We start from the raw sequence: 144,179 nt of genomic DNA on the forward strand, positions 1-144,179 counted from the left end.
GTTCTGCAACTGCCCTTCCCATCTGCCCTGAACAGTTAGCTTGCTGCCCCATCCATCTCCTCTCTACCCTCTGTTGTCTGAGTCCATGCACCAGCCCCCTCCCCCATCCCCTCATGGTCCAATGGTCTGCTACTGCCCTCCATTTAGTTTGATATCCCTGCCCACTCCTCCTGCCCTCTGTTTTCTGTTTCAATGCCCCATCATTCCCCTTCTGCTTAGCCTCTGTGATTAACTAGATGCCCCTTCCCTCCTTTTCCTGCCCTCCATGTGCATACCCCTGCTCCCTCCTTTTTGCTCACAATGTTACAAGGACCTGCCATTGACCCTCTTATCTACTCTGAGTATTTTGTTAAGCTGCCACTGCCCCTCCAACCTGCCTAGCATGGTCAGATGCCTGCCACCTGTCCCTTCTACCTCCACCATGCCTTTCTGAGTTCCATGCCTCAATACCCTCCCTACTCTATGGTGATGCAGCTGCTCCTCCTGCCTGCCCTGTGTGGTCTGTTGTAAAGCCCCCTGGGCTCTCTTGTCTGTGTCCAGCCCCTACCCCTCCTTTTTGTCTTCCATGATCCTTTGTGCATGCCCCTAACTATCTCTCTTTCCTACCATTGCTGTTGTGGTACCGCTAACCCTCTGCTTGCCATGCATGGTCTTTTGTACTGCCACAGTACCTCCCACCTGCCCTGTGTGGTCATCTTGATGCCTCGGCCCCTTTCCACTTTTCTCTGTTGTATATGTGAATACCGTTGTAGTCTCACTGTTGCCCTCCATGGAGTGTTGCACTCCCAGTGCCCATCCCACCAGCTCTCTTTGGTAAGCTTGATGCTCCTGCCCCTTTGTCCCCTGTCATCTGTTTTCCATGTGCAGGACCCAACCCCACCCTCCTGCCTTGTCTGGTCTGTTGTGTTCCTGCACCCTCCTTCCTGCCTTTCATGGTCCGTCGTGCTTCAACTGTACCTCCAGCCTGTCCGGTAAGCTGGCTGCCCTTGCCTCTTTCCCTTTTGCTCCCTGTGCATGTGCATGGCCCTGTCCCTTCCCTATTACTTTCCATGGTCTGTTGTGCTGTATTACCATCCCATTTGCCCTGTGTGGTGTATTGTACTGCTGCAACCCCTGACACCTGCTCATCTCCCTTGTGCTCTCTGTTGTCCAAATCCATGTCCCTCCCCCATTCCACCTGGCCTCCCTGATCCAATGTACCATACTTGTCAACATTTTGAGCTTGATAAGAGGGAGATTTTGAAAAGAAACCAAATGAGAGGAATTTATTTTTCCCATTCACTTTCATTGAAAAAGAGAAGTTTTAGGCAGGAGGCAGATAACATAAAACCCTTTTGAGCTTAAAAATATTGGGCGTCTCCTGCCTGAAACAGGTCTGTTGGCATGTATAGTTGTACTGCCACTGCCTCTTCCTTCTGCCCTCAATTGTCTATATTTTCACAGCCTCTCTTTCCTGTCCTAAATGGCTGGTTTGTTGCCCCTGCTGTACTTTCCACTGCCCCCTATGGTCCGTTTTGCTGCCACTGCCATTCACGCTTGCCCAGCATGGTCACTTGTTGCCCGTGTACCCTCCCCTCCATTATCCGGGTCCATGCCATTGACCTCTGCCTCCCGACAGTATTCTAATGAACAACTAGATTGCTAACATTCTTTTTTTGTTACAAAAGTGTGGCATTCCTGACTGTGATATATAAAGCTGCAAAAAAACAACAATTAAGTGCTTTGCTCACTTCTGTCATTGGGTTATACTTGGGCTACATTTGGGTGATATTTGTGCTACATGTGGGTTTTTCTTTCTCTGGTAGCCATCTTGGGAGACTTATTTGTCATAAAGCTCCCTAATTTCATAATTTACTGCAGTATCCTCAGTAGAAAATGCTTTCAGTTTTCCACTTCGATTCCATCAAGATGGCGTTCAGAGGTGCTGCACCTTTGGCATGAATTCAGAATGTTAGCACTTTAGTTTCTCATTACAACACTCTAGTAAAGCTGTTGCTCTCACAGAATAAACTGGCTGTCTGCTCTTGGTCTTTAAAGTGCATGTTTCAGTATGCATGTTAGATTGTTTTAATGAAATAGAAGAGGAAGATATTGAGAACTCACTTAAAACATCTCCTAATTTTTCTGTCTACAGCACTAACCATAATTTCTATGACTAAATGAACCCACCTCATTTTGTTCCTTTCTAATGTAAATATTTTAAGTTTGACAAGTTTTGATTCAATCAAGATGGCTTCAGGTGTGCCACACTTTTGGTATAAGTAAGACTGTTAGCGCTCTAGTTGTTCTTTACAACACTCTGGGAGGCTGCAGTAGAACACAAGGGAATCAATTTGAAGGCCGCTCCTGTTGGAAATACATATTTTACTGAAAATATCAGACTTCATTCTCATGTGGCTGAGAAAGATAGTGTGAATTTAAAGAAAATATGCTCTCATTTTAACTTCTGGGGCATCCTCTGTGAGAAAACAGGGCTGATCGCAGATGCTCCCTAACTTTTTGCCCTATTTTTCACTTTTTTGCTGGGTTTTTCCTGACTCTGATGGTGGTCTGGGTACTGCTAACCAGTCCCGGGGCCTGTGCTCTGTGTAAAATGAGTATGCAAATTAGGCTAATTATAATTGACAGTATCAACCTACCATTAAGTTCCTAGTATATTGTAGGGCATGTAGGTTTAATGACATCAGCATAGGTAGTTCACCCATAGGTGCACTGCTGAGGTGCCCAGTGTCATTGTAACGGCAGGCCTGCTTTGCTGGCTGCTTTTAAACTATAGTTATTTGCAAATTCGACTTTGGAATTAAAAGTACTTCCAAAGGCTTAAACTACCTTATTTGTACAAATAAGTCACCCCTAAGGTGTACCCTATGTGCCCCCAGGGTGGGTGTCATTAACTATAAGTGGGGACCTTATAACAACTTTTTATAACCCCTGGTGCGGTAAAATAGCCAAATTTGTTTTTCCCGTCACTGTAGTGAATGGCCCCCATAGGCTAAAATGGGGAGACTCAATTTTCATTAACACAGTCCCCTCAAGTGTCAGATATGTTGAGTTTGGTATCAAATTGTTTGTTAAAATAAATCCCACAACTTACAATTGTTGGATTTAATATAACTAGTTTAGGTAAGGAGTTTTAAAACTCTACCTGAAAGTTGCCAAATTCAGCTCTGTAGTGCCTTTCTCTGATTGACCAGCCTCTGGCAGCCTGGCCAGGCTGCCTTCATGAGGTGTGAAGTGGCCTGGGTTGAACATAAACGATGTGCCTCGGGGAGGAGATCTACCTCAGCAGATGGGAAAAGAGCAGCCAAACTGGTCTTCAAAGGTAGGGAAGGACGTTCGGAGCAGCTCAGGACCACCCTCACATCCTGCAAACCCAGACAATTAGGTGCCATCTTGATTAGATTAGGAGAGGGCAGGAGAGGGGTGTGCTCAGGATTTTTAGCCACACGAGCCGGTGGGCTCATCCAGATCTGACCTCCAAAAATCACTTTCAACCATGTTGGATTTTTTAAGAATTTTGCTCCCTGGGATTGATTTTTGCCACACTTCCCATAAAGTGATTATTAAAAGGGGAAGGGGTCTGTCTGTGATTGGACAGTTAGCCCCCTCTGCTTTCCATCCCAGGAGCAAGAATAAATATGGGAGAGCTGCACCCACACCTCAGATCCCTACAAGGAACAAGACAAAGAAGATGAACGACTCCCTTGCTGGACCCCTGACCTGCACCTGGACACTGCACTCTGAAGGCCTGCACCAGCTGCACACTTGGGCTTCACCACTAAAAAAGACTTTGCTTGTCTACCACTGCTTCAAAAAGTGACCCCCTTTTTGCTACAGGTACAAAGGCGCTGCCCAGAGTCCCCTGCATCAAGTCCTGCAAGCAAAGCCCAGCTGACTAGCGTCCAGTAGCCTTTTGAGGATTCTGACCAGGTGCATTCTAGGAATTGTTGTCCCAACTTCCAAAGAGCAACTCAGAACGTTTGGAGTCTTGGATCAAGTTGTGGACACTTTAAGGACCCAAAAAGGACATCTGGAAGAATATCCAGAAGTTTGGAGGCATTTGGATCAACTCCATATGATGGTGAATTGTGGGAGTTGTAGTCTCAGAGCCCAAGAGACAAACCAGAGCCTCTGAACCCCTGGCTGGTGCTGTGGACCACTTTCCTGAATCAACAAACACTTCTCAAGGTAAATGTAACATTGTTACCACATGGGTGGCATGAATTCTGGACTTTGTCCCTTTCCAGTGTGATCTTGTTTTTTAACTCGTAATGTGCTAGAAAACATAATTTAAAAAAAAATTAATATCACTGGTTCCCCTTATCTAATTTTATTTGTTTTGGTGTCATTTAAAAGATAAAATTATAATATTTTAATTTTTTATAAATTGATGTTGGATTTTTATTGTGTTTTATGATTTACCTATTTACTGTTTTGTGATTTCTAAATGCTTTACACACTTGTCTCCCAAGTTAAGCCTTGCTGCTCGTTGCCAAGTTACCAAGAGTTGAGAGGGGATTAATTTATTGAGACCTGACTGGACCTAAGTGGAGGGTAGTGGCCTATTACTAAATGAAGGTACTTACCTGCCCTTACCAATAATTCACTTTTCAACATTTTTGGTGTGCTGTGGGGGATCCAGTACCTGTGTTTATTATCAGACCACAGTTTTAAGTGACAAAAGTTAAAAATCCTCCTCATTTACCTAGAGCAAAGGTATTTTTTATCCACTTTCCAACAAATTCCTTACACAGATCAGTCTCCAACTTCCCGGAGTATGTTGGGCGCCAGTGCAGGAAAGATAAGGGCTTGTGCTCTACAAAGACTTTCCTTTGAAGTTTGCATACTTCACACGCAGGAAACAGTATAAGTATTGGCCCTCCGAGATCACAACTTTAGAACACTTCTGGACTGAGGACATTCTGCTATGAAGCAGAGCCAGATACTGTAGGAGAGAGAGCCAGTCAGCCTGTTGCTTTGCTATGCTGGCCTGCCTCTTGCTGCTTCTGTTCTGGGAGTGAAAGGACTGGACTTTGTTTTCTACATCCTGCTTCTAAAGTTTTTCCAATGGCTTGGACTAAGCTTGCTTCCTGTTAAAAGTCTCAGGGACATCCAAGACTACCATCTGTCAGCATCTGGGCTTCTTGCTGAGAGCCCTGACTCCCCAAATGGTGCCAAATCCAGTTCCTGGGCTCTTGGGAGTGAATCCTAGTGAAACCAATTAAAAACCATGTACATCAACTCCAGATCTACTTCAGAACCAGTGCCGCTGTCTGATTCAGTGCCACTGCCTGCGCAGGGCCGTGGTCCCTGCTGACTGCAACCACCACAACCAACACTGCAGGTCCATCACTGCTGCAGCAATACAGAAGTCCGGCCACAGAGTGATTCCCGAGTGCCGTGTCACTGATGTCCATGACACCAGACTCTGGCTGGTTATATGGCAGAACAACGAATGCTCCAACCACCCATGCCTGAACAACGAGGTCGGAACAACAACATTGTTGTTACCACTGATGCCTTTACCACAAATGCCTTAACAACGATTTTTCACTGTAAAGGCATTCCTGGTAAAGGCATTAGTGAACGGCATGCATGGTTCCAGCATGCGTCCCCCCTGGCCCCCACCCCTAAAAGATACCGTGCCCCCCACCCCCAAAACCACCCCAACCCCCCACCCATAAAACCTAAACCCTGACCCCCTCCCCAGGCCCTAAACCTTAATCACCCCGAGCCCCCCACCCCACCCCACCCCAAAAACTAAAAATACCCGACTCCCCACCCCACCCCTAAAACCTAAAACCCCAACCCCTCCACCGCACCCCTAAAACCTAAACCCTGCCCCCCCTCCCCTGCCCCTAAACCTTAATCACCCGAGCCCCCCACCCCGCCCCTAAAACTAAAAATACCCCAAGCCCCCCACCCCGCCCCTAATACTAAAAATACCCGACTCCCCACCGCCGCCCCTAAAACTAAAAATACCCCGACCCCCCTGCCCTTAAAACAGCCCCAGTCCCAGCCCAACTCACCTCCTTCTTGATCGCGTCGTCCTCCTCAGCCGACTCCCTTCTTCTGTGCCTTAACCACGCATGTACATGGTTCAGCACATGTCTGGTTAAGGCCCTGAACAAGGAAGTTTTGGAAAATGAAAGCATTGTTCTGCTTTCGTTTTCCACTACTTCGTGGTTGAGGACTCGTTGTTCGGGATGCTTCCCCTCTGGCCCAGCACCTGTGGCCCAGTGGTGTGATCACGACACAGAAAGTCGACGCCTCGCGTCTTGACCTGCTGGATTCATTGACCTTGCCGGATCATAATGAACAGAAGCCACACCAACGATGCCGCATCACCTCCCATACAACCATAATGAACCCACACCTCACCTCCCTTCCTTGCTTAGTAAGGAACTGAAGCCTCACCTCCCCGGTAGCAGTAAGGAACCAAAACCGCACTGGCTACAGCAACACCTCACCTCCTCGACTCAGTGCAACATCTTTGTTTCCTCACTGTGTTCAAAGGCACTTTGCCTGAGGTTCACACAACTCCGTGACCGGCCAGCACTCACTCATGAGTGGATTCGAACTGTTGGGAACGACTACGTCAAAACATCATGATACTCCCAGTTGGAGCTACTGTGTTTCTAAGCGCTTTATTGAGATTTAAGCCCTCATTACAACCCTGGCAGTCGGTGTTAAAGTGGCGGTAGTACCGCCAACAGGCCAGCGGTTAAAAAAATGGGATCACAACCACGGCGGAAACCGCCAACACAGACAGCCACTTTAACACTCCGACTGCCACAGTGGTAGCAACAAACACCGTGGCGGTCACCGCCGACAGCCAGGGGGAAGACAATTTACCGCCCACCCTATCACAACCCGCCAATCCACCAGCTTTTCCGGGGCGAAATCAATGCCATCAAAAGCACGGCGGAAACAGTGTTTGGAAGTGAAACCACTCACTTTTCGACACTCAACGAAGAACCAGGATGCCATGGAGCCTGAGTTACAGGTCCTGCCCTTGCTGGTCTACCTCCTCATCTACCAGGAATACCAAAGGCGACGGCGGCGACGACCAAGGTGAGTACTGCACCTAGTACACAGGGGAGGGGGAAGGAAAAAGAGAGTGGCACACACATACAACTGCAACACGCAACACCCCCACCCTCAGCCCCACCCCCAACACCACACACACAAACACATGCAGCAACATTACATTCACACCCTGTAACCCCTGGAAGAACGCAAGGACAAAAGTAGTAGAGTTAAATCATTGATTATTTAGAAATAGGCAGATATATGTAACGATTATAAAAACAGTATTTACAAAAAATATACAATATGTACATAAGGTGGTACATTGTCCTTTCCAAATGTGCGTGGGTCACTGGGCCAAAAATCATGGGCCAAGCCCACACTTGACTCCTGACTCAATACGGAGAGAACACTGCAGTGGCATCAGGACTAAAACACACAGGCACCTCAGGGGGACAGGGAAGGGGGGGCACCTCAGCCGGAAGATGGAATAACACCACTGCTCCTCAAGGGGGCTCAATGCCCACAGCGATGTCCTGGGGAGTGAAAGGCCACAGTCTCTCAAGTGGGAGGTTTGCCCACTGCTTGGTCCTGGGGATTGTTAGGGCACAGTCTCTGAAGTGGGTGGTCTGCCCACTGCTTGGTCCTGGGCAGTGCAAAGCCCCAGTCTCTCAAGTGGGTAGGTTGTCCACTGCTTGGTCCTGAGGAGTGCACAGCCACAGTCTCTGAAGTGGGTGGATTCTTCCACTGGTTCTGGAGGGGGCTTGGTGCCCAGTGTGGTTCTTTCGCCCAAGGATTGGGTGAGTGGATGCCTTTCTCCACTGGTTCTGGAGGGGGCTTGGTGCCCAGTGTGCTTCATCCTGCCAAGGATAGGGTGAGTGGATGCCTTTCTCCACTGGTTCTGGAGGGGGCTTGGTGCCCAGTGTGCTTCATCCTGCCAAGGATAGGGTGAGTGGATGCCTTTCTTCACTGGTTCTGGAGGGGGCTTGGTGCCCAGTGTGCTTCATCCTGCCAAGGAGGGGCTGAGTGGATGCATATCTCCACTGGTTCTGGTGGGGGCCTTGTGCCAAGTGATGCAGCACTTGGGGTGTGCCACTTCACATTCCCTCACCTGGGTGTCTGAGGCACGAGATTTGTAGGGACCAGGTTGCATGATAGTCTATGGAGGCAGGGCTAGACTCCATCCTGCGGTGCCTAAGGCTGCAAACAGGTGGTAGTGCCGGTGCTGGTAGGGGTGCTGCCAGTAGTGGTGGGAGGCTCCAGCCCATCTCCTGCAGTCTCGGACGGCCGCCCACTGGGGCTGCTGGTGCTGATAGTGGTCCTACTGTCAGCGGTGCATGTGGTGGTGCTTGTGGCAGTGCCTGCGGCGGGGCTGTTGGCGGTGCTGGCCGTGGTTCAGGTGCCGGTGCTGCCAGCGGTGGAGGTAGGCCCCAGCCCTTCTCCTGCAGCCTCGGATGGCTGCCCACTGGGAATGCTGCTGCTGGCAGTAGTGGTGGCAGCGGCACTGCAGGTGGTGGTGCTTGCGGCAGTGCCTGTGGAGGGGCCACTGGCAGTGCTTGCCGTGGTACAGATGGTGGGGCTGGGGGTTCTGCTGGTGGGAACCAGGCCTTCACCTGCAGCCTCAGATGGCAGAGGTGCCCTGCCTTGGGTTTTCTGCCCCTTCCTCACCTTGGCAGATACTGTTGTGACCTTGGCTCTGGCAGCTGGAGTTTTGGAGGAGGCCTTGATGGGTGGGTCGTGCTCCTTGCCCTTGCTGCAAGCTGTCCCCTTCTTCACCGTGGCAGGTGGTGGAATGGTTTGGTCCTTTTCAGGGGTTGGTGGCACACTGGCTGGCCTGACAAGTGCCGCCTTTAAGCCTCTGGGAGTTGCAGGTACCACAGCGGATGCCGACTTGATGGCTGAGGTGCTGGCCTGGGTTCTGGACACCCTGGCCCAAGGGGAAGGAAGGGGGGGTAGGGAACAGGTCAGTGTTTGCCACGAAAAGCTTTTTAGACACACTGAGGTGGGAAGAGGGAGAGGGAGAGGGTTTGGGAGTGGAGGAAGAGGGAGTGGCGGTACGAGGTGTCTGTCTGCTGAGTTTGGGTGAAGGTGCATGTGCTGGATGCTGTTCTGATGGCTGTTGGGTGGGTGGGTGCTTGTGTTTGTGTACTTTGGGAGGAGTGGTCACAGACACACTGGGAGAGGACACAGGTGACATGTGCAAGGATGCAGGGGTGGTGACTGCCAGTGAGGGGTGAGCAGTGATGGGCGTGATGGTGATGGAGGCAGTGGATGAGGATGTAGTGCATACAGGTATGAGTGAAAACGATACTGGGAGGGAGGTGGACGAGGAGGAGGAGGAGGAGGAGGGGGACACAGTGGAGGCAGTGGATGTTGGTGTGTCTGCATGGGTATGGTGCTTGTGTGATTGCCTGTGGGACGATGTGTGGTGCTTGTGTTTGCCTGAACCACTTCTGTGTGTTGATTTTGGTGAATGCTGGTCTGAAGGTGTTCTTGGGATAGGCTGGGGTTGAGGGGATTGGGACTGGGTAGAGGAAGTTGGAGGGAGGAGGCTAGACACAGGGACAAGGGCTGCCATCAGGGAGTTGGCCAGAGCCTGAAATGCTCTCTGTTGGGCCGCCAAACCAGAGTGAATGCCCTCCAGGTATGCATTTGTTTGTGGCAAATGATTCCTCTCAACACCCTGGATGGCATTCAGAATGGTTGACTGCCCAACAGTGAGGGATCTCAGAAGGTCAGTAGCCTCCTCACTGAGGGCAGCAGGGCTGACTGAGTCAGAGCCTGAGGTGCCTGGGGTGAAGTAGATGCCCACCCTCCTGGGTGAGCGGGCACAGGAAACACGCTGAGGGGCTTCTGGGAGGGCGGTGCTTGTAGGGGGGTGGCAGCTGTACCTGTTGTTGGGGTGGGCACAGAGTTGTCCTCCACCGCCATGGAGCTTCCATCGGAGGAGGAGTCGCTGTCTGTGGTCTACCCTCCTGTCCCTGTCGTGGTGCTCCCCTCCGTCCCACTGGTGCCCTAACCGTTGGTGGATTTGGCCTCCAGGCCCATCTGGGATGCAGCTCCCTCCATCGCTGGTGCCTCTGCTCCTCCGCCTGATGATGCTAATGCACATAAGGACAGGGTGACAAAACAGGAAGGGGGGGAAGAGGCAGAGGATACACTTGTTCAATGCCAGCAACACCACTACCATTGGCGTACACAACACACAGGGAGCAGCCCTATGCACTAGGCCATGCCCAACCAGTTACTAAGATAGTCACCAGCCCATGGGGTACAATGCCTAATGCCATCAGCTGCACACCAGAAACCCATGGGACCCTGCCCAGTAGGAGATGCCCACTAACACTATTGGGGTAGGAGTGCTTCAGAGCCCGCCCAACGAGGGACCTACCCTGCCATCTTCGCCTTGGCCTAGGGGTATCCATAGCCCACATCCCCCACCCAGGTACCTCTTAACACGCTGTAGGAATTTGGCTCTTTATACACTATTTCAAAGTAAGAAATAGTGTGCACAGAGTCCAAGGGTTCCCCTTAGAGGTAACATAGTGGCAAAATTAGATAATTCTAATGTTCTATTTTGTGGTAGTGTGGTCAAGCAGTAGGCTTATCAGAGGGTAGTGTTAAGCATTTGATGGACACACACAGGCAATAAATGAGGAAAACACACTCAAAGACTTAACTCCAGGCCAATAGTTTTTATATATAAAAATATATTTTCTTAATTTATTTTAGAACCACAAGTTCAAGATTTGAAGTAAATCAAAAAATGCAAGGTACTCCACACAGGTAAGTTAGGAACTTTGAATTAAAGCAATATCATATACAGTTTTGGTTAAACTGGCAATAAGTTATTTTAAAAGTAGACAGTGCAAAAATCAACAGTTCCTCGGGAGGTAAGTATTGGTTAGATTGTGAGGTAAGTAAAACACTAACAAGTCTCAGTTCCTGCTCATACGCAACCCACCGTTGGGGGTTCAAGGCAAACCTAAAGTTACCACACCAGCAGCTCAGGGCAGGTCAGGTGCAGAGGTCAAAGAGGTGCCCAAAACACATAGACGCCTATGAGAACAGGGGTGCTCCGGTTCCGGTCTGCCAGCAGGTAAGTACCCGCGTCCTCGGGGGGCAGACCAGTGGGGTTTTGTAGAGCACTGGGGGGACACAAGTAGGCACACAAAACACACCCTTAGCCAGCGGCACAAGGGTGGCCGGGTGCAGTGTGCAAAGTAGGCGTTGGGTTTGTGATAGAAATCAATGGAGGGACACGGGGGTCACTCTAGCTGTGCAGGCAGGCACGGGAGAGGCTTCTCAGGCAGCCACCACCTGGGCTAGGCAGGGGGTCGGCTGGGGTTCACTCCTGCACTGAGATTCGGTTCCTTCTGGTCCTGGGGGCTGCGGGTACAGTGCTTGGTTCAGTCGTCGGGTCCCTTGTTACAAGCAGTCGCAGTCAGGGTGAGCCTCTGGATTCTCTCTGCATGCGTCGCTGTCGGGCTCCAGGGGGGTTGTCTTCGGCTACTCATGGGGTCGCAGTCGCGTCCTCCCTGTGGTGTTTGTTCTCTGGATCTCGAGCCGGGGGCATCGGGTGCAGAGAGTGAAGTATTTAAAGTTATAGAAAAGTTGCAAGTTTGTTGCAGATTGTTGAGTAGAGCCACTGCTCACGGGAGTTTCTTGGTCCTGGCAGTCAGAGAAGTCCTCTGAGACTTCAGAGGGTGTTGCTCCCTGTTGGATGTGTCGCTGTTTGCAGGTTTTTGAGTCAGGAGAGAGGCCGGTAGGGCTGGGACCAAAGCAGTTGTCTTCTTCCGTTGTCTCTGCAGGCCTGTAGGTCAGCAGTCCTTCTTCTTTAGTTCAGGTTGCAGGAATCTGATTTCCTGGGTTCTGGGTCACCCCTAAATACTGAATTTAGGGGTGTGTTTAGGTCAGGAGGGTAGTAGCCAATGGCTACTCTCCTGGAAGGTGGCTACACCCTCTTTGTGCCTCCTCCCTGAGGGGAGGGGGGCACCTCCCTAATACTATTTGGGGACTCAAGTCAACATCAATATCAGGCAAAAAGTGGGGGGTAACTGCAACAAGGAGCCATTTTCCTACACACGTGCAAAGTCAGGAGTCAGATTCTGTACTCGCCCCCTTGTGGCTGCTGTTTTGCCTTCAAACGCCCATCCAATCTTTTTCTGTTGGGCGCTGACCTGCAGGGAAAAGACAGCAAAAAAGGGAATTGGTCAACCGTCCGGACTGTCAGACTCATGGCCCACCAGATCCCTCCCATTCCCTGACGTACATACATTGTCCACCTTACATGCAGCACTCTGGCTATGACGCCTCTGCCCCCCTACATGTGGCTTATATACACAGCACTCAATACATTCATAGCCCATGCATCATGCTCACAGTGTACTCATACTCACCTGTTTGTCTGAAGGACCGTAGAGTAACGTGTACTGGGGCAGGACCCCATCCACCAGTTTCTCCAACTCCTCCTCAGTGAAGGCAGGGTCCCTTTCCCAGCGCAATTACCTCATTTCCATTTGTCCCTCTTCACAGGTCAGGCATCCGCCATTTCAGGGGGGCACAGCGCATGGCACCTAACTGTGTCACAGCAGACATTGTCACGGCAAATGATTGTCGGGTTCACATTTTGTTTCTGTAAAGTAAACAAATCATCATTAGTGCAATAGATGTGGGAATATGACCCTCTGCTCACCGTTCTCTTCATAGGCTTCAACCGCTGAGGCTGAATATGAGATGGCGGCATCCTCCAGTGTACAGACCCCTGGTGGACCTTGCGACAATGGAGGACAGACACATTATCATTACATACAGACGTGATCATGCCACAATCCAAGAACTGTGTGCCCAATTGGAGCCAGACCTGATGTCAGCTATCTGCCAACCTACAGGTATCCCCCTCTAGTCAAGGTCCTGTCAGTGCTCCATTTCCTTGCAAGGGGTTTCCTTCTAAACAACAGTGGCCATGGCATCAGGGACGTCTCAGCCAATGTTCTCCAACGTGTTGACCAGAGTGTTGTCTGCCCTGCTGAAACACATGGGCAGCTACATCGTGTTCCCCCAGGTGGAGGATTTGACCACAGTGAAAGCTGACTTTTATGCCCTGGGTCATATCCCCAACATCATTGGTGCCATTGATGGTACACATGTGGCATTTGTCCACCCCCCCCAGAGAATTGAACAAGTTTTCAGGAATAGAAAACACTGTCGCTCTATGAATGTGCAGATAGTGTGTTTGGCGGACCACTACATCTCCCATGTGAATGCCACATATCTTGGCTGTGTGCATGACGCCTTTATCTTGAGAAATACTAGAATCCCATATGTGATGGACCAACTCCAGAGGCACAGGGTGTGGCTAATAGGTGAGCCAAAGGTCTCCACACAATATGAGTAGGTGTCTGGGTATGGGGTTGTCCCTAAGGGTTAATGTGTGTCTAACAGTTGTCCCTCGATATTTGCAGGGGACTCTGGTTACCCCCAACTTCTCATGGCTACTGACCCCTGTGAGGAATGCCAGGACAAGGGCAGAGGAAGGTTACAATGAGGCACATGGGCGTACAAGGAGGACTATTGAAAGGACCTTCGGCCTCCTGAAGGCCAGGTTCCGGTGCCTCCATCTGACAGGTGGCTCCCTGTACTACTCACCCAAGAAGGTGTGCCAGATCATCATTGCATGTTACATGTTGCACAACCTGGCCTTGAGACGCCAGGTGCCTTTTCTGCAGGAGGATGTGCCTGGAGATGGTCTTGTGACAGCGGTGGAGCTTGTGGACAGTGAGGAAGAGGAGGCAGATGAAGAACATGTTGACAACAGAAGCAATATCATTCAGCAGTACTTCCAGTGACACACAGGTAAGACACTGTAAGTTCACTTTACATTTCAGTTATCTGTTGGACATTTTACAAGGCAGCCTCTTACCCTATGTCTATGGCCACTTACTGTACCCTTTGGCATCTCTATTTTCAGATCTCTGTGCCCCACTTTGGCTCCTGCTATGTGTACTGCTGCCCACCAAAGGTCATTCCAAAATATATTTCATTGTACAGTTGACTTGCAATGCTTTGATAATGTTGTACTAATACATTTGTGAATCATTTGACAGACTCCAGATTAGTATTTGTTCCAAGGGTGTTTATTTAGGTACTCATAAGCAGAGGGGGTAGTCCAGTGGGCTGGGCTGATGGTGGAGGAAAGTCCAGGGTAGAGTCAAGTCTCTTGGTTTCACAGGTGCATTGTCCAATGGGGCATAGGAAGGGGAGTAATGGCAGTTCAAGGTGGACAGGGTGACAGAGTAGTACAGAAGGGTGACAATCATGAGAGTCTTATTTCCTGGGGGGGTCTTGGCAATGTTCTCTGGCTTCTGCCAGGATTGCAGGGACCGTTTGCAGGGTGGTTCTCCAGGGGGTGGGGTGCTGGTGGCCTGTTGGTCCTGTAGCAGGGCCTCCTGTCCACTAGCGCCGGTGGAGGTGGAAGGCTGTTCATCGGTTTGGCTAGTGTCAGGCGCCCATTGCTGTGCCACTGCCTCCCTCATGGTCTTCGCCATGTCAGCCAGCACCCCTGCAGTGGTGACCAGGATGGTGTACATGTTTGTTAGGTCATCCCTGATCCACAGGTACTGTCCCTCCTGCAGTCGCTGGGTCTCCTGCAACTTGGCCAGCATCTGGCCCATGGTCTCCTGGGAATGGTGGTATGTTCCCAGGATGTTGGAGAGAGCCTTGTGGATAGTGGGTTCCCTGAGCCTGTCCTCCCCCTGTTGCACAGCAGTCCTCCCAGCTTCCCTGTTGTCCTGTGCCTCTGTCCCCTGAACTGTGTTCCCACTGCCACTGACCCAGGTCCCTGATAGTCCTGTGTTTGTGGGGTTGCATGGGGTCCCTGTAGTGGTGGAAACACTGCTGATTGATGTGTCCTGGGGACAGTGGCATGGGCCCACTGGATGGGTGCTGTGCTGGTGTTACCTGAGGGGAGAGGCTCTGTGGTGGGTTGGGACTGTGGCAGGGTACCCGACTGTCCAGAGGTCCCTTTTGGGCTAGGTTGGTCATCCTGATCCGGGCGTGCAGAGCTGCTGTCATCACTGTGGGCCTCTTCGGGGGAGGGCTGGATGTAGCTGGCACCTCCTATCTGGTGACGTTGAGTATGGGTCCTGTGGGGATGCAAATGAAGTGTTAATGTATCTGCGTGTGCCATCTTGTGCATGGGTGTGTTTCCCTGTATGGTTGTGATTTCCCTGTCAGCTTGACCTTATGTGAGTGGTGATTTTGTGGGCTGGGTGAGTCTCTCTACTGGGAATGCTATGCTGATGGGTGTCCATGCAGGTCTGAGTTGGGGGTCCATGCTTTGGTGTTGCATGCGTGGCTTGGTATTGGGATGGGTGGGTTGTGATAGTGGGGTATATGTGAGGTGTTGAAGTGATGGACATGAGGGTAGGGGCAGGAGTTTGTGATGGCATGCAGGTAGGGTGGGGGGAAAAAGTAGTAAAGATTTGACTTACCAGAGTCCAGTCCTCCTGCTACTCCTGCGAGGCCCTCAGGACGCATAATTGCCAAGACTTGCTCCTCCCATGTTGTTAGTTGTGGGGGAAGAGGTGGAGGTCCACCGCCAGTCCTCTGTACTGCTATCTGGTGTCTTGCAACCACGGAACGCACCTTCCCCGTATGTCATTCCACCTCTTCCTGATGTCATCCCTGGTTCTTGGGTGCTGTCCCACAGCGTTGACCCTGTCCAGGATTCTCCGCCATAGCTCCATCTTCCTTGCAATGGACGTCTGCTGCACCTGTGATCCGAATAGCTGAGGCTCTGCCCAGGTGATTTCCTCCACCATGACCCTTAGGTCCTCCTCAGAAAACCTTGGGTGTCTTTGGGGTGCCATGGATGTGGTGTGTGTGATATGTGTGAGGATGTGTGGGGTGATGTGTTGGGGTGTATGCTGTGATGTGCGTGGATAGTGTATGGGTGATGGTGTTCTGTGGCTCTGATTGAGTGGCTGCTCCTGGCTTGTGTCTCTCTGTGTTGGCAATCTTTTTTTTTCGTTGAAAGGGTTGCGGTTAATGTGGGTGTGTGTTTTATAGTCGTGTGAGTGTGTGGGTGTGGTGTGTGTAGTTTGAATTGTCCGATCTGGTAGTGTTTTGTAAATGTGTGTGTATTTTGAGTGCTGTGGTATGTACTGCCAGTGGTTTACAGCGATTGAAAGACCACCGTGGTGATTTGTGGGTCGTGATACTGTGGGCGTATTCCTGTTGGCATAACGGTGTGGGTTTGGCTATCACCAGTTTATCACTGATCTTTGGGCTGGCGGACTTGTGTGGGTGTCTGTATTGTGGCAGAATTCTCAGTGTGGGACATAATACCCGTAGTGGAATACCACTGCGGGCACGGTGTGTTGGCAGCCGTCAACACAGCAGTAGACGGCATTTACCACCACGATTGTAATGAGGGCCTTAATCTTTAAAAAAATTGTATCTTTACTTGTATACATTGGATTTTTGTCATTTTGGTCTTATTTTACTCGGATAAATATTGGCTATCTTTCTAAGTTGGTGTTCAGTTCTTTTGTGGTGTTTTCACTCACTGTGTGTGTCCACAATTACCTTACACATTGACTCTGAAATAAGCTGCCTGCTCATGCCAACCTACCAAGGAGGTGAGCAGAGCTATCTTAGCTGTGTGACTCCCTTACCCTGATTAGAGTGAGGGCCCCCAATTGGACAAGGTGCAAACCACGGCCAGTTGGATCCCAATTTCCAACAATAATATATCTGTGATATTATGTCTCAAATCCAGTAAATGTATATGTGTGATATACACTGGAGGAAAAGGATAAAATCACAGCATTCTAAATCCAAACAATGCCTGTTGTTAGCTGCAATTTGAAGAAAACAACATCTGGCCGGGCCCTGCACCCAACCACTCAATAATGCCCAACCGGCATCTTCTTCTTTTTTTAACTTAATTTTTTCAGATAACGTGGTACTCCCACTGTACCTGACACACAAACATTTAATCTATGGCACTGCTGTAAAGTGCAAGCTTCCTCGAGGAACCTTGCATGGCACCATGGGGTGGAAGCTTGTACCCCCAGCCTTATCTCTGTGGTGGTCCATCTGCCTCACCCCTATTGAAGTGCTCTGGGTCCTGGATGTCCCTACCCATCCCCATTATGTACTTTTCCAAAACAATTTTCAGGACGAGTCCCCAAGTCCTGCAATGGCAGCAGCAACATTTTCTTCAGAGTTGTGCCCAGCCAATCAGAATGCCTAGTACTGCAGCACAGGCACGTGTATTGGAGTTACCAAAATGGCTGATGGGAGAAAAAGATTTCTTGACCAATCCGAAGGCCCAATTTTGTTTTTTATTTTTGGTATCAAAAGACTTCTGCGAGACCAACGTACAGAAATACCTAACTGATTAAACTGGTTTGTCGAGAAAAGGCATGACCCCAGAGGGATGTGTTTTAGACATGTGAGCTTTCCATAAAGAAAGTGGAGAACATTCATGTTAGGCGAAGATATGAACCATTTCATATGAATTTAGAATCCACTAAAATTTGAAATACAGCTTAGCTAAGACTATAGGCCCTTTTTCGTAGCCCCCACTTGACTGATGAGTGCAAAACGCTTCATGAACGAGTCGAAATGGATCAACGTTTTTTTGGGACGTTTTGGCAAGATTTGTCCAAAACCATCAAAGTTATTAGCAAAATTTGCAAAACAACCACAGTTTTTCCTACCAAAACTCTGAACTTAGAATAACCACACATTGATGACCACCGATAGATCAACACTTAAAGCTGTCACGGTTAATCTTATTTTACTTCATTTTATTTTAAACGCTCCAGAAAGTCCCCTTTTATGGAAGGATATACTAGCAGAGCAATTCAACGTCAATGGAGTTCATCAAAGCATGATTCCATACAACGCCTACCCCTCTGTTCAAAGGGTGCAAGAATGTTAGCGTTTCGACTCTGTTCTAAACATTTTGAGAAAATGTGTATGGGTTTAATGTGTGGTTAATTTATTTATTACATTATTATGATGCTAGTTAACAAACAATTGAATATTTAATACAAGAGATTACCAAATTAAAGAAGAGATAACAGTACATTCATACAGTGCCAATAGTACTATAATTATAATTTGATTTTCTATGACATTCTGTATAATATATTAATAGCTGTAACTCTTATTATATTCAGCGGCACTAATCTCACACAGCCACTGTACAGGAGTTCAAGGACTAAGCTGCTAGTGTTTCTGTACTAGTTACTGCTTCTTTTGCCTTCTAGTACACTCAGAGAATTTGGCTGATTCTAGCACCTACATTCTCCAAATCAAGCACTGACAAACGTCGAAGTCACGCAGAACTCGTTACCACAATGGAACAATAACTCCTATAACCTACTTCATCAGAATTATTGGGTAACCTGGCATGAGGTACTTACTCGTAATGTAAACTCCCGACAGTGTCCAGTACTGAAACGCTTATTTATTTATTTACTTATTCATTTATTTATTTATTAGTTCGGAAAGTGTTCATTTACCCTTAGAGAGCCCTGACACTTACCACAAAGAGCTGTTTAATTGATTAACATTTCTCTTAAAAAGAAATAAAATATAGTTGAATAAACATCTTACCAGCAGCAGTACAACTGTTATCTTTGGCCTCAGAAAAATAATTCATCTCATCTGATGAAAAAAAAAAAAAAACTTAAGAAGGAGTATTAATAATCAGACCACCGAAGTGCAAGACATTATTTTTGTGATTCCCAGTTATTTGATTTACCACACATTTATGGTGGGATATTTGAGTAGAAAATTGTAGATATGTCGTACAGGGAGTGGCAGGTAAGGTATGAGGAAGTTATTCCTAATCTTTCAAAATAACACAATCACCTATAACCAGTCCATCATACAGCATTACGCAAATTAACCCAATGTGAGGCTCAGCTCTCATCTTCTTGTACCCTTCAACCTTAAGAAACTGAAAGAATAAAACACGATTGATTCTTAATAGTTAACCTTTTTATATGTTGCAAAATGGATAGAATCCCATGACACTGAAAAAAGTTCCCAACATCAATATTTATGACACTCTACCCTGCAGCTTTGTTGAACCATGGACATTCTTGAACCTAATGCATATCTGCATCTAATTTGCGCGTTTGTGCTACTGATGTACATTAAAAAAGCAATTTCTCAAGACATTAATGCACCACTTGATAAGCAAATAGTGAGTTGTTTCCAATTATTGAAAGGACATTATTTTACATATGATCACAGGTTCTTGACACTAACTTGCTTTGAATGCCCAAAGCTCCTGAATCTGATTTATTGGCTAAAAGCTGTATGTGCTCATCAGTGAAGATTATAAATAAGTTACCAGATTTATTGGGAGGATTTGCGAGACAAGAAAGGAAATTTGGATTTGTCACCTAACAAATATTTTAACACACGCTTTTAGCTCTGCGAAGATGGCTTAAATACATGCTGTGAACTTAAATACAATAATGTCTTGACAGAAATTTGACCTCATATTTTCATAGTGATTCACCATCCTTTTCAATAATCACATTTGCCTTGTTACAATTCCTACTGATTACGATGTCTGCTAACTTTTATTGAGACAACAATTTGTAATTTCTCCAGATACCATATCAATAATTAACACCACAGAAGGTGGCATATTGTATGTGCAGTTCCAATCACATTTTTCACTATTTCATCTCAATATGGAGCGGGCTCCACAATAAAAGTTTATTTTGTTCACAATTAGAAAAATACGTAGAAACTATAATTCATTTTAATACATCGGCTACCGTTTGTATTCTTTTAAGTCTTTTGTATGTTTTAAGTTATTACTTAGAACTCTGATTCAGAGAATACAGGCCAAACAATACTAGGAAGCATTGTGAGCATTTTATGTCATGCTTGCTCCACGCAATGTAGTACATGCATGGAGCACACCACAATTTCGTATTTTTGAAGCCATGTAAAACCACTTTGCTTGGCTTTGAATGGCTTCAAAAATGTGGAGTACTGCAAGACAGGAAATCGATGTGTTGCCTTACTCTACACAAGAGAGGCGTCCCATGGGCTTTCTGTGGGTGTTCCCATGCAACTTCCATGATTTTTAAAACATTTCCAGATTCACTAAATAATGCACAAAAACAATCCTGCATGAAATGCCAGCAACCTTGCACCATGGTCAAGGGTGCCAGCATTGACGCTAGGCTGCCAAAAGCGTGACAGCGCAGGGGGAGAGTACAGGAATGCACGGTATTGGATAAATACAACATATTTCTGCCCTTTCCCTGTGACTCAGGGCAGTGTAGCAAGGTAACTAGTTGCTCTGTCCTGCGCCACAAAACGCATAAATATGGGCTTAGATTTAGATCTTTAGGTACTTAGAGATGATGACTTTCTGGTATTGGCTGCTGTACTTTTCTGAATGAATCAATAATCTTGAAATGTTGCCGTTTCATAAGAAGTGCATCAGCAAAAATATTTCCTACTAGGTAAATTGAACACTGGTACAGGCAAAATGGGAGGCAATCTATGTTTTCACTATTTGAATAAACAGCATTAATAATTTCATGGATAGTTATGCAAGTGCCACAAAGTTTACTGAGAACTGAGCAAAAACCTGTTAAGGAATGAATCTCAGTTACAAATTGGGCAGTTTTATTTACCTAGTAACTACGTGTCACAATGATACCCCTGAATACATTTCTGCAGGTTGTCAGAAAGCACTAAAATACACATATTTAGGCCTATTTTTAAGTTAAAACTTGCAGCAGGTGCTATTTGTCTCATACAGAGAATTCTGAACCACGCGTTCTAGGATTTTATCAGTCATGATAAATATTGTACCCCTCTCTTGGGCACTCGTGATCAAGACCAAAGTGTTTTTGTATAGCCATTGTTTGCTGTATAAAAATGAAAAATCTTGGGTCACTAATCAGGATGAAACTAATTACAATGAACATGTTCTATTCAGGTGCGATTTAGGTTCTGTGCCCACTCCAATGGGTACCCGCCCAACACTTAAGCCAAGAAGCTAAAAAATTAAATTGGATGATAATAATTTCACATATATTTTTTGTCTCATCTGTAGGAACTAATGACAGGTATTACATTTTACCAACCTTTATGGTATTCGTTTATCAGCCTGATAAGGAAGAAATGAAGAATGGAAGCAATGGGATTTTAACTTTTTGATAGCACACAGATCTTAAAGTTGGCTCAGCAATTGTTAGATCTTATACAATTCTCTAGAGCATAGTTATGCAATCAAAAATAATGCTGGTGTGAGAAAGTGGGTTATTAATTTGGGAGTGGGGTGCTCCAACTTACCTTCGTTAGGTCACAGCAACATCATAAGAGAAACTCTTCTGAACACCTGATAGCTCTGGCACAAACAGGAGTCAATTTCCCAGCGAAAGCTGTGTTAAGGTAAAGCAGTACGTACAATTTTTAAGTCAAGTAAAAAACACCAACATAATTTCCAGCCCAGTTCATCAAGGGAGAGAAAACATTAATTAGACAGTAAAACAATCAAGATCAGAAAAGTGGAAATTAAGATAAGAAATGTTAAATCTTTAAGAGCAAGATGCACCTAAAAAATCTAAACGCCAATAAGAACTTCAGTTCATAGTTTACTGGAACCTATACATAATTTAAGGATAACTATGATGGAGTGGGGATCTTGTAGGCTGTGTGTGTTGCATTAGCTAAAAATGTAAATTTATTGCTCAGTATATTTATGAAGCTTCAAATCCTACTTCAAGGCAGGTTGAGAAGCCCGAGTTGGGAAGGTCCTTTGAAATAAGCCTCACTGCCATTGAGCATGCTCTGAATCCATTTGTTTTGATGTCAAAAACTCTGAGAGGGACAAAGCTGTATTCAGTGACTTCCTAGGTTACTTCACCACTGGTGGGGCTGGTGGAGTTTTTGGTCAAACTCCACACTCCAAGTGGGGTGCAAAACACTCTGTTTGCTCTGCCAGCGAAGCGGAGCTCACCACCCACCCCTGCTAGAATCCTTAAGTGTGCATGTCTGAGAGCTTAACCACTATACCACAGGTGGCTCCTTACTGCACAGAGGTGCAGACTTAGCTATGACATTCAACCCACATATTCTGAGGGGAAAAATACTTTAATGTTCCATCACTAGGAATGTTAAACAGTCAAAATACTAGAAAATAAACATACACAATGCCAAGCACTACTAGGATTTGAACCTTTAGCCTACTGAGTGACAGCACAAGACCTTGACCATTAGGCCAGAAGTGACTCTGTTTCTTATCCAATTGTAAATATAACATTCTTACCAAATATCTTTCTACTCTGCCTCTTTGAAGTCATTGTATGGCGAGACCATTGCAATAACAATCTCTTTCTCCCTTCCATGTGTTTATGGGATAGTAGAGAGAGTATCAGAACTGCAGGGGGAGCCTGAAGGCCCCGTGGTCCTAGCCAGCTCCTAACATCCTGCAGTAGATGCCATTGCCCCCACAGGCAGGGAGCTGCTTTAAATAGCAGTCCTCTGCTTTGTGGGAGCAATGTTTTCATCTGTTTCCCAGAAATGGATGAAAACTTAATTTTCTGATTGAGAGAGCTGTTTGACAGCTCTCACTTGCAGAAACTGAACTCTGTGCTCTGACGTTTTGGGAGATGTCAAAGCTCCCACCAAGTCAGAACAAGCAGCTATGTCCCAGGGCTGGGTACCCTGGACCATAGCAGGTGTCGGTGTGGGGGATGGCAGTCCCCAGAGCCAACTATAGCTCCTTGAGGGGGGCTGTGTGACCAAACTAAAATAGTCCTGGGAAGGTGCTGGTTCCTGGGGCTGCAGGAGGTCGCTCAGTCCCTGCATTGTATTTGACTGAAGGCCCAGGGAGATGGTGGTCCCTGGGCTCTGGTGGGGCTGCACGGCTCCCCTGCAGTAGATTTCATTAAAGCCCCGGAGATGTGGTGGCCCCCAGAGCGGCTGCAGGCAGCCCTGGGAGCCACCACCCACAGGGCTATATTTCATTAATGCCCTGGTCTAAGTATTGAATTTTTGGGGGGGAAGAAGACCTGTTTGACAGCTCGCCCTCATTTAGAGCGGAGTGTTTCCTTTGACCTAGTGGCAACTGTCAAAGCTTTCGCCAAGTCAGAGCAAACAGCTAAGTCCTGTGGGTGGGCAGTCCCTGGGCCATCATTGGCTCAGTAAGAGGGGGGGGCACGCAGCTTCCCCCAGTGTTGGATTTGCCCCAGGAAGGTGGTGGTCCCATGGGCTGGGGGTCCAAAACAGACCCCCTCCTTGTTGTATTTTAGCCCTAGGGAGGTGGCGGCCCCTGGCCTGTGGGGGGGAGATCTATATTAGCTGGCATTAAAGCCCCGGGGAAGCAGCAGTCCATGGGGCTGCAGTGGGGGGCTTGGCCTCCCTGTACTGAATGTAATTAAGGCCCCAGGGAGGTGGCAGTCCCCGGAGCTGCAGAGGCGACGCACACCCCCGCCTTATCTTTTATTAAAGCCTTCGGGAGATGGCTGTACCCGGAACAAACATAAGCCCAGAAGGAGGGCCCCTTGCGTCACCTCCTTATTCTTTATTATGCTCCTGGGACTTGACCAGCCCATGGGTTTAAAAAACAAGTGTATGAGAGCGATCTTGATTTTGTTTTCAATTTTGACTGCAAATTTGCGATGATGCTGCAAATTCATGTACATTTTTTTAAATAAAAAGTGCTCTTTTGCCCTGGTGGAGTCCCCCAGCACAAGAGCTAAGGGGTCAAGGTGTCTCTATCCTGGCCTCTTTTCATTTTATTTTGTGTTTTTTGGCCGGGCTCGGCTGAAGCCGAGTCCCAAGATTGTTGCTGACTCTTCCTGGTTGAAGTGTTGGCAGTCATTCAGAGCTGTCCATTTCCACTGCACTTGGTCATAATTATTCGCAAAGTCATCGGGCAGATCAGCGGCCCTAGATATAAAAATAATTTTTTCCTTTAATATATCCAAAACTACTGGACGGATTTACAGCAAATAATTGAAAACATAATCTGCCTACTGAATTCTAGCTTTCTGCCAAATTTGGTGTAATTCCAAAGGTCCTTTGGTAATTAACATGTGAAACACATTTTTGAATCCCTCTTTTTTGTCAGCCTCTGCTTGACGGATCACCCTGAAACTTCCTGTGCACAAAAAGAATCACTGGGGAACTTTTGATGGAAGATTCGTCAAACGGTGGCAAATATATCTATATTTATATTAATCTGATCACTTCCACCAACGGCCCGGTGCCAGGCAAATGGGCGCAGGACCCGCTATAGATTATGCAAAATTGCTTCGCAGTAAACTCCAGAAAGAAACCTGCACTCCAGGAAACTGTTACAAAATGTATTTAACGCTCATGCTGTCCTCGTCAGAGCAAACATAGTGGGACTAATGTTGCCATATTTAAAGACACATCAGCACATTTTCAACATAAACATAAAAAAAAAATCAAACTCTTAACACTGTTATTTTGTTGCCCTTGTCCCAGTTGTTATGGCACAGCAATTATATCCAATATTACATCCCCGCGCCAACACACATTACGAAACCAACGAAGGTGGCTAACATTTTGTTTACGGCTGTTCGATCCGCATTTTCCTTTCTCCTGTAACCAAGCCTACTGCTTTTTTTAATTTGATTATCTAAATACTGATCACTATTACAACCTATACGTAAACAAAACGAGAAAAAGAAAGGCAAAATATCAAAGATATAATCGATTCTCCTTTGCTAATCAAAGCTTATCAGGCCCAGCCCAGTGGCTGAATATCGATTACCCGTTCTTGTAGACTGCAAGCTAAATAGTTTATATAAGACACCTACCTAACTTTTTGACTAAAGAGTGTTTCTCACTCCTATAAATATATCCATGAGTGAAAGGAGGACAACAAAAGTTCACATATTCGCGTAAATTTAGCCCAAAAAAATTATCACAATTCCCGCATTCATCTCAAATACGGAAACGTATTAACCCTTATTTTAAACCCTAAAAGCAAAATACACTACGTAAACCCATATTTGAGGCAAGTCATGCAAATTCTGCATTTGAGAAAATGCTTCTATCCAAGTATCTTTATTCGGTCTCAAAGGACCATAAAAGCCAAGCATACATTTTCTGTTCCAATCAATATGGGATCATCATATACTCTTTTATATGTTCAAGCACAATTGTGATCCCTAATTCCATCCTCATTACCACAATAACATTTTAGAACACAATATTTAGCATGATTAAAACAATAAAACATCTAAAACGTACTTATACGTAAATGCATAATATGTCACATAAAAATCACTTTAAAAGAAGTCACCCCACCTTTACTACACCAAGCACAATTATTTATAATTATTTATCTTTTGGATGTTCCCTCCTCGAAGTTATTCGAGACAAGCATACTGATTGATCATAATGAATTTGGGTGGCCAAATATTAATGTCGGTAATCCTCCCAAGGACTTTCTTACAGTAATTATGGAACTTAAAAAAATTGCTAAAATGCCACATATTTCAAAGAGGGTAATATCTGGAGATAAAGATACGCAGGACGACATTGTCACATGTGGGTAGATCTTAAAAAAGGGATTAGCAAACGCTTTCTCTGTTTTTTTATAAAATTTGCAAAAGAGAACCACATGCATTGTACTTTGTACTGACTTTGAATCACAAGGGCAAACCCCTAATATTGTACTCCAATCATTTGTGGTCAGAAAAGTTACCAAACTGTGCATCGTGTCAAGCCTTAGCCTGGTGAGAACTAAACAATGTTGAGATTTTACTACATTTACCAGGTAAGGCTGCATAACATCCGTGGACAGAATCAATTGGTTCGACCTGACGCTCTGTTTTTTGCCTCTACTGTCCACCTCAGGTCTTCTAGGTGCTTCAAAGACAGGGACCTCAGGTCCTTCCTACTAAGTGTCTCCAATAATTCTGGGTTTGCGTAATATTCTTTGTGGCCATATCTTCAAAAAACGTCATAATGTACCTGAGCCATGAGACTCTTGAGGAAAAAGATGATGCCATCCAATCCCGTAAAACAGCCCTATTTAGGCCAGTGTGTTCTGAAGTCCAAATTTTCTGCCATAGCAATATAGGCTGTATCTTTATTAGATCCACTAGGAAGGGGGCCCCTAATTCTGCATGGCTAACAAATTATGAAGTGCTGTTTGGTGCCATTAGTTAATATCTCAGAAAATCGTTTTCCACAGTTTGGATCGGGTTGCAGTTGGTATACCCCCATATACCCACTCCATAAGTGGCAGTCGGGAGACATTTAGCCCTAGAGATTTTTAACATATTCTGTGGAGTGATCACCCCTAGCCTCATGGAAAAAATCTTCAGGGCCGTCGTTGTCTTCATGGTCTGTAATTTCTTAATTTTTCCACACTGAGCCCAGGGACCTTTTTTTATCAAACATTATACCCAAATAGGAGAATGTTGAAGTAATGTCAATCTTTCTGCCTTGCATGACAATATCATGAGTCTTAATTACTTTCCTACCACATTTCATTATGAAGGTTTTAGAGTGGTTGACAGTAAGGCCCAAGTCTGCCATGGATGTTACTCAAGTTGTTAAAAGTCTTTGGGGGGCTAGCGGGGTCTGGGCCATAAGAACAGCATCGTCTGCATAGAGTAGGGCCGGAATTGGACGATGACCTATTTGAAGGAGATCTTTACATTTGCTTATTAATTCTAGTTCCAGCTTATTTGTGTATGTTGAGAATAAGAATGGAGCTAGTACACAGCCTTGGTATACACCTCTATGTATACCAAAGGGCCTAATACATTCCCCTCTTATCCCATATCTCACCATATAAACTGAATTATTGTCGGTTCTACCCCTATGCCACTTAGGATTTCCAATAATTCCCCATGGACTACACAGTAAAAAGCTGAAAACAAGTCTATGAGGGGCAAATACAATAATCTTTGTATATTTTCCAATTATTATACTTAAATTCAGTCCCTGTTCCATGGTTCCTATTACTGTAATTCAGATAAATTGTTGTTTTCCTCAGCCCAGCCTTGTAATCTATGGGTCTATAACAGGATGGGTTAAGACGGTCACCTTTTTTATATATGGGGATGAAAATGGAATCTAGCCATGATGGTAAGGGTCCTTGCATACAACAAGCCCTCAGTACCTGAATCAACAGGGGGGCCCATAAGTGTATATTTGCCTAATATAAGTCTACCAAGACACCATCAGTGCCCGGGGCTTTTCCAGCTGTGCTTGCGTTGATTGCTTCTACTACCTCCTCCAGGCTAAACTGAGGTGTCATGGTCTTGCGTGAGTTCTTTTGAATGGTATAGCTCGTTGGAGAATCAAATGACTCTACGTCAGAAACCGGGCCATATATCTTGGAGAAGTGACTGATCCAATCCCCCTCTCTTATAGCAATTTCCATTCTGGGGTCTTGCCTAGCCCCTGACATAGGGGTATTTATTATTTCCCAGAAAAGAATGTTATCTTTCATGAGGCTAACTTTATGAAGGGGTTTCCAGATATTTTCTTTCAGGGTGGTTTTCCTTTTCTTAATGGCCGCCTTGTATTCCTGCCTCTGGGTGCGTATCTCAGTCAAACATCTTGTTGGAACACTTAGCGCTTTTTTTAATCTCTTATGTGCTTTAGTACAATCAGAATCAAACCAACCAGTTTTTCCCCTCTGCCCCAACTTTCCTCTTTTATTGGTGAGGACTTCTTTCACACTTCGCGTTATCGATGAGAAAGCACTTAAGCGTTTTTATGGATCTATATCATCACTGAGTCAGTCCGCAAAATCTTGAGTATGTTCACAAATTAACTGCTTCAGATTGTCTTTTGGCTCTGTTTGTGACCATCGTAGTGGATACCCGTTATGCGAGACTGGTTTGATATCATTTACCAAAGCAGTATTATCCTGCTGGGGCAGCATGGGAGATGTTAGTGAGATCTCTAAACTCTGCGGGAAGTGATCACTTATTGCAATGTCGTGAAGTAGATATTTGGAAAGATAGTGTATGAAATGAGAGGACATTAGAACGTAATTGATCACTGTGTCTGCACCCCTGCCGTTAAAAGTTGCCTTAAACTGCAGATCATCACGGTAAATTTTGTTTATAAAAGACAAATTACATTTATGTGCCAATACATTCATGGCATCACCTTGAATGCTATGTGTAAAGTGAACCCTTGAGCCAATGTCTTCCTCATACAGTCCACATACCTTCTCAGAGGGTTCCTTACAGAGATGGATATTGAAATCACCTCCCCACAAAATAAGGCTTTCTATCCTGGATTTTATGCATATTCTCTCTAGTTCCTCTCCCAATTGTGTTAAAATGATGGAGACCTCACCCGTTGGTACATTGTTATAAAAGGTAATGACCAATAATTGGGTCTTCTGGTCTAGGTCGCTCACAATTGCTTGGTAGTAATCATTAGAGATTTGCATATTTAAGTTTATTAGGGGAAGCTTATTTGAAATGTATGTACATAAACCCCCTTTTGACCGACCGTGTCTTGAGGGTACTGCTGGTGTGTGATATGTTTTATATCCACTTATGTGAATAGGATTTAAAAGCCAAGTTTCCTGGAAACATAAAAAGGGGAAGTCTTCAATAAAGTTCATCCAGTCCTCGTTATTAAGCTTATAGGATAGGCCTGCCACATGCCAGTAAAGTAAAACTATTTCCAAATTCTGTTGATTCTGTCCCTGTATGTTGTTTATAGTCAGAGGGGCTATGCCACTATGTGCTGGAAGAGTTAATGTCCTAGGTAGGTCTCCCTGCCTTATCTGGCCCCCTTCTATGTACTTTTCCAATACTGTCTCATTGGATATCTCTATCTTCACCCTACTGAGTCGGTCTAGATCTTCTAGTGTGAAAGGGCTTGAAATCTATTACAAGAGGGACTGGGGTCAGCACTAGGTAAAACTGTATGGTGGGCTGGTCGAATGATGTTGGGGTTTTGCCACAAAGGGCTTTGGTAAAAATAACCCAGAGGTAATAATGAGATACCATGGTGAGTGACATGCCTTGCCCCAAATTCGCAAATAACTTTCTCTACTAGTTCTGGAGATTTAAACAAAAGGACCACACAGTCTCCCTCCAGTGATTTCCAGCCTATACCTATCCATTTAATTCTCCTGACCATTTTTATGTCATCGAAAAGGGACCCCACCATTCTGGGATTCAGGCATAATCCTATCCAATTGAGGGACTTATTCCTCAAAGCTGTCCATGTTTCCTGATACTGATTAACAAGGGGGGGAACATTAGCCAGGACCACTACATATGGTGTTGCTTCCGGGGAGAGATGTAAAAAATCGGTTAGTGTGTAAGAGGGCTCCGGTGTTCTCCTTCATGTGTAATCCTCCCCGGTGGAGTTTGTACCGGGCAATGTTATCCTGTCTGAAGACGACACACTGTTCAAAGTCTTTACATGTGGTTGTCTGGTAGTTGCCGCTAGTGTTAAGGATTGTGAACTATTCGTAAAGTTTGGGGTCAGGTGTGGTACAATAGGAGCTTTTCTGGTTTGAGTTACGGATTGTGAGATACTCGTGAAATTTGCAGTTAAAAGTGGTACACTAGGAGCTTTGCTTGGGCGGTGTGAGTCCTCGGGCTTTAGAGACTTCAGAAGTACTAAACCTGCCTCAAGATTACTCTCTACAACTCTTAAACGTTCTTACAGATAATTTCAAGTCATTTTCTGATTCATGTATGTTGGCGATGAGGTTTAGGGTTGTGTTGGCTGATTTATTTGGGGTTTTCCCCTGTGTTACTTTTTTATTGTGGCTGTCTTCCAGTCATGTTTACCAACAATTTCTTTAGGTTGTTATTTTGGGGGTTATCTAACCTCCCTATCGAAGGTTTCTTTGGACGCTTAGGTGATGGTGGAAAATCATCCCGGACAGAAATAATTGTTTTGGATACACCCGTTTTTATTGTTTTTGCTTTCCTGGTTCTCAGTTACCTCTACCCTGATATCCCTCTCGATATTGTTACAATCAGCATGTGTCTCTGGGTTCCTTAACAGGAGTATAATTCAGTCACCAGAGGTCAGCAATTTCTCTTCATCATTGGAAATTTGCTTACCTATCACCCCCATCGCTCCTGAAATATATTTTAATATGGAGGTACTAACTTTTACATTTAAGGGAGGATTCAGCATTGAATGCTTTCTTTTACCCATGATTATAATGGCTGGGAATAGACTTTTTTAAGGGAAAAATATGATGTCTATGTAAGGCTGAAGAGTCTCCCTTTGTAGTGCTCAGCAGGCAAAGAGTGTGCAGAATGGTTTACCCACTAGCCAGACCCCACAGGTGTTATTACACAAAACCCATTGTAAGCACACAGTCTCAATAGAAAGCCGTCGCTACAAATCAGCCTTGTCAATGGAATTAAATCATATATTTATAGGAAAGGTACTCTCACTTTTAAGTTCTAATCCTCTCTTCAAGGTCCCATTGTCACCTGTGTTTTTTGTTAGTGGGGTGGCCCTGCCCGGCCTTCTTTGGTCTACGATGGGCGTGGATGGGCCTGCCCTTGGCCTGGGCTTTGCCCGGGCCACGTGCGTCCCACGATACGGGGGACCGGCGGCACTTTCTAGCGCTGGGGCAAGTGTTTGGCCCCACCCCCTGACCTCCTCAATCTCTCCCAGGACTTGTAGTCCCTTGCAGTGTCCAGTACAAGTGTCCCGTGATGCGGGGACCGGCGGTGCTTACTAGCGCTGGGGCAAGTGTTTGGCCCCGCCCCTTGACCTCCTCAATCTCTCCTGGGACTTGCAGTCCCTTGCAGTGTCCAGTACAAGCGTCCCGCGATGCGGGGGCAGGCAGCGCTTTCTAGCCCTGGGGCTAGTGCTTGGCCCCACCCCCTGACATCCTCAATCTCTCCTGGGACTTGCAGTCCCTTGCAGTGTACAGTACATGCTTATAGTATTCCAAAAAATCAAGGGGAAAAGGGGGGAAAAGGGACCAACAACAAAGAAAAGGAAAATAACATAGCACCAGGAAATATGTCCATACAAAAACATTGTGAGCCTTTCATCCCAGATGCACATAAAGTTCTTCATCCAAGTTCAGTCCTCTAGGGAACTTGTTCCCAAGCTTAATTATAAATTCGGATTACAGTCTCCTCAAAGTTATTTCTCTATCTCCTCCTCTGTTATTCAATGGAACCCCATGAATGCCAAAAAAGGAGAGTTTTTCAGTGCTCAATTCATGTATTCCCTGTCAATGTCTCTCTACCAAGTACGTGGGATCATGATGAGCAATGGCTCGATAATGTTCCAAAATTCTCTTTTTAACCGGAAAAATCATACTACCTACATACATCGAACCACAAGGGCAAACCAGAACATAAATCACATAATCACAGTTACAGTTAGTAAACTTCTTTATCCTTCGATTTCTACCTGTGGGCAATGTGTATGTTTTCTTATTGGTATTGTATCTACAGTCTTTACATTTTCCACAGAATGTCCTTTATCGAATTCAAATCAAATCAAATCATTAACATTTATAAAGCGCGCTACTCACCCGTGCGGGTCTCAAGGCGTTAGGGGAGAGGGGGGGTTACTGCTGCTCGAATAGCCAGGTTTTTAGGAGTCTCTGGAAAGCGGAGTGGTCCTGGGTGGTCCTGAGGCTGGTGGGGAGGGAGTTCCAGGTCTTGGCCGCCAGGAAGGAGAAAGATCTCCCACCCGCCGTGGAGTGGCGGATGCGAGGGACGGCAGCGAGTGCGAGACCACAGGAACGGAGGAGGCGGGTGGGGACGTAGAAGCTGAGGCGTCGGTTGAGGTATTCCAGTCCCTTGTTGTGGAGGGCTTTGTGTGCGTGGGTGAGAAGTCGAAAGGTGATCCTTTTGCTGACTGGGAGCCAATGCAGGTGTCTCAGGTGTGCGGAGATGTGGCTGTTGCGGGGTACGTTGAGGATGAGGCGTGCCGATGCGTTTTGAATGCGTTGCAGGCGATTTTGGAGTTTGGCTGCGGTCCCGGCGTAGAGGGTGTTGCCGTAGTCCAGGCGGCTCGTGACAAGGGCGTGGGTCACGGTTTTTCTAGTGTCGGCGGGGATCCAGCGGAAGATCTTGCGGAGCATGCGGAGGGTGAGGAAGCAGGCGGAGGACATGGCGTTGACTTGCTTGGTCATGGTGAGAAGAATTAAATTTCCTATAAGTAGTACTAGGACGCAGAGTCACTAGATTCCCAATCACCTGGTTCGATCTCACCAAGTACCAGTGTTTGTTCAGGATATTTCTGACATTCTCTGATTCTCTGTTAAAAGTAGTAATCATTCTGATCATATCCATATTCTCTTTCTTCACCTTCTTTTTACTGTCTCCAATTGTTAAAAGGCTCTCTCTGGAGGTTGCTTCTACTCTGGATTGTCCCTTTAATAACACTCCTAGGATACCCCCTTGCTCTGAACCTTTTGACTATAGCGGCCTGTTCCAACTCATACGCTATACAATATATATATATTTAAATTCACTGAAAAAAACAAAGGTTACAAGGACGTTATAGTTAGGTTCTGAATTTCCTCTCACAAAACTGTAGAAATTCATCAGTTATAGTTATGCTTAACTCAAGTAACTATAACTCGCGCCCTAAGGTAACTATAACTTGCGCCCTGCAATGCACAGTTTATCATCAATAATTGTATTGCAAATGTTGCAGTAATAATATCAATGAAGCCATGTAATATGTGGAGTAATTAGCTGTGCATGGTGAAGGCACAAGTTATAGTTATCTTAGGGCGCGAGTTACAGTTATTTGAAATAACTCTAATTATAACTACTGAATTTCTATGGTTTTCTACAAGTAAATTCAGAACCTCACTATAAACTCCCTGTAACCTTTGGCTTTTTCAGTGAATTTCTATGGTTTCTTAGCACACACAGACATAAATATAAGCAGTGCCACACACGGCCCTTGTCATGCGCAGCAGGATCGACTGCTCCTGCATGCACCCAAGCCCAAACTGTGCGATGCACCCAAGCCCAAACTGTGCGCGGTTCAAGGCAAGAGCTTGGATGCAGTGTTCTTTTTATTTTTCTCTGCATTCGTGGATCAAACAAAAAAATATTCAGTGGGCAATTTTTTGCCCACAAGGAACTTTTATGTGTCCTATAGAGTAAGGATACTCGGATCCTTACCCTTTATGTGTTTTTGTCACTGATGCGACAAACAAAATTGCAGCTGAAACTCTTCCGTAAGGTTGCGGCCAGACAATCAGGGTCTTTCTTTTCCCCTGTATCCACGGATCTGAATCCGTGAATCCTAATCAGACGCCCTAGATATCTATATTTTTTTAACTCTAATATATCAGAAACTGCTGAACGGATTTACACAGAATTACGAAAAAGCACAATCTGTGGACTAAGATCTAGTTTGCTGCCAAATTTGGTGCAAGTCCGTTCAGCGGTCTGACCTGTAGGTGTGTCTAAAGACCCTGTGGAAAAATGAAGGGGGAAAACCCCAAAACTCAAGACTGCAGCTGAACTGACCATAGGATAAGTTGTGAAAATGTTGTTAAGGTTCATCAAGCGGTGCCAAAGTTATAAGCAAAACCAAAAACGCTCTGTCCATGGAAAGTAGGTCCTAACTACATACATATATATATATATATATATATATATATATATATATATATATATACACACACACATGCATATAAGCATATTTGCATATATATATATATATATACACATATATATGTTTATTCAGAAACTTCAGAAAGTGTCTCTCTCTCTCTCTCTCTCTATATATATATATATATATATATATATATATATATAGATATATATAGATATCACACCCAAAGATATCACACATGTATAAAAAAAATAAAGTCCTCCACAAGGGGTCAGCCTGTGCTCAGGAGGGCAACCCCCATCAGTTGCACCATCATTTTCTATTTAAATTTTTCAAGCCTAGGGAAAACCATTAACATTTTTAAAAATAATTATGACCCCACTGGGGGGGGGCAGTTACATGGGCCAACCCCTCAAAGAACTTCCCTGGCTCTAGGGTTGTTTCCTGGCTGTGGATCAAGGCTTCCCTGTGATACACAGCCAGGAAACGATGCCAGGAAGATAGTCATAGAAAGGGGAGATGCCCTGACATCTGAGGAGTCAGTTTTAGCCTTTTTTCACCATCAGAGTGGGGAAGAGGATGCTTGCCTTCTCCTCCATGTTCCGTCATGATAAATGTGATATCAGCACTACTCAAGGCACGCTCATGTCACAGATGGGTGGGAAGGGGGTGGGGAGAGATGCAGAGGTGTTTGTGCCTCTCCCCTGGGGGGAGGGAAAGAATTATCAGGTGCAAAGCACCGGGGAATTCTTTTAAGCCCTCCCTGGTGATGGCCAAATGCCACCAGATGCAAGATGGAGGGTTTGCCAGTGATGGCCATTGGCCGTCATATGCACTAAAGGGTTTAACCTGTGCTCAACCATCTGGTAGCTTGGCACAGAGCTATAAGGCTTAATTTAAGGGCAATGCATAAAGTATTTATGCAGCTCTTCAAACAATAATATAGTCAAAAGTCAAAACACAACAGAAGAAAAATGCCATACTTTTTTAGATGAAAATAAACAAACTTATTATTAAATCCAGAACTAAACAGCGCACAAATCCAATCACTAGAACAGGAGATATGCAGTTTTAAAGATTTCATAGAAAATATCATTAAAAAGCCCCAAAGTGCCATTCACTGCTATCTAGTCAGGTAAGTTCAGGCCTACCCCAATGGAGCATTGTTCGAATGCAAGCATCAGGTTAGCCCTGCTGAACCATTACCTACTCATTCCAGTGCAAAAAGTCCTGTTTGTGGTGAAGAGAGCCAGCAGAGAAGCAAGGCAGACTGTCATTGAAGTATTGTGAAGAGCAGGCCTAGCATTGCAGATGGTCATTACTGTAATGCGAAGATCCTGTTGTCGTTGCAAGTGGGCAGGCTAGAGCTTCGTGGTGGTGCTCCTCGTGTGGAGTTGATGCCATAGTGCAAAGAGTCAGGTAGATGGATGTTCTCTTTGGTGGGCTGTAGAGCAACAAGGTTTTATTACCAATAGGCCTGTTCGTAACTGCAAAAAAAAAAAAAATTTTTTTTTAGCCTTTCTAAGGCCACCTTAAGGTGGTCATTATGAACACGGTGGAAATAACTGCTGTGTTCATGCTGGCCGTCAAAACACTGACCGCCAGCGACCCAGGATCCCCGCTGGCTAGATAATGAACATTTCTGTGGGCTGGCGGGCGGAAACATTGTTGGGACATCCACATGGAGCCGACGTCAATGTCTCTGTGCGGCAGGTGCAGTTGTACCCGTCATGCAGATCACTGCCCGAAAATCGGGCAGTGACCTGCACGACGGGGATTTGCACCAGGGCCCCTGCACTGCCCATGCAAGGTGCATGGGCAGTGCAGGGGCACCCCCTCTGCCAGCCTTTTCCCGCCAGGAAAAGGCTTGCGGGAAATGAAACATTATCCGCAGGGTAGGGCCGCTACCCTGGCGGATGGTGTTTCAACTCACCGCCAGACTGCCTGATGGCGGGAGCCTGGCGGTGGGTGAGGGCTGCCGTTGGCGGCCCTGACCATGTTCCTAATATGGCGGTTTGGCCCACCATGCCAGCTGGCGGCTTCAGCTGCCACTGCCGGCATCGCGGGCCAAACTACCAAGATCGTAATGAGGGCCTAAGTGTCCAAGACCTGAGGGGAATCACATGGGGGTTAGGGGTTTGCTCCAACCAGAACTGGGACAGTTGGTTGAGAACCATTCAGGTGCAGGTCCAATTTCTCTGACTGCAGAAGGACACCAATCCAGAAAGGCAGATGTCTAGCAAGGCAGTAATTTAAAAGGACAGCACATTAGTGTTCCGTCCTGGCAGAGTCTCCACGGGTCCAAAAGTGTTAATGTCTCAGGTGCAATGTTTATATCAGGTGCCTCCTTTGAAGTGGGAGAAGCTTCTAGAAGCTTCCCTATGAAACACATTGGGTTCCTGCCTCCTCTGCAATGGCTCCAGACTACCTACAGGAGGTATGTAGTGCTTTATATGGAGGCAGGACACAGCCTATTCAAGTGTAAGTAGGGCTGAGGCCAGCTCTTCCTTCCCACTCTGCCAGTGATGGCTCATCTAGGAATACCTATGTCCTCTATTGTATGTGGCAGTCTAAGAAGACTAAACAAAGCCCAACTGTGAGCTACACACAGTCATGTGACCTAGAGACAGACTGCAGGCACTACATGACTATAGCAGGAAAATGCCAACTTTCTAAACGTGGCATTTTCAAGGTTGTAATTTAAAATCTGACTTTGCTGTAAGAGATGATTTTTTGACACAATTCCAAAGACACCAAACATGAACTGGTCACCTGCTTCCATTTGGAAGTTTAACCTAATTAAATGTAATAAGGCAACTTCAAAACTATGCTATGGGAGAGGTAGGGCTAAAAATGAATGTAAGAGCTTTTCACTACCAAGAAATGTAAAAATTAAAAGTACATGTCTACTTTTTAAACGTACTGCAACCTGCCTTCTGGGCTTTTGAAGGCCTACTCTAGAGGTGAGTTATGTGTATTAAAAAAGGAAGGTTCGGGCCTGGCAAAAGATTTATTTTGCCAAGTTGAAATGGCAGTTTAAAACTCCACACACAGGCTGCAATGGCAAGCCTGAGACATTTGTAAAGGGCTATTTATGTGAGTGGCATAATAAATGCCGCAGACCCACTAGTAGCATTTAATTTACAGGTCCAGGGTACATGTACTATCACTTTACTAGGGGCTTGCAAGTAAATTAAATAGGCCAGTTGGGTGTAAGCCAATTCTACCATTTTAAAGGAGAGAGCACAGGCACCTTAGCATTATTTAACAGTGAGAGAGTCCATAGATTGAAATCCCGGAGTGCATGTGAGCCCTGCAAAACCGCAGCCTGTGGCTTATTCAGAGCAGAGCATGATACCATGAGATCATAATGGGCATGAAGGGCAGAGACTACATACTGACCGATGAGGCCATTGACCTGCATGAATGGTGAAAGTTGCCTAGAGCTACTGTGGTTGTTTAGCAGGCTAGGCACTTTATTGCAGTTGCTAAACCCAGGCTGCTGTTGTGGGATTCGGGTTGCTGACTGTGCACTTAATCAGTGTTACTGTGAATGGACAATGTAATATTGAGCACACACCCCTGTGAAATCCTGGGAGTTGAGGCCCTAGGCTGCACATAGTGGTCAATATGCCTGCCTTGAGAGGAGCGGATATATGGGGTGCACGTGCATCCCTCAAAGTTTCAAACAATTGAGATTGGCATTATGGACAGGAGCCAAAAGCAGAGAGGATGCCACACCTGGATCCTCTAGAGACTCTCATATGGTACCTAATAAAAGTGGTTCCCCACCAATAACTTGGGCTTTGGAGTCACCAAGCTGGCTGCTGTTCTGGTGTGATCAACTGCACCAGATGTACTGGAGATAAAACTTGGCGCTCTGACTGTTAATCTCGGGCTTCAAGATTATCATAAGAAAATGAGGGAGTGGTGACTGAGGTGGAACCTTCTGTGTCAGAACGAGCCCCTGCAATGGATAAGATTAAACAACTGCTGGCTCTTTGAGGCCAGAACTAAGGACCAGGGAGGAATGATCAATAAACTTTTTGTGGGGCTACCTGAAAGGGTGGAGGTTACCTCCATGGTCTCCTTCCTGGAACTGGCTACAGGATACAGTGGCTCTGGATGGCCTTTCTAATTTTATTTTTCTGGAACAGGTACACAGGGTTTCATCACACACCCCCAACCTTATGTGCCTCCGAGGCCTGAGGTGGCCCAGTTTCTATATTACCAAGACTGTGATTTCATCATCTGAAAGGCACACACTTCTGGTCCGTAAATTGTAGAGAATGCAAAGGTCTTCATTTTCCCAGAGTTTGCAGCAGCAGTCCAAAAACAGAGGGTGTCCTACATTGCTGTAAAGAAAATACTGTGCAATGTTGGCCTCTAGCACTCATTTTTGTATCCAGCAAAACTGTGCATACGAATTGATGGAAAGTTTTAATTTTTATCCACTTCGAATGAGGCTTGGGAGTGGATGGACAAGTATGATACAGTGGAGACCTACACCCACTTCAGAAGTGCAAATGACGACTAACGAAAATAATGTGGTGGTCATGCCCATAGTCAAACCAGGTACAGGATGTCATTCACTGCAGCGATATTGATAAGGTGTGAGCTATTTGGTCCAGACACAACTGGAGCTTCCAGTGAGGATTCTTAATCCATTATTGACAATAGTGGTCATTTGGATGTCAATGATGATCTCCTTAAAAATTACTCCTGGAATGGCAGATGAAATAATTGACTGTGCAACTGATCCTTATGTTTTATCTATACATGTGCCCTTTTCTGCCATCCCTATGACTCTATAACCCTTTTTCTTCTAGTGGGTGACAAAACAGCTGGGCTAATGTCTGATTTATATTTATTTTCACTATCCCCTTCCAATAGCATTGACTGGAGAGGGCTTTTAGTGGGCATCTTCATGGGTGCTGGGTTGACAAATTTGAAAGCAATATGGGCGGAGGCTGTTGCTACCCACTCCTGGGAGGGGATTTTTTGGGATGTTCAGTCTGATTCTGTTTGTTGCAGCTTACACATGTTCTTTTTGCTTTGACAAAATTCAAATGGAGCTTATCTTTAAGGGCCATTTAAAATAAATGTCTTGGAATATGAGGCACTTTAACTTCCCTGGTAAACTGCATAATGTGCAAGCCTATGTACAGAGATGTGGCACTTAAATTAATTTCTTAGGAGAGATGCACCATTACTAGCTCTGCAGGCCGGGCACTTCCAGAAAGATGGAGTGGATTGGAGTATTTTACCTTATCTTCAGCACTTGAGCCAGTGGGTCCTGATATGGAGCATACTCAATCCTATGCTGAGGGAGCATTCATATTATTCTCGGGTGCACAGCATGTATGTGCATCTGAATAGATTTCTGTGTAGCTCCAGATACATATAAAGGTTGTTGATGTACCTAGCTAAGACATTGTCAGATCCTACCCCATAAGTGCTCACACTCTATGGACTGCCCACACACCACTATTGAAAAAGGAAAGCAATGTTGAATCAGTGAAAATATCTTGTGTTTAGACTGGAGACTGGAGAAGAAATACAGATCAAAACCCATTAGTGCTCACAATCTTATCAACTGCCCCATATGCAACTATCCAAAAAGGGATACTTAATATTGAACAGTTGGAAGACGTAATACAGAATTATTTCCATGGAAACAAAGCCACTGTTTCCAAACCACTGATGCAATGGGAGACATTTAAAACAGTAGTCAGAGGGCATTGTATAGCTTCTGTGGTGGGGGAAGGGTGCAGCTGTTTCAGGAGATCCATGCACAAGCATGGTTATCCAATACTCCATAAAAGGAATCAGTTCTAGATCCAGAGGTTGGAGAGTGCCTTTGGGACACAAGCACTATCCTTGCAAGCTTAAAAGTTTATGATTATCAGCAGCACCTTTCCAGAATGCATGATGAGAGAGATAAGGCTAGAAGGCTTCTGGTGCGGCCCATAAATCCTCACAGGAATCTGTCTCTAATATTTGGTATTCAGGAAAATTCTGGCACTTTTGTCGCAACTGGAAATTAATTGTGTATTCACAGCATATTTTGATTCTATACATTATTTATCAGGAATCACTTGTTAGGGATGAAGGATTATGCCTCTAATTCTACCTTAGACAGACTCCCCTGAGAGCACATGGATGGTTTAGGATCTGAGATTCTGGTGCAGGAAGTCAAGGTTGATATAAAAGGACTGGCCAGTGGTAGAGTGCCCAGTTCAGACTATCTTGAAATAGAATTTTATGCAGATTTTGTAATTATTTTAGATGGTTTGGATACTTTTGTACCTCCCTGAGGGAAACCATTATCATTTCCCTCACTTAAAAGGGGAAGGATTCCACACATGTTGCTTTTTATAGACCCCCATAGGTGCTGAATGTCGATTACAAGATATTGAGTAAACCCTTAGCGATTAGGTTACTGCCCAAAATCTGGGGTTTTGATTCATTCGGATCAAACTGAATTTTCTTGCAAGTGTAGTAGAATGCCCAATATTAGGAGATTGGTGCAGGTCCTGCATCAGGCATTTGTGGATACCCCCGGGACACTAGCACTTGCAGAGGATTTTGAAAACTTATATTGAATACTTAAATGCAGCAGTGTCAGCAGTGGGTCCTGGTCATTGTTTTATAAAGTGGACGATATTGTTGTATACTAAACTGATGTCTTGAGTCAGAACAGGAAGTCTGTTATCAGACTCTTTCAGAATTGAAAGAGGCAATTGAAAGAGCTGTCCCATCTCCCTGGTCTTATTTGTTACTGCAGTTGAACCTCAAGACTCTGCTGTTCACAAGGTAGATGTTTCAAGGGCATCCGGGTCAGGAATGATACTCATTATCTCTCACTATATGCAGATAATATGCTATTGCAAATAAGGGAGAAGACAACGGATAAACATGGTGCAATTTTAGTGCTTGAGATCTTTGTAGGAGTGTCAGGCTAAAGGTGAATTGGAGCAAGCCCTCTGGGTACCCTATGAACGAACATCTTGATGAGGAAAGGCTACATAACCTGAGAAAAACCTTTCATTGGGAAATGATTACCTTTAATTACCTGGGGATCCATGTATACTGAATAGAGTAGTACCTTCTTCATGGTAATATTAGGACCACATTGGGATCTCTTAGGCGGTCTATTACATTTTGGTTAACATCCCCACCCTCTATTAGGCATATTGCACTATAAGAACACTAATTTTACCTAGATTTTACTTCTCTCCCCTATATATTGGAATATCTAATGCTTATGTGAAAGGGTAGGTATGCACCATATTTATAAAATACAGTTCATTCCTGTCCTTTCCCCCTGCGCTGGTGCACAATTGGCTGCCTACTGCCAATGCAGACACCCTTGCACCTTGGTGCAAAGGTGCCCGCATTGCATAAAGGATTGCTTTTGTGCAAGAAGGAACACCTTCCTGCACAAAAACAATCCTGAGAGGTATTTTCCTTTTTCTATGTGTGCACATGGAAAAAGGAAAAAACTAGGAGAAATGATAATATTTCTCCTTGTTATATCTGCTCTGGGGAGGCATATGGTTTTGGCGTTGCCCAGGTTTACATGATTTTGTAAATCTGAAGCAGCATGAAAATCCATGGGTGTTGTGTGGGAAAACCTCCTCAATGCCTCTGGAACGCCTCACTGGTGCATAGTAACACAACGCAGCAACCTGGACTGCTTTGCTTTGCTCCATATCTATGAGGCCATGCAAAGCCTATTAAAGTTGCTTTGCATGGCCTTGTAGATACTGTTGAAAGGCTTGCGCTGCTGGAGCATCAAAAAAAGTGATACTGCGATGGCGCAAGCCTCTCAGAAATATGCCCCTGAGGCTCCTGGTAAATAAAGGTGGTTTGGTTGTCAGAGACCTGGGCTCTATTACCTGGCTTTGCAACTGCAGTGAGTAGCTAGATGGAAGGCAGACTGCTCACGCGTCACTGGGGAGGAGGGCCTTTGGTCACCTCAGAGGGCAGGGCTCACTAAACTATTATTGGATCCCCACCTAAAAACCTCAGTCTTATAATGAAGGCACCCTAATGACAGTTTCATGCATTGTTTGGGTTAGAGCTCTGCAGACAGTGGGCTGGACTGACTGATTGATATGAGAAGGGTATTAGTGTGTTTGTTACTTTATACTTCAGGAGAGGTCTAGATGAACTCTGTATTATGCAAAAAGTATGGGATTTCCATGGGTACTTTTTGGTGAGGAAATTATGGTGACACTCCACCATTGGTAAAAAACAAATGGCATATCAGAACCCATGGAACACGAATGCCTTCTTAGTCTATACACAATTGATGGAAGACATAGAGCAATATCTCTTCTATTTCAATCTTTACTTTCTCAGTATAAAAAATACTCTATTAGCTTTATGAGCAAAATGAGAAGAGGAACATAGATCTCCATTGAATGATTATGAATATTTCACTGAGTTGTGCCTAATGCTTAAAATTTCCTGCAAAGAAAGGATTACTTTGATTCAGTACTATTATTTATATAATTTGTTCATAACCCCTAAGTGACTAAAGTGTAAGTTTCTTCAGGCAAATATGGGCTGTTCTAAAATTAGTGATATGGGCACTGACCTAATCAGCTGCTGTTCTGTGAAAGTGTTGTTTTTTCAGTTCATTGCACACCATTTTCATTCTGTACCTAAGCCTTAGGCTGCAAGTGATAACCGATGTAGTATTACCGCCACAAGATTGGGTAGCCAAACTCGACACTTAGGCACATGATCACTTCAGGCCTGTTTCTCAGAACACAGTATGTTTTCTTATAAAAACATCATTCAGACCAAACAAGGTTATAGAGGTTATTCCAGCTGCAGGAGCCATCCTCTGCCATGTGCCATTTCTTTGCCACTTTGCTGAGACAAGTCCTGTCTTTTCAGCCAACCGAGGAGACGATGGGCCGACCCCTGTTTCTCAGGTAAGGGGGCAGTGTTCCTTCCATGGACTAGTACAGGCAGAAAAAGGCCATCAGTGCCATGACATATGCTTGTTCCATTATTCTGAGATTGCTTATCTGATTCTCACTTATAGTAACAATTTCCATTGTGCTATATAGAATCATCCTAATAATTGCAGTTCCTATATTTTATCATAGATTGAGGTATTTTCAGAAACTGCATTGAAAACTGGCATGCACCTCTTTGCATGCCTGTGCTTGTATGAGACTTGTACTAATGAGAAGAAGGGTCTGGATCTGCCACCTGTGACTTCCCTCAGGAGTCAGAGTGTCTTGCCTCAGGCTGCCAGAAATCACCCGTTCTTCTAGGTATGGGTGAAGTGCTGCTAGCTAGCCAAAAGGGTTACATCAGCATCTTCCAGATGGTGTAGGATTAACTCAGTCCTCTACGTGCGGTAGTGTTGCCCCCAAAATCAGTAGTCTTGCCTCCATGGTGAGAGTCCTATGACAGGGTGCCACTAATGTTCGTAAGGCACTCATTTTACAGGTCTCCTGAATATCTCTTTCTCACACATGCTAGAGGTACCCTAATTACCTTATAAGGAGACATCCGTGGTATTTAGGAAACAATTCTCCTCATCTAAATAGGCAGCACATAACTTACACTGTAGGTTGTTGAAGCTTTAACTTAAAATGATTCCCCTACTGGTGTTCGCAGCTCTGACCATTATCCTTTTGATATGGCTATTGCACTACCACTAAATATCCAAAAATAGACACAGTAGATAACCTGTCACGAAGTTTCTCTTAGCTAACAGACTTAAAAATGAGGGTGTGGATGTTACATTCATGATTGAGGCACATGTTGCATACAGAGCAGAAATATTCTATTCATGTGTCAGTTTTCCAGCATTCAACACAGATTCAAACATATTTCACACATACAAAATAGTGAGTGTACCAGAGCAATTTAGTTAATATCAATACTTAGGGATAAGTCTAACTTATCAAGCACACAATGAATGGTTTAATGACACCCATCGACATGTAATACAGCTTGTTGGATTAAGTCCCTTAAGCCAGTGGTTCCCAACCTGTGGTCCGTGGACGCCTGGGGGTCCGTGAAGCCTCCTCAGGGGGTCCGCAGCTGCTTAAAAAATGTAACAGATTAGGTCCCCAGCTTTAAGTAATGACTTGTTGGGGGGTCCCCAGATTCCAATAATGATTAAGTGGGGGTCCCTGGGTTCCTGTTCTGATAATGTGGGGGTCCACAGAACTCAAAAGGTTGGGAACCACTGCCTAAAGTAATGATGGACCTACATGGCCAATTGTGGCTACATATACACCACATCCCAATGTACAAACTATGCAAGCAGCTGAAGTACTTAAATTATACAAATATCGTGTAGCTATATACAGACATTTAATGCAATTCGTAATGCAGACCTTGAATACTGCCCCAGCAAGTGAGGGCTACTCCAGTTATAAATCAATTGCCTGTTACAGGGATAAATCCACAAACTGTCCAATCAATAAAGGGAAAAGCACCCACTAAGCGGTAGAAGATTTCATTCTGGGTTGCGAAAAAACAGACCAGCTGGAAACAGTTTCCCCATACTAGACTCCCATTATAAACATAGAATTCTCACAATATGCTTGCCTTTTGGAATGGTTCCCTCTATTGAGGGCACAGGCCTTGCTGCAATATATATTGCAGTGCATTGTCCACGGCAGGCTGTGAATCTTCTGGAAGTGCTGAAACAGATTCAAAATGAACAAAGGTCAGCCCCGGCCCTGGACTTGGGTATGAAACTGATGCGCGATTTTGACACAGTCTCCTTAATTATTTTAAGCAACATTAAAGGGGGAGCAGCAGCACTGACAATTCACCAGCAGCTCCGGGAGATTCTGCGACATGATCAAGGAAGCAAGCTGCCAAAGACTATTTCGGAAACTTATACTAGTATAGGTCGTGATAGTCTGGGGACCGCTAAATAGTGCTTCCAGTAAGGAAGCTACTAAGCAAGTATAAAAGAGCCCCAAAAAATGCTGGGCTAACCAAAAATCAAATAAAGATAGAAGAAGCCAAAGAAGAGAATCTCCGCAGCAGGAGTTTCCAGAAAAAACATACAGTCTTAGTAATAGGGAAACTTTTAAAACTCCTGACAGTTACCAATATACTGACAGTTGCCCATCTTGTTCCTTTCAGGACACACCGGTCAAATTCAGTGAAAAAAGAGGGCAGTCAGAACACCAAAATGACTATGTGAAGCCAAAAAAGGACTCGTAACATTCTTCAGAAACTTTTACGAAAAAGGAAGAGAAACCTCCACAATAAAAACCCCAATTCAAAAAAGAAAAATGTTGCAGTTATTTTGGCTAAACATAACAAAAATATTTACGACACTAAGTGGGCAGTGACTCTGCTAGACAGAACAGAAGAAGTCACAATATGTCACCAGATTCTGATAGATCTTCTGGATGTGACGCCGACTAATGACTATCTTGAATTTGAAACAGTGGACAGGCATGTCCATCCACCTGACCGGGTCTACAAATTAAGAATTCAGATTGAAAGAGATATAGAATGCTCCATTAAGGTAATCTTTTGGAGAAGACTAACATTAAATTATGATATTTTATTGGCAAATAAAAGACTGGCCACCTGAATTTGTCTGCTTGCTCCCACAAGGGGAGGATGTCATTTTGACTTCTTCCTCAATTCTATTTCTAGACACAGTAAAAGAAGCTTACACCACAGATTGAGCATTGATGCATGTGCTGTACCGCAACCATGTAGGGTGGGATAGAGATTCCCCCTACACCTCAGATCCAACTCAATGCTCAATTAAACATGAGGCTAAAGCACCGGTGAGAGAAATGCTCACACTACTTGAGTACCAGGGAGTAATCGCACCGTGTGCTTCTGCAATAAATAACCCTTTACTTTCCATAGCAAAACGTGACCAGTCATATAGTGTTATATTACAGACACTTAAACAGTCACACATGCACATTTGCAATACAGAATACACAAAGTACAGTACAAATTAACACAGTAGTGAACTTAAAATATTTTCTACCAAAATCTAGCACATGAAAGCCAGGACTTAAGAGCCTATATAGCGGTGGCTCACAAAGGAAATTTTTCAGCTTCCCCCAGGATTATAAGAACAATCCAGAATTGTTCTATGCCATTGTGAAATCACTATTACATGATATTGACTCTGAGGCATTGTCCAATGTGGATGATATCTATCTCACAGATGATGACCACAACACACAATTAGCCAGATTGGATCACATCATTTTGGGCTTCACCACACAAGGCTATAAATTCAATTTCAAGAAAACAAAAATAGCTTTTATTAGTGTTCTATTTTTAGAATACAATGTATCTAATAAGGGCAAGAACCTAGCCTCGGACTTTGTAGAAAACTACAACCTTCAAATATTATCAGAAAGCTGCAGTCGTGACTGGGCTTGTTTAACTTTGGCACAACTTGCATTCATGAATATGCACAATGTATAAAACCTTATTATGACTTAATTTATCCAGATTGTTGAAATGAACATTGGACTCCTGACCATAAAAGTATTCTCAGAGCATTACAACTGACATGCTTGAAACAAAACTTACACACAAGGCAACAGTACAACTTGGTAATCAGCGTAATTCCTGATGCCATTGGGTTAACCTATGTCACTTTTAACCAGGGTGACACGTTACTGATTACATACAATAACATTGCACTCCAATGCCAACCAGTAGGAAACTCTTTGTCTGATGAAGCTGCCAAATCTGCAGCTTCTACAGCTTCTGTTGATGTTATTACTCATTCTCAGATGAGAATGGATGATGATGAATGGTTCGGCTGACAGCAAGCCCTTACCAAAAGCATACCCTATTAAATGTTACTATTGTTTAAGTGCCCAAAGCATTGCATCTGCAACAATTCTAGGGATGGGTGATCATGTGATCCCCAAGACCAGGAATTAAATTTAATCAAAGCAGACCATAAGGGTGTTGCTTATGCCTATGCTGGTGTGCAGCTACTACCGCTACTACCGCCCTATTGCAAAAAGGCTATTGGTGGCCAGGTCTATATAAACAGACCAAACAGTATGTCCTTTGATGTGACATCTGCCAACAAATTAAAGAGTCCACCCTCAAACACCCACCTCAGACATCCCTCTTAGTTTCAAACAAACCACTAAAATGTGTGTACCTGGACCAGTGTGGTCTCTTACAACCTGATGCTGTAGTTGCTGTAAATTCATGCTCCAGATTTCTGTGGGTATGGCCACAATGATTGGCTGACGCTTAAACTATTATTAAAGATTTGCAAGTCTTCATTAGGACATATGATATTGCAGCATTCTATGTGGAACATTACCCTGCTTTTGCTTCCAGAGCATTTAAGCACGCCATGGCAATGATGGGGGCTCAACTACATTTCTCGTCTCCTTACCATCCCTAGAGAAATTTGGTTGTGGTGCGGAAAAAAACATGACTTAAAGCAATTCTTAACAGCAAGAGTAGTAGGTTCTGGTCATAGTTGGCTTCATCACCTATATGGGGTCCAAAAAGTAATAAACAATCTGCCCAGAAGGTCCTTGGGAGGACATATCCCTTATGAGGTCTTGTTTGAGATACCTATGTCTTTTCCAGTGCTAGATGGCTCAGGCGCTGTGGCAGCAGAAACCCCTTTTGGCAAGAATGAACATTTTGCTGTTTTACAGGAAACACAACAGTTCCATTATGTAAATTAATCTACATATGCCACCACCTTGCGAATGTGACATTGGCCAACAACATCTACCAGCTTGATTGTTATATTTGGGGATCTAGTACGTGAAAAAATTGCTGTGAAGAAGGAATTTGGCTCATCATATCAACCACGGGTCCCAGTTTTGGAAACACATGGTACCGGAACTGTTATTCTACCACTGCTGCCTGGTTCAAAAGAAAAAATGATTTGTTTCAATTGACAACATCAAATTGCACCATGTGGCAGATCCTGCACAGTAGACAAAGAGATTCCTGGGTAGTTCCCTTGCATCTCTCACTACCCCACAGGATATACCTCTTCAAGCATTCAACAACGCTTTAGCACTCAACAAAAATGCAATTGTCTCCCCAAGCTTGGGGAGGGTGCAGAATGAACTTTTGTTGATTCCTGTCACTACTTCACTGACAAGAAGTGTCTAAGATATAGATCTCTACTATTCCAATGCAACACAAACTGATGGCATTATCTATTATGAACCACCAACATTAGCTCCATCTACCAGTTTTGCACCTGCTCCCGTTTTTGCACAGACTTCTTCTGGTTATTTTGCGGACATTGACGGCTTTTCTTCAAACTCTTTGGCATCAGCAGCTGCACCTGTATCAAAAGCATGTAAGCTTTTCAGCTTGCTTAAAAACGATTACTTGGTTCGTTCATGGTACTATCTGTGGATACTACTGGCACTGCTTGCCTTTCTGTTTTGGATTGGTTTCATGATCATTTTCTTCCTGTGGATACATGGTGTATCAGGTTTTAACACCTTACCTATTATCGCATAGTGTCCGAAGAGACTTGTCCCTAGTGAACATTTCAGCTGTTCCAATTCCTGATAGGACCAAGTGGGATAAAGTATTATGTGATATATTTGCCTCTACAGAAGTTATTCAGATTCCATATGTTTGCAAAGTATCTATGAATGATAATATTATACCGGGGTTGTTCCTGATGACTGGGATGTCAACAGTTGCTTCTATGCTTTCTGAGCTTGACTGCTATATTGTATCTGAAAGTTAAGATGTTTATATGACAGTTGCAAATTATGGGGATATGTTCTGTTACCATCATTATGGACATTATTTTCCGCAACAAGCTAGGACCCCAAGATTAACTTATTGTTACACACAATGGAAACATTGTCCAACTCCACCAGTGGGGAGTTCTAAAGCATATTATAGATATGTTTGAATATTTGAATAGGCATGATGCTAAGAATGCAGAATAATATTATTTCCACCTACCTCCCTCTAAACCAAGGAAAATATTGCTAACTTACTCCACATTTATATAGTCTGATTCCTTTGTTTCCCAGATGGCCATTGAAGGCTATGGGTTTTGGCAAGAATTGATTGATTTGAAGAGTGTGTGGGGAAAACAAGATTGGCAAATACAGGGTAGGGAAGCTTTATTAAGAGCATGTCTTATTCCTTTACAAATTATTTTTTCTTAAATTACAGCAAACAACTTGCCTTGGGTTAGCAGAAATAAAAGAACCGAATGCACCCAAGATTCCCAACTTTTCAAACTTCGACAACTAGCATGAGAGCGACAGAATAAAGAGTGACAAGTGAAGGGAAACACAGGAAAAGTCACACCATACTGTCACTATGCACAATATATGTGATTCCTACCTAAGCTATGATAGAGCACAGCAGGATAAGCCCTAATCCGCACTTCAGGATTCCACCCTGGGAAGACATTATCCTCCATACCAGATGACAGTAGTGAAGAGGCCTGTTATCTACGGAGACAGCATTCTTATGTGGGTCAGGGAACCGGTGGTCTCAGCAACCAGCTGTAATGAAGTCAGACAGCATGCAGTCATGGTCATCTGGCTGAAACCTCCCTCTAACATGCATAGGACAGGGAAATGTTTCTATAACAAAACAACCGATTTTCTGGGAAAATGTCCCCATGTAAAAATATGTGTGTTTCTGTGAATGTTGGAGAAGCAGTGTACCACTTGTGCTGACAATCCTATCTTGGTGCTGCCTTGAGGAAAGCACAGAGTGAAAGAATGTAATGCTAATATATGTAATGCTTTCCTAAATGAAAGGTCAACTAGATTAAGAAAATAAAACACCACCATGAAAGTGGTCAATTCTAAAATAATAAAATGAAGTGAAATAAAATGTTACCAGGCTAAAGATTACAAGCAGCAGGCCTAGGGCCAGATGTAGGTAGACACCAATTTACGAGTTGCAAATTGCGAGTCCTTCCGACTCGCAATTTGCAACTCGCAAATTGGTATGCAGAAAGGTGTCTCAGACACCTTCTGCGACTCGCTATGGGGTCTCAAAGACCCACCTCATAAATATTTATGAGGTGGGTCGCAGTTTGCGACCCCATAGCGAGTCTAGGCACTCACGGGGATGGTGGCCTGCTGGAGACAGCAGACCACCATGTCCGTGACTGCTTTTAAATAAAGCAGTTTTTTTTTCTCTTTGCAGCCCGTTTTCCTTAAAGGAAAACGAGCTGGAAATAGACAAAAATACCGAAACCTTTTTGTTTCGGTTTTTTTTCAGAGTAGGCAGTGGTCCATAGGACCACTGCCTGCTCTGAAAAAATGTTATTGGGAGCATTCACAAATGCGAATGAGTTACCATCCACTTCAAGTGGATGGTAACTGCTGGTTGATTTGCGACCGCTTTCGCCGTCACAAATCAACCCTACATCGCGGTGCGACTCACAAATAGGTAGGGAACGCCCCTTCCTATTTGCAAGTCTGAAACACATTTTGCGAGTCAGTACCGACTCGCAATATGTGTTTCAGCATCGCGTGAGGGCATTAGCGCCTCGCAAATGGCGTTTTTCGCTGTTTGCGAGGCGCTAGTGCCTTCCTACATCTGGCCCCTAGATGCTAAAATAGCTTGCCCAGAGACATCACTAAAATGGCTCTACAGCAGTGTATGACAGATTGCTAAGGAAAACATGAAGACTCCTCTAGCCATTGTCGATAAAGGCATGAAGACATAGTCCAACCACATTTACACATTGAATAACATTGTTTCATCTGCAATATAAATCATTCAGAATGACATGTCACTTTTACATCATGGACAGAGTCAGCTTAGGTCCATTATGCAGTTGGGATGCATGTCGCAAGTTCTCAAAAGTAGCTGCATACCCTGGCAGCATATTACCTCCAAGGAATTATTTGCCACATTCAATTTGAAAAGAAAGCAACAGATAAAGCCCAATAAAGAGGAAAGTTACTTTATGCTAAACATCAAAAAGGTAGAAAAGTTGCCTTTTACCTTGGCGAAAATTCCATTGTCAGTGTGGCTAATACGTTGAGTGATTGATCTGCCCATTTCAACTTTCAAGTTCACCTTGTGTTTATTGCATTTTCCTGGAGGTAGATTTGAGTGGTTAGAAGACAGGTACATCCACTAGTTGTGGGGGTACCTTTTGATTACAAATGTCTGAACAGCAAGACAAAGGTTTTTCTTAGCTGAAGCAAATGCAAGACTTCTGTAAGTCATTCTATAATTTGTAAACAGGTGTTATTGCATGCTTGCTATCAAAAGGGTACTTGTTGGAGGTGGCACGCTCTGGGAGGCTGAGGTGAGGCCCTAGCTAATCAGAACCTACCACTCCTGTCAGGGATGGTTGATTACACTCACTGTATAACCTGCGCTCAACTTGGGTTGCTTGGCACTGAGCATTCAGGCTTATCACAGGGGCAATGAGTAAAGCATTGACACAGCACACCCACACAATAAATACACCTAGCGTCACAAAAGGGACTTCACACGTTGCGTATGTAAAGAAGTTTTGTATTCAACATATACGTTAATTAACACAACATGAACATCTTGTAAATCTGGACATGAGTCAGATTCAAAAATATCACTAGCAATACTAGGCCCAACTATATCAGAAACAATATTAGCAATATGTACGCTTAGAAAAAATCCTACGTTCCCTCCCAGCACCCTCATGTGGAGGAAACCATTGGCAGCATGAGCCCCATCCCAGCAACTATTCCAATTCAGCATAACACAGTTATAGGGTGCACCTGGGTTCATAATGTTAGCAGCAATGGGTACACACAGATAAGTTCAGCACTCTTAAAAAGCTATGCAGCCTAGGCCACACAGGTAAATACTAATGTCAAGTGTGATAATCTTTTGGCAAGGAAACAGCAGGTACAGCAACATCACTGTGCGGTGTAGTCAATCACAGGCAGTCACTCCCAAACACTCGCTCTACACTGATATACAGAGCCACTACAGGCAGACTCGAATAGCATGAACTCACACACACCCGCTCCCAACACCCTAATGCGGTGCACTGATATCTGGCAGGTCAGTTGTCACTGCACTTGCAGACCTTGTGGGCCCACACCTTCCTCCCCCCTTTCAACCCAATGCCTACTACCCTTCCCCATTGGTTGTTGATGAAAGCAACCTTTCCCCGATATTTGGAAGATAGCAACTGGTGTCATATTTGTTAAGGGTCCCGGGGGAAAGTTGAGGGGAGAATAGAATAGGTGACAGGCTGATCAGGCAACAGACGACAAATGGAAGTTTGACTATCACTTGGGTAGTTCAATCGCAGGTTCCGGCATTGTGCCTTCTGGTCTGCAAAGCACGGGGAAGGTCACTGTGGAACACACCATGTTCACAATAGTCCCCACATAGGCCAGGCACTACAGTACACAAATAGTCACCAATTTCCACACCTCCCTGGAATGAGGCACAACATCTGGTGTGCAATGACTTCCGATGACCAAACGATTCCGATCACCCACAAAAAGCTACCAGCTTCCGTGCCTCACTGAATGGGACACAATGTCAGGTGAGCAATGACTCGAGTCACACCAGACGATTCGGATTACACATGGACAATTACTGAGGCTGTACCTCCCTGGAATGAGGCACAAGGTCTGGTGAGCAATGACTTGAGTTCCACCAGACCAATCCAATTACATATGAAGATCTATCAATTCAGTACCTCCCTCGAATGAGGCACAACATCTAGTGTGTGATGACTTCAGTTGTACAAGACAAATCTGATTATACAGCAAGAGTTACCAATTCCGTACTTCCCGGGAATGAGGCACAAAGTATGGTATGTGATGATTTAAATTGCACCAGAAAAAGCCAATTACAAATGAAGAGTTACCAATTCTGTATCCCCCTGGAATGAGGCACAACATCTGGTGCGTGATGACTTGAGTCACACCACACAAATCCAATTACACATGAAGAATTACCAATTCAGTACCTCCTTGGAGTGAGGCACAACATCTGGTGTATGATGACTGGAGTCGCATCAGACAAATCGGATCACACACACACAGATGCAAGTTCAGCAGTGCCACAAAAGGTAGAACACAGCACCGCTAAGAGTACACCCCCTTCTCCGAGGTTCACAACCTGTGAATCGTACACCTCATGCATTGAACGTGCAGTCAGCGTGTCACATGATATAAATGCACAGTCGATGAAGCAGCCCTCTTGGGGTCCCGCAACTGGTGAATCTGCTCATCACCAACAAGACATTTTTGCGTATTGTGCCCCCATGATGAAGGGCCACACTCCTTGAATGCTGGCAGTACTTTGTAGGCTCCACACCAGGCAATCCAGTCTCTAGGCACAATACTTACTTCACTGGTGACACCGCTGCTACCATATGGGAACCAGCAGATGGTTTGGGAACTTGAGGTGGTGCCACTTTCCAAGTGTCATGGGTAGAAGGTGTAAGTCTCTCGAGGGAGGTCTTTGATGGCACTGAGACCTCCATCAAAGAACAGGGATGAGCCAATCAACCCTCAGGAGAGCACACTTCAGGGTGTCCCACAGCAGCAGGCAATCCGTTTAGGCCATCCATGATTTAGGAAGAGTGCATGGTCCATTCCCAGGACAGTATTTACTGCTGGTGCAAAACAGAGTCCTCTGGCAGTGAGCATGACACTGACCTGTAACTCTCCTCTTGCTTCTCCATCTCAAGTGTATCTCTGAATTGCTGCAGTGTGGCACCAGTAGTTATACTGTTGTGTGCCTTTGATGTTGGGAGAGGTTCAGAGGGTTCTGCTGTGGAAATCAAATCTTAATCTTTGGTGGTGCCATGATCTGGTCCCAGAGGCCAAGTGTCAAAACCTCTCCCTCCAGTCTATCCAGTCAGGCCCTCAAATTGCAGAGGTCTGTCTTTCCAGTTGTGTGCAAAAGATTTAAATCTGTCACTGGGGAATACACAGATGTGTTCCCCCACTTCCAGTGAGGACTGTAGTCGAATTTAAAAAGGCACACAAAGTGTTTTTAGAGCACAGAAATGCCCTTTTTCTAGAAGTGGCATTTGTAAGATATTCTTGGCAAAACCAGGTTTACCATGGTTAGGGGTTTGGCAGGATGAATTCAATGATAGTAAACATTATGAGGCTGCTCCACTACAACTCACTAATGCAGCTAGGAGTAATTGTTCTTCCCCAAAGTTAATCTGTGGGCAGAGCAGCTCTCATATGTAGTAAAAACACACTTTGGTATTGTTCACTCTCTGGTCATATGTGCCCTTACGCACATACAAGCCTGCATTGACAGGCTGGACACATGTTTAGGAGCATCATAGGTACAACTGTGTACACACAGGCCTGTGATGGCAAGTTGGATACATGCTTAGGAATGCAATGGGTGCAAGTATGGAAACATAAGCCTGCATGGCAGGCTGGATACATGCTTGAGCACACCATGGGTGAAAGTGAGCATACACAAGCCTGCTATGGCAGGTTGGATACATGCTTAAGCCCACCATGGGTTCAAGTGCACACTCAAGCCTGCAATGGCAATATGGTCACATGTTTGGAGCACCAGTAGGCACGTGGGCACATACTGGGCTGGCACCACTTCCTAACATACGTAGGAGAGACGTGCACACTTTCACACTGCACTCACAGTGGGAAGGGGCCCAGGGCCCATCGCCTGCCAAAGTGTGGCCCTTCCTGGCTTCTGTCTCCATTGATGATATTGGAGATTTCCTGCAGGATCATGACTATAGCTGAATTTGCCCTTTTGCATTTTGATTTAAAATTGCCCTTTTAATTAGGCCTGCCTATCGGCCTGGTTTGCTTGCAACTTCAACATTTTTATCTCTTCATGTATATTTTAGTGACTTTTAATATATTAGTTATAAAGTGTAGTTATTTTTAGGTCTTGAGCTCTGCACTCATGTTCCCAGGATGGGGAGGGTGTTGTGGGTCAATTTCAGATCCTTACTTAGGCACAAGTATTTTAGCTCAGGCCTGTGGGCTGTGTCCGTTTACCAAGTTATATGCTTCATTTCATTTGATTAATTTTAGTTCATTTTAGCATAACTGCTTTTTAGTGGGGATGGTTTATTTTCCTAATCAGCTGTTGTCCTAGAAAAGTGTTGTGTTTAGATCTTTGCATGACATTTTCACTTTGAAACTCTGCCCAAGGCTGTTCTTGATAACCTATCTAATTTTGCCACCACAATAGTGAGTGGCGAACCTCAACACTTAGGCACATGGTTATGTCAGGCCTGTTTCTCAGAACACAATACGTTTTGTTATACAAACACCATGCATGCCAGGAGAGTTAGAGAGATCATTCCAGCCAGAGGAGCCATCCTGTGCTGTGTGCCATTTTATTGCCACTTTCCTGACCTCGGCCCTGTCTCAAGGAGATGATGGGCAGACCCCTGTTTCTCAGACTTTGGGGGCGGGTGTTTTGGCCATGGACTAGTATGGGCAGAAAAAGGCTATCACTGCTATGCTCTCCCTTAGAAGTGTAGGTAGGGGTTTGTAGGGGTTCATAGACATATGCTTTTTCCATTATGTGGGGATTGTTTATCTGCTTCTCACTTATGGTAACCATCTTCATTGTGTTATGTCTATTAATCCTAACAATCGCAGCTCATATATTCTATCTGAAATTGCGGTCTTTTTAAAATATTCATTGAAAACTGTCCTGCATCTCGCTGTCTGCCTGTGCCTGTGTGAGACTTGTACTAATGAGAGAAAGGAGCTGGATCTGCCAACGGCGACTTCCCTGAGGAGTCAGAGTGTAATACGTCAGGCTCCCACAAATTATCTGTACTTCTAGGTTTGGGTGAGGTGCTGCTAGCTAGCCAAAAGGGGTAGGCCAACAGCTACCAACTGGTGTGGGATCAACTCAGTCCTCTACATGTGGTGGTGCTGCCACCTAAACCAACAGTCTTGCCTCCATGGCTAGAGTCCTACAACAAATCATCCTCTCTGCTGTGATGTGAAATTCTGAGCAGAACCAAAGCATCACCTCTGCTGCAAGGGTTCTCCCAGTCCAAGGATTCATCAACATTACAGCCCACATTGGAACCAAAGTCTTTGTGAAACTTTCAAAATGCAGGCCCTCTACAAGCAGTCTCTTGTTGATGGCAGCCTCAATGATGATACAGGTTACCGCATTGCAGGCTCCCATCTCCTTGGAACCAATGCATAACCATGACTGCACAACGCATCCTCGATGCAGGGCTTTATCACAAAACCTGTTGATGGAATCCTCAACAATGAGCAGGACCTCGCATTTCAGGTTCAGAGCTCTTGAAAAGTGACGCATCGCCATGGCTGCATGACAAATACACTTTACGGGACCTTGCAACACTGCGTAGCTAGGATTTAAGGTACTCTTGTTCAGCGGGCCCAACAGGGTCACTGTAGAATGCCTGCTCTCCATGGCAACCTGAACTTCTTGCTTTGTCGCGGTCTGGCACAAGCAGATTTTCATAGTTGCCAGTTTGTTTCTCTTGGTGCTATTTTCATTGAAATCTTTAAAATTGCATATCTCTGGTTCTGCCAATTGGATTTTTGTTGGATTTGATTTTTGTTGTGTTGGTCTTGTTCTATTTATTAGATTATAGTCTATTTTTATAGTTCTGGTGTGGGATTCTTTTGTGATGTATTTTTACTGTTTTACTGTTTGAAGAGTTGCACTTTACAAAGTGCCTCTAAGTTAAGCCAGACTGCTCAGTACCAAGATACCGGGGGTTGAGCATCAGTTAATTTAGGGTTTGCATGTGACTTCACTATGACAAGGATTGTGGTTTCTGCTTTAGTAGGATTTTACCCCACTCAACCAGTAATCCAATTTCGTACAAGTTCCCAATCCTTTGGACTCATAAGGCTCACTTTAGGGGACTTAGCTAATATATATAATAGACTTCTCTGCAAGGCAAAGGAACTTTTCATGGTTTCAATCTAGTGATCTTAAGAGCAATAGATGTGTGTCTTATTCATGGGTGATTTAAATACACACTGCAGCTCACATATAGTACTTAACTTCCACCCTGGTGCTGGAATTTCTTCACCAGCTTACAATGGCCTTAATAGAAAGATAAATAACCCAATTGAATGAATACAATTTTACAGTACCATTTAGGGACAGAACAAATACACATTTTGGCACTAAATGACAGTGTTCAGAGAATGGCAATGCCCTGTTATTTTGATGTGAATAATGTAAATGTTAAGGGTGATGAGTTTAAATGTCAATAGCCTTCTATTTGTCAATGACCTTAATAATTGATGTAGGAATAATGTGGTTATGAATGAACTCAAATATAAAAAGGTAAGGTGTTATTGTTCCTAGGTGCTCACATGAAATCTGAGACGTAGAGGCATATACTTTCAGTGGTAGAAAAGTGTAATGCCCTTGAATGCTCGCCCTTTAATTTCATGACTGTTACCTCATAGTCAGGGATTTATCTGCCAGCAGCATGAAAAAATAAGTGAGTCAGTCTCTTCAAGGATTAAATGTCACAGGGACATAAGGTAGCCGAACCACCATTTTTAAGACCGTACAGAGCCTTCCTGCCATTACAATTTCAACTTGATGATGCCAGTTACCACCTTATCTGAGGCAGTTGTTTATTGAGCAGGTCTTTGAACAACTGATCCATCTATCATGAGATCAATTGAGATCTACTGCTTATTGTGAGCTCCATTCACAGGGCAGTCCTACCACACATGGAGATCCTTTCTTAAAAAACAATTCCAGACAATATGTTATAAGAGTGGCGTTTTAAAGAGAGAGATAGCCTCCACTAGTGCAGTTTTCTAGGAGATATCAGGTATAATACCAGACATACCTGCAGTGCTTTTGAAATAACAACCACAACAGCTGCTGCTAGAGAAATTTGTAGTCTATTTATATGCAGGTGCAAATAAATCTTTATCAGCTCTAACTGGGGAAGTAATTTGTTCCAGTCTTCAAACAAAGAGTCTGATTCATAATCGCCCGCTGCACTCAAGGGCGAGTCTCCACACTTGGGGCGGAATCCTCACAATGGGAATGTCATTGAGGAGATTCCGCTCCAACTCTCCCATGACTTCAGGGCCTATCCCACATGTGCGGAGACCCTTAGTGAATCAGCCCTAAAGGCCACTGCTAAGTAAAGTGCTTACCCCATTGGTATTGAAAGTACAGGTGTGGGGCTGCTGCAGCACCCTCACAATATCTAATTTGAAGTTCAGAAGAAGAATGGGCAATATAGATGTCTTTACATTTTTTTTAATAATGTTATCACATTTGCTATGCATTCAAATATTGTGGTCAAAGGTCAGTCTATGTCTTCTGACAATTTGCTATGTATTCTTTTAGCATGGAGCATGGTGTTTAATTTTCTTTCTCTGACTGCAAAGTTAAATGACTTTGTACTTGAAACGACAATCTTGCTGGGGTCATTGGAGTATGAAAGGAAAGTCTGTAGAACGTCAGTTTTTATACTAACACACAACAACTTTTATTTACCTATAAATTAACTATACAAATATTTTAAATATATATATTTAATTAGGAAAGGATAAATGAAGCACGGTTTTTGTTGCAGTTCTGAAATGTGATGAAATCAAAGATTTTAGTAAGTTCAGAACAAGTCAAGACTTTTTATTTAGTGGCGTTCAAATTTCCACACATCATCATTTGATGCACTATATAGTTTTATCAGTAAAACTGCAGGCCAGTGTGAATTTTGTGAACATTTCAATGGAATATGTACTGCCTATAAATGACAGTGCACTACCACACCGTGCCTTAGTAGTATATTTGCAATTGTATGCTCCAAAATGCACCAGCAGCTGCATTGTTGCTCTTCTTTTTTGTGTGATGCCTATATTTTTTACAATCCCTGTGACTTTAGTCTTGTAACACTGATGGTGGCACCCCCACTATGAAAATCATTCCACCACCACTGGCTTCCCCCCACTATGAAAATCATTCCACCACCACTGGCTTCCCCCTAGCACTACAATTAACAATGGGCTCTACTGGAGACTGTTTTCCCAGTGAGTGCTCCGAAGAAACCTGTGGAATTAGCACTGAGAAATTTGCATTCAGGTATTTGTATCACAAGTCGTAGTTCAAGAAACTCAATTTCATATCCACCTTTTCCTGGAATCCACATAAAGAGCAAATTCTGGACATAGGGCTGGATGTATCAAGATTCCAGGTAGCGATTTCCAAATTGCGATTTTTAAGAAATCAAATTTTAGAAATGCAAAACGTGATTTCTTAAAATTTGCAAACGCTAGTTGCGAGATGCAAAACAAATTGTGATTCGGTAACTGAAATTTGCAAATAGCGAAAACCGGAACAGCCTGATGAAATCACAACCAGGAAGTGAGTCAGCCCATGCTGTTTCCAAATGCCACAACCATAGGAGCAGTGAGAGAGACACAGCCCAGCATCAGAGAGTCAGCATTGTGAGGAAGCCAGGATCAAACTGCAACATGGCCAATGCTGGCAATGGGAAGGAGAAGGGAGACAGGAAGAAGAAGCTGAAATTCAGTGAGAAAGAATTGGAAGTGCTCATTGAGGAGGTTGTTGGGAACCATAATAGACTCTTTGGAAAGACCTCACTCCAAGTACCTGAGAGTGAGAAGCGGAAACTCTGGTCTGACATACTGACAAAAATATGCGCAGTGGGTGTTGATCAGCGCTTTGTGGAGGAGATACGCAAGCAATGGTACGACTTGCGATCCTGTGCCAAGGAGAGGGTGGCCAGCAGGCTTAGGGAAGCAAGGATCACTGGAGGCAGACCATCCACCCACACACCGTCCACCCCTATGGATGACCTGGAAGAGTCCACATTGCTGCCAGAAGCTGTCAGTGGTGTAACTGACATTGACACCTCAGGGACACCCAGCACCAGCAAAGGTAAGGCCAGTGATTATGTGTATCCCTACATGTGCATGTACACACGCCCCTTAGGAAATAGAACATAGCTTGATGCACAATGAAAAGTAGTCAATATCACATCTTACATACAACACAACGGTGCCTTGTGGGAGTGGTAGTACACAACCCTAAGGTGAATACACAACATAAATAGCAAGATAGTGGTCAGCCACATAGAGAAACACCACAAATGACTCAGGGTGACACAATTTAATTGTACATTTAAAGCAACACTGTGGAAATCTGTGACAAATGCTAGAACTGACATGCTGCACATTATCCTTGCAGATGACTCGGTTCCTGCTGCTGCAGGATCAGAAAAAGTGGGGGAAGCAGAAACACAGCCACAGTCAGACTCAAATACAAGTGAGTCCTACAGTATTGTTCCGACTAGACGCAGGGGAAGGGTGTTACCACTGCCAGAGTACAACCTGGACTCAGATGAGATGCCAGAACATAAACCCACACCACCACCAGAGCCGAGTCCCACAGGAAGACAGCAGTCCCTGTAGCAGCGCCAGCATCAGTGAACTCCCCTCAGGAGGCACCACGATGCAGGCAGACAGGGCACAGAAGAAGGAGTGGGCTTATCAATCTTTAGCGGCCTGGAAGCTTCCATGCTGAAGGTGCAGCACCTGCAATGCAAACATTTGAAGTCACTGCACAGACAGTTTGTGTCTCACAGTAGCAATGTGGGGTTACAAAACAAGCACTTGGAGACCCTGATTGAGGGACAGTAAAGAGTTGCTGAAAACACCAAGGAGTTGACACAGGCCATTGGGGAACTATGCACTGAGATATGGCAGGAGCGTGTCAGCCAGTGCAGGCAATATTTGGCTAAGTTTGACAGCTTCTGTAGATCAGTCAATCGGCTTGCAAGTTCAACAGCCCACATATCATGGTGTGCCATTGCCACACAGGTGGAGATGGCACATTACAGTCGGGACATTGCACAGGGACTGGTGCAAATTACCAAAGTAGTGGATGCCATGCAAACAGCACACAGTGCAACAACCTGCGAACTGGGTGTTGGTGACAGTGAGGAGTCCTCTAGCCTCAGCACTCTGAAAGTCGCTGTGATTGATCCGAGGCGTTGCAGTGTCAGACACAGTACTGCAGGTGAACCTGCTACTAGAGGTGCCAGCGAGGGCACTGAGCACTGAAGTGGAGTGCGTGGACGTAAGAAGTTATGAGGAGGGCACCTCAACATGTGTAATAAAGTCATGCTATGATGCTAAGGGTTGTTCCTGTTTGCCGGCACAGTTCTCTTGAAAACTAAGGGCCAGATTTATATAAAAGTGGTGCTTGATTACATTGTAGCAGCAATTTTCTTGGGGCCCCTATTGCCCCCCACTGCCACCAGGTGTGTGCCATATTTAAAATACGGCACACGATGACGTGGGTAGGGGGACAATAGTGTCAGAATTTCAGACACTTTTTAAGTACTGTTCGGGGCTAGTGCCAAAATATTGGTGCTTACCCTGAATAGTACATAGGGGCCCATTGTAATGGTGTGCCCCTTTTAACGCCTGCTCTGAGCAGGCATTAAAAGTGTTGAAAAAATGACACAAATAAATCTCCTAGATTTCTTTGTGCCATTTTTTTGACCGCCTAACGGGGGAACACCCTCTATACATACATTATGCCTGCCGCAGGCATAATGTAGCGCAGAGGGCAGCAAAGTGGCACAATGCATGCATTGTAGATGAGGGTGCCTTTGATGGTTGAACAGCTGTTGGGTTGAAGATTGAAAATCAGATGTTACATGGTTGGGGTGGGGGCATCTCTAGTGGTGGCATATTGGATGGTTTCTTTGTGGATCATGTCTATTCCTCTTTCGGGTTTGGTGGTCTGGTCCATGTCAACGATTTTGTATCCTTCTGGTACTGCTGTTGTGATGTCAGGGGTGGATGAAGGGTTGAGCTATGTTTCGGTGAGGAAAATGACATTGGTAGCTACACTGGAGATGATTTCCCATGTCTCACTGGTGTGTTTGCACAGTAAGCGTATTTTGAGGAGGATGCACAGGGGCTCGTGGTGGGGTACTGTGGAGGCATGGAAGGTATGCGCAGTGCTGGGGGATGGTCTGTTAGCTGTGCTGAGGAAGGTGAAGCTGCAGTGCAGCATTCAGAGGCAGAATAGCTGTGAAGAGGAGAAGAACTAGGGTTTCTGGCATTGGGCACAGTCCAGGCATGGAAGGGCACTGCAGCTGCATTGAGTAGGTCCTGCGAGCAGGAGGAGATGTGAGGGCGAAGTAGGGAAGGAGGGGCAGGCAGGGGTCAAAGAAGAAACAGAGAAAGAGAGAGAGGGTGTGTAAATGTGAGAAACAAACAAAAGGTCACACAAACAAGCAAAAGGGCAAATAAATCAACAAAAGGGCAAAGAAACAAGCAAGAGGCAAGGAATTAGGAAAAGTGAAAAGAAACAAGCAATAGGGCAAAGAAATGAATAAAGGACAAGGAAATGGTCAAAAGGACAAGGAAACGAACAAGAGAGCAAAGAACGAGAAAAAAAAAGGCAAGGAATGAGAGAGAGAGCAAAGAAATGAGTAAAAAGGCGAGAGAGATGGGCAAAAGGAACTGAGCGACTAAATGACAGATTGGCAAAGCAGGCAGAATGGCAACCGGAGGCAGAGCGGACAGTGGCTGACAGCTGGGTCTGAAAGCACCTTGACTGGTCAGAGGACCAGTCCAAATGAGTGGAGAGCCTAATACAGTTCTATTGTGTAAGGATTTAATTTCAGTTTTAGGCTGGGCATTTAAGATGGCACTTCCTTCCATAGGGAGGTGAGGATGAAACCTCAGGGGATTCCACAAGAGAAACTATGTGGCAAGGATACACATGAACATCTGTTGCACAGACGAGGCTTAAACCATTTGAGCACTATTTATGCATTTTGAAAGCTTATCTGTGTGTGTGTTTGTGTTACTATCCTTGTGGAAACTTGGATGTAATAACACACTCACGCTGAGGGGACTTCACTTCGGGAACTCAAACCCATGTCCCCACAAGGCAATGTCTCCTAAATGATAAAAAATTACTTCAGGAACAGCAGTGTCAATTTTTACAACTTTTTAAAAAAAATTGTCTTGTGGGGACCTGTGTTCCATTAAGAGTGTTTAGATTTTAGCTCAGATCTTCCCCTGTAGACAGGAGGCGGCACTGCATTTAAACACATGTTGCTTACCAGAAACACACACTAGGAGCAGAAAGGACTGACTGTTCAAAGTAAAAGCTGCATTGCCCTTTGTTTATCCAAATATTTTTTATTCATAGCTTACTTTTTTATTTATTAATATAAAACGCTTTCTTGAAATGTAGCTATCGAATTTAGAATTTTTGGGTCTAAAAATGGATTCATAACTTTGCTAAAAGCAATTTGGGTCACTTTTGAATCCCAAAGTACTTTACTATTGTCATTTGATCCTTATCTGCAATTTAAAAATGATAGTGCAATCCAATGTGATACAATATATACTGATGTTGGTCATTTTTGGCAAGTAACGTAAAGGCATAAATGACAATTGTTACCATTTAATGCTTGTACCAGAAATGCAGAGCCTTTATATTGGTTTACCTTTGTTTGAAAATTAGTATGCACCATGGGATATGTTCTTTAAAATGATGGCTAGATGAGTGAGAGACTAGCATTATTTTGTGGTAAGGGCTACATTCCCACAGGTAGCAAACTGGAGCAATGCTATGCCCACATCATTTGGAAGTCTATTTTGAACAGAAAGGACATGTTCCTATAATGATAGTTAACTTCTTAGAAGTTTCATTCAAATAATGTCACAGTCTGTAAGTATATTTAAAACATTTGAACTGCTTAACGTAAAAACTGTTCCTAAAACAAGCCTTAGCAAATCCAATAGGGCGTGCCTATGCAAGAGCTGTTGGCTTGGCCAATGTGTTTTAGACATTTTGTACACCAATGTGGCTGCTGTACATCATGACTAAAAGTTAGCAACATAGAGAAGAGTTGCATGGATTGGAGTGGCAAAGAGTAAAGTAGCATACACTGGAGTAAAGTGTGGTTGAGGGGAGGGGAGTGGTTTAGAGTAGTGTGGAATGGTGTAGAGTGGAGTAGAGGGCTGTGGAGTGGCATAGAGTGGAGAGGAGTGTTGTGGAATTGATTGAAGAGTTGTGGACTGTCATGGAGGTTGTAGAGTAGAGTACAGCAGAGTGAAGTTGAGTAGAATGGAGTAGAGTTGTATAGAGTGGTGTAGAATGGAGTAGAGTGGGGTAGATTAGAGTAGAGTGGAGTGGTGTAGAATGGAGGGGAGGAGAGTGGAGGTTTGTGAAGTGGCAGAAAATGGAGAGGGATGTTGTGAAGTGTCGTGGAGTGTCATGGAGTATGGTGGAGTGGTGTAGAGTGGAAGGACATAGACCAGAGTTGAGAGGTCTGGAGTGGTCTATAGTGGAGAGGAGTGTCATAGAGTGGAGTGCCAAGGAGTGTTGTGGAGTAGCGTCGAGTGGAGTCGGGTAGAGTAGAGTGGAATAGAGCAGAGTAGAGTAGAGTGGTGAAGAGGAGAGGACAGTGTTGTAGACATTGAGCATCAAAAAGTTGGGTGGCATAGAGTTGAAGAGTTGAATGGAGTGGAGTGGTGTGGAGTCTGGGAGTAGAGTTGAGTAGTGTGCCATAAAGTAAAGTGGAGTAGAGTGGGGCAACATAGAGTAAAATGGCATGGAGTACAAAGAGGGAATTGCATAGAGTAAAGAAGAGCGGAGTGGAGAAGAGTGTTGTACAGTGTAGCAGAGTGAAAGGCATAGAGTGAAGTGTCGTAGAGTGGAGAGTTGTAGAGTGGAGGGGCGAAGAGTGACGGGGCATAGAGTGTTGTGGCATAGAGTGAAGTAGAGTATCCTAAAGTAGAGTGGTGTAGAGTAGAGTGGAATAGTCTGTCTTAAAGTGGAATGATGTAGAATGGAGTGGAGTGGAAAGGAGTGTCGTAGAGTGGAGTTTCGAAAATTAAAGCATGATAGAGTACAGTATTGGTGAGTGGAGCAGGGTGGAATGTCATACAGTGTACTGCCACAGAGTGGAGGAGCATGGAGTAAAGTGTCATAAAGTAGAGCAAAGTGTCTTAGAGTGGAGTTGATTAGAGTACAGTGGTGAACAGTTGAGTAGAGTAGCATAGAGTGGAGGGACATAGAGTGGTGGGGCATACAGTGGAGTGGAGTAAAGTGTTGTAGAGTAGAAGGGCATAGAGTGAAGTAGAGTGGGGTGGTGTGGAGTCGAGTAGAGTGTTGTAGAGTGGAGTATCGGTGAGTGTTGTGGAGTTTAGTAGCGTGGAGTGGGATACAGTGGCATGTCGTACACTGTGGTAAAGTGACATAGAGTGGAGTGCCATAGAGTGGAGGAAAGAAGAGTGGCATAGAGATGAAGAAATACATCCCCACTCCAGTGCACTCACAAAATTCTTTTGTGTTAAGATTCCCCATCTGATTGGTACCCCTGCACCTTGTTGTACTGATATCTTTGTATTTAAATGTGCATTGAAGGAACCAGATTTCTCTGAAATGTCATATACTGTATGACGTTACTCGAACTCTTAGTTGGTCCTCTGAATATTCATGTACAGATTTATACTCCAGCACCAAACTAATCTGCTTCTTGCAGAAGAAACAAACTCTTCTTATGTCTAACACATGTTTCAGTATGGAAATTGGTCCTCTAAAAAGCACCTAGCAACACAAAGGAGCCTTGGAAGTTATGAATTATATTTACATCCCTCACCTTTTTAAATTGCAGTACGATACATCAAAACCCCAATGCTTTAGCAGTATCATTCAAACCCTTATTGCTCCTAATTTCCTTTAAAACCATGATGCAGTTCTCCAGGATCAGTCCACAGTATTTTCTCATACACAGGAACAAGTGACACAAGTTATTGTGTTAAAAAAACTATGACTATACAAACTAATATCTATGTGCATTTTTTATGTTTCTTTACAAAGTAAAATAATCCCCTTTCAAAATAAAGCTTTAAATGTTAGACCAAAACCTCAAAGTGTAATTTTTAGTATACATTTACAAAAAATCGGTCTCATTTACAATTTCGAAAAGAAAACCCAAAGACATTATAATGCAGATTTTTGGCCGGATTTAGCACTCAGCACATGAGTTACTCCATCACAACGATGATGGATATCCTGTCGGCTAAAATCTAAATCCCATTATATTCCTCCACCAAAATCTAAATCCTATTAAATTATGTGGGATTTAGATTTCAGCAGATGGGATATCTGTCACTGTTCTGACGGAGTAACCCACCTGCTGTCTACTAAACAAGGCCCTTTTTTCTCCATAAAACGATTTTTTTCACTATTGACATTTTATTTAAAAAAGTCTACAGTTCGTCAGTGCATAGAAGACTTATGCTCTTTAACATAGCTCTTTAACATGGCAAATTCTGAAATCTGCAGTAAGAAAGACATCTTTAAAGTAAAGTTGGAGAAAGTCATTGAACATATTCTCATGACAATTTGGAAATTCCTGTTCACAGTTTTCACCACACTTGATTCCATTTGAATTTTACAACACTGCCATGGATTAATGTATTACTTATGTAGCCTTCATTATATGATTAAACAGTTATCACATATAGATATTTGAGTAAGAAAGTCCTCTAAACTATTAATCATTGTAACTTTAATAATCAATACAAGTTATTTTTTTTGGTGTTCATTTCAAGACTAGGGGCCAGATGTAACAAAGGCCCTCATTACAACCCTGAAAAAAAATGGGATTAAGACCATGGTGGAAACCGCCAACATAGACAGGCACTTTAACACTCCGACCGCCACGGTGGTACAAACAAACAGCGCATCAGACACCGCCAACAGACAGGCGGAAGGCAATGTACCGCCCACCCTATCACAACACAGCTATCCGCCACCTTTTCTGGGGTGGAACCAACGCAAATCAAAACACTGCGGAAACAGTACACAGTATCGAAAACGCTCACCTCTCCACACCCCACGAGGAACCAGGACGCCATGGAGCCCGAATTGCAGATCCTGCCGGCGATGGTCTTCCTGCTCCTCTATCAGGAGCTCCAACGACAGCAGCGGCGACCACGGTGAGTACTGCACCTACAACACAGGGGAGTGTGGAGGGAAAGAGAGTGACACACACACGCAACACCCCCACCCCACCCTCACCCACAACACCATAGACACAAATACATGCTGCAACATTACAAATACACCCCTCCACCCCCCGGAATAACGCAAGGACAAAAGGAAATGATTGTAACAAGTGTAATCAATAAAAATCCATTAGTCAAAAGTCAAAATCCAGTATATACTAATATGTACACCAACTACACAAGTCCGGATAGTGCACCAATCATTGTCCGTGGACCACTGGGCCCAAAATGCATGGGTGAGGCCCATACTAGATACCTGAATCCAAACAGAGAGAACACTGGAGGGGCAACACATAGAAAATACACAGGCACCTCAGGGGGAGGGGGGGCACCTCAGCCTGATGAACGCACAACACCACTGCTCCACGAGGGGGCTCCATGCCCACTGATGTATCCTGGGGAGTGCAAAGCCACAGTGTCTCAAGTCTTTTCAGTGGGTGGTTTGCACACTGCTTTATCCTGGGGAGTGCAAATCGACATTCTCTCAAGTCTTTTCAGTGGGTGGTTTGCCCACTGCTTTATCCTGGGGAGTGCAAAGCCACAGTCTCTCAAGTCTCTCCAGTGGGTGGTTTGCCCACTGCTTTCTCCTGGGAAGTGCAAAGCCACAGTCTCTCAAGTCTTTTCACTGGGTGGTTTGCCTACTGCTTTATCCTGGGGAGTGCACAGCCACAGTTTCTCAAGTCTTTTCAGTGGGTGGTTTGCCCACTGCTTTATCCTGGGGAGTGCAAAGCCACAGTCTTTAAAGTGGATAACAGTCTCCACTGGTTCTGGAGGGGGCTTGGTGCCCAGAGTGCTTCATCCTGCCAAGAATTGAGGTAGTGGATGCCTTTCTCCACTGGTTCTGGAGGGGGCTTTGTGCCCAGAGTGCTTCATCCTGCCAAGGATTGAGGTACTGGATGCCTTTCTCCACTGGTTCTGGAGGGGGCTTGGTGCCCAGAGTACTTCATCCTGCCAAGGACTGAGGTAGTGGATGCCTTTCTCCACTGGTTCTGGAGGGGGCTTTGTGCCCAGAGTGCTTCATACTGCCAAGGACTGAGGTAGTGGATGTGATTCTCCACTGGTTCTGGAGGGGGCCTGGTGCCCAGAGTGCTCCACATACAGTGTGGCCGGTACAATTCCCTCACCTGGGTGTGTGTGCCACAAGATAGCCGAGGTACAGGTAGCATGATACGCCATGGAGGCAGCGACATACCCCACACTGTTGCAGCTTTGCATTCCATATGCAGGTGACAACTGTGATGACAGTGATGTTTCATGGAAGCTGCCCAGGGTCCTGGAACTCACGACCAGCCTCGGACGACTGACCACTGGGGATGGTAGCCATGTCTGCGGTGAGGCCACTGGCTGATGATGTTGCGAGGCCGCTGGCGGTGCTTGCTGAGGTGGCAGTCGCTGTGGTGCTTGCAGCAGTGGCATTCGCGGCGGTGCTGGCTGCGGGCTCTGTGGTGGTGGTGCTGGCTGCGGGCTCTGTGATGGCGGTGCTGGCTGCGGGCTCTGTGGCAGCAGTGCTGGCTGCGGGCTCTGTGGCGGCAGTGCTGGCGGCGGGGTCTGTGGCGGCGGTGCTGACTGCGGGGTCTGTGGCGGTGGTGCTGGCGGCGGGGTCTGTGGTGGCGGTGCTGGCTGCGGGCTCTGTTGAAGCAGTGCTGGCGGCGGGGTCTGTGGTGGCAGTGCTGGCTGCAGGCCCTGTGACGGCGGTGCTGGCGGCGGGGTCTGTGGCGGCAGTGCTGGCTGCAGGCTCTGTGGTGGCAGTGCTGGCGACGGGGTCTGTGGCGGCGGTGCTGGCTTCGGGCTCTGTGGTGGGAGTGCTGGTGGCGGGGTCTGTGGCGGTGCAGGTGGTGGTGCAGGTGGCGGTGCAGGTGCCGGTGTTCTCCGCCGTACAGGTTGGCGTCGACGTGGACAGAAGGTGTGACACTGGTCCCTCAGTCAGTGCCACCATGCCCTCTCCTGATGGCCCTTCAGTTTTTGGCCCTTCCCCACCTTTGATGGTGGCGCAGCTGTCTTGCCACTATCACCTTTCATTTTCCCTGCCCCCTTGTTGGCAGGTGTTTTCGGCTTCTCCCTCCGGGATGTGGGCACCTTTTCCACCTTGGCAGGTGGCGGAATGTCCTTGCCCTCGCTCCGTGGCACACTGGCAGCCCTGATGATTGGCACACTCCATGACCCCACAGTTGCTGGCACCACTGTGCCTGGGGATGTGGTGGCTGAGGTGCTGGGCTGGGACCTCGAAAGCCTGGCCCTTGGGGATGGACAGGGGGGGAGGTGTAGGGAAGAGGTTAATATTAGCCAGGAATTTATTTTAGACACACTGGGACAGGTAGATGGAGGTGGTTTGGGAGTGGAGGTAGAGGTAGTAGTTGTAGGAGGTGTACGTCTGCTGAATTTGGGTGAAGGTGCATGGGCTGGAGACTGTTGTGAGGTGGATGGCTGTTGGGTCGGTGTGTGCCTGCGTTTGTGTACTTTGGGAGGAGGGCTCTCTGACACACTGGGAGAGGACACTGGGGATGTGTGAATGAAAAGGGGGTGGTGAGTGCACGTGAGTGGTGTGTGTTGATGGGCGTGCTGGTGATGGAGGTAGTGGCTGAGGATGTAGTGCATGCAGGTGTGAGTGGAGACGAGACAGGGAGGGAGGAGGGAGATGTAGAGGAGTGGGACACAGTGGAGGCAGTGGATGTTGGCATGTGTGCATGGGTATGATTCTTGTGTGAGTGCCTGTGGGATGTGTGGTGCTTATGTTTGCCTGAGTCACCCTTGTGTGTTGAGATGTGTGCATGCTGGTCAGATGGTAAGCTTGGGATAGGCTGAGGTACAGGGGATTGGGTCTGGGTGGAGGAAGTTGGAGGGGGGAGGCTGGACACAGGGACAATGGCTGGCATCAGTGCTGAGGCCCGAGCCTGAAATGCTCTCTGTTGGGCTGCCTGGCCAGAATGAATGCCCTCCAGGTTGCAAATGCCCATAAACACCCTGAATGGCATTTAGAATGGTAGACTTCCCAACAGTGAGGGATCTCAGGAGGTCAATAGCCTTCTCACCGAGGGCAGCAGGGCTGACTGGGGCAGGGCCTGAGGTGCCTGTGGAGAAGGAGATGCCCACCCTCCTGGGTAAGCGGGCACGGGACACACGGTGAGGGGCTGCTGGGAGGACGGTGCTGTTAGGGGGGGGTGGCTGTACCTGTTGATGCGGGGGTACAGACGGGCTCGCCACTGCAAGGGAGCTCCCATCAGAGGTGGAGTCGCTGTCACTGCTGTCTGCTCCTGTCCCCGCCATGGAGCTCCCCTTGTCCTCCATCCCACTGGTGGCTTCAGACTCCGTTGTTTCGCCCTCCAGGGCCAAGTGGGATGCAGCTCCCTCCTGCTCTGGTGCCAATGCGCCTCTGCCTGATGATGCTATTGCACACAAGAACAGGGAGACCACAAAAAGGGGGGGGGAGGGGGAAGACAGAAGAAAGACATGTTCAGTGCATGCAACACCACTAGAGTTGGCAGACACTACAGACAAAGCAGCCCTCTGCACTTCGCCATGCACTTATAGTTCCTAGAATAATCAATTGCCCATGGGTACAAGGCCTATGCCCGATTGCTGCACACATGAAAGTCACAGGAGCCTGACTAGGTGTAGAAGGCCCTAACCACTAGTGGGGTTGGGGTGCAACTGAGACTGCCTCACAAGGGACCTTGCCTGCCAAGCTTGCCCTGGCCTAGGGGAACCCACTGCCCACCTCCCCCACCCAGACACCTCGTAATGCATGCAGAGTCAGCTGAATGAGAGTGTACTCACCCTCTTGTGGCTGCTGTGATGTCCTCAGGCGCCCATCCAACTCCAGATATGCCACCGCCAGGATCCGGAACATCAGGGGGTGTTATGGTGCGACGGGCACCCCTCCCATGTTGGGAGGCCATCCGCCGTCTTCTTGCTCCAGTAGCAAAGGTCCTCCCATCTTTTCCGGCAGTGGGTGCTCCGTCTGTGGTGGACCCCAGGGTCCGGATGTCCTTTGCGATGGCACACCAAATAGCCTTCTTCTGGTTGGCGCTGACCTAGAAGAATGGTACTGGGGAAAAGGAAAATCTTTACCCATCTGGACCGTCATACTCATTGGCCCCCATTCCCACCCTTGCCCTGACACACATACACTCACTGTCCGCACATGCAGGCCTCAGTCCCCCCCATTTATCTTCCATCCACACCACTTCAAACAGGCATCGCCCATGCAGCATGCTCACAGGACCGTACAGTTGTGTGTACTGGGGGAGGACCCCATCCACTAGCTTCTCCAACTCCTCCGAAGTGAAGGCAGGGGCCCTTTCCCCAGACACGTGAGCCATCGTCACTTCCAGACTGATGTCACAGCAGCACTTGCAGTGTAGGTCATCTCCTGTTGAAGGTCAGGTATCAAGTGAGGGAACACATAGAAAATGGCGGTCAAGTCCGTGGCCATGCGTACCATCACCGCCGGTGTACATCGTCATTGGCTCCTTGGGCCCATAGGGAAAAATGCTAACCAATGCAGGATTGCGCCAAGGTCTTCGACCACCTACCGCGATGGTGTACAACGCCAGCGCAGTTGCCGCATATCCCCTTGTCCCACCTTACAGGTCAAGCAGCTGCCATTTCAGGGCGCCACATGGCATTAATCACACCAATATAGGCCTTGAATACACAGAGTAACTGGCACATTGCGGATTGATAAATGTATGCAAATGACATTTGTGATACCTCAGTGTTGGCTGACTCTCTGCTCGCTGTTCTCCTCCATAGGGCACGTCCGCTGGGGCAGGTGATGAGATGGCGGCATCCTCCGGTGTACAGACCGCTGGTGGACCTGTCGACAATGGAAGAAAGACACGTAATAGTCACCTACAGACTTGATCGTGCAACAATCCATGAACTGTGTGCCCAGTTGGAGCCAGACTTGATGTCAGCTATCCGCCATCCCACAGGAATCCCCCCTCTAGAGCAGGTCCTGTCAGTACTCCCTTTCCTGGCAAGTGGTTCCTTTCAAACTACAGTGGCCATTGCATCAGGGATGTCCCAACCAATGTTCTCTAACGTGTTGCCCAGAGTGTTGTCTGCCCTGCTGAAACACATGCGCAGCTACATCGTGTTTCCTCAGGTGGAGGATTTGCCCACAGTGAAAGGTGACTTCTAGGCCCTGGGACATATCCCCAACATCATAGGTGCCATTGATGGGACACATGTGGCCCTGGTACCCCCCGCAGGAGTGAACAGATGTACAGAAACCGGAAGAGCTACCATTCGATGAATGTGCAGATGGTGTGTTTGGTCGGCCAGTACATCTCCCATGTGAATGCCAAATTTCCTGGCTCAGGGCATGACGCTTACATTCTGAGGAATAGCAGCATCCCTTATGTGATGGGGCAACTCCAGAGGCACCGTGTGTGGCTAATAGGTGAGGACAACGACCCTATACAGTGTGAATAGTTTTCTGGGTATGAGGCCATCCCTACGGGTTAGTGTGTGTCTAACAGTTGTCCCTCGATATTTACAGGTGACTCTGGTTACCCCACCATGTCATGGCTACTGACCCCAGTGAGAAATCCCAGGAGAAGGGCAGAGGAACGCTACAATGAGGTACATGGGCGAACTAAGAGAGTGATTAAACACACCTTCGGCCTCCTGAAGTTCAGGTTCCGGTGCCTCCATATGATAGGTGGTTCTCTCTACTACTCACCAAAAAAGGTGTGCCAGATCATCGTGGCCTGCTGTATGCTGCACAACTTGGCTTTGCGACGGCAGGTGCCTTTTCTGCAGGAGGATGGTCCAGCTGGTGGTCTTGTGGCAGCTGTGCCGCCTGTGGACAGTGATGAAGAGGAGGCAGAAGAAAAGGATATTGACAACAGAAACAACGTAATCATGCAATACTTCCAGTGAGTCACAGGTAAGAATATGTCACTGCCTCCCACATCTCATACTATTGTTGGAGCTCGCATAAGTCTGTCATTTTCACTCAGTGTATGGACCCTGACTTGTCACTTTGGCTTTCCATTTCACAGATGTGGGTCCCATTTTGTGTCCTCTGCTATATTTCGTCCAGCCCTACAGCTGTGTTACATGGGTATGTGAGCAATTAAATTGACATTGCTATATTCCTTGGTTATTGCAATTATACATTTGTCGAAGCACAGACTGAATCCAAATTGTTTTGTGATTGATTTGTGTTTATTTCTGTGCAAATAAGTGGAGGGGGTTGTAAAATGGGCAGAGGGGATGGTGGAGGAATGTCCATGGCAGGGTCCAGTCTATTTGTTTCACAGGTGCATTGTCTAAAGGGGCATAGGAAGTGGAGCAATGGCATTTGAAGGAAGGACAGGGTGACAAAGTGGGAGAGAAGAGTGACATTCAGAGGGGTCTCATTTCCTGCAGGGGTCTTGGCAATGTTCTCTGTCTTGTTCCTGGATCTCAGGGACCATTTGCGGTGTGATTCTTCATCTGCAGGGGGTGGGATGCTGGTGTCGTGTTCCTGTGGTGGTGCCTCCTGTCCACTAGCGCCGGCGGAGGTGGAGGGCTGTTCATCGTCCAGGCTAGTGTCAGGGGTCCCTTGTTGTGCCACAATGTCCCCCCTGGTGTTGACAAGGTCTTGCAGCACCCCTACAGTGGTGACCAGGATTCAGGTGATCAGGTTCTCCCTGATCCCAAGGTAGTGATCCTCCTGCAGCCGCTGGGTCTCCTGAAACTTGGCCAGTACTGTTGCCATCATCTCCTGGGAATGATGGTAAGCTCCCATGATATTGAGAGGGCCTCATCGAGAGTGGGTTCCCTGGGCCTGTCCTCCCCCTGTCGCACAGCAGTCATCCCAGTTTCCCTGTTTTCCTGAGCCTCTGTCCCCTGAACCATGTGCCCACTGCCATTGCCCCCAGGTCCCTGATTGTCTTGGGTTAGTGGGTTTGCCTGGATTCCCTGTAATGGTGGACACACTGCTGATTCACGTGTCCTGGGGTCAGAGGGATGGGCCTGCTGGGTGGGTGCTGTGGTGATGTTTCCTGAGGGGGGAGGCTCTGTGGTGGCTTGTGCCAGTGTCAGGGGAACCAACTGTCCCGAGGTCCCTGATGGGCCAGGCTGGTCATCTTGATCCAGTTGTGCAGAGCTGCTATAATCACTGTTGGTCTCTTCTGTGGGGGGACTGGACATGTCTGGTACCTCCTGTCTGGTGATGTTGGGTTGGGGTCCTGCAGGGGTGTAAAGGCATGATTATTGCATCTGTGTGTGTCATTGTGTGCAATGGGTGAGTGACCCTGTATTCCAGTGCTTGCATTCTTCTCTTGGTCCTTGTGTGATATTTGGGTTGGGGTCTGTGTGGGCATCTGTAGTGGACATGCTTTGGTGATGGGTGTCCATGCTTTGGTGTTGCATGCAGGGCTTGGTGTTGGGATGGGTGGGTTGTGGTAGTGGGGCACATGTGAGGTTTTAGAGTGATAGGGATGATGGGGAGGGTGGGAGTATGTGATGGCACGCAGGTGGGGTTGGGGGGGATGAAGTAGTAAAGATTTGCCTTACCAGAGTCCATTCCTCCTGCTACTCCTGCAAGGCCCTCAGGATACAGTATTGCCAAGACCTGCTTCTCCCATGTTGTTAGTTGTGGGGAGGAGGTGGGGGTCCACCGCCAGTCCTCTGTACAGCAATCTGCTGTTTGGATATCACGGAATGCACCTTCCCCTTTAGGTCCTTCCACCTCTTCATGATGTCATCCCTAGCTCTTGGATGCTGTCCCACTGCGTTAATCCTGATGATGATTCTACATCATAGCTCCATCTTCCTTGCAATGGAGGTGTGCTGCACCTGTGATCCGAATAGCTGTGGCTCTACCCGGACGATTTCCTCCACCATGACCCTGAGCTCCTCCTCAGAGAACCTGGGGTGTCATTGAGGTGCCATGATGTGGTGTGAATGATGTGTGTGGTGGTGTCTGTTGTGATGTGTGAGAGGATGTGTTGGTGTGTGTTGTTTGAGGTGCGTAGATGTTGTGTAATGGATGGTGTTGTGTCTGTGGATGCTGGTGTTGTTGATGGTGGTGTCTCTCTCGGGCGTGGTATCAGAATTCTGGTAGTAAGGGGTTGTGGGTGATGTGGGTGGGTGTTTTATATTGGATTGGGTGTGTGGGTGTGGTGTGTATATGGATATCAGGTGTGTGTAGTTTGAATTGTCCAATGTGGTTGTGTTTTGTAAATGTGTGTGTATTTTGAGCGCAGTGGTGTGTACCGCCAATGGAATACCATGGTTGAAAGATTCGTGGGTCGTGATAGTGTGGGCGTATTCCTGTTGGCGTGACGGTGTCGGTTTTGTTACAGCCAGTTTATCACTGACCTTTGTGTGGTGGACTTGTGTGAATTTCTGTATTATGGCGGATTCCGAGCTGTTGGTCTTAATAGCTGTAGCGGAATTCCACGCTCGCAGCGGTATGTTGGCGGTCTTCTGCACAGCAGTAAGCGGCATTTACCGCCAGGGTTGTAATGAGGGCCAAAGTGTTTTGAGATCGTAAACGGGATCTCAAAAACTGCATTTTGGTATGTAACAAATCCAATTTGTGATTCAGTAACTTGTTACCGAATCACAAATTGGAATTGCGACGACATACCGATTCAGTATTAGGAAGGGGCGTGTCAAGGGCATCCCTTCGTACTACCAAATCGCAGAGGTATGTATGATTTTTCGTGACTGTGAATGCGGTCGCAAAACAATTGCAGTTACCACCAATTTCAAATTGGTGGTAACCCATTCGCAAAGGGGTCCCGACCTTCCACTTTTTGAATGCATGAGGAAACTTTTTTAAAGAGCAGTGCCACTGTCTACTCAAAAAATGAAAAAAAAACTTTTCATTTTTCATTTTTAAACACATCCCATTTTCCTTTAAGGAAAACGGGCTGCATCAGGCCACCATTCGTGTGATGGTAGCCATTCGCAATGGCTCTCAAATTGCGACCTACCTCATGAATGTTAATGAGGTAGTTCCATTTGCTAGCCCTTGCAAAAAATCTCAATTAGGTAATCGCTATTGGATAAAATGAAACACCTGGCCCTATATGATTTGACAGACCATTGGGAAATTTGTTTCAGAAAAACATAATTTTTTTTACCTTAATTGTGGCTATTTAAATAATCTTTGATTTGAAAAGATCTTTTTCAAAGGTTCCCATTTAATGTAGAAGCAGTTGCCTGATTTATCAGGTTCTATCTGACTATGCGATGAGGAAAACCATCATCATGTGCATAACTGAAGCTAGTGTCTCTTCAATTTGTATCTGCATCATTAGAGTGCCAATCCTGATCATGTTCTCATAACTCAGGCTTCCATATTAAGGCTGAAGTAAAACTCAAGAAGCCTGTAGCCTTTGTAATACTCATTAATGAGACACTGATTCCAGTTCTGGTAATTTGAAAATAGTTCTAATAGTGTAAAAAATTACTGCGTTTGATTTCGATTGTAGACAGTCATTTGCTCAAAGAGATCAATGTTGTTGTATTCTCATGCTAAGAATTTATAAAATTTGCTGCAAATCCCAGTGATAATTCTAATCTTTCAACAGCTCCAAAGGCGACCTATTCACAAGATGTCCTGTAAATATGTTGTCTTGATATATCACTTGACATCACAAGTGTGCATGCTTAAAATCTTGAGAGCCACTCTCAACTGCATACTTAACATTTGATACTTGAAACACTTATCTATATGTAAAGGTACACTATGAATCAGCTTGACATGCATTACAAAGCAGCCAAAGGAGTACAAGTAAAAGGTGTCCTCCCCTGTGATCAACGATGAATCTGTCTGTATTTACAGAAATATTTGCTTGAGATGAACCTTGAGAATGTATCTGGCCCATTTTCTAGTTTCTCTTGTTCTGATGAATCTTTTTAGGAGTTCCAAGAGGCAAGCAGAAACAAACCGACACCTTCAAATATTAATAGTGTAACCCATTGGGTCACACAATAAATCTCAGAGGCAGAAGTTCAAATTCAAATCTTTATATCCAATTCAAGGCCATAATTATGTAAAGGAGTCTCAGAAACATACTATATAAGAACAGAATCACCAAAGGTGAATTAAAGTGTCAAATCAGATTATATCATACAAGCATAAGGCATGGGAATATTTCTGTTGCAAAAATACAAAAGATAAGAAACAGTGTTTGGTGTTCATAGTCCAAGTTTTGGTCGTCTTATTTAAACATCTGAAAGCTAATTCAATCTAAATATTTCAATTAAACTATGGGAAAAACCTAGAGATTTCTCTAGAATTGCAGGAACTGAATAATAGTCAAAAGCGTCAGCATAACAAAAGCCTCAGTAGAAGTTATGTAAGAGAGATGTGCATAGCATGAAGCCACTCAGCCAAAGTAAGAAAAGAGAGATCTTTACCCTTCTAAGTCTCAAGGAAATGTACTCTAGTCAAAGGGTATAAAGGGTCTGCCTCACCTAATTATCTCCCTAATAGGTTAACATAGGGGTTACCTTTAAATATCCTTAAAGAGGAGTTTCCCTTTGAGAGCAGATAGAGGTCGGAGTTTGGGGTCTCTGAATCCCAATTGTTAAAAATACATCTGTTAGTGAAGTTGTTGTTTAGATTGTTAGTTTGAAAATGCCACTTTTTGAAAGTAGTCATTTTCTTACTATACCATTCTGTGACTGTGCCTGTTTGTGGATCTCCTGTATGGGTCAGACTAACAGCTGGGTTGTTTTTAAATCTCCTCTAGAAAGTGGAACAAAGGGAGCTGGGGTGTAGCCTGCATATCCCGATGAGCCATCTGAGCTAGAATGGAAGGAGAAGTGGTCACATAGACCTGAATGGGCTGTGCCTGTCCTCACACAATGCAGTCTCCAACCCCTTGGTGTGTGTCTGGGGCCTGGCCTAGGCAAGGCAGGATCCTGTGAACAACAGAGACTTTCCTTTGAAGTTTGCTTACTTCAAAGGCAGAAAGTGGTTTAAGTAGTGGACCAACAACCCCAGACTTTTAGATCACTCCTGGAAACAAGATAAACCTTTGCCAAGGAGAAGAGCTGAAGAGCTGAGGAGAAGTGCTGCCCCTGCCTGTGCTTTGTTGGGCTATCCTGCAGTTCTGTAAGAGAGATGTGCATAGCATGAAGCCACTCAGCCAAAGTAAGAAAAGAGAGATCTTTACTCTTCTAAGTCTCAAGGAAATGTACTCTAGTCAAAGGGTATAAAGGGTCTGCCTCACCTAATTATCTCCCTCATAGGTTAACATAGGGGTTGCCTTTAAATATCCTTAAAGAGGAGTTTCCCTTTGAGAGCAGATAGAGGTCGGAGTTTGGGGTCTCTGAATCCCAATTGTTAAAAATACATCTGTTAGTGAAGTTGTTGTTTAGATTGTTAGTTTGAAAATGACACTTTTAGAAAGTAGTCATTTTCTTACTATACCATTCTGTGACTGTGCCTGTTTGTGGATCTCCTGTATGGGTCAGACTGACAGCTGGGTTGTTTTTAAATCTCCTCTAGAAAGTGGAACAAAGGGAGCTGGGTTGTAGCCTGCATATCCTGATGAGCCATCTGAGCTAGAATGGAAGGAGGAGTGGTCACTTAGACCTGAATTGGCTGTGCCTGTCCTCACACATTGCAGTCTCCAACCCCTTGGTGTGTGTCTGGGGCCTGGCCTAGGCAAGGCAGGATCCTGTGAACAACAGAGACTTTCCTTTGAAGTTTGCTTACTTCAAAGGCAGAAAGTGGTTTAAGTAGTGGACCAAAAAGCCAAGACTTTTAGATCACTCCTGGAAACAAGAGAAACCTTTACCAAGGAGAAGAGCTGAGGAGAAGTGCTGCCCCTGCCTCTGCTTTGTTGGGCTATCCTGCAGTTCTGTAAGTCAGTTGTGCATAGCATGAAGCCACTCAGCCAAAGTAAGAAAAGAGAGATATTTACCCTTCTAAGTCTCAAGGAAATTTACTCTAGTCAAAGGGTATAAAGGGTCCGCCTCACCTAATTATCTCCCTCATAGGTTAACATAGGGGTTGCCTTTAAATATCCTTAAAGAGGAGTTTCCCTTTGAGAGCAGATAGAGGTCGGAGTTTGGGGTCTCTGAATCCCAATTGTTAAAAATACATCTGTTAGTGAAGTTGTTGTTTAGATTGTTAGTTTGAAAATGCCACTTTTAGAAAGTAGTCATTTTCTTACTATACCATTCTGTGACTGTACCTGTTTGTGGATTTCCTGCATGGGTCAGACTGACAGCTGGGTTGTTTTTAAATCTCCTCTAGAAAGTGGAACAAAGGGAACTGGGGTGTAGCCTGCATATCCTGATGAGCCATCTGAGCTAGAATGGAAGGAGAAGTGGTCCCTTAAACCTGAATGGGCTGTGCCTGCCCTCACACAGTGCAGTCTCCAATCCCTTGGTGTGTGTCTGGGGCCTGGCCTAGGCAAGGCAGGATCCTGTGAACAACAGAGACTTTCCTTTGAAGTTTGCTAACTTCAAAGGCAGAAAGTGGTTTAAGTAGTGGACCAAAAACTCCAGACTTTTAGATCACTCCTGGAAACAAGATAAACCTTTGCCAAGGAGAAGAGCTGAAGAGCTGAGGAGAAGTGCTGCCCCTGCCTGTGCTTTGTTGGGCTATCCTGCAGTTCTGTAAGAGAGATGTTCATAGCATGAAGCCACTCAGCCAAAGTAAGAAAAGAGAGATCTTTACCCTTCTAAGTCTCAAGGAAATGTACTCTAGTCAAAGGGTATAAAGGGTCTGCCTCACCTAATTATCTCACTCATAGGTTAACATAGGGGTTGCCTTTAAATATCCTTAAAGAGGAGTTTCCCTTTGAGAGCAGATAGAGGTCGGAGTTTGGGGTCTCTGAATCCCAATTGTTAAAAATACATCTGTTAGTGAAGTTGTTGTTTAGATTGTTAGTTTGAAAAGGCCACTTTTTGAAAGTAGTCATTTTCTTACTATACCATTCTGTGACTGTGCCTGTTTGTGGATTTCCTGTATGGTCAGACTGACAGCTGGGTTGTTTTTAAATCTCCTCTAGAAAGTGGAACAAAGGGAGCTGGGGTGTAGCCTGCATATCCTGATGAGCCATCTGAGCTAGAATGGAAGGAGAAGTGGTCACTTAAACCTGAATGGGCTGTGCCTGCCCTCACACAATGCAGTCTCCAATCCCTTGGTGTGTGTCTGGGGCCTGGCCTAGGCAAGGCAGGATCCTGTAAACAACAGAGACTTTCCTTTGAAGTTTGCCTTCTTCAAAGGCAGAAAGTGGTTTAAGTAGTGGACCAAAAACCCCAGACTTTTAGATCACTTCTGGAAACAAGAGAAACCTTTGCCAAAGAGAAGAGCTGAAGAGCTGAGAAGTGCTGCCCCTGCCTGTGCTTTGTTGGGCTATCCTGCAGTTGCTGCTTCTGTCTGTGAAAAGGGACAAAGACTGGACTTTGTTTTGCATTCCTGCTTGAAGACGAATCTCCTAGGGCTTGAACTGAGCTTGCCTCCTGCTTTGAAGTCTCAGGGCCATCAAAGACTGCCTCTGCCAGCACCTGGACTCTCTGCTGAGATTCCTGCCCTACCATGTGGTTCCCTATCCAATCCCTGGGCCCTTGAAAGGTGAAGTTGTCAGAAAAAGAGCTGAAATCCACGCACAGAACGCTGTGCAGGGAAATGTTCGATGCACCATCTGCAACACAGCTGATAAATGATGCCCCATCCGCTGAGCAGCTAAAATCGACACTCCACCTGCATCTCGGCTGAAAAATCGATGCATCGCAGCTGAAGAAACGAAGCAACACCCTCTTGCAGCTGCTGATAACAAAGCAAACCCCACACAGCACAGTTTTCTAACACTGTGCAACTGGATTTCTCAAGCATCGCCCCTGGGCATCGAAGGCATCATAATGCGGTGCAAATCTGAGGTGCCCTGTCCAGAAATCAACACATCGCTCTCTTGCATCGCTTACCCGACCGGAGAAGAGACGATGCACAGCCTCACTTGCGAGTAAGGAATCGATGCATTGCTGACTTTTCCAATGCACGTTCGCCTGTGTGGCTTTATTTTTGACAGAAACCAGGTAAAATCAATGTTCCCATTGTTTTCTATGGAATAAGACTCTTAGGCCTTCATTACAACCCTGGCGGTCGGTGTAAAGCGGCGGTAGTACTGCAAACAGGCCGGCGGGAAAATAAATGGAATTACGACCATGGCAGAAACCGCCAACATAGACAGCCACTTTAACACTCTGACCGCCACGGTGGTAGAAACAAACACCGCAGCGGTAACCGCCAACAGACAGGCGGAAGACAAAGTACCACCCGCCGTATTTCAAGACGCCTATGCGCCACCTTTCCCGGGGCAGAACCAACGCTATCAAAAGCACAGCGGAAACAGTACACAGAAGGGAAACCATTCACCACTCGACACCCAACGAGGAACCAGAACGCCATGGAGCCCGAACTTCAGGTGTTACCTATGTTGGTTTACCTCCTCTTCTACCAGGAGTTAGAACGTCGGCGACTACGATGAGTACTGCACCTACAACACAGGGGAGGGGGAGGAAAGAGAGTGACACACACACGCAACATGCAACATCCCCACCCTTACCCTCACACCATACACACAAATACATGCATCAACATTACATATACACCCCCCAACCCCTGGAAGAACGCAAGGACAAAAGGAAATGATTGTAACAATTGTAATCATGACAAATCCATAAGTCAAAAGTCAAAATGCAGTATATACAAATATGTACACCAACTACACAAGTCTGGATAGTGTACCAATCATTGTCCGTGGACCACTGGGCCCAAAATGCATGGGCGAGGCCCACACATGATACTTGACTGGAAACGGAGAGAACACTGCTGGGGCATCAGATCGAAAATACACAGGCACCTCAGGGGGAGAGGGAGAGGGGCACCCATCCTGATGAACGCACAACGCCACTGCTACATGAGGGGGCTCCATGCCCATTGTTGTATCCTGGGGTGTACGAGCCACAGTCTCTCAAGTCTCTCCAGTGGGTGGTTTTCCCACTGCTCTATCCTGGGGAGTACAAAGCCACAGTCTCTTAAGTCTCTTCAGTGGGTGGTTTGCCCACTGCCCTATCCTGGGGAGTGCAAAGCCACAGTCTCTCATGTGGATAACAGTCTCCACTGGTTCTGGAGGGGGCCTGGTGCCCAGAGTGCTTCATCCTGCCAAGGACTGAGGTAGTGGATATGATACTCCACTGGTTCTGGAGGGGGCATGGTGCCCAGAGTGCTCCAAGTGCAGTGTGGCCGGTACAATTCCCTCACCTGGGTGTGTGTGCCACCAGATTGGCGAGGTTCAGGTAGCATGATACACCATGTAGGCAGCGACATACCCCACACTGCTGCGGCTTCACATTCCACCTGCAGGTGCAAACAGTAATGGAAGTCATGCCTCATGGAAGCTGCCCAGGGTCCAGGAACCCTCTTCCAGCCTCAGACGACTGACCACTGGGGATGGTAGCCATGTCAGCGGTGGTGCCAGTGTCCGAGGACGCCGCCGGCCGGTGGCGGTGCTTGCGGCGGTGTCTGTGGTGGCAGTGCTTGCGGCGGTGTCTGTGGCGGCGGTGCTTGCAGCGGTGCATGGGTCAGCACCTGCTGAGGGACAAAGCATGATGTCTCCTGCGGCCTCGGACGGCTGCCCACTGGGGAAGAGGCTGAGGACTGTCGCTGAGGCTGTAGACGTGCCGGGGGTGGTGCAGGTGGCAGTGCAGGTGGTGGTGCAGGTGGCGGTTCTGGTGGCGGGGCAGCTAGCGGTGTTCGCCGCCGTACAGGTTGGCGTGGTCGGGGACAGAAGGTGTGACACTGGTCCCTCAGTCGGTGCCACCATGCCCTCTCCTGATCTGCTCTTCTGCTTTTGGCCCTTCCCCACCTTTGATGGTGCTGCAGTTGTCTTGCCACTATCCCCTTTTGTTTTTTCTGAGCCCTTGGTGGCTGGTAGTTTCGGCTTCTCCCTCCGGGATGTGGGCACCTTTTTCACCTTGGCAGGTGGCGGAATGTCCTTGCCCTCACTACGTGGCACACTGGCAGCCCTGATAGCTGGCACACTCGATGACCCCGCAGTTGCTGGCACCACTGTGCCTGGGGATGTGGTGGCTGAGGTGATGGGCTGGGACTTGGAAAGCCTGGCCCTAGGTGAAGAACAGGGGGAGGTGTAGGGAAGAGGTCAATGTAAGCCAAGAAGAGTTTTTTAGACACACTGGGATGGGAAGATGGAGGGGGTTTGGGAGTGGAGGTAGAGGTAGTGGTTGTAGGAAGTAAACCGTCTGCTGAATTTGGGCGAATGTGCATGGTCCGGAGGCTGTTGTAAGGTGGATGGCTGTTGGGTGGGTGTGTGCCTGCATTTCTGTACTTTGGGAAGAGGGCTCTCTGACACACTGAGAGAGGACACTGGTGATGTGTGAATGGTAGTGGGGGTGGTGAGTGCACATGAGCGGTGTGTTGAGATGGGGTGCTGGTGATGGAGGCAGTGGCTGAGGATGTAGTGCATGCAGGTGTGAGTGGAGACGAGACAGGGAGGGAGGAGGAGGACATGGAGAAGGGGGACATAGTGGAGGCAGTGGATGTTGCTGTGTCTTAATGGGGGTGGTGCTTGTGTGACTGCCTGTGGGATGTGTGGTGCTTATGTTTGTCATGTCCACCCTTGTGTGTTGATGTGTGTGCATGCTGGTCTGATGGTGTGCTTGGGATAGGCTGAGGTGCAGGGAATTGGGTCTGGGTAGAGGAAGTTGGAGGGGGATGCTGGACACAGGGACAATGGCTGACTTTAGTGCTGAGGTCAGAGCCTAAAATGCTCTCTGTTGGGCTGCCTGCCCAGAATGAATGCCCTTCATGTAAGCATTTGTTTGTTGCAAATGCCTCTCTACACCCTGGATGGCATTCACAATGGTAGATTGCCCAACAGTGAGGGATCTCAGGAGGTCAATAGTCTCCTCACTGAGGGCAGCAGGGCTGACTGGGGCAGGGCCTGAGGTGCCTGGGGCAAAGGAGATGCCCACCCTCCTTGGTGAGCAGGCACAGGACACACGCTGAGGGGCTGCTGGGAGGGCGGTGCTGGTAGGGGTGGTGGCGGCTGTACCTGTTGATGAGGTTGGCACAGAGGTGCCCGCCACCGCAAGGGAGCTCCCATCAGAGGAGGAGTCTCTGTCACTGTTGTCTGCTCCTGTCCCCGCCGTGGAGCTTCCCTCACCCTCCGTCCCACTGGTGGCTTCAGACTCCGTTGCTTCACCCTCCAGGGCCAAGTGGGTTGCAGCTCCCTCCTGCTCCGGTGCCAATGCTCCTCCTGATGATGCTATTGCACACAAGAACAGGGAGACCACAAAAAGGGTGGGAAAGACAGAAGAAAGACATGTTCAGTGCATGCCACACCACTATCATTGGCGGACACAACACAAATGGATCAGCCCTCTGCACTACGCCATGCACTGACAGTTCCTAGAAATATCAGCTGACCATGGGGTACGAGGCCTAAGACCAATTGCTGCACACCAGGAAGTCACAGGAGCCGACTAGGTGTAGCTGGCTCTTACCACTGGTGGGGTTGGGGTGCCACATATCCTGCCTCACAAGGGACCTTGCCTACCAAGTTCGCCCTGGCCTAGGGGAACCCACTTCCCACCTCCCCCACTCAGACACCTCGTAATGCACGCAGAGTCAGCTGAATGTGATTAAACTCACCTCTTTGTGGCTGCTGTGATGCCCTCAGGCACCCATCCAACTCCGGATAGGTCACCACCAGGATCTGAAACTTCAGGGGGGTCATGGTGCGACAGGCATCCCTCCCACGTTGGGAGTCCATCCCCAGCTGGGCCTCCGCCGTCTTCTTGGTCCTCCCATCTTTTACGTTAGTGGGTGCTCCGTCTGTGGTAGACCCCCAGGGTCCGGACGTCCTTGGTGATGGCACGCCAAATACCCTTCTTCTGGTGGGAGCTGACCTAGAGGAATGGCACAGGGGGAATGGAATGGAAATTACTTACCCATCTGGACCGTCATACTCATTGCCCACCAGTTCCCACCCATGCCCTGACACACATACACTCACCATCCTCACATGCAGGCCTCAGCCCCCCCCACATGTATCTTCCATCCAATCCACACCACTCAAAACAGGCATTGCCCATGCAGCATGCTAACAGTGTACTCACCTGTTTGTCTGGAGGACCGTACAGTAGCGTGTACTGGGGGAGGACCCCATCGACTAGTTTCTCCAACTCCTCCAAAGTGAAGGCAGAGGCCCTTTCCCCAGACACTGTAGTCATCGTCGCTTCCAGACACAGGTCACAGCAGCACTTGCAGTGTAGGTCCTCTCCTGTTGAAGGTCAGGTATCAATTGAGGGAACAGACAGAAAACGGCGGTCACATCGACAGCGGTGCGTACCGTCACCGCCGGCGTACATCGTCATTGGCTCCTGGGACCCATAGGGCCCAATGTTAACCAATGCAGAATTGCGCCACGGTCTTCGACCACCCACAGCAACGGTGTACAATGCCAGCGCAGTTACCTCATATCCCCGTGTCCCAACTTACAGGTCAGGCAGATGCCATTTTAGGAGGCCACATGGGATGAATGTGAATTGCGTCACACCTATCTGGGCCGGGAATATAGACAGATACCGGCACATTATGGATTAATAAAGTTTCTGCAAATAACAAATTGTGATACCTCAGTGTTGGATGAATCTCTGCTCGCTGTTCTCCTCCGTAGGGCACGTCTGCTGGGGTAGGTGATGAGAGTGCGGCATCCTCCGGTGTACAGACCCCTGGTGGACTTGTCGACAATGGAAGAGAGACACATCATAGTCACATACAGACTGATCGTGCAACAATCCAGGAACTGTGTGCCCAGTTGGAGCCAGACCTGATTTCATCTATCCGCTATCCCACAGGAATCCCCCCTCTAGTGCAGGTCCTGTCTGTACTCCGTTTCCTGGACAGTATTTCTTTTAGAAAAACAGTGGCCATGGCATCAGGGATGTCTCAGCCAATGTTCTCTAAAGTGTTGTCCAGAGTGTTGTCTGCCCTGCTGAAACAAATGCGCAGCTACATCGTTTTCCCTCAGGTGGAGTATTTGCCCACAGTGAAAGGTGACTTCTATGCCCTGGGACAAATTCCCAACATCATAGGTGCCATTGATGGGACACATGTGGCATTTCTACCCCCCCCCCCACGGGAATGAACAGGTGTAGAGAAACTGGAAGAGCTACCATTCGATGAATGTGCAGATGGTGTGTTTGGCAGACCAGTACATCTCCCATGTCAATGGCAAGTATCCTGGCTCTGTGCATGATGCTTACATTTTGAGAAATATCAGCATCCCTTATGTGATGGGGCAACTCCAGAGACACTGTGTGTGGCTAATAGGTGAGAGCAAGGTCCTAATACATTTGATATAGGTGTCTGGGTATGGGGCTGTCCCTAAGAGTTAGTGTGTGTCTAACAGATATCCATCGACATTTGCAGATGACTCTGGTCAACCCAACCTGTCATGGCTACTGATCCCAGTGAGGAATCCCAGGACAAGGGCAGAGGAATGCTACAATGAGGCACATGGGCGAATTAGGAGGGTGATCGAACGCACCTTTGACCTCGTGAAGGCCAGATTCCGGTGCCTCCATCTGACAGGTAGCTCCCTATACTACTCACCAAAGAAGGTGTGCCAGATAATCGTGGCCTGCTGTATGCTGCACAACCTGGCTTTGTGATGACAGGTGCCTTTTCTGCAGGAGGATGGGCCAGATGGTGGTCTTGTGGCAGCTGTGGAGCCTGTGGATAGTGAAGAAGAGGAGGGAGAAGAAGAGGATATTGACAACGAAACAACATCATCATGCAATACTTCCGGTGAGACACAGGTAAGAAGATGTAACTGCTTTCCACATCTCATACTGTTGTTTGAGCTAGCATAAGTCTGTCATTTTCATTCAGTGTATGGACCTTGGCTTGTCACTTTGACTTTCCATTTCACAGATCTGGGTCCCACTTTGTGCCCTCTGCTCTGTTTACTACTGGCCTAAGGCTGTGTTACATTGGTATGTGAACAATAAATTGACATTGCTATATTCCATAGTTATTGCAATTACACATTTGTGAAAGAACAGACTGACTCCAGATTGTTTTGTGATTGAAGTGTGTTTATTCCTGTGCAAATAAGTGGAGGGGGTTGTAAAATGGGCTGGGGTGATGGTGGAGGAATGTCCATTGCAGAATCCAGTTTATTTGTTTCACAAGTGCATTGTCCAAAGGGGCCTAGGAAGTGGAGCAATGGCAGTTTAAGGATGGACAGGATGACATAGTGGGATAGAAGGGTGACATCAGGGGGTTCTTATTTCCTGGTGGGGGTCTTTGCAATGTTCTCTGTCTTGTTCCTGGATCTCAGGGACCGTTTGCGGGGTGGTTCTCCATCTGCAGGGTGTGGGGTGCTGGTGTCCTGTTGTTCATGTGGCGGTACCTCCTGTCCACTAGCGCCGGCGGAGGTGGAGGGCTGTTCATCATCCAGGCTTGTGTCAGGGGCCCCTTGTTGAGCCACTGTGTCCCTCCTGGTGTTGAGAAGGTCTGCCAGCACCCCCGCAATGGTGACCAGGGTGGTGTTAATGTACCTCCCTGATCCCAAGGTAGTGTTCCTCTTGCAGCCGCTGGGTATCCTGAAACTTGGCCAGTACCATTGCCATGGTCTCCTGGGAATGATGGTGAGCTCCCATGATGTTGTAGAGTGCCTCGTGGAGCTTGGGTTCCCTGGGCCTGTCCCCCCGTCGCACAGCACTCCTCCCAGTTTCCCTGTTATTCTGTACCTCTGTCCCCTGAACCGTGTGCCGCATGCCACTGCCCCCAGGTCCCTGATCGTCCTGTGTTAGTGGGTTTGCCTGGGTTCCCTGTAGTGGTGGACACACTGCTGATTGACGTGTCCTGGGGACAGAGAGATGGTACCGCTGGGTGGGTGCTGTGCTGGTGTTTCCTGAGGGGGGAGGCTCTGTGGTGGCTTGTGATAGTGGCAGGGGAACCGACTGTCCCGAGCTCCCAGATGGGCTGGGCTGGTCATCTTGATCGAGGCGTGCAGAGCTGCTGTCATTACTGTGGGCCTCTTCTGTGGGGGACTGGATATGTCTGGCACCTCCTGTCTGGTGGCGTTGGGTGGGTGTCCTGTTGGGGTGTAAATGCATAGTTATTGTATCTGTGTGTGCCATTGTGTGCAATGGGTAAGTAACCCTCTACTCCAGTGCTTGCATTATTGGCTTGGTCCTTGTGTGATTGGTGATTTTGGGGCATGAGTGAGTCTCTGTACTGGACATGCTTGGGTGATGGGGGTTCATGCATTGGTGTTACATGCAGGGCTTGGTTTTGGGATGTGTGGGTTGTGTTGGTGGGGTATCTGTGGGTTGTTGGGATGATGGTGGTGAGGGTAAGGGCGGGAGTATGTGATGGCATGCAGGTGGGGTCGAGATAAGGTAGTAAAGATATGACTTACCAGAGTCCAGTCCTCCTGCTACTCCTGTGAGGCCCTCAGGATGCAGTATTGCCAAGACCTGCTCCTCCCATGTTGTTAGTTGTGGGGGAGGACGTGGGGGTCCACCGCCAGTCCTTTGTACAGCAATCTGGTGTCTGGATACCACAGAACACACCTTCCCCCGTAGGTCGTTCCACCTCTTCCTGATGTCATCCCGTGTTTTTGGATGCTGTCCCACAGCGTTTACCCTGTCGACAATTCTTCGCCATAGCTCCATCTTCCTTGCAATGGATGTCTGCTGCACCTGTGATCCGAATAGCTGTGGCTCTATCCGGACGATTTCCTCCACCATGACCCTGAGCTCCTCCTCAGAGAACCTGGGATGTCTTTGAGGTGCCATGAGGTGGTTTGGGTGATGTGTGAGGTGGTGTCTGTTGTGATGTATGAGGGGATGTGTTGGTGTGTGTTGTTGGAGGTCCATGGATGTTGTGTAAGTGATGGTGTTGTGTGTCTCTGGATGCTGGTGTTGTCTTTGGTAGTGTCTCTCTCTGGCCTGCTTTCAAATTTCTGATAGTAAGGGTTTGAGGGTAATGTGGGCGTGTGTTTTATAGTGTTGTCAGCGTGTGGGTGAAGTGTTTGTATGTATATCAGGTTTGTGTCTTTTGAATTGTCAAATGTGGAGGTGTTTTGTAAATGTGTGTGTATTTTGAGCGTGGCGGTGTGTACCGCCAATGGTTTACCACGGTTGAAAGACCGCTGCATTGATTCGTGGGTCGTGATAGTGTGGGTGTATTCTTGCTGGCGTGATGGTGTCGGTTTTGTTATCACCAGTTTATCACTGACCTTTGGTGTGGCGGACTCGTGTGGGTGTATGTATTGTGGCGGATTCCGAGCTGTAGGTTGTAATACCTGTAGCGGAATTCCGCAGCCCCAGCAATATGTTGGCGGTCTTCTGCACGGCGGTAAGCGGGATTTACCACCAGGGTTGTAATGAGGGCCTTATTCTTTTTCAAAATCATATTTTGACTTGTGTCTGTTGGATTTTTGCCATTTTGGTCTTGTTTGACTTAGATAAAAATGACCTATTATTCTCAACTGTTGCAATGTCCATTTTGTAGTGTTTTCACTTTATTACAGTGTGTTTAGTACAAATACTTTACACGTTACTTCTGAGATAAGCCTGACTACTTGTGCGAAGCTACCAATTGGGTAAGCTGGGGTTATCAAAGTGTGTTTCTCCATTGCCTTGACTAGAGTAAGAGTCCCTGTTTGGACAGAGTGCAAACTGACTGCCAACCAGAGACCCCATTTCTAACATTGGTGATCAGCGGGGGTGAGGATTGGACTTTTATTTGTACTTGACATACAGTGATTAAGTGTACACTACTGTTTTCAGTGCAGACTATTATGTGTCCACATACTACTTGTTTTTTCTTTTTTTCCTTTTGGGCTTTTCCCTACTTCCATATTTTTGGTGATCTTTTTGTCGATGTTTTTAAACTCCTCATTGGGAACTCTTTTTTCTGCTTTGGAACTTTGCACTTTTTGACTTACCAGCATGTCTCAATCTGGAGATGCACCAGCTGGAGCTGTTTTTCAGTTAGGGAAACTGGAAAGTTACATAGTTGCTCAACTGAAACAGTTCTGTAAGGATCTTGCCTGTCCCATTAAGAGTTCCACAAGGAAGGAGGAGCTGCAAAAGGCATTGAGGGCCTGGGTGACAGCCAAGGAGGCTGGGGGGCACACAGAGGAGGAGGATGAGGATGGGGAGATAGAGTCTTCACAATGGTGTAGTGGATGTACTTGTTATGCCCGGGGTGAGGGTTCCCAGGGCAGGTAGCAGTGTGTCATCCAATGGTCTGACTCCTGAAGAGTTGCAGGACAGATAGGCAGAGATGGCTCACCAGTTGGATTTAGAGAAGTTTAGGATGCAAAGGGATATGGAAGAGACAAGACTAGCCATTGAGGAGAAGAAGATACTGCTGACTCATGAGCTTAGTTTTTGGGGAATTTGACGAGAGGAGCCGCTCTAGTAATTATGGTGTCAACAGTACCTCAGTGCAGCCTGGCAGGAGGGTTCACATCCTAAAGGGCATAGTGAAGGATTACAAGAGGAGGATGGCATATATCTGTGGTTTAAGGGGTATGAGTCTGCTCTTCACATGAATCTGGTCCCTGAAGCACATTGGGGGGTGGGTCTGAGGAAGCATTTTGCAGTAGAAAGGAGGGATACTCTGAAATCCTTAGGGGATCCTCAGGGGCTCACGTACTCTATCATGAAGGACGCCCTACTCACAAGGTTTGGTCTCACCGCTGAGCAGTATAAAGACAAGTTTAGGTCCTACAAAAAAATAGGAATCAAAAACATGGTTGGAATGTGTTGACTCTTTTTGCAGGTCACTGGATGGTTGGGTGAAGGGCAGGAAGGTAACAACCTTTGAGTGGCTGTACAATTTGATTGCTTGGGAGCATTTGTATAGTCTTTGTTTTCCAGAGCTGCTCCAATAAGTGATTGACAGCAAGCTGACTAACACCAGGAAGCTTGCAGAGGAAGTGGACTGCTGGGTTAGCAACAAGGTCTAGAGGAGGTCTGGAGGACACCACACCAAGGGTGGGAAGGGTCCCTCTCAAAAGAAAAAAGGGGGTATGGTAAAGAGGGCGAAATCTCTAAAGGGCCCCATCCTAGTTCCCAGGGTAAGGATTCCTAGCCCCTAGTGGAAAAGAGGCCTAGTTATTCTAAAGGGAAACCTGCAGAGAGGGCTTCCCACAAATGTTATGCCTGTGATCAGGTGGGTCAGGTGAAGGGGGACCGCAAGTGTCCCAAGGGTACACCGACACCCACCGGTCCTCAGTCAAAGTGTTTGGCATGTGTAGCTCTTGGGTCGGAGTTGATTCCAGGTGGGTGGGTGTCTGCTGAGATGACCCTTGTCTCACTAGGGGACAGTGAGATGGTCCACAGAACCCTTGTGCCTGAAAACATTAAGAAGTACAGGCTATGGGTGACCATCAATGGGCCAAGGGTAGAGGCTCTGCGAGACACAGGAGCCAGTGTGACTACTGTGAGAAGTCACCTGGGGTCTGAAGAGCAGATAGATTTGTACGTACTTCATCAAATAGTTGTGGTAGACAACTCAGAGTGCCTGTGCAGAGTGGCACAGGTTCCCTTTGAATAGGCAGTCTCAAGTGCCATGAGAGTAGCTGAGAATCCAACCATGCCTGTAAATTGTCTGCTTTTCAATAGCATGGAGGATTCCCCGTGGAGGGAGGTGGAGATGTTAGGTCTGACAGGGTGTATGTGTGTGTCCACCCGGTCCATGGCAGCCCATCAGGGTGATCAGGAGACACTGGAGCCTGAAAGAATGTCCCAGGTGTCTACCAGAAGGAGGAAGGGTAAGGGGAGTGGGAAACTTACTCCAGAAGTTCCCATGATCCAGGAGGAGGCTGAACTTCAGGGGGATGCCCAAGAGCTTAGAGGGGAACAGGTGGCGGAGATGTGGGAGGTCCCTGAGCTGACTCAGTGGCAGCAGGAAGGGGACCCACCAGGGAAGCATTCTCTGAGGCACAGAAGACATATCCTACTCTGAAGGGTTTGCTGCAGCAGGCTTTAGACCGGGTGTCTGGCAAGGAGTCTGGCTCACACTTAATCTACTGGTAGGATGGCCTCCTATATAGTGAGCCTCAGGTCACTGAGCCTGGGTAGGCCCTTGTGCTTGTGGTACCCCAGTGCCTTCAGAGCCTTCCTACTAGGTCTGGCTCATGATGTGCCTTTAGAAGGACATTTAGGGCAGGACAATACCTTTGAATGGCTTGTCACCCTCTTTTACTGCCCCCAAGTGTGCAGGCACCCGGATGCACACTTTAGGTCTTGCCAAACTTGTTAAGGAAATGTAAGGCTCCCTTCTAACCTTTTCCTGTGGTCAGAACCGCCTTTGAAAGGGTGGGTATTGAAATTGTGGGTCTGCTGGTTCCCAAGACAGCCCTGGGGAACAGGTTCATTCTGGTCCTGGTGGACCAAGTCACCCGGTACCCACAAGCCATTGCTTTGAGGTCATTTACCTCCCCTGTGGTGAGACGTGTTTTGATGGGGGGTTTTAACACATGGGGTTCCCCAAGGAGGTGGTATCTGAATGGGGTACCAACTTCATATCAACCTATATGAAGTCTCTGTGGAAGGAGTGGGGTGTGACACATAAGTTCACCACTCCTGACCACCCCCAAAGTAATGGTCTGGTTGAGAGATTCAAGCACACATTGAAGACCATGATCATAGGGCTGTCAGAGCCCTTGAGGTGTAAGTGGGACATCCTCTTGCCATGCCTTCCGTTCTCCTACATGGAGGTGTCTCAAAAGGGTCTCAGATTTTGCCCTTTTGAGTTACTGTATGGCCACCCTCTCAGGGGACCTTTGAGTCTGGTTAGGGAAGGCTTGGATAAAGCTTCCTATAAGCCCCCCAGGATGTATTCAGTTACATAATGGCTTTTAGGAACCAGACAGCATGCTTCAGGAAGCTCACCCAAGAGAACCTGGAAGCAAGCCAAGAAGACATAAAGTGCTAGTAGGGCCAGAATGCTACTCTGGTTGATTTCGAGCCTGGCCAAAAGGTTTGGGTGATGGCCCCAGTGGAGCCACGGGCTCTCCAAGATAAGTGGACATTTGAGATAGTAGAGCGATGTCACCTATCTGGTGAACTTGCGTACTCCCAGGAACTCTTTGAGGGTCTTACATGTCAATCGCCTCAAGCCTCATTTTGAGAGGACAGAAGTAAGAATGCTCTTGTCAACATATGATGGGGTAAAGGAAGAGAGTGAGCCTCTACCTGACCTTCTGTCTACTAAAGAGAAAGATGGTTCAGTGGAGGGTGTGAAACTCTCCCCCTCCCTGACCCCAGATCAACAGAGGGACTGTCACTAAGAGTTGGGACAGTTTGCCTCTCTATTTTCCTTGACCTTAGGGGTCACTTATCTGTGTACACATGATGTGGACACTGGGGACAGACTTCCTGTTAAACATAAGGTTTACAGACTGGCTGACAAGGTTAGGGCCAACATAAAGGATGAGGTATCCAAAATGTTAGCCCTTGGGGTAATTGAGTTCTCCAGTAGCCCTTGGGCTAGCCTTGTGGTCTTGGTCCCAAAAGCTGCTGCTCCTGGTGGCACTCCAGAATTCAGGTTCTCTGAGGATTACCGAGGACTCAATGCGGTCACTAAGATTGATGCACACCACATCCCCTGGGATGATGAGCTCATTGACCGGTTAGGTGCTGCCCAATATCTAAGTACTTTTGACTTGCCCCCTGGATATTGGCAGATTGCCCTAAATTAGGGGGCTAAGGAGAGGTCTGCATTCTCCACCACAGATGGGCACTGACAATTTAGGGTGATGCCCTTCGGGATGAAGAATGCCCCGGCCATCTTTCAGAGATTGGTTAACCAGGTGTTGGCTGGACTGTATGATTTCAGCTTCAGGGCATGGTGTGGGAACAGTGTTATTAGAGCTAAGTGAAGAGGACCTAGACCAGCATGTACCCTTTATTAGTAGGAGGTTACTTCCTTGGGAACATGGGTGGAGTGCAATTGATCATGAAGCTTTTGCTGTGGTCTGGGCACTGAAGAAGGTAAGTCCCTACTTGTTGGGACTTACTTCCGGGTTCAGACTGACCACAGGCCCCTCTGATGGTTAATGCAGATGAGGGGTGAGAATCCAAAACTGTTGTGGTGGTCCATTTCCCTACAGGGGATGGACTTTATGGTGGAAGGCCGCCCTAGAACAGAATAGGCCAATGCTGATGGTCTGTCCAGATTCTCCTGCCTTAGTGATGAGAACTCCCATGAGATAGAGTAGTTCTCCCCACTTTCCATTGGGGGGACATGTCGTAGACCAGGCATCATTGGTGTGGTCTCCCCTGTCTTTTTTGCCTCTACTTCCCATGTTTTGACTGTGTGACGTTTTTAGTTCTCTGGGCACTTTTTCACCGCTGACCAGTGCTAAAGTGCAAGCTCTCCAGTGTAAATGTATGTGTAATTGGCTTTTCCATGATTGGCACATTTGATTTACTAAGTAAGTCCCTAGTAAAGTGCACTAGAGGTGCTCAGTGCTTGTAAATCAAATGCTACTACTAGGCCTGCAGCAGTGGTTGTACCACCCACATTAGTAGCCCTCCACTGTAGTGTCTATGTGGGCAGTTGTAAACCGCCAATTCGACTTGACAAGTGTATCCCCTTGCGAGGACGAAACCTTCCCTTTTTATACATGTAAGGCACCCCTAATGTAGGCCCTAGGTAGCCCCATGGGCAGGTGCAGTGTATGTTAAAGGTGGGACTTTTACTGAAGTGTTTGACATATTCTAACAGTTAAACATTGCAAAATTCAGTTTTCACTGTTGCAAGGCATGTCTCTCTCAAAGGCTAACATGGGGGCTGCCTTTAAATATCCTTAAAATGTAGTTTCTCTTTGAGAGCAGATGGAAATGTGGAATTTGGGGTCGCTGAATTCACAATTTAAAAATACATCTCTTAGTGAAGTTTGTTTTTAGGTTGTTAGTTTGAAAATGTCACTTTTACAAAGTAGGTATTTTCTTACTTAAACCATTCTGTGACTCTGCCTGTTTGTGGATTCCCTGTCTGGGACAGACTGACAGTTGGGCTATTGTAAATCTCTTGTAGACAGTGACACAAAGGATGCTGGGGTGTAGCGTGCATATCCTGATGAGCCCTCTAAGTTAGAGTGGAAGGAGTAGTGGTCACTTACACCTAAATGGTCTGTGCCTGCCCTCACACAATTCCATCTCCAACCCCCTGGTGTGTGTCTGGGGCCTGGCCTGGGCATGGCAGGATCTCGTGAACAACAGAGACTAGCCTTTGAAGTTTGCCTACTTCAAAGGCATAAAGGGGTATAAGTAGTGGACCCGAACCCCAGACTTTTAGATTACTTCTGACACCAAGATGAACTTCTGCCAAGGAGAAGAATTGAAGAGTGGAGAAGAAGTGCTGCCCTTGCCTGTGACTGTGCTTTGTTGGGCTATCCTGCATTTACTGCTTCTGTGTCTAAAAGGGGACAAAGACTGGACTTTGTTGTGCATTCTTGCTTGAAGAAGAATCTCCAAGGGCTTGAACTGAGCTTGCCTCCTGTTTTGAAATCTCAGGCGCATCAAAGACTTCCTCTGGCAGCACCTGGACTCTCTGCTGAGACTCCTGCCCTGCCAAATGGTGCCCTACCCAGTCCATGTGCCCTTGAAAGGTGAAGTTGGCACTCCAAGAGCTGAAATCCACGCAGAAAATGCTGTGCGAGGAAATGTTCGATGCACCCTCTGCAACACGGCTGATAAAAGATGTACCATCTGCTTTGCAGCTAAAATTGGTGCTCCACCTGTATCGCGGCTGGGAGATCGATGCATCACAACTGGAGAAACAACGCAACATCCACTTGCGGCTGCTGACAACGACACAAACTCCAAACAGTGCGGTTTTCTAACACCATGCGTCTGGATTTCTCAAGTCATTGTGAATTGGTAAGGATCCAAGGCGCCCTGTCTGGAAATTGATGCATTGCTCTCTTGTAAGGGAGAAAAAGGATGCATCCGTTGCCTGACCAGAGAAGAAACAACACACAGCCTCACTTGTGAGTAAGGAACTGATGCATCGCTGACTTTTACAATGCACGCTCGCCCGTGCAGCTTTATTTTTGATGCAACCCAGGTACTTTGTGTGAAATCAACATATCCATTGTTTTTTATGGAGTGAAACTCTTAGGACCATATTTATACTTTTTGACGCAAAACTGCGCCAATGCAGTTTTGTGTCAAAAAATTTACCGCCGGCTATCGCCATTTATTTGCACTGCCCGGGCGTCAAATTTATACTTTGACGCACGGCGGTGCAAACCACTGGTGTGAGTTTTTTTTTTTTTTACTCAAACCAATGCGTCACGTCGTAAAGAAAAATTACGTTAACATGGCGAAAATGACTGTGAGTCGGTTTATGACGTCAGAAACCGGATATGCACCATTTTTTACCCAATTGCGTCAAAAAGCGGTGCAAACACAGCAAAATGTGCTAAGGAGAGCCAAAATGGATCCCAGATGCTTGCACAAACCCCAGGAAGATGACAACAGACCAGGAACCAGCCAGGAGGACCCACACAAGACCCAGGACTGGGAGAAGAAGAAAAGAAAGTGTTGCTTCAGTGCAGAGGAGCAGGAAATTCTGGTGAAAGAGGTGACGGAACACCAGCATCAACTATTTGTCACCTCAAAGTTGCCAATTAGTAGGAGAGAGGCAATATGGCAACAAATTGTTGACAAGATCAACAGTGTGGCAGAAGTACGGAGAACAGTCATTGAGTGCAAGAAACGCTGGCATGACTGCAAGCGCAGGACCAAGGAAACAATCTCAGGCCATATCTGCGAGTGGAATTTAACATTGACAACAGTTGCCACTACCACCTCTGCTGTGTGTGCAGGTCAAGTAGCTAATGGCAGCAACCTCCCCATGGATCAAACACACCCAAATTAGAGGGTTCAGGATGACAAAGTTATCAATCCCCTGAAATCAATACAAATGTTCCAATCCTGTCAAATGTGATTGTCCATAGTTGCTACAAACATCAGCCATTGTCATAAGCATTATGAGGTACACAGCACTAATGTCATACCCATGCTTCATATTTCAGGGTCCACTGTGTGCCTGGGTCACAATAGCTCCAATGACACCATGCAACATCCCAAATGACATACTGCTCAGACAACAGCACTGAGGGGGAGGACATATGTAACTGGATAGTGAAATACACCCGCACAGTCGGAGGAGTAACTGAAACATTGCTAGGACCATCAGTGCAATCCAATGAAGCACACATTTCCCAACATCAGCAGTACACACTACCAATGCTGACACCCGTATCGTGCCATGCCAATGCAATACATAGTATATGCTAGGTCTCAGCAACACATAGGTGGATGTGAAATATCAGAGACTGGGTCAGTTCTAGATTGTTAAGTGTGGTGCAAGTGCCATCAGAACACCCACAGCCAGTGAAAGGCCTCACCATGAAAATGGAAGATGACGGAGGGTTGAGTAGGTGGCACTTCACAAATTGTCCAGAACCAACACCTAGATGATGTGATGCTGACAAGTCCCCAAACTGACCACAATACATGTGACATGCATGTGGGGCATAGGGCTGGTAGAATGCTAATATGAAAGACAGGACCAATGAAGAGGAACCAAGATCACAATGTGCAACTAATAGGAAGGCAGGCATGTCACATTACAAATCCCACAACACAGACACACTAATTGTTATCTCTTTGCAGAGGACGATGGCTCTCCTGTGGATATGCCTGTCGTGGACTTCCCTGATGACATGGATGAAGAGCTGATGAACATCAGTCAGCAGACCCTCCAAGATGTCCTTGGGACCCTCCAGACCCCACCTTAAGTCACAAGGAGGAGCACAGAAGTAGCAGCCATCACAGAGGGCCCACCCAACACCCCAATTGTACAACCTGCCAACTCCAACCCAGCTGAGGACTCTGACTACACTGGCACCAGCTTTGAGAGAACTCTAGTTAGAGTACAGCGGAAGTTGGCCAAGGAGGTGCGGTGGGGATGGAAAATATGGCAGCCAGCCTAGAGGAGTGCGTTCATGCATGATGTCAACTGCAGAACGGGCAGCAGGCATGCAAGGGCAAACATCAATCTTGCAGGAACTTGAAAAAAGGTTGAAGGAAATCAGCACAGCCGTGAGAGAATTGACACAACACCTACAACAACAATCCTGCCAATGCGTGCACAAATGCAATATTGAACCCTTCAGGGCCGACCTGGCTGCCTACCACAGTGATGTGGCTGCTATGCTTAAGAATCAGCAGCTCCTCCTTGCTGCAGTACTGCCCTTAATAGCCCCACAGTTGTCAGCTACCGGGATGTCTGACTCCAAGTCTTCAAACACTGGTGTGTTGCCCCTTCACAACCACCACCACCAAGGGCAGAGGAGACAACACACACATCAGAAGATGAAGACGTGGAAGAGATCACCTTCACCTGTAAGAGTACCCGGTAGCACTCGTCCCTGCCACATGGTCACCTATAACCAAGGTCCTGTGCTTTGTAACATGCCAGTCTTGCAACAACTGTACTCAAGCACTGTTCTTCAGCCCACTGTTTATCTTGTCACCTTGCCCAGTGATTGTCTCTCACTAACTCATTGGCAAATCCTATCCCTCTGCAATGTCTGACACTTCATCCCAGCATGTCCAAAGACATTTCCATTTGCACTTGTGTAGGATCACAATGGAAGGTGTCACACTAATGGACTCACAATCATGGACAATGTACATATAGTAATACAGCACTTTCAAATAAATAGCACTTACACAACAACTTTGTCTCGGTGTAATATGCCATATCAACCGTGATGGCCATCAGTGATGTTTACCTCAGGTCAATGATTATAGATTGTCAATACAACTGACCTGAAAGAATGTTAGCTGATAACTATGCACACTGGTCTGGATTGTACCATCATCTGCCCTTCCTGAGGGTTCATTCTTAGGAAAATAGAAACTTTTCACAATAATGCTGTGTCGGACAGAATAACGCTTCCTCAAGGGATGTCTAAGACCAAAATGATTGCCTTCAACTTTTTCTCCAAGCCAAAACTTACGTATGTGACATTTGACGCACATTTTACCAAACACACACCATACTGCATGAATGGATGTGTATGAGTGTACGTACAAATATGCAACCTGGCTGAACATTGTAACAAATGATAGGTGTGAGTTATGTATACCATACTCCATGAGAGCATACTACCACTTACCTTATAGTGTCCTCAATACCAATTCTGGTCGCAAAGTATGTGAGATTGAAAACGTACATCAAAAATTAACAACATTTTTGGATACATAGTTACCTTGAGTTGTGCCTGCAATGGATGGCAGAATATTAGCAAAGCAGCTTTAGTGCAGCTGCCAATGTAACAGCTCAATTGGGATTTGGTTGCAGGATGGGACACAAAAGCTAATACTAAAGAGACACTGTTCACCCATGCCAAGGCCCTGATCCCCAAGCACGTGACACATACTGTACAGGGTAACCTAAATATTTATTAAACAGTAAAAACAGAAGCTAAAACCAGGGGAAACACCTTATCTAACTGTGGGGGATTGGGGTTGTGATCTGGGATACAGAGAACACAGACGCAGATTTTTAACCCTTAACAGGGGTTTTTCTTGCTTTATTTTAAGTTCTAGGAGAGGTGGAACACAGTGATAGGATGGTAGCCTGTCTTTCCTTTCTTTGTTTTCTCTTCCTCCAAATCTGTGGGACTTCCAAAGTCTTTTATGGTTTCCTTTAATTTTTCTCTTCCCGGTGTCGAGTTTCAGGCGTCCTCCCCTTGGTCCACGGTTTCCCTCGGAAGAATAAAAGAGGATACAGCAGGTAAATGGGACGGTATTTTCTTTGTCTACTGATTTCTGTGACTAGTGAGGGGAGGGGTGGAGCTGTGAGGGAAGTAGTGAGGGACTAACTAAGCAAACACTAATATGTTTTGTGGGGTTTTTCTTTCTTTTTACTTTAGTGGGAGGGTTAGTAATTTGTGAGGAGGAGGGGGGTTTTTGCTCTCCCTAATAGTCGAGTGGCCGGGTGCCCTGGGAGTTTCCCCCGTCTTTCACCTCCTGTCTTTTCCCACACTCCCGCTCTCTCACTCCCTCCCCTTCTTTCCCCTTGTTGTTGCTGCCCTTAAAAAGGGTCCGTACCTTGTGCAGCCACGACCCTCCTGGGCCGTGGCAGGCTGCTTCGTGTCCTCTTTGTCCTTTCGCTCCGGCCGTCTTTTCTTTGTCGGGCTCTGCTCTCCGCTCCTGGTCTTCTCGTTCGGGTGCTCGTTGGGAATCCTTCGGCTCCGGTTTCTCTTCCCCCCTCTCGTTCGTGGCGTCTTCATTATTTAAAGTTCCGGCAACCCGGAAGTCTGGGGCTGATTGCCGCCTCCGCTCGTCTCCATGACGACGTGGGCGGAAGTCGGGGAAGGCGTCGGGCGAACGCCAATTCTGGATATTCGTAGGCGAGCGACGCCCGCCTACACACCCCTTCCCATGAACGGGACTGGTAGAGTACCGTGGAGTCCGGACAGCGGGAGAGAAAGTCAGCGGGACACTGCTGCGCCCCTGGGATGTGACGGACCTGAAATGTAAAGGGTTGTAATTCAAGGAAACAGCGTAATACCCGTGAATTGGTATCCTTATGGGAAGACAACCATGTTAAGGGGGCATGATCAGTGTAAAGGATGAAAGGACGCTCCAGGAGGTAATATTGTAAACACTCTATCGCCCACTTTATGGCAAGACATTCCTTCTCGATGGTAGGATAGTTTAGTTCTCTAGGTAACAACTTCCTACTGATATACACAATGGGGTGATCGTACCCTTGCTCATCTGGCTGTGCTAATACGGCCCCCAATCCGACATTCGAGGCGTCGGCAAGAAGATGAAAAGGTCTGGAAAAATGTGGACATCGTAATATGGGTTCAGTAGATAGGGCTTCTTTTAGCCAGTGAAATCCCTGTAGTTGCGTTGGGGAAAAAGGGGGAAGGGTATTTGAGTACTGTTTCTTTAATAGGTCAGTCAAGGGGGCTGTAATGGTCGAGTACTGAGGTATGAACCGTCGGTAATACCCTACCAGCCCCAGGAATGAACGGAGTTCCTTCTTAGTCTTTGGGAGTGGTATTTGTCTAATGGTGGCTACCTTATCTTTTTGTGGACTCAGTACTCCCTTACCGATGACATAACCAAGATAGGAAATCTGGGTCTGTCCTAGGACACATTTTTTTGGGTTGGCGGTAAGGCCTGCGGCTGCCAACGCTGAGAATACTTTTCCTAGGTGTAGGAGATGGTCTGACCAGGTAGAGCTAAATATGACGATGTCGTCGAGATAGGCAGCCGTAAAGTCATGGAAGGGTCTCAGAAGACGATCCATCAACCGTTGGAACGTAGCCGAGGCACCATGAAGGCCGAATGAGAGGACGGTAAATTGATATAACCCCGAAGGGGCAACAAACGCTGTCTTCTCTTTGTCTGAGGGAGCTAAGGGAATCTGCCAATATCCCTTCATCAAGTCAATAGTGGTCATAAAGCGGGCTTGTCCGATTTTTTCTAACACCTTATCCACCCTGGGAATGGGATAGGTATCAAAAAGTGATACCTCATTGAGTTTCCGAAAGTCGATTCAGAAGCGGACCGACCCATCCGGTTTCGGAACCAGTACTATAGGAGAGCACCATGGGCTAGTGGACGTCTCAATAACCCCAAGAGATAACATTTTTGTTATTTCTTCCTCGATAAGGATTTTTCTCGCTTCGGGGATACGATAGGGACGTTGGCGTACAATTTTGCCCTCAGGTGTTCGGATATGATGTTGGACCCAAGAAGTTTTTCCTGGTAGTTCGGAGAAGAAACGGGCATGACTTTGGATTAGCTTCATTATCTGCTCTGTCTCCATCTCAGAAAGGGACTCATTGACCCTGGGCAGATTTTGTGGGTCTAATTGAGATATGGGACATAGGTCTAATGCTAGTGGCTGATTCGGGGTGATCAGGTACGCCCTTGCTGGTGCATGGCTTTCATTTTCTGGGTCTTCCCATTTCTTTAATAGATTGATGTGATAAATTTGGGTTCGTCTGGGTTGGGTGTTTAGTTCCACCAAGTAGGTAACTGGAGTGACCGCTTTTATTATCCGATACGGCCCTTGCCATTTGGCTATCAGCTTATGTTCTGAGGTGGGTCGGAGGATTAATACCTTATCGTCGGGTTGTAGTACCCGTAGTTTAGTACCCTGATCATAGTAATTTTTTTGAGTGTCTTGTGCCTTCTCTAAATGTTGTCTCACATCCTCCCACACTGTCTGTAGATGGACTTTTAATTTGTGAATATAGTCTAGGATGGGATAGGTATCAAAAAGTGATACCTCATTGAGTTTCCGAAAGTCGATTCAGAAGCGGACCGACCCATCCGGTTTCGGCACCAGTACTATAGGAGAGCACCATGGGCTAGTGGACGTCTCAATAACCCCAAGAGATAACATTTTTGTTATTTCTTCCTCGATAAGGATTTTTCTCGCTTCGGGGATACGATAGGGACGTTGGCGTACAATTTTGCCCTCAGGTGTTCGGATATGATGTTGGACCCAATAAGTTTTTCCTGGTAGTTCGGAGAAGAAACGGGCATGACTTTGGATTAGCTTCATTATCTGCTCTGTCTCCATCTCAGAAAGGGACTCATTGACCCTGGGCAGATTTTGTGGGTCTAATTGAGATATGGGACATAGGTCTAATGCTAGTGGTTGATTCGGGGTGATCAGGTACGCCCTTACTGGTGCATGGCTTCCATTTTCTGGGTCTTCCCATTTCTTTAATAGATTGCTGTGATAAATTTGCGTTCGTCTGGGTTGGGTGTTTAGTTCCACCAAGTAGGTAACTGGAGTGACCGCTTTTATTATCCGATACGGCCCTTGCCATTTGGCTATCAGCTTATGTTCTGAGGTGGGTCGGAGGATTAATACCTTATCGTCGGGTTGTAGTACCCGTAGTTTAGTACCCTGATCACAGTAATTTTTTTGAGTGTCTTGTGCCTTCTCTAAATGTTGTCTCACATCCTCCCACACTGTCTGTAGATGGACTTTTAATTTGTGAATATAGTCTAGGATGGGTCGCTCCTCGTTATTCTCCTCTTCCCATAATTCCGCCACCATATCTAGTAGATTTCTAGGTTGCCTCCCAAATACAAGTTCAAACGAGCTATGCCCGGTAGAGGATTGTTCGTGTGTTCTTATTGCATATAACACTAGAGGAAGTTTTTGATCCCAGTCTTTCCCAGTTTCGCTCACTATTTTCCTCAAAAGGGTTTTGATCGTACGATTATATCATTCCACTAAACTATCCGTATGTGGGTGATATACTGATGTCTTGATTTGGAGAACACCTAAGGACTTACATATCTGTTTCATCAGTCCAGATACGAACGGTGTTCCCTGGTCGGTAAGAAGTTCTTCAGGAAACCCCACTCGGGCAAAGAACGTTATCATTGCTTGTGCAACTGCTTTAGTGGTGATACTAGTGAGTGGAATGGCCTCAGGATACCTGCTCGCATAATCTACTAAGACAAGAATATGAGTGTGTCCTTTACTGGATGGCAGCAGGGGCCCAACTAGGTCCATACCGAAACGTTTGAAGGGAGTATCAATAATCGGTAAAGGCCGTAACGGGGCTCTCCTAATGGCTCCTGGTTCTACCAGTTGACATTTCGGACAGTGGGCACAATATCTCCGGATATGTGCATATACTCCGGGCCAGTAAAACCGTCTTAGCAAATATTCCTCGGTTTTCTCCCTGCCACAATGACCTCCCCCCGGTTGGTTATGGGCTAGGAAGAGGACCTTTGTTCTATATGGTTCGGGGACTACGAGCTGCCTCTTTTCCTTATTTGCGCTGGTGATTACTCTATACAGCAAGTCCTTGTGTACCAAGAAGTAGGGACCTACCTCCCCAGTAGGGGCATCTTTGGCAGTCTTCCAGGCATTCACTAGGGTAGGATCTTCATGTTGACTCATTCTAAAAGACATGGGGGCAGTGTCTATATTGGCCACCAATCTCCCCTCTTCTTTTCGTTCTTGTTTGGTTACAAATTTATGTTTCTCTGCTCTCCTTTCTTTCCGGGTCAACTTTTTCCTTGTGGGTGGGCTACATATGGAGTCATCCCAGAAAGGGGCCGTACCCCACCACTCATTTATTGGATTATGTCTCCGTGTTTGATCCAGAATCTCGTAGAATCTCTGATAATCAGTCCCAATAACGCACTCCTCTATTAAGTTATCCATGAGGCCCACGGAGAGAGGGTCAAGGTGAGTGTTCCATCCAACTTCTACCCTTGCAAGTGGATACTGAGCACGGTCTCCATGAATACAACATATGGTTACCCACTGATCTTCAGTCTCTGGTACAGGATGTATTAGACTACGACGGATCACCGACTGACTGCATCCGGAGTCAATCAAGGCCATGACCGGAGTCCCATTTATCCTAAGGAGGTGTTTAAAGGACACATCACTTTTTCCCAGGCATAGAACCCTTCCCCGAGTCACGCCTATTTCCATTGGTTCTACTCCCTCATGTTTTTTTGGACATCCGCGGGCGATATGACCCCACTCCCCACAACTAAAGCACTGAGGTTGTTGCATGGGACTTCTTTCCATACTTCGTGAGGGTCCTGGTTCTTCTGTTATTCGTCTGGGAGGAAAATGAGGAGGGGTTATAGGCAATTTCCCCAAAGGTCGGGTTGGCTGATGTTTAACCTCCCCTGACCTGTGGTAGGCGCATGCTAGCTCGACGGCCGTCTCAGTGTCTATTTTTGGGTGCTGCCTTATCCAGTTTCGGGTGCTGATTGGCAGGGAATCCAAGTACTGTTCTAGGTTTATCACTTTGATAACGTCCTCACGGTCAGTCCCTATGGGTCCCAGCCATTTTAGTCCCAGGTCCTTCACCCGGTAATAATAGGTCCGCGGGTCTTCATTGGGCCCCCATTTTACCTTTCTGAATTTTGTTCTGTAATACTCTGTGTCATGTCCCACTCGCTCCAAAATACTTTTCTTTATCTCCAAGTATGGGGTGATACCACCCGGATTGGCAGCCTGATAAGCAGATTGAAGAGTGCCCGTTAGGAGGGGGGCAATGTATTGGCCCCACCTATCTTCAGGCCATTGGGCGGAGGAGGCTACTCTTTCGAAGTTCGTGAAAAAGGACTCAGGGTCTTCCCCCTCCTGATACTTTTGCAATACCGAACTTGGCACATTTATATGCACCTTGCTGGCAGCGATGGTGTCAGTTAATTTTTTTAAAGCAGTCTCATGGACCAGTTGATTACTGGCCATGATAGTCGCCTGACTTTTTAAAGCGGATTGCAGTGCCTCTCGGTCCTCCTTGGCCTCTCTTTGTTGTGCTTCCCACACTAACTGGAGGTGGCGCTGACCTTCCGCAAGTTGTTTAATCATGTCCTCGAGCCCGGGTTTGTCCTCCATGGTAGCACTGTCTCTGTAACCCGTCGGGACCCTGATCCCACTTCTGACACCACTGTGGGGGATTGGGGTTGTGATCTGGGATACAGAGAACACAGACGCAGATTTTAACCCTTAACAGGGGTTTTTCTTGCTTTATTTTACGTTCTAGGAGAGGTGGAACACAGTGATAGGATGGTAGCCTGTCTTTCCTTTTTTTGTTTTCTCTTCCTCCAATCTGTGGGACTTCCAAGGTCTTTTATGGTTTCCTTTAATTTTTCTCTTCCCGGTGTCGAGTTTCAGGCGTCCTCCCCTTGGTCCACGGTTTCCCTCGGAAGAATAAAAGAGGATACAGCAGGTAAGTGGGACGGTATTTTCTTTGTCTACTGATTTCTGTGACTAGTGAGGGGAGGGGTGGAGCTGTGAGGGAAGTAGTGAGGGACTAACTAAGCAAACACTAATATGTTTTGTGGGGTTTTTCTTTCTTTTTACTTTAGTGGGAGGGTTAGGAATTTGTGAGGAGGAGGGGGGTTTTTGCTCTCCCTAATAGTCGAGTGGCCGGGTGCCCTGGGAGTTTCCCCCGTCTTTCACCTCCTGTCTTTTCCCACCCTCCCGCTCTCTCACTCCCTCCCCTTCTTTCCCCTTGTTGTTGCTGCCCTTAAAAAGGGTCCGTACCTTGTGCAGCCACGACCCTCCTGGGCCGTGGCAGGCTGCTTCGTGTCCTCTTTGTCCTTCCGCTCCGGCCGTCTTTTCTTTGTCGGGCTCTGCTCTCCGCTCCTGGTCTCCTCGTTCGGGTGCTCGTTGGGAATCCTTCGGCTCCGGTTTCTCCTCCCCCCTCTCGTTCGCGGCGTCTTCATTATTTAAAGTTCCGGCAACCCGGAAGTCTGGGGCCGATTGCCGTCTCCGCCTCCACGCTTCTCCATGACGACGTGGGCGGAAGTCGGGGAAGGCGTCGGGCGAACGCCAATTCTGGATATTCGTAGGCGAGGCGAGCGACGCCCCCCTACACTAACCTAACCTATCCTAACTACACATTATCCACAACTGGCCATAACTAACCTATACTAAACTTACTTATCACATTTAAAGAACCGATCTAAACATCATCCCCCTACCGCCCTTAAAAGACAGGACACATGGAGGACAACATACACTAACCTAAACACATACTATCTTATACTAAACAAATATATATTTTTTGTATTTTTATATTTTATATATATATTATTTTTTTTCAAACACCAAACCCCCAAAATCATCCCCTCCCACCCACCCACACACATAATAAAAACAGATATTAAAAGTATAATACCCCCACCCACCCACTACTACTAACTAAACTAACAGCTTATTATAACCTAACATTAAGCCCCCTAAACCCACTAATGAAAAGAACCAGGAAAGAGGTGGGAGGGGATGGAATCATGGCTGAGGGTAAAATGTCTACAAGTTCACCCTCCGCAGGGTCTTCCTTATGGCAAACACTCTCCTATTAACTTGTGCCACCTCCTGCTGCAGCCTAGTCATTTTCCTCAAAATACAGTCAATGTTCCGTTGCATCTTCTGAAAATCTGCTGGGTCAATAACTGCAGCAGGGGTGGTCTGGGTGCCAGTTGAAGATGTATGTCCCCTTGTCGGTGCCATGCCTGTAGGAGGAGGTGCAGGTGGTGCTGTGACAGGTCCTAGAGCAGTGGAGGTTGACGGTCCAGCAAAGGTGCCTGCTATGGTTTGTGCCACTTGGGTGGAAGTGGTGGTTCTGGTGGTGGTGGCTGTGCAGGACACCGAAGGGCCTCCTTGGGCAAATGCCCTCCACACTCCGGAGGCTCTTTCATGGCAATAACGCCTTGCCACGTTGTGGAACCCAGACTCCACATCCAGAATGTGGCGGTAATGCAACGTCCTGCGCTGAAACTCTCGAATCTGGATGGGATTCATATTGGCAGCTGTTAAAACAACTATAAAACCAAACATTAGGTGCTTCATTGTGTGATATGGCTCCAAAAGTAAATCAGACAATACATATAATGTACCAGAAACAGACCATATCATCATACAGATCACTGATTGTCCCTGAGGAAGTACATGCCAATGCAGCCCACACATGTCCTATCACACAGCACAGCAATACTCTAAAAGATGGGTAACAACTTAATTGACCTATGCATCATTGTTCAGCCATTTGTCATGTACAAAATGCTGCAAGTCATCCACATGTGACAGGCCAACTAATGACTAATGTCTGGATGACAATCAAGGGCCACAAGATCTGTGAGTTGTAAATGGAATTGCCAGGATAGAATGCAGTTGCTAATCATGAGTGGGTATCCTAGTCTTGGACAAGTGACTTACAGATTTATATGTCTGTGTACTAAACTTGGATCATCAGTCCTAGGTACACTTTTCACAACCCTACGACTGTGCCTGACGGTGGGGGGTGGACAAGCAACAAATACTTTCAAACATCAAGGACATCCAGGAAGCTTTGGACAGTTTTACATGGGTTTGGGCAGTCCACCACAGGTAAGAGGATGTTCAACTAGGATACACCCAAACCTTGGACAATCCCATCCACACTTATGTTTGGAAATGCAGACAATTGTCAACATCATTTCCTACCAGTAGCACATGACTTACAACAAGCAGATAGATGCAAACACATATCTGGCCATGGGATGCATGCACACCCTGGCCATTGTACTCAAGTGCCTCATACATGTAGCACAAAATGTGGATCTACATGCTGCTATGAAGTCAAACATACAGTCAAACATGTTCATTAGTGAATAGGGATGCTCAAGTCTGTGGGTAAGACTTTGGCATCCCTATTCTGTGAGAATCAGGGTCTGACTTGCTGACTAAATCACAAATATGGTCCTCTGCTACATTTACTGAATTTAAGTTTTATCCACAAAAGTCACCATATTCACATGGCCGTGCCTACAGGGCTGCCCTACAATCCCAAAATATGACTATATGCTAATGATTGCCCAACTCAAAGATGGTAAAAAAAAATGATACTCCACTCAAGGAACACATCTGCTCATTGACCAGCGCATCACACCTTGTTATGTGTCCAACACACAGGAGTCAATCACACTACAGCAGCAAACCCAACACAGAACATAAATATCAACACTTACTGGAGATGTCTGGGACCGCAAATCAAGCCACCTCTCCAATAGTGTAGGGGCAGGTCCACCTGTAAAGCATTGAAGGGAGAAATGTGCTCAATGTCTGTGCACTGTACAACACTTCCAAATACAATTACTGTGTGTAAGATTAAATCAGAAAGTCAAGCCTTTCAGACATGATGATACTGCATCCGACATATCACTGCAAACATATACAGACCCGGGCACACCAGTGAGTAATACACACATATCTGCACACATGCAGTGGCCCTAACTATCATGTGGTGGAAAACATGCTCCATCATTTGTTTGCAGACTCATTCATGGAGTGTATTCCTCTCATCCTGTGTATCCAGGAGAGGCATGAAAATCCCCTTTCCTGGAGGACTGCAATAACAGTCATCCAGCTATTGTGACTAAGACCAATGTAAAACACACAGGTACAATGTACAGAGGGCCAGGGATAGTTGTTACCCCTCAATTTGTATCATTTGATTCATTTTATGTCCCACAGCTATGGTAAGTTGCACCAAACATTTTGACATGAACCCGTGTTCATTACATTTGGCATCCATCCCTAATTTAATTGTGGCACAAAAAAGTCCAAATATCAGTCTAAGATGTTACCTGAGGTCAGCTATAACTTGTTACGAAAGTGTCAGAATCCAGTTCAGACATGTATCAGAAATATTTGAGGGACACATTATTTCTTGAAAATATCTGGATTAAAAACATGTCTTTCCTGGTACACTAAGAGACCATGCATAACACATATGTTAGAGCCACATTTGCAGCATCATCTATTGACGTGAAGGCAGCACTAATTTACAGGCTCCTGTTGTGTTTTGTGAGTTAGTGCAGCTGTTGCATCAACAAATGATGGTAATGTGTAGGAATTATTGTATAACTCATGGCAACTGTATGTTTAACTTGTATTCCACATGTCCAAAAACATTGACTGCAGCATATGAACAAATCTGCTACTGTCACTACAGAGCATTTAAATATGCACATTACTTTGATTTGTACTCACCCACAGGGCCACCAATCACAATCCCAAAGTGGTCCAGCGGGTCTTGCTCCCTGGCAATCAGGTGAGCCCAGTGGTGTTTCAGCTGGCGGTCGTTGCACGTGTGTTGTAGATTCTTTGGAGATGGTACAGGACCTTTGCCCACCAGAGCCTCCTTGCCTCTGTATGATAACCCTGTATCACATGCCCACTTGCTTTTATCATTAAAAGTAGGAAGTGACACACCAGCCAAATAAACCCCCCCAGCTCCTCCTCTCCCATCCTGCCAAGACGAGGCTTATCCAACATGCTTCCAAAAAAAATGTGATAAAGGGGTACAGAGGATAATGAAGGGAAAGTAGGAGAGGTAAATTAAAAAAAATTAACACAAAACAGCCCAACTATCCCCAAACTAACACTTTCCACAACAGACTCCCAACAGTACAAAGACAAATTTATACACCAGAAATGAAAAAAAATACACTTACACAGGATACCACAGACTCTTAGGAAACACCAAAAGACAATTTAAAGACCACACAGGAGATAAATTCACAAAATGCACAGAGAGACAAGTCAAAACACAGCCTCATAGTCAGGAAATATCACAGACTGCAAAGTGAAAGTGAAAGTACACCCACTGTACCAATTCTGTAAATAAGGATATCCTATTACATCACTTCCTGCCTCAAATGTGGTGCGTTTTTATTCTTATGCATCAAAATATTATAATGCTTACAGTCTATGCATCAATTTGATTTTACGCACATGCTTAAAAATTACCCTGCATCCATATTTTCAAATACTTTTCAGACTTAACCAATTTCATGGGGTACAGTGTGGGAATTACCGCTCAGGGCCAATGGATGTATCATGGCAATGAGCGTCATTGTTTGACGCATATGCATAATGTTTTGATTCATGTGCGTCTTTTTTGACGCGTATGCGTCAACATTTCTGTCTTTGGCTGGGTTTGGGTCATTTCTCATTTTTAATAGTACATGACAGGTGTGACAATACAGAGGTAGGCTGTTGTCACCTACATTGTGCATTCCGGTATATGGGCACATGTGACAGATCATACTACTGCGGACCATGATCCTCTAGTTATTGTACCGGATTTGTTCTCTACACTGATGCAATAGATGGCCAAATGTGTGGAATACAAATAGGTATTGCCCAGTTTGGGCATGTTTTGCGTCAATAGAGGATAGCAAGCCTATGCAACTCAATACAGTAACTCAATGCCTGTGTGTCAATGTGTGTGAACTGGCTCTTACTAATGTAGTTGTCCCACTGTGTGAACATCACAAGACGCATTTTCTCAAATCTGCCTGTATGCATGTGTAGTCAATGTGTCCAACCATCAGGTGCTATTCAGTGTGGAAATGAGAAAGGAAATGTGTTTGTCATACACGTAGCAACAAACGCTGTGTGAACTTCCTAGGTTTTTTGGGACATAAGCATCACCAATGACAAACCACGCACAGGATAGATAGAAGACGGTTGATCATGGCAATGTTCCAAGACTAAGCCATCACATGTCCTGGAATGTTGGATACTACTTCCTAGCCACTTGTTTGTATACTACCCATGAGTAAGGCATTGGAAAATGCTATGTGGGTACGGTGTTTATGAACCGAGTCCCAAAAACAATCCACAAATCTCATGTCACGGCACAGTTTGAGTCATATAAAGGAGCCATGTTTCTCCTGTGGCAGTGGAGGACCAGCAGACCAACCAGGATGTGTGCACATATTTCCAGTGGGTAATTGCTCAAAGGTGTCCAGTTCAAGTGTGTGGGGCCATGTGTAGCCTGAGTCATTATTGGGGTCCATGTTGTCACAGTTACGTGCAGGTCTAGTCATGAGTCTGTGGAGCCATTTCCTGCATTTACAAAGTATCCTTCACAGCTGAATTGGAGGAAAGCCAAAGAGGAACTGAGAACGCACATGGGGATAGTCCAGCTATGGCACTTCAGACGTGTTATGAGACTGACAACAGGGAAACTTTGGTGTGCTGACAAAGTTAATGGATCAGGAATTTTAAACCAGCAGGTTTCCTCACAACATTTGAACACAGGGTGGCCTCTAAAATTCCCACTGCAGCCGGGAACATCAGTGCCTCTGTGCTGATGAATCTCACAGCTATTCACCATGCAAGCACCATCAATATGTCGGGGCAATGTCAATCAGCGGGTGCACTGTCAGGGTACTAACATGTGTTGACATTTCATGCACATTATCTGACGTTGTGTGTTGTGCTGGAGGCACCATACCCAATCCATGCATACTGCCATGATACACTGTCATTATTTGTCACTCATGCATACATGAAACCCAGGCAAGGGATGGGCCAGGATTAGGGTATTTGAAGACAAGTTCCACCCCATGATACGATAAGTAAACTGATTATGCTATACAATGTATTAGAGTATTCATCATAGACTTACCTGACACAATACCCCAGGAGGAAAGTGAGGGCATGGAAAGCAACTAAGAGACAAATGTAGCCACACAGAACCTTTATGGTGATGCAAAGACAGGAACCAGTCAGGCTAACAGGATGCAGGGTCAATCAGGAACAAAAATGAACAAGGCAAATACACAGTGAGCAGACTGAGACTGGTCAAAGCTGGAACAACACTGTGGAAAATGAAAACTGTATTTGTCCTGTGTGTTGGAACGTAACACAATAACCCAAGGCCTATGTTACACAAGTGATTTAAACGGCAATGCAGTACAATGTTATACTTATAATGGCAGTTTCTATGCCGTTCCAGGCAGCTGCAAGGGCAGTGCATGTTCAAATGGCTGGTCAGCATGGAGGTGCTCACAGGTGTGTGCAGCTTCAGTCTCTCACAAGTCCTGTAGGTGAGAATCAAGTTCAAAGGGCCAACAGTACCTTTCACATGATTATGATTCTTAGGGATAATGTTATGCAAAAATTATTAACCAGACCATGTTATATTGAATAGAATAGGTGTTTATTGACATATGGTAAGACAGTGGTGATGGATGAGTATAGTTAAACGAAATTTTGGACAAAATGTTGTCACCGACGCAATCCGGAGGCTGTATTTGGATGGTCACCCTCATGTTGATGGACAGCATCTTCCTCTTCCTCCTCTTCAGGCATTTGTGGGTCGGGTTCATTTAGGGGAATGTTCCTCCTTACACATATGTTGTGCAGGATGGCACAGGTCAAAATGATTTTTCACACCATTTCAGGTGAGTATAGGAGGCTGCCTCCGGTAATGTCGAGGCACCTGAATCTTGACTTCGGGATGCCAAAGGTCCTCTCGACTATGGTGCGTGTCCTCCGATGTGCCTCATTTTAGGCACGCTCTGATGCTTTGCTTGGGTTTGTAAATGGGGTCATGATCCATGGCTGGATCCCATACCCCTGATCAGCTAAAAGAGAAAATGAGTGAGAAAATGTTGATGTTGCTTGCACCATGACTCTCACTTTACATGGCAGTTGTTCTCTTGTGTTGTCTGTGACTCATCTGTGTTTTTGTTATTGTGTGGAATCCTAGGCTTCTAAGATGTACCTTCAGCATTGGGTTGTTTCCTTACCTGAACAGGTGTTTTGCTGATTGACTGGATGTCAGAGGTATTTTTGTTGAGTTGCAGTACATTGTGTACTCCATTGCATTATATCATGTGACAGAGGTGTCCATGTGTCTTACTTAACTGGGGGTGACATAATACTTGCTTACATAGATTAAATTCCACAGAGGTGGTAACACGGTTGCATCGATATGGCCTGAACATCCCATCCAATTTAACATATGCAATAGAATTAGTTAAACATCAGTGAGGCCCTTAGATTTGGCAAGGTGACAATGTACAACACATCTCCATACGTTGTCAGCACTGACGTGTTGACAATTGACTATGCACAAATATCCCATGTGTGACAAATTCTCTGCAGACCTATTTCTCTGCCCTTGTCAAGTCGACTCCGGTTCTAACATGTTCCTATACTACTGAACATGTTCTAGTTGAGCTGGCTAACTTTGTTGTGAGGTTGTCATTTTGAGTGTCAGAAGGTCCATATGCCTGTACATCTGTTGTGTGTGTGTGAAATTGTCTCAATCCGTATGTGTAGGAATGTGCACTTTCAATATTGTCACATCAATATGTGTTCTTAGCACAGTCCACTTGCTTATTGGTAGTGGGCAATGTCAGAGCAGGAGTGATGTGAGATATTGGTACAGCTTCAGTGAATCCATGTCACCTTCATGGTAGTCATCATCATGCTATGTGTGTCATGGTGTTTGACCTGCTGCAAAACAAATTACACACCCCTTACACAGTACGTATTGCTTGGAAGGGTGCTGATTGAGTGTTCTTGATGTGATAATGAAAGATTAATCTTCCAAGTTGTACTGCCAGTTAAGGCCACGTCATTGTCATTGTGTTGTTTTAAATTGTTCCCTTGTGTCTGTGGAGTGGCATCTGTTGTTATTTGGTTCTGTCATTTGTCCATAGGTATGTATCCAAATGGGTGAGGATATCAAACATGCCTAGCGGTGTCACAACCTCAGTGTGTTCCTGGCCACGTGTCAATGTAGTGGTGTATGTGTTGTTTGTCCTAGAGGGTTGTTGTGCAGTGTGTACATAAGTAGGTTTCTGTACTTACCAACAAGTAGGCCATTTCTATGTCATCCATCCTGGAAGTGCTGATTGATGGGGCAGTGACGGAATATGAATGAATCATGTACACTCCCAGGATACTTTGCCACGATGTTGGTGATCAATCCCCGGTGATCGACAATGGCTTGCACATTGATGGAGTGTGTGTGCTTCCTGTTGCGGTATAGATGTTCGGTTGCAGCAGGTGGCACCAGGCGTACATGTGTGCAGTCAATGTCACCAAGCATGTGTGGGAAGCCGTTGATTTGGTAGAAGCCCTGTTTGGTGTCCTGCTGTTTCTGCTGTGTGTTGGGCTTCTGCTGTGTGTTGGGGAGGCTGATGTGGTGGGGTGTGAGGGAGATGATGGCATCCAGTACCCTAAATAGGAAGGCAGAGAATGAGGGCTGTGAGATCACGGCAACCAAGGCACCAGTGGTTTGAAACAAGCCACTTTCCAACATGTGGAGTACAGCTAGTAAGCTTGGTTTCTAGTGGAATGATGTGGGGTGTCTGCAAGCTGGGTGCCAAATGTTGCGCAGCAGCTGCTGAATGGCTTGCCAGTTGAGCCTGTTCCTCTGGATGATGTCTTGTTGCCGAAGTCCCAGAAGGGTTGTTCTGGTGCGGAATATCCTCTCCTGCCTTCTGCATTGCCTTTGGGGTCCCTGCTTGTGTTGTAGAAACTGCTGTTGTTGGTCCTGTGCTCTGCGTCTACGTGCATGCGGGATGAATAGCACCTCCATGTCTTCCTTTTGGAGTTCTGCTGTTGCTTGTGTGTGTTTTCCTTAAGTACTGGTGTTTGCCCCATTTTAATGCCTGCCCTGACCCAGACGTTATTTTTTGACACAAATCGGGCTCTGCGTCATTTTCCGCCTCCGCCTCCTGGCCATGCTGGATTTTTGCGCGGTTGCATAAATATGGTGCATGGGTGTTTACGTCATTTTTTGGACAGGAACGCCTACCTTGCATCTCATTAAAGCAAGGCGGTTTCCGGCATCCAGAAAATTATGCACACGGCGGAATTTTGGCGTTCGCGGGCTCGGGTGTCAAAGTATAAATATGGTGCACGGTTTGCCCCGAATGTGCGTCAACATTTTTTACACCATTCAGCGCAAACAGAGTATAAATATGGGCCTTATTCTTTTGAAATTTTATATCTTGACTTGTGTATACTGGATTTTCGTTGTTTTGGTTTTGTTTGATTTAGATAAATATTACCTATTTTTCTAAACTGTTGTGGTGTCCATTTTGTAGTGTTTTCACTGTATTACTGTGTGTGTTGGTACAAATACTTTGCACATTACTTCTGAGATAAGCCTGACCGCTTGTGCCAAGCCATAAAAGGGGTAAGCAGGGGTTATCTAAGTGTGTTTCTCCATTGCCCTGACTAGAGTGAGGGTTACTGCTCGCACAGAGTGCAAAATGACTGCCAACCAGAGACCCCATTTCTAACAGTTGATTATTGTCATTATCAAGATATGCATATAACTTTCTACATTTCTACTTGTGAGTGCACCTTGAATAATATGATTTTGATGCACTACTTTAACATTAATAAATTAGAGTACATGTTTCAAATATCATTGATTGCATTTTCATTTGGCCCAGGAATAATACTCCACTCCCCTGGTGGAGTTTTTGAAATTCAAGCACTTCGCTCAGTGTGGAGTAGCACGGAGTTCCAGAATTCTGCAATCCGGTGGGGAGCAAAATTCCCTACATGCATTCGAGGTATAGTTTTGGTGCTCTCTCGCAGGCGCCACAATGCTTACAAGCCGCTAGTGAGCGTGTGCTACACTTTGCATTTCCTTGTGCTGTTTTTGACCGCATGTGAGACTTCTTGTTTACTGGTGTTGCTTCCAGCTGTAACGGTGGACAAAAAAGTCCTGCTCCCAAGCACAAATGCACCTTGAGTAGATTTTGTAGTCAAAAAGCGCTTTTGAGTAAAAAATAAATTTTCTAATGTACCCTTCAAGTTAGATGAAGAAGTATTTTTCTCAAACAAGAAGGAAGTGTCATAGAGACTCCAACTTCCTGTTCCTGTCCAGCAGGCTCCTCCCAATGCTTTGTCTATCACCTGATCACTTTTCACTTGGATTTCGAGGTCAAAGGATCACTCTCTTTGTCTTCTGGATATACCTTTAGATTTCAGGACTTTGTTTTTGTGAAATCACACAAACAAGCTCCAAAACTATTGAATAAGGGTGCTGTTTGTTTGCTTGATTTGGTTAAAAAATGTATAGTGATGGACGGTCTGGAGTTTAAGTATAGGCCTATTTATTCATTTTGCATTTAAATGATTTTTCATCTTTTATAAAGGAAAATTGTTGAACAGCTCAGTAACTGTCCTTTTCCACATGCTTGTAACATTTGCAATATTATTTTTACTATGCAGCCTAGATCTACACATGGCCATGTAGCCAGTAGGCCCAGTACTAGTATTCATCAGTGCATGACATAAATATTTCAGTGGTATATTTTTTATAAAACTTCACTTAAGGCAGTGATGGCATTGGATTACATTTGAAATATTGGCTATTGTTTGCATTTTATTTTTTTGCAAGAAGTCTATATGTGGTGTGGTAATATGTGATGGCATAGGAAGATGTGTGTACTGTTGTTTTGAACTTTTTATAGCTTAATACATTTTTGTGTTTTGCATTACTGAATAAACGGTAGTGTTTTCTTCAGTATTACTACAATGCCTCCTTATGGCCGGTTTGTTTGTGTATGTTTGCATTCATCCATCGTGTGTCTTTGTTCTCCATGCCATGTGGCCAGGAGCCATTTTGTGTAGTCTATGTCCATAGAATTGCATGTGTTCTTTGTTTTCCATGTCACCTTGTTCGCATTTGTCATTTGACCATGTGGCTGGCAGCCATTTTCTGCATCCAGCCAGTATGTCTTTGCGATAGGCAAGCATGTTTTCTTCTTTGTTCTCCTTACACCTTGCCGTTGTTGTTTGACCATGTGGCTGGCAGCCATTTTGTGCATGCAGCTGGTGTTCCTTAGCCATAGGCTTTCATGTGTTCTTTCTTTGTTCCCCATCCCTCCTTGCTCTTTGTTGTTTAACTATGTAGCTGGTGGCCACTTTGTGCATGAACCCAGTGTTCCCTTGTCATAGGCTTGCATGTGTTCTTTCTTTGTTTCCCGTGCCTCCTTGTTGTTTGACCATGTGGCTGGTAGCCATTTTGTTCTTTCAGCCAGCATCCTTTTGCCATAGACTTGCATGTGTTCTTTGTTTGCCATTCCTCCTTGCTACTTGTTGTTGCTGTTTGACTATGTGGCTGACAGCCATTTTGTGCATGCAGCCAGTGTTCCTTTGCAATAGGAATGCATGTGTTCTTTCTTTGTCCCCTATTCCTCCTTGCTCCTTCTTGTTGTTGTTTGACCAGGTGGCTGGGGGCTATTTTGTCCATCCAGCGGGGTTCCCCTTGCCATATGTTTTCATGTGCTTTTTGTTTGCCTTGCCTCCTTGCTCCTTGTTGTTGTTTTACCAGCTGGCTGGCAGACATTTTGTGCACCTAGCCAGTGTTGCTTTACCATAGGCTTACATAGATTCTTCTTTCGTCCCCATTCCTCTTTGCTCTTGTTGCTGTTGTTGCTTGACCATGTGGCTGACGGCCATTTTGTCCCTTAGGCCAGTGTCCCTTTCCCACAGTCATGCATGGGTTTTATTTTTGCCATGCCTCTTTGCTCCTTATTGTTGTTTTACCATGTGGCTGGCAGCCATTTTGTGCATTCAATCAGCGCGTCTTTAGCATAGACTTACATACAAACGTCAGTAATTATTGATCATTTGTTTATTTTAAGTTTATATTTAAAATTTAAATTTTTATTTCCAATTGTTTTTTGAAAGTTTTTATTCTATTTTTTAATTTAATTATTTCTTTTTTATTTGAATGTTTTTTTTATTTTTAATTTCTGTTTTTTATTTTAATCTTAATTATTTATTTATTTTTGTAGATTTTTTGTATTCTTTCAATTTTTTAGTTTCATTTTATTTAATTCTGCATTTTGCCTTGATCCATCCGTTCATCCACATGTATTCCTCTATCCATCCATCGACCAACGGCGCACAGCCACATTACAGCATCCGGTTTCTATAAAAGTATAATAATTCCATTTGCTCCTGGACACCCTGGCTGCGGTGCACTACAGACAAGTCAGCAGCATAATTCATTTTTTAATGATTATTCAGTTTCCCCTTGACCACCATGCCCCCATAGGTTTTTTAAGGATTATTCCATTTATACATGCACCTCTCTCTGACTACCACAGGTGTGTCCTTTAAAACAGATGGAGCTAAAGCAAATAGCTAAATCTGTATGTTGTGCTATTTGATTTGAAATTACATTTGATGGTGTGGTGGTGTGGTTTGACTTCACAATGTTTGATTAAATTGGTATTTATTATGTAGGTAACCAACCATAACACGATTGCATTTGTCTGTACTATTTCAACCTGAAAAAAAGAAAATTTCACTAACTACATGTTTTTCTTTCTTGGTTGCTTTCAGGTGCACAAGAGAAGAGATGTCACATCACCTGCAGTACTGCCAAAGAGAAGGCCTGTACAGTTATGTCCTTAAATCTCGTACAACTTAGTGCCACTGCTAGCTAAGAGCTTTAAGACTGCCCCTAAGAAGGTTGCTCTCAAGAATGTGGTCAGCAAGAACAAGCACCTTTTGACCATTTGTGTGCTGACCGCAACCTTTTTCGGGAGATGTGTGCCTGCCACACTGACCTCTCAGGAGGAACCTGGAAGAAGCACTCTCACATTCACAGCACAACCCAAACCTAAGCCCAAAGATTATATCTGTCAGTGAAGCAGCCACTACTATCATGGTGACGCAGACAAGCAGTGATGTTGAATTGGGTTTTTCCCTTTCGTAAAGTAGTATCCAATCGATATTGTCATTGTCAATTTTATTGTTTAGTTCATAAAACCGTAACAAACATTTGCTAAAAGAAACATAAACGGTAAAATACATAATGTTTGAAGCTGGTTAAGATAACAATCAGACCTACCGCCGCAAGATAGGGGAGTCAGGCTTAGTCTCCCAAGTGCTGCACAAATATTAAGTGCAGTACATAATTTTTACAGGTAGATACAGCCACTAGATAGACCATGACCAGTGTCTAAAATGCTGTGTGTGGTGCTCCACCCCTGAGTCTAGCAGATTAATTGAGTCATAAAGGCAGCTTGATCTTAGAGAAATGATCAGATATGAGTTTCTGACTGTAGCTGATAGAATTAAGGTTCTTTATAGGAGGAGACAAGATGAACCTGAGTTCCTTCACATATTTGGCACATCTAGCTAATGATGTTGTATCAATTTGGGAGAAGCAGAGCGAGGAACCCCCAGGCTAGTATGCACCCCCATTGCTAGAAAAATCAGTTTCAATAGGGACCTCTGTCTGGCATCCAGAGCAGGGCAGCAGCACAGAACGTGCAGCCATGATTCATGTTTGAAACTGCACAGCTTGCAAGCCCCTCCATATCCTGCACTGGCCGAGGCAGGATTGAAGTCTGTTAGGGGTAGCCTGAAGAGTCTCATGCGTAGGATATCAAAGTGCACAAGACTGTTAATTGAGTCAGCAAGGTATGGTTGAGGTTTCCCTATCAGGTATGAGGAGTTAAAAGGAAGTAGGCTATCCGAGGAGTGTATTGAGACAATGTCTCACTGAAAAAAAGATAGACACAGCTGCTGGTGGATCTCCTTTTTCCAGGACACAAGAGGGATGGAATTCATTGCAAGAGCTAAGTCTACAATTCGGAACGTTCCCAAGGCCTTCTGAAGTTGCTCAGACCTTATATTCCCTGGGTTTTCAAAGATTCCCTTCAGGTGAGCCTTCAGTGAGTTCCCAGGCACCATCAGAACCTGAAGATAGCATTTCCTAAAGTCAGCTTCGCAGGTTAACCCGTGGTTTGTCAGGCCAAAATCTAAACTAATGTTGGATCTACGTAAGTACCTTGGTAGATGAAACAAACTTCTATAGCCTGAAGACTGAGCCAGATCCAAGGTGGTTGAACAGGTGTCGGGGAAGGTCAAGTGCTTGTAATGAAGGGCAGGGAGAAGGGTGGCCTTGATAACTTTATGTATTGGAGCAGCAGAGGGACTTTCTAATTTTCTGTTAAGACAGATGAGACATATGTAATCACAATGGCTTTTTTCTTTAGGGAGGCTATGTGGGTATGGGGTTTGGGAGTGTTTGAGAACCAGACCCCCATATAGTTGTATTTTGGAGCCAATTTGATTGCCAGTGGCTGCAAGCGCCAGACGAGCAGCTCCTTGTTCCTTTGCCACCCAGAGCTTATCACTTTGATCTTGTCCTGGTTTACCATTAGATAATTTTGTTCATAGTATTTGTGAAGGCTACTCAGAGCTCGCTCCATTCAGGTTCCTGTGTGGTCCATTATCGCAATGTCATCAGAGTATTGCAAAATATGCACCAGTGACTGGCCTAGGCTGTTCATCAGTGCATTGCCCACATCTGCAGTATACAACTTGTACAGTCAGGGTGACAAGGACACAGCCTTGCTTCAATCTGGCTTCGGTGGGAATTTTCTTAGAAACAGTGTGTGGCCCTATTTCTATTCATACCCATGTGTTTGACTAGTGCAATATGAGGCACACAAGAGACTTGGAGGAAATCCCTATGTTGTTAGATTTCTCTATAACGTGGGGCAGTCCACTTTATCAAAGGTGGCATTATAGTCAACCTAGTAGCAGAAGAGTGGTTTAGGTGCTTCAAGAGGGAACTTGCTGGCTGAGAACAGCCACTGAGGCAATATTATCTATGGTTGATGCTACAGTACAGACTCCTGTCCAAAAGAATGGTAAAATCTTGTTGTCTTGAACCCAGACCTCCAGCTGCTACAGAATGAGACGTGCATATGTTTTGGCCTCTAGGTCCAGTAGGGCAATCAGACGGTAGTTGGATGGGTTTGTGGGATCACCTTTCTTGAATATAGGGCACAAAATGAAACACCTCCATGCGTCTGGGATCTTGGCTGAAAGGAAGGTGTAGATAAAGAGGGGTGGGAGGGTGAGAATCTTTGCCCAGTCCCCCAGGGCACATTTGAAAACCTTTGGTGGGAGACCATTCGTCCTGGCACCCTTCCCATTTCATTGCCTTCATTACATTTCATTGCCTTTATAATTTTGATGATCTTACCGGGGTGGTGAGGACCTGCTGGTGCCTTGTGAGAAGATTGGCGTGCCCCTGACTGTTCTTGTTAGCTGATGCAACTGTTTGACCAGAGTACAATGCAGTTATATGGTTTATCCAGTCCTCTTTGGAGACTCTATTGTTCCAGAACTGGGCTAGACTTTTATTTCCTGGAGCAACTTGTACATCTTTAGCCATTGCTTGTCTTCTACTCCTTTTCTGGTTTCCCAAGTTAATTTTTGTGTTCTTTCTGAAACTTAGCACCCAATCATTTCAGGAAACAGCAGCAAAGTGGGCAGCAGCCACAGGCAGCAATAATGGATCTTCCTGAAATTGGAGCAGAAAAGAAGGTTGAGCTTCCTGCCCAGCAAGAACTTCCTCTTTTAGAATCAATGGCCCACAGATCTCCAGCAAGAAGAAGCAAAGATACTACTCAACCATCTTCTTCAAACACTACTTCTGATGACAATGATAGGGACATGGAGTAGACCCCAAGAGAGTCCAGGAGATGCCAGGAGAGGCAAGGAAAAAGAAAAGTTCCAGAAAGTCTTGAAATCATGGAAGGAGATGATGGTTAGTAGGATGAGTCAGTCATTGTGCAAGCTGGCACAGAGGAGTCTGACATTACTATCCAACCTGCTTTGAGCGATATGGAAAAGGCATCATCACAAACTCTCATATTTATAAGCCTCCAGGAGAGCCCTGCACCAACCAATACCTCAGTAGAAGCACTACAGAGAAGCAATAGATACACACACACACCCGCCACCAGTTCTTCTTCAGGCATAGACTGTGGACCATTAGGAAAGTACTTCAACCCCAGTTTGGGACTTTTTTACGAGTAGAAAGCAAGAGGAGAACTTTGTGATATGCTCCATTTTCCACAAGAGTGTTTGTCGAGGTAAGCCTGGTTATCATTATGGTACTGGAAGCTAGGCGCCTCATATGAAAAAACATCGCGCAATCTGGTGGGAAAAGCACCTAAAATAAATTGCTGAATGTGGTTGCAGTGGTGAAAGTGAGGAGTGCTGTGAAACGTCAGCTAAAACTGGTCAAATCACAGTGGCAGGTGAGGAAGAAGAGGGTGACATCCTCATGCAAAGCATCCCTGACCCCAAGAAGTGCGCCATAATCACCTGCCTCAGCGACCTCACAATGGCACAGGAAGACTCAAAGTCAGATGGAGACACCACAGCATATGGTAACTGCACAACAACACACATTGAGCCTACCACACCTGCATCAGAGGCCTAGGAAAAAAAGAAAATCCAGGCTACAATTACAGGCATGTTTGGCAGGAGGGGTACTATGACATCAACCACCCAATGGCACGTTTGTACAATAGGAACCAGGCTAAAAATGTTAGCGCTGAACCTCCTTCCTTTTTCTTTTGTGGAAGGGGTAGGATACTTAGAGTTTGTGTCAGCCATTTGCTTGAAATGGAAGGTTCCAAGTCAGACCTATTTTGCCATAGTTGCTGTTCCAGCGCTGCATCACGATGTGCTGCAATTGGTTGGACAAGCTTTATGGTAAATTGTGGTCCACACTATCTACCTGATGACATACCTGTGGATAGTTGTCAGGCTACTAATTACATGTGCATCACTGCACACTAGATCTCTTTTGCAGGGGCAAAGCAAAAACCATTTACATTTGTCCCTGAAGAAATTTTAAAGAGTGTTCAGGGGCATGCAACAGCAGCCATGTTTGCCATGGAGAAATCTCAATACTCCTACAAACATCTTGGTCAAATTTAATAGCGAGATGTCTAAATGCCTTGACCCAGAGGACTCCAAATTGTTTTTGTTGCCACTGACAATGGCAGTAACATAGTCAAGGCCATGGAAAACAGTAGCGATTTCAGGGTCCTGTGTCTGGTGAACTGCATCAACCTGGTTGTACAAGACTTTCTCAAAGAAAAAGATAAAGTCAGCAACATACTGACCACCTGCAGGCAAATCTGCACTCTTTTCAGGTATTCTTTTAAAGCCTCGAAGCAGTTGCGGATTATTCAATGTGGTAACAGATTACCAGATACAGGAGGTGCCAATACATTGAAATTCAACCTATTGTATTTTGCAACATTTGTTTGAGCAATACAGGCAGATCAATGACTATGGCCCTCATTACAACCCTGGCGGCAAATCCCGCTTACCACTGTGTTGAAAGCCACCAACATACCGTGTCCACGGCAGGAATCCGCTACATGTATTATGACCCGCATCTTGTAATCTGCCACAAGACAGACACCCACACAAGTCCGCCACACCAAAGGTCAGTGATTAACTGGTGGTAGCAAAACCAGACCGTCACTCCAACAAGAATACGCCCACACTATCACGACCCATGAGTCAACGTGGCGGTCTTTCAACCGCGGTAATCCATTGGCGGTAAACACCGCTGCGCTCAAAATACAAACACTTACAAAACACAACCACATTGGACAATTCAAAATACACACACCTGATACACATACACACTCCACACCCACACCACTATAAAACACACACCCACATTACCCACAAGCCTTTGCAATGACATTTTTGTGAAGAAGCTAACACTACACCAGCATCCACAAGCACACCACACCATCACTCATACAACATCCATGCACCTCAAAGAACATGCACCAACACAACATTTCACACAGCACAACAAACATCCCCTCACACATCACACACACCACATCATGACACGTCAAAGACACCCCAGGTTTTCTGAGGAGGAGCTCAGAGTCATGGTGGAGGAAATCATACAGGTAGAGCTACAGCTTTTCGGATCACAGGATCACAGGTGCAACACACCTCTATTGCTAGGAAGATGGATCTATGGCAGAGAATCGTCGACAGGGTCAACGCAGTGGGACAGCATCCAAGAACAAGGGATGACATCAGGAAGAGGTGGAACGACCTACGGGGAAAGGTGCGTTCCGTGGTATCCAGACACCAGATTGCTGTACAGAGGACCTCCACCTCCTCCCCCACAACTATCCACATGGGAGGAGCAGGTCTTGGCAATAATGCATCCTGAGGGCCTCGAAGGAGTAACAGGAGGACTGGACTCTGGTAAGTCAAATCTTTACTACTTTCAACCCCCTACCTGCATGCCATCACATACCCCCACCCTCCCCCTCACCCCCATCACTCAAACACCTCACATATGCCCTACTATCACAACCCAGGCATCCCAATACCAAGCCCTGCATGCAACACCAAAGCATGGACACCCATTGCCAAAGCATGTCCAGTACAGACACCCCTCAGACCCCAAAACACTAATCACACTATGGCAAACACAACAAGGAAAGCACAGGAGTAGAGGGTAACTCACCCAATGCACAAGATGGGACACACAGATAATAAAACTAGGCATTTACACCCCATAAGGACCCATACCCAACGGCATCGGACAGGAGGTGCCAGACATATCCAGTCCCCCCCCCCAGAAGAGGCCCACAGTGACGACAGCAGCTCTGCACGCCTGGATCTGGATGACCAGCCCGGCCCATCAGGGAAGTCTGGACAGTCGCTTCCCCTTCCACTGTCACAAACCACCACAGAGCCTCCCCCTCAGAAGACACCACCACAGCACCCACCCAGCGGGCCCATCCTTCTGTCCCCAGGGCACATCAATCAGCAGTGTGTCCACCACTACAGGGACCCCAGGCAAACCCACCAACCCAAGACAATCAGGGACCTGGGGTCAGTGGGCACACGGTTCAGGGGCCGAGGCACAGGATAACAGGGAAGCTGGGAGGACTGTTGTGCGACGGGGGAAGACAGGCCCAGGGAACCCACTCTCCATGAGGCACTCTCCAACATCATGGGATCATACCATCATTCCCAGGAAACCATGGGCACGGTACTGCCCAAGGTTCAGGAGACCCAGCGGCTGCAGGAGGAACACTACCTGGGGATCAGGAAGGACTTGAAGTCCATTAACACCTCCCTGGTCACCATTGCAGGGGTGATGGCAGACCTGGCCAACATCATGAGGGACACAGTGGCACACAAACAGTACCCTGACACTATCTTGAACGATGAATAGCCCTTCACCTCTGCCGACGCTAGTGGACAGGAGGCCCCGCCACAGGAACAACAGGGCACCAGCACCCCACCCCCTGCAGAAGGAGAACTAGCCCGAAAACAGTCCCTGAGATCCAGGAACAAGACAGAGAACATTGCCAAGACCCACGCCAGGAAATAACACTCTCCTGATTGTCACCCTTCCTTCCCATTTTGTCACCCTGTCTACCTTAAACTGCCATTGCTTCCCTTCCTATGCCCCCTTGGACAATGCACCTGTGAGACCAAGAGACTGAACTCTACCATGGACATTCTTCCACCATCACCCCAGCCCATTGCACACCCCCTCCCCTTATTAGCACAGAAACAAACACCCTTGAATCACAAATCAATCTGGAGTCAGTCTGTACTTTTACAAATGTGTAATTGCAATCTTTCAGAAATATAGCAATGTCAATGTTCATGTTCACATACCAATGTTACACAGTTGTTGGTCAGCAGTAAACATAGCAGAGGGCACAAAGTGGGACCCAGATCTGTGAAAGGGAAAGCCAAAGTGACATGTCAGGGTCCATACACAGAGGTAAAAAGGCAGATTTATGCTATGTCCTACAGTAGTATGAGATGTGAGAAGCAGTGCCATCCTCTTACCTGTGTCTCACTGGAAGTATTGCATGATGATGTTGTTTCGGTTTTCAATATCTTCTTCTTCTGCCTCCTCTTCTTCACTGTCCACAGGCTCCACAGCTGCCACAAGACCAGCATCAGGCCCATCTTCCAGCAGAAAAGGCACCTGGCATCACAAAGCCAGGTTGTGCAACATAAAGCATGCCACGATGAACTGGCACACCTTCTTTGGTGAGTAGTATAGGAAGCCACCTGTCAAATGGAGGCACCGGAATCTGGCCTTCAGGAGGCCAAAGATGCGCTCTGTTATCCTCCTAGTTCACCCATGTGCCTCATTGTAGCGTTCCTCTGCCCTTGTCCTGGGATTCCCCACTGGGGGTCAGTAGCCATGACAGATTGGGGTAACCAGAGTCACCTGCAAATATCAAGGGACAACTGTTAGACATCCTCCAACCATTAGGGACTCTCCCATACCCAGACACCTATTTAAACTGTGTGGGGACCTTGGGCTCACCTATTTGCCACACACCGTGCCTCTGGAGTTGCCCCATCACATAAAGGATGCTGCTATTCCTCAAAATGTAAGCGCCATGCACAGACCCAGGATACATGGCATTCACATGGGAGAAGTACTGGTCTGACAAACACACCATCTGCACATTCATGGAATGATAACTCTTCCGGTTTCTGTACACCTGTTCACTCCTGCAGGGGGTACCAAGGCCACATGTGTCCCATCAATGGCACCAATGATGTTGGGGCTATGTCCCAGGGCATAGAAGTCACCTTTCACTGTGGGCAAATCCTCCACCTGAGGGAACACGATGTAGCAGCGCACGTGTTTCAGCAGGGCAGATAACACTCTGCACAACACGTTAGAGAACATTGGCTGTGACATCCCTGATGCCATGGCCACTGTTGTTTGCAAGGACTCACTGGCCAGGAAATGGAGCACTGACAGGACCTGCCCTAGAGGGGGTATTTCTGTGAGATGGCGGATAGCTGACATCAGGTCTGGCTCCAACCGGGCACAGAGTTCCTGGACTAAGGCACGATCAAGTCTGTAAGTGATAATGATGAGTCTGTCTTCCATTGTCGACAGGTCCACCAGGGGTCTGTACACCTGAGGATGCCGCCATCTCATCACCTGCCCCAGGGGACGTGCCTTATGGAGGAGAAGGGTGAGCAGAGGGTCATACACCACATAGGTTTCGCAAGGCTGTTTAGCACAATCATTAAATAATCTTTGTGTGCATTTGTCTGTCCGTATTCCTGGCCAAAGGTGTTGTGACGCAGTTAGTTGGCCTGCCATGTGGCCACTTGAAATGGCAGCTGCCTGACCTTTAAGCAGGGACAAGGGGAAATGAGGTAACTATGCTGGCATTGTGCAGCTTCGCGGTAGGTAGTCGAAGACTGCTGCGCAATTCAGCATTGGTTATCATTGGGAACTATTGGTTCCAGGAGACAAAAACGATGTACGCCGGCGGTGATGGTACGCACCACTGTGGACGTGACCGCCATTTTCTATCAGTTCTCTCAGTTAATACCTGACCTTCAACAGGAGAAGATCCTACACTGCAAGTGCTGCTGTGACCTGCGTCTGGAAGCGACAATGGCTACAGTGTCTGGGGAAAGGGCCCCCTGCCTTCAATGTGGAGCAGTTGGACAAATTGGTGGATGGGGTCCTCCCCCAGTACACGCAACTATTCAGTCGTCCAGACAAACAGGTGAATAAACTGTGTGCATGGTGGATGGCACATGATTGTATGGAGTGTCATGGATGGAAGAGACTGGGGGGCACAGGGCAGCATGTGAGGATGGTGAGTGTATGTTTTTCTGGGCCAGGGTGGGAGGTTTGTGGCCAATGAGTGAGAAGAACTGGACAGGGGAGTAACATCCATTTTTACTTCACTATTCCTCTAGGTCAGCGCCCACCAGAAGAAGGGTATTTGGTGTGCCATCGCCAAGGAAGTGCGGACCCTGGGGGTCTACCATACACGGACCACCCACGGCCGGAAAAGATGAGAGGACCTGCACCGCTGGAGCAAGAATACGGCAGAGGCCTAGCTGGGGATGGCCTCCCAATGTAGAAGGGGTGCCCGTCGCACCATGACCCCCCTGATGAACCGGATCCTGGCGGAGGCATATTCTGAGTTAAATGGGTGCTTGAGGGCATCACAGCAGCCACAAGGGGGTGAGTACAGTCTCATTCTGCTGACTCTGCGTGCTTGTCGAGGTGTCTGGGTGGGGGCGGTGGCCTGTGGGTTCCCCTAGGCCAGGGCAGATGCGCCAAGGTACATCCATTGTTTTGCAGGCTCAGGGCCACTCCAACCCCAAAGGTGGTAGTTGCCCTCTACACCTAGTCAGGCTCCTATTCGTACCAACTGTGCATGAAATGGGTCTAGGCAGAGTCCCCCATAGGCATGTGCTTTTCCCCTGCACTGTTAGTGCATGGCTTAGTGCATAGGGCTGCTCCCTGTGTGTTCTGTCCACCAACGGTAGTGGTGTTGCAGGCATTGACCATGTGTCTCTTTTATCTTTCCCCCCTTTTTGTTTTGTCACCCTGTCCTTGTGTGCATTAGCATCATCTGGCAGAGGAGCATTGGCACCGGAGCAGAAGAGAGCTGCAACCCACATTGCCCTGGAGGGTGAATTTACGGAGTCTGAAGGCACTAGTGGGACGGAGGGCGAGGGGAGCTCCACGACGGGGACAGGAGCAGACACCAGTGACAGCAACTCCTCCTCTGGTGGGAGCTCCCTTGCGGTGGCGGGCACCTCTATGCCCACTGCAACAACAGGTACAGCCTCCACCCCCACTACCAGCACCGCCCTCCCATCAGCCCCTCATCGAGTTTCCCGTGCCCGTTCACTTAGGAGGGTGGGCATCTCCTTCGCCCTAGGCACCTCAGACCCTGCCCCAGTCAGTCCTGCTGCCCTCACTGAGGAGGCTATTGACCTCCTAAGATCCCTCACTGTTGGGTAATCAACCATTTAGAATGACATCCACAGTGTTGAGAGGCATTTGCAGCAAACAAATGCATACCTGGAGGGCATTCATTCTGGCCAGGCGGCCCAACGGAGAGCATTTTAGGCTCTGGCCTCAGCAATGATGGCAACACAAAAGGATGATGGACAGAGTGCTGACAATGCAAACACTCACCCCCAGTCACAGATCTGGGTTTAATCCATCGTTTTTTTGCTGCCCATGCCATTCCAGTTTGGACCCAGCCATATGCAAATCAGTCTTGACCCTGTTCCCCAGGGGAACAGTCCAGCCCGAACTGCCAGGCCAGGTCTTCCCTGGACTGGAAACAAGCATCCTGGGACCGGTTTCGGGGTTCCACCCCTCATCAGCCAGGCTAGCTTGAATCCAGTGGCATGGGAAGCACGGGACCCACGTCTGGGCATACCCTTCCCACTTAGGGCGACATTAGCAACACAAAAGGATGATGGACGGAGTGCTGACAATGCAAACACTCACCCCCAGTCACAGATCTGGGTTTAATCCATCATTTTTTTGCTGCCCATCCCATTCCAGTTTGGACCCAGCCATATGCAAATCAGTCTTGACCCTGTTCCCCATGGGAACAGTCCAGCCCGAACTGCCAGGCCAGGTCTTCCCTGGACTGGAAACAAGCATCCTGGGACCGGTTTTGGGGTTTCACCCCTCATCAGCCAGGCTACCTTGAATCCAGTGGCATGGGAAGCACGGGACCCACGTCTGGGCATACCCTTCCCACTTAGGGTGACATTAGCAACACAAAAGGATGATGGACGGAGTGCTGACAATGCCAACACTCACCACCAGTCACAAATCTGGGTTTAATCCATTGTTTTGTTGCTGACCATGACATTCCAGTTTGGACCCAGCCATATGCAAATCAGTCTTGACCCTGTTCCCCAGGGGAACAGTCCAGACCGAACTGCCAGGCCATGTCTTCCCTGGACTGGAAACAAGCATCCTGGAACCGGTTGCACCCCTCATCAGCCAGGCTAGCTTGAATCCAGTGCCACGGGAAGCACGTGAACCCACGTCTGGGCATACCCTTCGCACTTAGGGCGACATTAGCAACACAAAAGGATGATGGACGGAGTGCTGACAATGCAAACACTCACCCTCAGCAATGATGGCAGCCATTGTCTCTGTGACCAGCCTCCCCCCTCCAACATCCACTACTAAGACCCAATCTCCTCTACCTCAGCCTATCCCAAGCACACCTTCAGACCAGCATGCAAACTCATCAACACACAAGAGTGGATATGGCAAACATAAGCACCACACATCCCACAGGCAGTCACACAAGCACCAGACCCATGCAGACACACCAACATCCACTGCGTCCACTGTATCCCCCTCCTCCATGTCCTCCTCCTCCCTCTCAGTCTCATCTCCACTCTCACCTGCATGCACTACATCCTCAGCCACTACCTCCATCACCAGCACGCCCATCACCACACACCGCTCATGCGCAGTCACCTCCCCCACTACCATTAACACATCCCCTGTGTCCTCTCCCAGTGTGTCTGTGAGCCCTTCTCCCAAAGTACACAAACGCAGGCACACACACTCAACAGCCATCCACCTCACAACAGCCTCCGGCCCATGCACCTTCACTCAAATTTAGCAGACATAAACCCCCACTATCTCTTCCTCCACTCCCAAACCCCCTCCATCTCCCCATCCCAGTGTGTCTAAAAAACTTTCCCTGGCTAACATTGACCTCTTTCCTACACCTCCCCCGTACTTCCCCTAGGGCCAGGATGTCCAGGTCCCAGCCCAGCACCTCAGACACCAAATCCTCCAGCACTGTGGTCTCAACAAGTCCGGTCACATCGCGGGTGGCACCCATCAGGGCTGCTAGTGTGCCACCTAGCGAGGCCAAGGATCAGCCCATTTCGCCACCTGCCAAGGTGAAGATGGTGCCCACATCTTCACCTTGTGAAGGGAAAAGCCACACCAACCACCCATCAAGGCCTCCTCCAGGCCAAAAGGGGACAGTGCCAAGGGTCCAGCAGCAACATCCAAATTGGGGAAGGGACACAAGGCTCAGGGGAAGTCAGGACAGGGCACAGAGCCTCCAGCTGAGGGACTAGAGTCACCACTTCTGGCAACCAGAACAGCAACCTGTACGGCGGTGGACACCGCCAACTGCACCGCCACCTGCACTGCCACCTGCATGTCTGCTGCCTCGGCAACAGTCCCCAGCATCATCCCCAGTGGGCAACCGTCTGAGGCTGCAGAAGACGCCCTGCTGTCTCACTCCACAGATGCTGACACATGCACCACCGGCAGCATCTCCGCCACAGACACGGCCGCAACCACTGCCACCACCCCCAGAGACGTGCACGCAAGAACAGGGTGAAAAAACAAAAAGGGGGGGCAAGACAGAAAAGACACATGGTCAGTGCATGCAACACCACTACCGTTGGCGGACACAACACACAGGGAGCAGCCCTGCACTAACAGTGCAGGGGAAAAGCACATGCCTAAGGGGGACTCTGTCTAGACCCATTTCATGCACAGCTGGAACCCATTGGAGCCTGACTAGGTGTAGAGGACAAATACCACCTTTGGGGTTGGAGTGGGAATGATGCTGCAAAGCAATGGATCTACCTTTGTGCGTCTGCCCTGGCCTAGGGGAAACCACAGGCCACCACCCCCACCCAGACACCTCATCAAGCGCACAGAGTAAGCAAAATGACAGTGTACTCACACCCTTGTGGCTGCTGGGATGCCCTCAAGCGCCCATCCAACTCTGGATATGCCACCGCCAGGATCCGGTACATCAGGGGGCTCATGGTGCGACAGGCACCCCTTCCATGTCGGGAGGCCATCCCCAGCTGGGCCTCCCCCATCTTCTTTCTCCAGCGGCACAGGTCATACCATCTTTTCCGGCAATGGGTGCTCCGTCTATGGTAGACCCCCAGGGTCCGCACTCCTTTGGCGATGGCAGGCCAAACACCCTTCTTCTGGTGGGCGCTGACCTAGAGGAAAAGTGAAGTTATAATGGATGTTACTCTCCCGTACTGTTCTTCTCACACATTGCCTAAAAACCTCCGACCCTGGACCAGACATACATACATACATACTATCCTCACATGCTGGCCTGTCCCCCCTCCCTCTTCCATCCACGACACTCCATACACTCATGTGCCATCCACCATGCTCACAGTGTACTCACCTGTTTGTCTGGAGGACCGTACAGTTGCGTGTACTGGGGGAGGACACCATCCACTAGTTTCAACAACTCCTCCGAAGTGAAGACAGGGGCCCTTTCCCCAGACACTGTAGCCATTGTCATTTCCAGACACAGGTCACAGCAGCACTTGCAGTGTAGGTCCTCTCCTGTTGAAGGTCAGGTAACAAGTGAGGGAACAGTAAGAAAATGGCGGCCACGTCCGCGGCGGTGCGTACCATCACCGCCGGCGTACATCGTCATTGGCTGCTGGAACCCATAGGGCCCAATGTTACCCAATGCTTAATTGCGCCGCGGTCTTCGACCACCTACCAGGACGGTGTACAACGCTAGCGCAGTTACCTAATTTTCCCTTGTTCCACCTTACAGGTCAGGCAGCCACCATTTCAGGGGGCCACATGGCATCAGGGATGTCCCAGCCAATGTTCTCTAACAAATTGTCCAGAGTGTTGTCTGCCCTGCTGAAACACATGCGCAGCTCCATCGTTTTCCCTCAAGTGGAGGATTTGCCCACAGTGAAAGGTGACTTCTATGCTCATGGACATATCCCCAACATCATTGGTGCCATTGATGGTACACATGTGGCATTTGTCCCCCCCTGCAGGAATGAACAGGTGCACAGAACCTGCAAAAGCTACCATTCAATGAATGTGCAGATGCTGTATTTGGCAGACCAGTACATCTCCCATGTGAATGCCAAGTATCCTGGCTCTGTGCATGACGCTTACATTTTGAGGAATAGCAGCATCCCTTATGTGATGGGGCAACTCCAGAGGCACCTTGTGTGGCTAATAGGTGAGCCTAAATTCCCAACACAGTTTCATTTGCTGTCTGGGTATGGGAGATTCCCCAATGTTTGGAGGATGTCTAACAGTTGTCCCACAATATTTGCAGGTGACTCTGGTTCTCCAAACTGTCATGGCTATTGACCCCACTGAGAAATCCCAGGACAAGGGCAGAGGAATGCTACAATGAGGCACATGGGCGAACTAGGAGGATAATAGAGCGCACCTTCGGCCTCCTGAAGGCCAGATTCCGGTGCCTCCATCTGACAGGTAGATCCCTATACTTCTCACCGATGAAGGTGTGCCAGATCATCGTGGCCTGCAGTATGTTGCACAACGTGGCTTTGCAACACCAGGTGCCTTCTCTGCAGGAGGATGGGCCTGATGCAGGTCTTGTGGCAGCTGTGGAGCCTGTGGACAGTGAAGAAGAGGAGGCAGAGGAAGATGTAGACAACCAAAACAACATCATCATTCAATGCTTCCACTGAGACACAGGTAAGAAGATGGAACTGCTTCCCACATCTCATACTATTGTAGGACTTAGCATAAGTCTGCCTTTTTACTTCTGTGTATGGACCCTGACTTGTCACTTTGGCTTTCCATTTCACAGATCTGGGTCCCAATTTGTGCCCTCTGCTATCTTTATTCCTGGCCTACAGCTGTGTAACATTGGTATGTGAACAAATACATTGACATTGCTATATTCCAGAGATTTTGCAATTACACATTTGTGAAAGCACAGATTGACTCCATATTTTTTGGTGATTTAAGGGTGTTTATTTCTATGCAAAAAAGTGGAGGGTGTGTGTGTGAAATGGGTTGATGGTGGAGGAATGTCCATGGCAGAGTCTAGTCTCTTGGTCTCACAGGTGCATTGTCCAATGGGGGATAGGAAGTGGAGCTATGACAGTTTAAGGTGGACAGGGTGACAAAGTGGGACAGAAGGGTGACATTCAGGAGGGTCTTATTTCCTGGCAGGGGTCTTGGCAATGTTCTCTGTCCTGTTCCTGGATATCAGGGACCGTTTGCGGGGTGGTTCTCCAGCAGGGGGTGGGGTGCTGGTGGACTGTTGGTCCTGTGGCAGTGCCTCCTGTCCACTAGGGCCGGCGGAGATGGATGGCTGTTCATCATCCAGGCTAGTGTCAGGGGCACGTTGGTGTGCCACTGTGTCCCTCATGGTGTTGACAAGGTCTGCCAGCACCCCTGCAATGGTGACCAGGGTGGTGTTAATGGACTTCAAGTCCTGCCTTAACCCCAGGTAGTGTTCCTCCTGCAGCCGCTGAGTCTCCTGAAACTTGGCCGGTACCGTTGCCCATGGTCTCCTGGGAATGGTGGTAAGCTCCCATGATGTTGGAGAGGACCTTGTGGAGTGTCGGTTCCCTGGGCCTGTCCTCCCCCTGTCGCACAACAGTCCTCCCAGCTTCCCTGTTATCCTGCGCCTCTGTCCCTTGAACCGTGTGCCTACTGCCACTGACCCCAGGTCCCTGATCTTTTTGGGTTGGTGGGTTTGCCTGGGTTCCCTGTAGTGGTGGACACACTGCTGATTGAAGTGTCCTGGGGACAGAGGGATGGGCCCGCTGGGTGGGTGCTGTGGTGGTGTTTCCTGAGGGAGGAGGTTCAGTGGTGGTTTGTGACTGTGTCAGGGGAAACGACTGTCCCGAGGTCCCTGATGGGCCGGGCTGGTCATCTTGATCCAGGCGTGCAGAGCTGCTGTCATCACTGTGGGCCTCTTCTGTGGGGGGACTGGATGTGTCTGGCACCTCCTGCCAGGTGACGTTGGGTATGGGTCCTGTTGGGGTGTAAATGCATAGTTTTAGTATCTGTGTTTGCCATCTTGTGCATTGGGTGAGGTACCCTCTCCTCCTGTGCTTGCATCATTGTGTTTGCCCTTTTGTGATTCGTAATATTGGGGTCTGTGTGGGTATCTGTACTGGACATGCTTTGGTGACGGTGGTCCATGCATAGGTGTTGCATGCAGGGCCTTGGTATTGAGATGTGTGGGTTGTGATAGTGGGACATATGTGAGATGATGGTGTGATGGGAGTGAGGGTAAGAGTGGGGGTTTGCAATGGCATGCAGGTAGGGTCGGGGGATAAAGTAGTTAAGATATGACTTACCTGAGTCCAGTCCTCCTGCTACTCCTGCGAGGCACTCAGGATATAGTATTGCCAAGACTTGCTCCTCCCATTTTGTTAGTTGTGGGGGAGGAGGTGGGGGTCCACCGCTAGTTCTCTGTACAGCAATCTGGTGTCTGGATACCGCGAACGCACCTTCCCCCGTAGGTCGTTCCACCTCTTCCTGATTTCCTCCCGTGTTCTTGGATGCTGTCCCACTGCGTTGACCCTGTCGACCATTCTCCGCCATAGCTCCACCTTTCTCGCAATGGAGGTGTGCTGCACCTGTGATCCGAATAGCTGTGGCTCTACCCGGATGATTTCCTCCACCATGACCCTGAGCTCCTCCTCAGACAACCTGGGGTGTCTTTGAGATGCCATGATATGGTGTGGGTGATGTGTGAGGTGCTGTCTGTTGTGATGTGTGGGGTGATGTGTTGGTGTGTGTTGTTTTAGGTGCGTGGATTTTGATTGTGTGGTGTGTCTGTGGATGCTGGTGTTGTGTTTGCTAATCTCTCTCTCTGGCCTTCTTCCAAAATTTAGGTTGTAAGGGTTTGTGGGTAATGTGGGTGTGTGTTTTATAGTGGTGTGAGTGTTTGGTTGTGTGTCCGGTGTGTGTTTTTTTAATTGTCCAATGTGGTTGTGTTTTGTAAGTGTGTGTGTATTTTGAGCGCGGCGGTGTGTACCGCCAATGGATTACCGTGGTTGAAAGACCGCCGCATTGATTCGTGGGTCATGATAGTGTGGGCGTATTCTTGTTGGCGTGACGGTGTGGGTTTTGGTATCACCAGTTTATCACTGACCTTAGGTGTGGCAGACTTGTGTGGGTGTCTGCATTGTGGCAGATTCTGAGATGTGGGTCATAATACCTGTAGCGGAATTCCGCCACTGCAACGGTATGTTGGCAGTCTTCAGCACGGTGGGCACATGTGAGTCACAAAGGCAATGATTTTTTCAGAACTGTGTCATGAGGAGGGTTATAACCCCTTCCTGGATCTGCAGTTGGGATTCAATCTTATGATCTAGAGGGGTTATATACAGTTTTGTTGTTAATGAAATGGACATTCATTGGAATTATTGTACAATTTTTTGAAATTCCTGAATCCTATTGAGTAATGTATTGGATTTTAACAGTACGGAGGTGTCTTATTCATTAATTGAAGACTGGAACATATGTACGCATACTATACCTAAATAATTCCTTTAATTGAGACATTGTCTGTACCCAGGTTCCTAGGGGGAATACTGGGCTGCCCCTAAGTGTGTTCATTCACTTTTGCAATACAGCTAATTTTCCCATGTAACAATCATAATTTTTAGAACCGAGTGGGTTAACTTCAATCCTCCATAATGTGTATTGTTTAAACCTAGAAGACATACATTATACTATAATACTACCTTAGGTCTCTCTGGGGCATAAGGGCTGTTTGCAATGCATTTAACTGAACTGTGTCATACTTATCTCTTCATCGTTTCCTTTCACAACAGATTGATGATGGTGTGCTGCTTAGCTTTGCAATTAATATTGTCATGGTTTTTTTTGTGTTGTGTTTATCTTTTTCACACCTTTCCCCCAAATCCCTTTTCCCATCCATCCCTTGAGCCACTAGCCCTCTTCCCCAAGGCTTTGTGATTTATTGAGGTGTGACTTAATTTTAAATCATAAATGGATCACACACTTAGTGGGGCGGATGTGGTGAACGCAACACCAACTCACTGCATGACCTTCTATTACCTTGGCAATATTCCACACTAGCCCCATCTACATCATAATTTAGGGCAGCATTACCAGTTCAGTGGACACGAAGACCCATGTGCCAGACCACCGATGGGGAGGTTGCAACCATGCCGGCTACTTCTCCACCTGGCCAATTACGACTTTCCCACTGGGCTAATAGACAAAAAATAAGGTTTCTGCCCATCAGCCCAATGGGAAAGTGGTGGCAGCATTATCACCAGCTCGTAATCAAGCCGGTGGCAAAGCTTCCATGACAGGGGCACCAGCACCCTCACAATGCTCACTGTCTGCACAGCAGAGAGTGACATTGCGAGGGTGCTGGGCAGGGTGACGCATGCACTGCCCATGCCAAGTGCATGGGCTGTGCAGTGGCCCACTTGTGGCCCCCTGCACCTGTTCTCTGCCAGCCTTTTCATGGGGGTGATACCACCATAAAAAGGCTGGCAGAGAACCAGGTCAGAATCAGCAGCGCTGCCCTGGCTGATTCCAACCTCTACCACCAATCCCAGCCTGTCGGGATCACCGATCCCCACAGTGACGGCAGTAACCTGGCAGTGTGACTGCCAGGGTCATAATGTGGTGGTTGGACCACCACAACAGTGGTACTCCTGACTGCCACCATGAGGCTGGCGGTTTCAAGAACACCAGCTTCGTAATCGGGCCCGAAGTCATGATCCTGTGTGTTGCGTAAACACCGAACCTTATCCAACCTCTCCTGACTCTGAGCCCACTTCTCCTGACTCAAGGATTTCATTTACTAAGTTTAGTTTTTGAATACCGGCTCCTCACCATTGCTCAGAAGAAGTTGATATTTCTAGTTTTTATTATCATATCAGGTCTTCTTTGTTGTGTGGCACATACTGTTATTGTGGTAGTCTGGTCTCTGTCTTCCCAAAGTTATTATGTAATATGACCTACTAACTCTCTGTTTTTTTCAATCTAGTTGACATTGATGGATAACCCTTTGATCAATCTTGCAGTTGGAGTTCATATAAGTAGGATTGGTACGTTCTGTCCTCTTGTTAATGCCCAAGCCTGCTACTACTACTACCACCCCCTTAAGATGCCACCTTTGTTAACTCTTCAGTAAGAAGACTCCCTTGTTTCATCTATTCAGGTAAGAGCAGAGCTATGGACTGTTGTGAAGTTGTTTAGTTAGTAATTAACTTGTACTGAAGATGTTGTGTGTGTGTACGTAGGGTTTTGTAGGCAATATAGACAATGGTATTTATCCCCTAGTGATCAATGTAGTTGCAGGGGGCAGTAGAGCAAGGGTATAAGTAAATTACACACTTTGTGGTAGATTTTAAAAACAGGCTACACTAAAAGACAGCAGTGCAAACTAAAACATCAAAATACACATTTGAGGCACAAATCAAGTACAAAAAATTACCTCCTTTCATTTTTAACAAATAGAAAACCCAGCCATTCCACCAACAACAGGCCCACCCCTCTCCACAAACAAATAGCCCTGTCCCCAAAAAATCCAAAGAAAGTCCAAAGTGTAACCCTGTTCCAAATCCGTCCCCACCCTCTCCACCAACAAGTCCCTCCCACCAAAACAAAAAAATTAAAAAAGGGCCCAGAAGAGGGCACTGTCTATTTGGGTCTGGAACTGGTTCAGGCTCTACACAATCCTGGTGAGCCGGCTCTCCATATCGTCCATCAGCTGCAGGGTATGATAGAGCAATGCCCTGTCAGAGACGGAGGGGGCAGTATCAAGTACAGTCAGGGACAGTGACAGCTGGCGCCAGTGCTGGCGATGTGGTGGTCCAGAGGGCGGAGTCTGGGGTTGATGTTTTGCTACACTGGGTCCTGGGTCAGAAGCAGCTATTTCTCCCTCTTTCTCCTACGGGATCATCAGTTGACGGTATTTGGCCTGTATACTCTCTAGTCTCTTCCACTGCAGATGGGCTATTATCTCCTGCCTGGTGGGTGGTGCTGGTCAACCAGCAGGCATAACTATATTGAGACAAACAAAAATAAAAAAGACAAATTGTAAACAATGCTCTGAGCAAACACTTCTTCAAAAGTAAGTAGGGGGTAGCACAGTAGCAGTACATTGCTTGTCCCCTAGGGACATTTTAATTTTATGTGATTATGATTAGGAGAGTCACAGGGCCAATTTTTTTTTTTTTTTACCCACACATGCCTCACATACACATACATAAAAAGCAATTACTGACTGGTAGAAAAGAATTAAGGCAGAATGACCAGATTAAAAAACAGTGATTTGATTTTTTTCTTTCAAATGCTTTTCTAATAACTAAACAGACATTTTTAGTGGAAAAATAAAAATGAATTACTTCTCATTTATGAGTAAGGCATTATGCACTATGGAGTTCAAGTTGTTGTGACAAACTAATGGAGGCATGCTAGCTGGTGCTTCAAGTACTTTGCTACTATCTGCAGCTGGGGCAGCTGTAGTTGATAATTATATATCTTTAATTCAAATTACCCTGCTCTTCTCAAAATGCCTTTCACTAAGTTTCTACCCTGACTCCCTGACTCCAAAGAGGCAGATGAAGAATAAATAAGATACAATACACATATCATTCATATATTGTGGATATATTATCCTATCTGCTATAAGTAGACAGTAGGGAAAATGATGCACTGCACTACAGGGAAACAAATGGGCTATATAGATTGTATTTGGCACATTCGTCACACAGTATCACTTACACTAACCTTGAAATCAAATTGGGTACTTGCTAGTCCCACTTTACTTACTGGTCTCGCCCACCACCACAAATTCTTTCCAATAAGTTAATTCGCTGGTCAGTAAGGAACGGAAACTTGACTTATTCTACTGCAGGATAAGGCAGAGGGATTAGGTGGATAGGTCGATCTTTTTCTATAGAGTAGAAGGAAGTCACTGATCATAGATTCATCATGTGCTTAAGATTTGGCTTATGAAGTCACTATTTAGACAAACGTCTAAAGGAAAAAATCTGAACAGGCTTAAAATAAATCTGTTATGGGAAACCATTGAATATATTTTGAAGACACTTTCCATCTTTACATGGCCATAAAAATGTGGGGCATGACAAGGATGGATTTTTTAATTTGGTTGGTAGGCAGGGAGAGAAAAACTTAGAATAGAATAAAGGAGTGAAGTACTAAGAGGTGACTGAGTGGGCGAAGGGAAACAAACCTTGTGTGTTCGGTTTGCAATGCACTGAAATGTTTGAAAATGCCTCATTAACTGAAGCAGACGCACATTGAACAGCCAACACTGCAGTCACAAATTGGAAAATACTACACTTCTTCAGTCATGGGTGGCAAAATGCCTTGGGGAGGGGGTTGATGAATGATGATGGGTGGGATACATACCTGCCTTGCTTAACAAATGAAGGGGCATATTTACAAGCCCCTAGCACCACTGGAACAACACTGTTTGTGACGCTCCAGTGGTGCGGTGCTCTTTTTACTGCCACCTTGTAAATATGGCCCCCATAACATGCAGCACTTTGCGTGGAAGTGGTGTGCAATGGGTGTTGCTGTGTGCGTTCCACAGCAAACCCATTGTATTTTGATGCTGCCCCAGATTTATGAGACTTTGTGAATCTCAGACAGCGCCAAAAACTAATGCCACACCAGGGGTGGAATTAGCATAGTGCAACGAAGAGAAATGCTTTCATTTCTCCTCGTTTCTTGCTCTTTATATATGTGCTGCATTCTGCAGCACACATAGAAAGAGAACATCACCATTGAATATTGTTTTTGTGCAATCTCCCCTGTAAAGCAGCCATCCCTGCATCATGGCTCAAGGGTGGCTGTGTTGGTGCTTGGCAGCGATTTAATAAAGGTGCAGAGGGAAACACAGAGGTGCACCTTATTCTTTTTAAAATGGCTCATCCCTGGGTTTCTAAAGTGATGCAGTGTGGCACTGCCAATTTAGGTGTGGCACCAGGCTGCACCACTATATTTTAAAAAATCCAGACAGTGAGTGAGGGGATTAGAACACAAATTAAAATACCCCCCCACTTTGAACCATAGCTTTGATAACCATAAACCTAAGTAAGCAGAGTAGATGAGCAGCATTGCCCTCTCTAGAAGAGTTCCCTTGTTTATTCATCCAAGCAATTATTCAATCCTCCTTACATTTTTCCTACTATATTCACTGATAGCCACCATAATTTAGGCTTTACTTTCTCTCATCCAGTCTTTCACCAAAATTCACAATCCATTATTCATCCATTCAATTCCCACTATCCACCTTTTCTTTCAATTATCCTTTCACCCATCCATCCATTTACCCAATACTCACCTGCACATTCTTTCACCCACTCACACTTAATTTCCTTTCACCAATTTCACTCATCCTTTCTTTTAACCTTCCACCCTTTACCGTTTCTATCAAGCCATCATTTTTAGCATACATTATGGTGGGCATTATTACATTGGAGGTCATTTCTGCCACATTCTGACACACAAACACAAAACTGACAGAAACTAGCCACAAAAACAATTCCGCCAGACCCAATAGAGGTCGGACCCACCACCCTCCCCCCTGCGCCAGCAATACACCACCATCCAAATTATGGACCACGAATCACCACAGCGGACACTCAACGGCGGTCAGCCATTGGCGGTGCACACCGCCGCAGTAGAATTGGGCATCCAACACCAACAGAAGCCAACATTGGCCAGATTGAAGAACCCACACTTGACACATATACACACAATGTACACAGCCACCAAAAGCACTGTAAAACACACCCACACATAACCCACAATCCTTCGCAAACAAAAAAATACTGCTACACCTTGCCAGCAAAAGATAATACAAGAACTGCACACACAAACCACATCCACCTATACACCTTCCACACATCACACACCATACCCCAACAGCCATCACACTCTGCACAACACACACTACATCCATCACACAATAGGCACATCCCCAAAGAAGAATCCCCATTTCACAGATGAGGAGTTGCGGGTGATGGTGGAGGAAATCGTCAGGGTAGAGCCACAGCTGTTTGGTGCACAGGTCCAGCAGATATCCATTGCCAGGAAGATGGAGCTATAGTGGACAATAGTGGACAGGGTGAACTCTTTAGGAACATATCAACGCACAAGGGACAACATTCACAAGAGGTGGAACGACTTACGGGGGAAGGTGCATGCAGTGTCCTCAATACACCAAATTGCCATCATGAAGACTGGCAGTGGACCCCCACCTCCTCCCCTACAGTTGACAGCATCTGAGGAGAAAGTCTTGGCAATCATGCATCCTGAGGGCCTCACTAGAGTCACTGGAGGGCTGGACACTGGTAAGTCACCATTACTACCCTACCACTGACCGATACCTGCATGACATGTCACCCAATTACCCTGAATTCCTTCACCCCACTCCATCCCATACAGTGAACCACCCCCACAACCATCCTCAATTTTGTACCCCTGCATGCCCTACCCACTGTAAGCACACCCCTCCCAGCTCTCCATGCACACACAACACTAAAGCATGAGCAGCAATGTAGTACTACTAATCCCACAATCCACCAGCATACATTAACCAAAGGTGGGAAGACAACACCCAACCCATAGGGAAAGCCAGAAATGCTGAAAATGTGACAGACAATGACTGTAACAAATCTTTCACATGTCCACAGGTACCACAGCCAATGTCAGTGGCGAGCATGTGCCATGGCAACACAGTCCCCCACCAGAAGATACCCTCAGTGATGACAGCAACTCTGGATGTCCCGATCTGGATGATCTCCATGGACCATCTGGCACCACTGGTCAGTCAGCCTCCTCATCCCACACCACAGAGCCCCCCATATGACTCCAACACCACAGCAGCCATCCAACGTCCCCAAACCTCTGTCCCCAGGACAGATTGATCACTTGTGTGCCCACCTGTACATGGACCCGAGTCAACACCACACAGGCAACACGATGAAGGCCCTGGTGTAAGTGGGAGTGAGCACACTGTTCAGGGGACACGGGCACTAAGGCCTGGACCAGTGGAACGTTAGCTGTGCACCAGGGGGATGCCCAACCCAGGGAACCAACTGCCCAGAAGACACTCACACATGTCGTGGGGGCCTACCAACAATCCCAGGGCAGGATGAGCCAGGTGATTACCATCAGGTAGAAGAACTAGCGGCTGCAGGGGGTACACCACCAGGAGTTCATGCAGCGGTTGCAGGACTTAAATGCCAACATGGCCACCATTGCAGGGGTGATGGGTGACATGGCCAACACGATGCATGAGTACACAGAACACCTGTGGGCCCCTCCCACTAGCCAGTCTACTCACCAGCTGACAACATCTGCTGCAGCAGTCAACAGGAGGACCTGCCACATCACTCAAGGGACACCTGCACCCCTCACCGTGCAGAAGGTGAACCACCCTGCAAACGTTCCCTGCAAACCAGACAGACCCAAAAGACTGTTGCAAAGACCTAAATCACTGCCAAGAAATTAGCCCCTCCTGATTGTCTCTCTTGTGTGCCACTGAGACACCGTGTTCACTTTGGACTTCCTTTGCTCCTTTTCCAATGGCCCCAAGGATACAGGACCTGTGCAACATACCAACCTTGTCACTACACTGAAGTTTATGTCCACCATCACCCCACTCTATTGCACCATGCCATCCTTTTTCTCACTTCAATAAACACCCTTGGATACAATTGAGGTTTCTGTGATTCATCATACAATAATATACAATTTCTTGAACTGCATTACCCTGTGCAAATGTCCTGTAATGTGTGAATCCATCCAACAAGTGTGTAAGCAATCTGTAGTCATCATATCAGTACACAGTTGTGACCACACCAACATCTGCAAAAAGGGAAAGCATAAGTGACAGTTAATTGATAAGTGAAGGTAGTTCTTGGCACAACACAGCAGTCACACAGCACTTAACTGTAATGGAGGTATGAACAGAAGTACAGTTTTACCTGGGTGTCAGTGGAAGTTCTGCTGTATCATATGTGTCCTGTTGTCCACATCCTTCTCCTCCTCATTGTCTTCAGTGTCCTCTGCTGCCACAGGTGCATGACCCCCTCCTCCTGCAGGTAGGACACATGGCGTCTGAGTGCCAAATTGTGCAGCACGCAGCAAGACACCACTATCTGGCAGACCTCTTAGGGGTGTAGAAGAGGGATCTACCAGTTACATGGAGGCCCCGGAACCTGGCTTTCAGTAGCCCAAATGTACGTTCAGTAACCCTCATGGTACACCCATGTTCTACATTGTACTGAATTTCTGCCCCTGTCCTTGGATTCCTCACTGGTGTCAACTGACAGGACATGTTATGGTACCCGGATCACCTGGAAGTAGTGAGGGACACACATCACTCATGTACAATGGCACATAGTACAACTTCAGGTGGCATACAGTGACATACATTGGGTGAAGACTCAAGCTCAGCTATGAGCCACACTCTCTGCCTCTACAGTCATGCCGTCACCTGTGGGATGCTGCCATTACTCAACACATAGGGATCATGCACAGATCCGGTAACGTGGGAGATGTATTGATCAGCCAGGCACACCATCTGTACATTTATAGCCTAGTAACTCTTCCTATTCCTGTTGACCTGCTCATTTGTCCTGGGGGTGACCAAGTCAATATGGGTGCCGTCAATGGCCCCAATCACATGTGGTATGTC

This window comes from Pleurodeles waltl, chromosome 8, assembly GCF_031143425.1.
Source record: "Pleurodeles waltl isolate 20211129_DDA chromosome 8, aPleWal1.hap1.20221129, whole genome shotgun sequence".
NCBI classification, from domain to species: domain Eukaryota; kingdom Metazoa; phylum Chordata; class Amphibia; order Caudata; family Salamandridae; genus Pleurodeles; species Pleurodeles waltl.